Raw genomic sequence first — 106724 nt, 5'->3', positions numbered from 1 at the left:
GGAGGCTTCAAAATATTTTTATGAGCTGTTTGGTTTGAGTTTTTCCTGTTAACTTTGCATCATGAGATTGATGTTATAAGATGTATTGTTCCTCGTGCTTTTTATTTTTTTCTCTTGTTAGCTTTATGTTTCAGTGATTGTTGCTTTGCCCGTTGTTTTCTTGTTGCTGATGTTCTGGGCCGATTTTTTTCTTTTGATTTATTTGCGCTTGACTCAAATAGATCAAATATAATCAGGCGATTTTTTATTTAATCATTTTATTTATATTGAATAAAATTGATTTTTTGTCTAAAAAAAGAAAAATCTTCTGAGTTTCTGCCATCAGTCTTCAAAATATCTTCTAAGAAAGCTTTTAAATTATGCAAGTGAAGATGAAAAATTAGTGTTACCCAGGCACTTTATAGTTAAAACCAACTTTTATTTTGGGGACAAACGAAATGGAAAAATAGCTGAGGTATTAAATAAAGAATGTAATTACTAAAATATCTTACAACAAATGAATAATATTTAATGAAAAATTGTTACAAAAAATAATGATAGGTTTATACTGCTCATTTGTTATAAAACTATTTTTTAAGTAATTATATGTTTTCCTTAAAACTCCATACTGATTTTTCCAAAAAAAAAAAAAAAACTAATTTCTTAACATCTTTGTTTTTGTTGTCATCACGACCAAAAAAGATTTTGTTGCATCTGTTTCAAAGCTAGCGTAAGAAGTAAGTTTAATATGTGTAAAAATCACTAAAAAGTAATGCATTGCTAAGATCAAACTTGGATAACATCTAAAAAACGCCACACAAAAAAAAAAAGATTAGAAACGGTTGTACGAGTTGGTGTTGACTCAACCGATCCACTTTGGAGCCAACCCCTTAAAAAAAAAAAATTTAGTGACAGAAAAAGAGAATCCGTTTCTTAACATTAGCATAGATAAATTAAATATTACCTCTGATTATTAATATAAGAGCTAGTCTAATTTTTAATTTGGTCTTAAATATAAAACTCCAATCTATTTTGTTTCTTATATTTATTTATTTTTTAAACGAGTCATTGTAGTTGCTGTACATATTAAATATTCAATTAAATTGTAGTTTTAGTTAATACATTATTAGTAAAGGTATTTTGGAAAAGATAACACCTAATTATTATAAATAATTAGCTCATTAAACTTCTTTAATCTATTCAAATTAGTCAATTAGTTTTTATATTAAGAATTGGAGGTAGTATTATCTTTGGTTTAATATAAGATTTAGTTGACTAATTTGAAAAAAAATTAAGAAAGTGACTAAATTATCTTAAAGTACTTTTATTTATTTTTTTTAAAATTAATTTGTCCTACTTATAAATTAATATATAAATTAATATATAAATAATTATTTTAAACAGATCATATATAAGATATATTTTAATAATTTAATTAAATTTTTTTAAATCAGTCAACTAAATTTAATAGTATCAAAAATCAGAGTTGTTATTACTATTTCAATGCCACCGGGGGGGGGGGAATCAAGAAAACAGAAGTTAAAAAACATCAAAAAATTTAACACGGGAAATTACAAAAAACCATATGCCTTGTCTAAGATCTGATTAAAAATATATTCCCTCCTAAACACAGGAGTCAGTTACTTATTATGCAGTGATTAAGAAAATTATATTTAAGTTAGTTGTTCAAAAGACAATAATATGGGTAGATTTTCTAAAATATCTTTTTTAATCATTTACTCTAATAAATAATCATCTTAATATGTACAATAAATACGAAAAATTTAGGAAAAAATTATAAATTTTGGAGAGAAGGTAAATTTAGATAATACATTATGATCAAAGCATTTTCCATCTACTGGTTTTTACATTTATGAAGGGAAAAAATATATATATATATATATATATAAATAGATTGAAATTCAAATTTTGAGAATATTAACATTCTACCAACCAATGCCCCAAGCTTGAAGGTCAATGATCATGTGGTAGCTGAATTTTGAACACACGTATGGAATTAATTCACAAAACGCGTGTAATAATACAATCATTAATATTTTAAAAAAATTTCAAGAACTGCAAATCAACGTTAGATGTTTGACTTTGCTGTTGTTCACCTCAAGACTTGAAACTTGAGTCTCTCTCTCTATGTGTGTGTGTGTATATATATAGTCAAATCTTTTTCAAGCCAGGCTTTTTTCTGTTCGTTCACGCGTGGCTGCGCAAGTTCATACTTGAAAAAAAATGTTATTAAGAAAAAAGGAAGTTCATGCCTGAAAAATAAAATATAAAAAATATAAAGTAAAATTTTGAATTTTTTTTTTTCAATTTACATGTCATTGACTGTTGCTTGCTTCTGACTTTTCAAATATAACATCGAAGAAGTTACTCGCGGAACTGCCTAGCGAGTACATGCAACTAAGGTGGAATGTCCTAAGAAATATAATGAATTAATGATATTTTTAAAAGTAAAGCTTATATATAGGACTGAAGGTAATACAATATATTTTGAGTTCAAATATTAAAAGTACTCGTGGCATAAGTAATCAGAAATTATATGCACAATCTATGTTTTGTTTATGACTAAACATGAACAAAAACATGCATATTACTACCTCCGGTCCTAATTATAAAAGCCAGTTGACTAATTTGAGGAGATTAAGAAAGTAAGTTGAGTTAGTTATTTATTCTAAATAGGTGTTGTCTTTCCTAAAATATCCTTGCTAATTAAATATATTGACTAGAACTATAATTATCAGAAGGACTATTTTGAAAAAAAAATTGAGTAAATATGAAAGACAAAGTGAATTGGGATCTTATATTTAGGACCAAAATAAAAATCAAACAGCATTTTATATTAAGGACCAGAGGTAGTAGTTCCTTTGTACAATGCAGCTTCAAGTTAATTTGTGGGCACTCTTAAGGGTCATGGAAGAGAAATGGTTGGTGCAGCAGCAAGAGGCTTAAGTTTTGGGCTGTCTCAAATTTATTAGTAAGAACTAGGGAATGCAATCAAACTCGAGGTGTTTGCCAAACTTTAAAAGTATTTTTAAAAAATATTTTTTTATAAATCAAGATAAACTCCTTCACATATTTATTTTGTATATTATAAAAGCACTTTTAAAATTATAATTTTATATCAGACTTGCTTTAATTTATATGATGTTTGTCTTTTTTGGTTCTCCTGATATTAGTTTTTCGTTTGTCTTTGTTATTGGTTTGTTTTGCTTTTTTATTTCACTTGTGTTAGGCCGATTTTTTTTTGTTGATTCATTTAGACTTTGCTCAAATTAATCAAATGTAATTGGGTTGTTTTTATGTAATTTTTTTTATTCCCGTTTGAATAAATTTGATGTTTTATTTAAAAAAAACGCGAGAAAAAGTCAATAAATGAATTTTCAACATTCAACAGAATTATAATTAGTCTAATTTGAATCATCTGTGAAAAAGATTGTTAAAAAAAAAAAAAAAAGCTGTCCCCCTACGGAAGGTCATAATTCTTATCCCATAGAAGTGTGAACGTTGATTGGTCAAGGTTGATCTCACACTATTTAATTTATAAAAATCTTTACGCGGCAAGTTTTTAAAGTCCAAAGTTTTAGTTAAAATATATAGGGAAAAGTAATTTCCCAGTCTCTATAGTTTGCATGAGTTTTGAAACAGGTCCCTGAATTTTTTTTCTTTTTTATGGGGTCCTTTGAGTTTACTTTGGTAGTTCCTTCCGTCCCTCATCTCAAAAGCTGTTAAATAAGTAGTGACGGTGTTTAAATTTCTGTTAGATCAATTTGAGGTGGCAAATAGCTGGCAATATTTTACAAGTGGACTTTGACTAAAAATCCAGGTGGAAGTAATTAGTGTCTGGGAAAAAAAAAATCCTGCATCGAAGAAGCCACACACACTAGAGCATCGTCTTCTCTTTATTCCATTGAGCTTCAGTGTTGTCAAGGAGCTTCAGCAAATTACAAAATACTTCCCCGGTCTAATTATAAAAGCCAGTTGACTAATTTGAGGAGATTAAGAAAGTAAGTTGAGTTAGTTATTTGTCCTAAATATGTGTTGTCTTTCCTAAAATATCCTTATTAATCGAGTGTATTGACTAGAACTATTATTGTTAGAAGGCTACTTTAGAAAAAAAATGTATAAATATGAGAGACAAAGTAGATTGGGGTCTTATATTTAGGACCAAAATAAAAGTCAAACGAGATCTTATATTAAGGACCGGAGGTAGTATTAGAAATTAAGTCCGAAATCCCCATAGATTCAAAATATATGATGCACCCACAAAAATCATTCTTAGACGGCGATTATATTATGTCATCAACAATAAAAACGAAAACAAAGAACCTGTTCATTGTTCAAGCCTTCAAGGTTCAGCTGCCGTTAACCCCCTCTAGAACACAAATCCTTTTAAAAAGTTTGGCCATATTTCAAGACACAATAGCTAGGATACGATAGGGACAAAACTTCAAGGCTGGGTTGAGAAACTACAAATTTGACAGAATGAGATGCAGATGTTGCTGAACCCAAGGTTCGATGGTTTTAGATTCGCATACAAAGATTCCAGTTTCAGATTTTAGCTTCCTATTTTCATGAACTTTAGTTTCATAGAATCTAGAAAGGAATCAATTTTAGGTTTGATGGGGTGTTATGCTTTCGAGATTCGAGCACTTCATTCTTGCCCTTGTTTCCTCTTTCTTCGTTCTGGTATTCTGCTATTTGATAGTCTTTGTATTTAACACAAGCATATTTTTTTCCCACATCACTCTCAGGAGATGTCACCTCCGATTGATCTAACGGAATATTTAACACTGTTATCACTTATTTAACAGTTTTGAAGATAAAGGACTAACAAACCTTACAGAGTAAACTTAAAGGACCTCATAAAAAAGAAAAAAAAAATCCAAGAACCTAATTCAAAGCTTGTGCAAACTATAAGGACTGGAAACTAATTTTCCCAAATATATATTACTCCCTCCATTTCATATTATTTGTGACAAAAAATAATTTTTACGGAGACTTGAAAAAAATCGTTGAATAATTATTCTCCTTCTTTCCTAAAATGTCTTTAGTCTTCTACTCCTAATTTAATACATTTCTAGAGTACAAAATGAACAATAAACAAAACAGAAAATAAAAAAAATTAATGCATTATTGAAATATAAAATTGATAAATGTTATGAAGTATGAAAAATAATATTAAGAGGTTATCTCTCATTAAGAAGCCACTAATCAGTTTTTTTAGGATTATCATTAAACAACTAAGGGTATTTTTAAAAGTAAAGTTATATTTATGACATACTTGATACTTATAGCTTGTAGCTAATTTTACCTATTTTATTTTGTCTTGATAAAATAGCTTTTTATTCCTTATAAAAAGGAAGGAGAGTAACATGGTAATTAACACATTTTCTACTACTAATTAATTATTCGTTACTGACTCCTAAAATTCATGATAATTTAGTAAAAAGGAATCCAATGAATACTCAATATAAAATCTCTGAGAAGTTCACACGAGTTTATGACTATAGCAAACCCTCCAGGAATAATTTGCAGGAATCTGAACACGAGAATAAAATATATGGTTGTTGGTAGAAAAAAACAAAAGAGAATATAATATATAGTCTCTTTTTTTCCCTGCCAACAAACACGGTATACAATCCCCTACTTTGAATGCAAGCACTCTGTTACTTTTTTCATAGAAGTGCAAATCATACTAAGAACTTTTTTCAAAAATTCATGTTCGAAATATATTACTCCTCCGATCCTAAATATAAGACCCAATTGACTTATTTGAGGAGATTAAGGAAGTAAGTTAAGTTGGTTATTTATAATAAATAAGTGTTGTCATTCCTAAAATATTCTTGCTAATTAAGTATATTGGCTAAAACTATCATTATTAGAAGGATTATCTTGGAAAAAATGCATAAATATAAGAGAGAAAATGGATTGGGGTCTTATAATTAGAACCAAATAAAAAGTCAAATGGGGTCTTATAATAAGGACCGGAGGAGTAGCTTCAATTTAAATTTAATTATACACATGTTAAATTCTAAAATTCTATTTGAACATTAGTTACTCAAATAAGTTATATTTTCATATTTTAATGAGTTAACGCGCATTTAATATCCTAATATATTTTGTGTTTTCTTAAAAAACATTTTTTTTTAATAATCAAACCTATTAAGTTAAAAAAATAACGGAAAAATACTTATTGAATTTCAAAAAGATAAATAGGTCATACTAACTACTCTTGTAATAATTTTAACTACTTTTGTAATAATTTTGATAAGTCAAAATCTATTAAAATTACTTATTTATTACTTTAAAATTTAACAGGTATTTTTTTTGTTATTTTCTAAATATTCTCTAATATGTATCATGTATGATTCTAAGAAAACTTGATAACACAATATATTTTATGACAATTCGCCAGAATGAATTATATTGTTCTTCATTATTTTTCTATACAAATTCAGACTTTCTTTCTGTTTGTTTCCTTTTGTTTTATTATTGAATAAAATAGTACCTAGCATCTTGGTATTATTTTCGTGTATTCAGCATCTTAATTTTATTTTCTGTATGCATCTAGCATTGTAATTTTAATATTATTTGTAATACATTGTCATAAAAAATAGGATGATATATGCACCTTGACCTTTTATTATTTCATGTTACTAAAGTTTAATCCGGTTGTTAGGAACGTACTGTAGCTCTCGCGAATACATGTTGAAGCTTTTAAGACCGTATTTTTTTCATCCTAACTTAACTGTAGAATCTCAAAAAATTACAGTGTCTTTGTTCATTGGATGAGCATCGAATCTAGCTTTAACAAACCTACAAATTTAATTAAGGCCTAAATACTACTCATCTTGTACTTAATTATTGAATTGATTTAGATTTAGATTTATTTTTTTAAAAATTATTCTCATTAATACTCTCTCAACTATATTACGTAGGAGAGGAAAAAAATATTAAAAAATAATTATAGTATTTTAAAAAAATTATACTATATTTTTTTATAATTAATTAATTTATCTAAAATTTTTAATTTAATTAAATTAATTAAATATTAAGAATTAAGAAGGTACTCCCTCTGTTCCTTATTATAAGAGACATTTGATGCTCATGGCATGTTCCAATATATAAGAGACACTTAAAAGTTATATCTATTTTTTTGTATTGATTTCCTATTTTACCCCTATTTATTTTGTCTCTAACTCATACTCTCCCTCCCTCCCACTTCTCTTTCTTTTAATAATTTAATTGTTCTCTCTCATACTCTTTCTCCTTATTAATGGGGGCATTGTTGAAAAAATATTATACTTTTGACATATTAATTGTCCTCAACTAAATTTAACTATTTTTTTGATCAACGTAATTTGGTTATTTGTCTCTTATAATAAGAAACGGAGGGAGTAATAGTTAAAAAATCCCAAGTCCAATGACCAATACCAGTTGGTGCCACACGGACCGACGCTGCCCCGCGGGCACACGCTTCTCTTGACTCCGTCCGACTCAGCAAACCATCTCACCACCCTGATGTCGGCTCGCGCCAATCCTAACCCTACTGTTTTTTTCTTTTACAGCTAAAAAAAAAAAAGAAATTTAAATTTTGAATCCTTCAACGGTCAACATTCAACACGTCCATTCTCTCTCCTTCCGCTTCCCCACCTTACCTACATAATAAACAACACTTTAATTAATCTCCCCTTTCTTGTTTCTTTACCAAGTTTGAACCTTTCTCTTCGTCCTTTCATTATACTATTATTATTGTATGCATATCTATTGATTAATCTTGTTCCTACCTATCACCGCTTTGACCCGCGTGGCATATGGCTGACTCAGTCGTCTTCTCCCTATAAATACCCCCATTTCACTCAGCTTCGTATCACGGTTCAGAACTTCAATTCGCAATCTTAAATATTCAACGCATACACTAACGAACGGACAGCAATATTCACGAAGACTGGTTGATTAGTTTCAGTTCTTGAAGGTAGTACAAGCATGGTTTTGTCAGGGACTCTAAGGAAAGTTTTCAGACGCGCCCGCAAAGAGAGAGGCCTTCCCGGCGGTGAACTCGACTTGGAACCTGTGATTCCGACGCATTTCCGGTGCCCGGTGAGCCTTGAACTGATGAAAGATCCGGTGACGCTGTGCACTGGAATAACCTACGACAGAGACAGCATCGAGAGGTGGATTGAATCTGGGAACAACACTTGCCCCGTGACCAAGCAGGTTCTTTCCAGCACTCACATGATCCCAAATCACTCCATTCGGAAAATGATTCAGCACTGGTGCGTCGAGAACCAGTCTTACGGGATCGAAAGAATTCCCACTCCGAGGATCCCGGTCGCGCCGTACGAGGTTTCGGAGACTTGTTCGAGGATAATTGTCGCCACTCGTAATGGGGATGTCAAAACCTGTCAAGAATTGGTGGGGAAAATTAAGAATTGGGGTAAAGAAAGCGAGAGGAACAAGAGGTGTATAGTAGAAAATGGTGCTTGTGCAGTGTTAGCCTCTGCCTTTGATTCTTTCTCGCGTGGGGCCATCGAGGAAAACGAGGTTGCTCTGGATGAGATCTTGGGAGTGCTCCCATGGATGATGAATCCATCTCAAGAAGATGCCAGATCGAAATTGAGGTCTGAGGCATCTTTGAATTGCTTGGTTTGGTTTCTGAATGGGAACGACCTTTCAGCAAGACAAAATGCAGCCATGGTGCTCAAGGAAATGCCTGTGAGAGCTCTAGCTAAAGCTGAAGGTGTGATTGAAGCTTTGGTCAAGATGATTAGAGAGCCTATAGGACCTAATGCAACCAAAGCAAGCTTGACCAAGATTTTCCAGTTGGTTTCCTCGTCAGATGACAAAGAGAGAATCTCACAGAGATTTGTGGAACTGGGTTTGGTTTCTTTATTGCTGGAGGCCATTGTTGATGCAGACAAAAGTATATGTGAGAAGGCTTTGGGTGTTTTGGATTGTCTTTGTGATTGCAAAGAAGGAAAGGAAGCGGCCATGGCTAATGCTCTAGCCTTGCCTCTTGCAACTAAGAAGATTCTAAGGGTATCAGCGTTGGCCACTGAGTTTTCAGTATCCATTCTCTGGAAGCTCTGTGACAAGGAAGATGAAGAGGTTCTAGTTGAAACTGTTCAACTTGGGGCTTTTCAGAAGCTCCTGCTTTTGTTGCAGGTGGGCTGTGAAGAAAGCATGAAGGAGAAGGTCACTGAATTGTTGAAACTGTTGAATGCTTATAGAAGCAGAGCAGAATGTGTCGATTCATCCCTGGATTTTAAGTACCTTAAGAAGCCCTTCTAATTGATAGATTCATTGAGATTTCATTCATTCCATTCTTTTTGTATAAAAAAATAGGAGCAAAACACAATGTAAAAGCATACAAGTATACAACATACAAATCGATTTATTCAATTGAAATTTGACAATTATTTTTAAATATTGATACTTCTACATTATATGAACCCGGTGTAAAGTTATTTCCTGTTATTCATCGTTCCCCTTCCCTTGTATTCATGCATAATACATCTGAACTAGCACTGTTGCACCTGTTCCTATTTATATCAATGAAATCTATGTAGTATCTATGATAGGAGTAATGTGATATGTGTATATATATATAGAGAGAGAGAGAGAGGTTGAACTAAGCCGTTAGAATTTAACATGCTTACTTTTTTTCCCCCCCCTTTCTTAGTTGTATGCACTAAGACATACGTATCCTAAGAGTAAACCAACGTCTTGCCTGCTCTCACATGCAATTATATACTCAACAAAAGGCTTAGACAAAAGTTCATGCACGCCCAAAGGTTGTAATTCTTTTGGCAGCTAGAATCTTTAGAAGACCAATATATTATGGATCAGCTCCTAGATTCATGGGTAATCTAGACAAGATTGTCCGCTTGGTTTACTTTTCATGTTAATTGGAATGCCAATAATTGATGTTTAGCATGAGTGGCATCATGAAAAGAAAATAAAAGCTAACACGAGGGTAAGGCTTTTTCACGGTGATCTAGCTTTTTCTTTCCTTTTCCAGAGAAACATGTAATAAATTAGGAAGGAGTTGTAAATTTGATTCCATTTTTTGTTGTATTTGAATCTTTAGAGATATTTTGATACAATGACGTGCTCATTTATTCATTAAATGAGAAAGTTGCTCTTTCTTCTCTAAATCAACACGCTGTTGCAACAAGAGCAGATGATGGCATCTCAAAAGTTCAGTCCCTCAAGGAACATTTCTTATCTTTCTTTCCTGAGTGCCAAATAAATGTAAAAGTTCTATTATATGATGCGTCTACTGCAGAAATTGTCTCAGGCCACCCTGATTTTGTTTTGGATTGCATTGACAATATCTTCTGTTGAATTACACATTATTTTACCATATTGGTGTGTGCTAGCATTCTCCCTTTTTAAGAAATATTTTTCATACATCATAGACATACTTCAGTCTGATGGATTTACTGCTTTGCTGCAAGTTTGGAACTTTATAACGTAAAAGCAGTTTTTGCTTTATCATTGATTCGTTTTGGGTACATGAGCATGTATCAATATGGTTTGGCTTCCTGGAAGGATGAAACCCAATAACATTTCACTACCTTTCGCTCATCTTTCCCTTTTCAAGTTGTCATTGGCAATCATTCTGATACAAATACATAAAAATTATGAGCTCTCTCAATTGGTTGATTTGTTTATTGTAATAGGTGGCCCTTCTTGCTGCACATGTACGTAGGAGATTGAAGGTTCTATCTGCTATAGGAGCTGGTGCCGGGGCTGATCCAACAAGAATACAAATTGCGGCGGAACTAAGAGAGTCCACTAGTGATCCATTATCTCAAGTAGTGATCCATTATTTGTAATACGTTAAACCACGTATTGTAATTACTTAGGCATTTTAACATGCTTCTTATCTTTTCCTTTCTCCGTTATATGTACTAACGCTTATGTATCCTTAGGGTAATCCAATGTCTTGCCTTTTCTCACATGTGGACTCTTTTTTTTATTTGGACTCCGCCACAATCTGTCAATGTTCCCGATTAAATCTTATTGTTCCTTGAGGTCCTATAGGGGAAATTGGTATTCCCATGCTTACACAGAAGTTTAGGCACACACAAAGGTTGGCACTCATTTGTCATCAAGAATCTTTGAAAGACCAATATAATATAGATGAGTTTCTAGATCCATAGTCTAAACAAAATTGTCCTCTTGGCACACGTTTCATGTTACATGGAATATCAATATTTGATGTTCAACATGGCTGTTATTATGAAAGAAACTAAAAGCCAACATGACAGCAAAGTTTTTCTTGGTGATGCTATACTTTTGCATATATTGCTATTGTTAGTATATCTGATAATTGGTAAGACACCCCTTGAGGAAAGGTCATGGCATTGAAGGTGGTATTCCTGTTGTATTATCTTTGGAGAAACCCAAAGTAAAGTTGCTAGGAATTCCACATGCACTGATGTCTTAAGTCTTTGAACAAGCAGTTTAAAATTGGAGGAATTGCAATTGAGACTAGTGCTAGAGAAATTGAAATGACATTGCTGGCATGCCATTTGGGGATCTCCAAACAATAACATAAATAAGACCCGTACTTAAGCTATTAGTTATCTTGAAATTTGATAGAAACTCTGCTGCTCTTTATTATTGAATCCAAATAATAGATAGTTGACAGGACAAACAAGGAATATATTTGTGGCAGCAGCAACAGGTCAAAATAAGAAGTACCTTGAGAAGCCCTTCTAATTGACCGATGATAATTGATAGATTCTTTGAGATTTCATTCATTCCATTCTCTTTGTATAAAACAATAGAAACAAAACACAATGTAAAAGCATACAAACATCCAATATATACAAATCGATTCATTCAATTGAAATTTGACAATTCTTTTTGGTATTGATACTTCTACATTATGAGCCTGGTATAAAATGTTTTTCCTTTTATCCATGATTCCACTTTCCCTATATTCATACATAATACATCTGAACCAGCATTGTTGCAGCTGTTCCTGTTTGTGTGCGCGCTTAGAGAGAGAGAGAGAGAGAGGTGAACTAAGCCAATAGAGTTTGTTGATTTCAACTAACCAGCACCACTGAAGATGCAGATTTACAACTCTGAAACAGCATAAATCAGAAATTTAAATGGGTAGACTAGACCATGAAGCTTTATTACTGCAGCGACGGAAATATAAAGAAAAGAGCATTATTGAAAACAAACATGAGAGAAAAACCTGTAAATAGATCTAATCTAGAAAAGAACTTTCATAGATTAGGTAAATTGTGAATAGAAATGTAAATAAGTCAAGGTTTTGACACATTTACATATCTATTCATAATCAACTCCTCATCAAATTATTAGTTGGCTAGTCTACTCAGAAATTGCCTGAGGATGTTTTTCAAAAGTAAAAGGGGCTAGACCAAGCATTACAGAGATTGGCCTCTCCAAATGGAAGTGTCTCATCCCCCGCACAGTTCATCAATTCCATAAAATTTTGCTGTCTCTGCAATGTGCTTATATTCATCTCCATAATTCCCTTTCCATTGTTGTTATCTTCTCCGGCTTGTTCTTGTCCCTGACTTTGGATCTGGACTTCATTCTGAGGCTCCATCTCCAGTGCCTCCATCCTCCTACTGATATCCCTCAGGTTCTGCCCAATCAGCCATGACAGATCATGGAGATCATTCATAGTCATATTCTGCAGAAAAATCCCACTGCTCAAGTAGTGATACATGATCTGGGCCAGCTCCTTCTCCCTATTGTTCCTCCTCATCTTCTTCACCTGCTCACTGATTTTCTGGATCCTTTCCCTTGTGAAGCTCATTTGGTTCATCATCTTCTTGCACTGCTCCATCTCTGGCATCTGTCTGAACCTCACCAGTGTGCTTTGGACTCCCATGGAGGAAGGCCAAACCTCAGGCTCAGTATCATAAGGACTGTAAATTATCATACATGCCTCAACCCCACAAAGGGTGGCAAGTTCGTTTGCCTTCTTCACCATACCATTCTTTCTCTTCCTGTATGTTGTCTTCCTTGCAGATTCATTGACAATGAATGCAAGCTTCACCTTCCTTCTGGTCATGGTGGTGATCAGAGGAGAAAACCAGAGGGAGCAGTGGGGAAATTGAGATGGTTGTGTGGTTCACAGTATGTGCTTTATATAGATGAATTGGGGGGGGGGGGGGGATGGGTGGGCAGGATGTTAGGACAACATTTTGTGATGAATTCTGTGTCCTGTAAATGAAAGGGTTCTCAATAAATTCTGAGGTTACAATATTTTGCCATAAATGCAAGATATAGAAAATCCGAACTTTAATTCTCAAGTTTTAAAAAGTTAGGCTAAAGTATACATTTGGTTTTTTAACTTTGTACAAGGTTTTAATTTGATTCTTTAACTTTAAAAAGTATACTTTTAGTTTTTTAACCTTAAAATTTTTTTTTTAAAATGATAACATTAAGATCTTAAATGTTGATAAAACATTCTCAAATGCTAATATATTAAGTTTAATTTAAAAAAAATTCATGATTCTTACAAAAAAAATCATCATTCAAGCCTAATAATTTTAGAGTTAAAGAGCCAAATGTATGCTTTTTAAAGTTAAGAGACCAAATTGAAATCTTATACAAAGTTAAAGGACTAAATGTATACTTTGACTAAAAAGTTACAATTAATGGGAAGGAATTCATTGGGGTGAGTTGGCTCCTGGTGAGAAAACTATCTGTAATTAGAATATTGAACTAATAGATTATTGTCTGTAAAGTGGAGAGATTTGTATTTGCTTATCTGTGTTGTCATACGGGTATGTGACAATAAATTTAATTAGAGCAACATATTTATTTTACACTTTTTATTTTATATAATTTAAACATATACACACACAAATATGTTAATGTTAGATTCGAGTCTAAGGTCTCACTTAAGTGACGGACGGCGCTACCATTAGGTAACTTGCTATTTACAATATATCTATTTTACATAAATCAACAAAATTAGTTATTATCTATAAAGTTATCACATTTTTTTCAAAAACATTGTTTATTAAATACTCTTTTCTCTCACATCTACTCTCACCAGAGGAGTATTTTTTAAAAAGAACATATTGATTACTGTTTAAATTATGAAAAGCAATTTATAAACAGGAATACTAAAATCTTCTAAAGATATTTTATTTTATTAAGAAAAACAATAACAACAGAGGGAGTATCATATAAGCACTTGTAAAAGTAATTAAAAAGAAAACAATTAATTGGAGATATATATATCACATAAAAATATCTTTCTATCAGAGGTTTTATAAGTTGTATGGTCAAGCTAGCAAGTCTTAATACAAGTGAAAATCTCATTAACCGTTTCTCTTTTAAAATTAACAAGATTCTTAGTCTGATAGATAAGATATCTTTTTAGTGCTTTTTGAAGAGTAGATGCCTAGTGTTTTATGTGATCTTATTTCTAGAAATCTTCGATAATACCCAACAAAATAAAACCTTAATCATATCTTGTCTAGAACAAATTTTGGAAACAATACCTTATTTCCATGTCTTTTAACCACTTTATCACCTGCTTTGATTCCACATTTTTGTAATATATACATAATTTTTCGGTCCTAAATATAAGATCCTTATACATATTAGTATAAGAGTCTTATAAGGGTCTTATATTTAGGATCAGAGGAGTATATATATGTATGTGTCTAGATTATAACTCAACTCCTACCATTTATAGGTAGGTTTAGACAATTTTCTTTTTTCAAATGATACTTGTATTCTAAGTAAAGTAGCTTATCCAAATCTATAAGGATTATTTCATAACGTAGTTGATGATAATTTGATATCAAGTTAGAACACAAACGTATTAAAGAAAAATGAGTTAATAGTTTGAGATGCTTTGAATAAAAATATCTTTGAATAAATTTTATTCGTTTATTTATCATGAAAGATATCTTAACAATGTTAGTAACTTACCTCTTCATAAAAAGACACAAAGCTCACAAGATTCTTATCCAATAAATGATACTACCTCTGGTCCTTATATAAGATCTCGTTTGGTTTTTATTTTAATCCTAAATATAAAATCCCAATCCTCTTTGTCTCTTATGTTTATCTATTTTTTACCAGGTAATTCTTATAATGGTAGTTTTAACCAATAAACTTGATTATTAAGGATATTTTAGGAAAAATAACACATATTTATTACGAATAACTAATTTAACTTATTTCTTTAATCTACTCAAATTAGTCAACTAGTTTTTATATTTAGGACAGGAGATAGTACCTTTTTTTTTTGGCTCAAAATACTATCTATATTTTTGAAAGCTAGACTTTTATCATCTTCATCCAGTCAATGCACGAGTACTGAAACTTTTTATGACGCTGAAGAAGAAAACAGACGAATAAATATAGGAATCATATGCAATTTTACAAAAATTTGTGTAATAAATTTTTTAAAAGAACCATGATTTTTATTTATCCATGTTTTTATATGCATAGTATTACAGACCATCAATTATGCATTTGGTTCTTATTTTATGTTTATTGCTATTAGTCATGTAACTATTGCTGTGAAACTAAGATACAGTTAACCAATGAATATTGTATCACATCATAAGCATTTCTGAATACATAAATTATAATATCATTATTATTTCTGATTTTTTTAGGAAATATTTAACATTTATTGCCAGTAATAAATGAAATAGATATGGTATAAGTGAATACAGAGCTAATTAGTATATTTAATTATGAAATGTGCTTTTTCAGATTTATGTTTGTTTCCCTTTGAATTTCTGATCAACAATAAAAATTTTGGATACTCTATAAAAGGAACAAAAGATGGAGATTCCTTTCACACACACAAAAATTAAAAAAAGAAAAACAATTTCCATTTTTAACTGTGTATAAATGCATTGATGAAATAATGTCTTCCTTGAAAATAATAAATGGTCGTATTTTACATTCAACCCAAATGAGAATATTAAATGCTCGTATTTTGCATTCAACCCAAATAAGAAAAATAACAAGTATTATATTCAATAACAGGAAAAAAAAAATGTTTTCACAAAACTTTTCTCTCAATTACAACTTTTTTGCCCATAAAAATTGGTCTAATAATTTATTACTTTGACAAGTGTTTTCTTGGCCTAAACGCGTACCCTAGTCTTTATGAATTTTCAAAATCTAATTAATCTAAACTTTTATATACCAACAAAAATTTGGAATTTTTGTTTTTTACCATGCACAAATTTGGAAGTTTACGGATGAGAAATTTAAGAAAAATTATATACACACATTATTCCTTACTTAACTAATTTAAATAGATTTAAAAAATTAATTAAATTAGTTATTTATAATAACTATGATGAGTTGATTTTTTTAAAGTATCATTTTTTAATTATGACTACTTTTGGATAAAAATTCCTTGATATGAGTAATCAATAGGGATACTTTATAGAATGAATTACAAATCTGAGGTCAAAATGGATTGATGTGTTATATTCACAACCAAATCTAATTCCAACTACTACCTCGGATCCTTAATATAAAAGTTAGATAACTAATTTGTAATTATTAAGAAAAGTAATTAAATTAATTATTTGTAATAAATGAGTATTTTCACTAAAATACCTTTATTGTGCATTAGAATAAGAACTTTTTAACACACGTAATCACCATGAGGACTAATTTGAAGAATAATAAATAAATATAGGAGACAAAATATATTAGGATTTTATATTTAGGATCAAATTGAATCTCCAGCTAACTTTTATATTTAGGATTGGAAGTAGTAACTCTTATATTAAGGAGAGGAAGTAGTACATATTTTCTCCAATTTGCAAAAGATATCCGAGCAGCAGTGTTTTTCTATGATTTTTGGTGTGCCAAGAGGCAAATTGTAAACAAAATTTGAAAATGAAATTCAAAGCTTAAAATTATCTGCGTAATCTGATCCTTGATTAAGTAAATTCCCTTATTTTTTTATTTCCAGTGAACCTTTTTTTTTTTTTTACCATTAGTGAATAGTTTAAATATTTTAAATTTGATATTGATAAATGACGAGTTATGAGCACCAAGACGAAGCTTACCTTTTTTCCCCAAGGTAAGAAAGATGACCTCAGAAATTATTAAAAAACAAAAGGGGAAGCCAACCTGAGATCTTCTAATAACTCACCAAAAAACCAAATCCAACTACGCAAAACAAGCTTATCTTTCTATGATTAGTCTTGTCTACAGAAATTTGTGCACCCAGAAATCTCTAAATATTTTGAAGATGGTACAATGGTCGTTCTTTTTATCTTTTATGCATATTTGTTTCTGTCTCTGTATAATAGACAATGCACAATAATGTATTTGGTAACATTGTAAGTTTATAAAATATTAAGAATGGTAAAAAATAAAAAAAACAAAAAAAAAACCAACGAATGACGTAAAGCGCAGATTTTGCTTCTGTGTAAATTATTACCCCCCCCCCAACAAAAAAAAAGTAGTGCACAGGATTTCAATTCATAATTGGCCAACGATATTATTTGTTCAGGATTTTATGTCAACGAGGAACCTATACATTTAAACATGACTCAATAAAGGAAAAATTGTACTAGAACCCCACCTAAAAGAATTAAATGTAAAAAAGTTTCTTAAAATTATCAAATTAATCTAAAGTCTCAAGGAACCTTATTGCAAGAGATTCTATTTGTTCAATTATTAAATTGCTCTCTTTTTTTTTAAGTGTGCATTGACAACTGAAAGAGCAATCATTAACAACTTAAGGTATAACAATTAATAACTATCGTAATAGGTATTAATAACCCATGCATAAAATCTTTGTGATGTACTAAGAAAATGTGTTGTTAATATCTGCCCTGATAGTTGTTAATCGTTTCACCTTAAATCGTCAACGACTACCGTTTCAATTGTCAATACATATTTAAAAACAAAAAAGATGATGACAGTTTAGTAATTAAAAAAGTGAAATTTCGTACAATGAAGTTTCTTGGACTTCATATTAATTTGATAATTTGAAGACACTTTTTTGCATTTAATTCTCTTAATTGGAACCTTAATACAATTTTTCTCTCAATAAATTGCATCGTTCGCCAACATAAATGTTCATGATCAATAAAACTTAGATCTCTACCCATGTTATTACAGGTTCGACAGTTTTACCGCTAGTTTAATGGGCTTTGTTTTGTTTATTTAGAGTGGTACAATTTATTTCCAGCTTGCTACTTTCTCAAGCTTAGGCATGCCTTTGTTCCCAAATAAAAAACTCATAAACTGCATTTTGTATTTTACATTGATTAATACTTCGACACAGATAATGCTCTTTTTTTAATGTGAAGATAATACTTTTTAGAGTTAAAATACATCCAACACTTCAAAAAAAATTTTCCAAATACATTGAATATTTTAAAATATTTTATGATACATCTAACACTTGAATTTATCTTTCAAATGGGTTAAATACTTTAAATTATTTTTTGCTACATTTAGCACAATAAATTGTTAAGCGTAAAATTCTATTAAAAATATACTTTAAGATATTCAATATACCTAAAAAAATCTTTCAAAATCTGTCATAATATTTTCTACTAAAAAATATTTTAAGATATTAAATACGTATGAAAAAAAAAATCCTTTTATGATGGCGGATGCTGAGGATGCACCTTTTCATCCTACTTTTTACTTTTTACAGACTCTTGATGCTGCTGGCAAAAACTATTTTTTTTCCCGGCTCTCCCTATTATGATCATTTATGCATTTCTTTTTCCTCTTGACTCGTAGATTATGTTTAAAAAGAAAAAGAAAAAAAAAACGTTGAACAATTAGACCATTCCCCCAAACAAAACCAACAACAACATTAACAGAAAACCCAACCACACAATTCATGTCCGCCAATTCCCTCTCAAGTCTTCGTACACTGAAATGAAGAAAAAAAATAACATGAAGCACCTGCAATTTCTCAAACAAGTCAGACGTGCGCTTATCGCTGGGGAAAATCATTCCCTCCATAAAGAAGAGTTGAGGATTTTACAAAGCTCAATAAGCTACAAATAGGTTAAAGGAATGCATATTAAATTACCTTTTCATCCGTATACAACAAACAAAAACAAAAACAACGGAAAATCACCCTCGCTAAATATTTAGCTCCCAAAACTTCATTAAATTCCAAAGCAAAGTAAAAACAACTTTTGTTCACTCCCTCATGCTCTCCTCCTCATCTTCCTCCTCCTCACTCAGATCAAGTTCCGCCATCAACTCCTCCAATGGGACAGAAGGTAGCTCTTCACCATCTGTCACTGATGCCATCTCAGATGGCTGGTATTCCCTATTTCGATACAATGATATGTTGAACCTTAGATCAGGGTTTTCTTCCAGATCTCGCAAGAACTGTTCATACTCAGAGTTAATCTTTTCTTGGTCACCCCTGTCATCAACTTCCATGTCAAGGGATTTAAGCTTCCATGCACGAGGCTTCCCACGCTTCTTAAGGCGCTTCTCTTCATAGCTTTTCTTTACTAAAATGGCTTCAGGAAGCACAAGTCCTCTGTACTTGTCTAATTCAATGTCATTATGGTTGGCTGCATATAAGTCATAACCAAGAGCATAATCTCCCGGATTTAAGAGATGGCCCAGATGAGTCCTGATGGAAAACATTGTGTCATTCTTTCCAAAATCTGATACACGTGCCACTTGTGCATCTGCCAAAACATATTTCGTCCCACCAACAATAACTTCCGAAGAGACAGCCTCCACATCCAGCACAATATATTCCACTAGCTGCCTGCTGGTAAGTAATGACTTGAATGATGCCCTCCAGTATTGGTCAGCATCCAAGAAACAGTGCCTCAGTGTAAAAGGATCAAGTAAAGCAATGCTGTTGGTGACTTTTGTACAAATCACAAGAGGGCCAAGGTTTCCCAAACTAACAGCAACTTTAGGAGGCAGACAGATTAAATCCTCACGGCAGATGGGAGAAATTTCAACAGAAAATGTATATTTATAGTTGTAGTTATTACTCTTGGGATCATGAGAAACAAGTTGCTTGTCGTGACGACTCCTTACTGGAGCAACTTTTCCTACAAATTCCACAAATTTCACACCATGACTTCGATTGGAGAAAAAGAAGTCAATACCTTGATCCATCTGCTTTATTCTTATAGCACTAGCAGCTGCACCATGCTTCAGAATCAGCTGTTCCAAATAAAAGAAAGTTCTCCTATGTGTAACATGTTGGCGAAGTTGCACAGCAGCAACCCATTGATCAGGGTTAGCCTGGATCCTAGAACAAGATTCACACATATGCTCTTGCTGCACGTACTCAATAGGATAAGACTGTTCAAGAATTGCCCCATTCAGAACCTCTTTCTGAACTTTGACCTTGACTTTTATCCTCTTGGAGTGGGGCTCAGTCCATATAAATTCAGCATGTATCAGCCTTACTTTATTGGAAGCGAAGTTTCTTTTCAGCTTATTCAAACAGAATGTCAGCAGCTCCTTCGATTCTAATTGTGCTTTGATCCAAGTTCTTGGAGGCTGCAGGTAGCTATCACACTCAGGACAGTGTACTAGGATTAGATGCTTCAGTAATCCTTCAGTGATATCAACTTCTGAACGTAAACACTTCACACACATATTGGCAGCATTTGGCTGCATGGGAATTCCACATTTGCAACACAAAACACTACCAATGGTCTGATGAACCATGAACATACCAGCATCTTCTGCCATGCCTGATGGTTGTAACATGGTAGTGCAAGAAGTCGATGATATCAAAAGTTGTCCTGCTCAAAAGAGGGGAGGAAGGAAAATACATGAGTATGCACATGCGAAATAGATGGAGAACAACAGTTTAGAAAATTCATAGTATGAAAAAAAAATTAAAATATGGGGAGAAAAGTAACCAAAAAAAAAGAAGACATACCATGCCAAAAGCATTTTTCATTCTAACAGACAAAAATTGACTAGCATCACTAATGACCGACCAAAAAGCTATTTCTAATATTATATACTCAAAAATCAGATTTCCCCAGTGTTAGCTGGATGAAAGAAAGAGGAAAAAATTGGGTATAAATTATACAATACGTTAACCAGATGCACTCTCCCAACAGCAGTCAGTCAAAGAAACTTTTTCATCTAGAATTGTCAAATAGCGAAATAAGGCAAAAAGCAACACAAAGCTACTCGATTAATTTGCAAGACCACATATGTCGAGCCTCACATGATCATCATAAGATCAAATATGTCAAGTGCTTCAATTGAACATGATTTGATTAGTTAAATACATCTGCAAGTGCTCTAAATTTCGTGTTTAAAGTACGGGTACATTACATTCATCCCCGACTCTTATTGCCTTAATACTTGAAGCTCTAAGCATATTTGATTTTCGATTTATTATAACGTAACAACTCACTGTTTTTCAATAAAATAACTCATAATTTGAACCTTTCATTTACTAATCAATACAAATGAAAATAATATGCACAAGCCCGCTCTTCTACTTCCCCAGTTCCCCCTTATCCCACGATCTTCTTATCTCTGATATTAATGAAAGGTTAAAAAAAAAAAAGCAAATACACATATAAGTTTTTGGAGGATTAGAATCAGATTTCCAAGCTTATATAAGCATATACCCACTGCATGATACTAGATAAATTATAAATACCTAAAAGATTTGGAAAGAAACATAGATACCTTTAAACCCAACCATATGTATAAATGACACAGCAAGCAAACAAACTAAACTAAAAAGGTCTATTATCTTTTTCGTCCTGTCTTATCGTTCATCATGCATGCCCAGATAAACGAGTCTTGGACATAAATTGAAATAATCCAAAAGCATTTTTTGATAGCAAAAATATTATTTGAGAAGGAAAAAAGACACAAAAATGGAGGGCAAGGAATCTTCCCAAACAAGGAAAAATATCTGAAAAACATTAGGTAACAAGAGCTTGGCAGTCGCTGACGCAGTCTAGAATCAGAAACTCGTCTAACCCATAATTTTACAATCCGTAAAGAATCGACATAAGGAAATTCACATCATGGAGCCATAAAACTCAACACGATTGGATAACGGCGGCTTCTACCCTCGATAAGAGTTCAGAAATATGAAGAAATAAATAAGAAGGAAAATACAGAAAATAAAGCTAAGAGAGACGAACTTACGATGCAGGAAAGACGGGGATGCGAGGCGGAAGAGGAGTTAGGAAAGGGTTAGGAGCTGGGCTTAGTTATACCAAGTCGTTATTGTCGGTTTGGCGGGTCGGCCGCCACTTGATCAAAACTTTGGACTGTTATTACATGATCTCTGAGAATAAAAAGGCTATTGGTTTGCTGGGCCGATTAAATTGTTAATTTGCGATTGAAATTCAGTCCTTAAAACGGATTGGGGGCCGAATACGAGCTCAGATAAACCAAGCCCGGTCCAGCCCGTTTCTTCTTCTTCCACTGAAAAGGTCCCCTGGTGCGACTCGCGACTTGCTGGCGTTCAGCCCGATGAGAGGAGGTAGGTAGGGGCGACGCTGCGACGCCAATGATGATATGAGGCAGTGAGCTCTGGCCTCGGGTTGTGGAAGATGAAAGTGAAGGGTTAGGGTTGGGTTCGGAAAGGCGCAAGTTTGGTAAGAGGGAACAAAATGTGTGAAAATTTTAAAAAAAAAAAGGAAAAAAAAAAAGAAAAACAAGATTATAAAATTTTAATAAAAAATATAAAATGAAAGAGATAAATTAATCTTTTTTTTCTCTCGTACCAAACGAATTCCTAAGAGGAAATGTTGCAATTTGCAAGCCTGAAAAATATTGACGGGAATAGTTTTCTGAAGATTCTTTGACAAAATGTTTAGCAAGAGAAATGATGTTGAAGACATTAAAGGGAATGGGATTGAAGCCCTATAAACCTTGATCACCGATAGTGGAAACCCAACTTATACTTGATCATCATATCAAGTCTTGAGTTTAATGGTGAAAGTATGATATTAGAGTGATTGCAAGTACTTGACATATTTATACATCCTAAGGCTGAAAAGTACTTGGTAACCATAAGATTTAAATAATATGGCTCTTAATGGACCTGTAAGCATATATTTGCTGGAACATTAATCATGGTAGTGCTCTTGACAAAGTCTACCTATATGAGAGTGAAGTGGGGCCGCTTCTAGGAATCTAAGGACTTGACTCTAAAAACTTTTCATGAAAAGGATACAGACACGAGGCCATAAACGTGTCATTTTAAGTGGCATACAGTGGTTTGAGATTTCATGCGTGAGTCATGCATACTTGTTCATACGGGATAATTGGTTCAAAACTTAGTCTAACAGATTATTTCGAATGGGTGAACCATGTCTTGCTTAAGTAAAGGTTTAAATCCTTGAGATACTCTTGTTGAAAACATGAGAATTTCAAAGTGATAAGAGTTTGGATATATTTTAAAAATGGTGGGGGATTGTTGGAATATTTTTAAAATGAAAGATGTGTTTTTGAAAAGTCATGTCCTTATATAAATCTTTTAAATTAATAAATTTATATGAGGGGTTATGTCTTCATATAAATTAATAAATTTATTTGAAGGGTTGTATTCTGATATAAATTAATATATTTTTATGAGGGGTTATGTCTTCATATAAATTAATATATTTATATGAAGGGTTATGTAGGAAATTACAATACTAAAAGACTCTACATATTAAATACAATGTATTTATTTAAATTATCTTGGTTCACAAACCAATATATGGTTGAGACTTTTTATTTAATAAGGTATTATAAAAGGTATTTTTTCAAGGCATCATTCCATAGTCTATATAAACCCCTCACCACCAATTCATTTGGATAAAATACAACACATACACCATGATCAAACTCACTGCCTTTGTCTTTGAGTGCACGCAGAGATAGAGTCAAATTATCACTTTGTAAAGGCCATTGTTATCTTTGTTTGAATCTTGAAAGTACAATCCATATTCAAGAATCTTCATTGTATTTTGAAAGAAATTCACCGGGTATTCCAACTTTGCATCCTATAAGATAGGAGTAGGTGGGGTGAATTAAGCTTAAAAGAAAGTACTGTCAATGTTTTGAAGACATCATGCACTACTTTCTTTTTCATCTCTTTTTCTTATATTCTTCAGAAAACCATTCCCACCAACAAAAAATGAGAGGGGGAGACGATGCGTTTTGAAGATTGAAGAGATGGCAAAAATTACAAAATAAATAAATAAATAAAATGGGTTAGCTCACCAACTCTAAGAGTTAGCCCACTGTGAGTTCAGTTTTGACGATCACGGACTTAAAAAATCTGTTTTAAAATAGTCTCAATTTTTATCAATTCAACCTACTAGTTCTTGACGAGTTGACAAGTTAAGCCCACAAGCTTAACCCATATTACGAGCTCTACTTGGATGATTGGTGAGAATGAGAATGATAGTATGTGTGATAGAAAAACCCTATATCTTTAGAAAATGAAATATGATCTTATGTGTTATATAAGTTAATTCCCAATAACATAAATAAATGTTGTTTATGGGACGAGACAATCGTATCCTAATCATGTCTTGATAATAGAGATGGGATTAGGACTATGCAAATGGTTATTCGGTTTGATTTTGGTTTAGAAATCGAAATAACCGATCATGAAATTAGAACATTTTTAAGCACTGAACCGAACTTCTATCACTAATCGAATAGAAACCTAACCAAAATATTTTGGTTCAGTTCGGTTGGTTTATTCGATTAATGCTACTAACTTTTTTTCGTGTTTAAACTGGCATAAAATCCCAAGTTTGAGGGAGATAAAGTGGTAAGCACAGCCACAATAGTAGAGATTGTAGAGAAGAACAGGAGTGTCAATATGAAGATGAAATGGAGAAGAAAAGTGGAGACGAAGCAGCAAGTAGAGACACTACAAAGAATAAGAGCAAAAGCATCAGTATATTGTTTTTGAAGAGAGAGAGAGAGAGGCGCTACTGTGACAGTAATGAATAGTACGAGAGTGTGAGGCAAATGGCACTCTACTTGAGATCAATGAGCAAGAAGATGATGGTATTGTTTTTGAAATTGAGAGGACACCGGGAGGAGGCTGTGACGAGAGAGAATGAGGGATGATGAGCTATCTTACATTAGCTTAGGGTTTGAGATATATTTGGTTGGGTTTAGAAGCATACTTTGGGCCTATTAGTTGATGGCTAACTTAGTTTCATATTATATATAATATTATATACCTTAGCAAAAAAAAATGTATACACACACATATTTTGGTTTTTCGGTTTTAAACTAAATTTTTTTTTATAAACCGAACACCGAAATTTAATAAAAATAAAAACCGAATCGAAACCAAACACTAAAATAACCGAACCAAAAAATTGAGAATATATTCAGTTATTTGATTATCAGTTTCGGTTTGGTTTTGCTCATTCCTAGATGGGATGACCTTTTCGTCCTATCCCATTTGAGACAAAATAGAAGCATCCCATTTATTATTTTAATTTGTTTTGAATTTTTATTTCAACACTGCGTTTATTTAGAGCCTAAACACTTAGTAAAAATTATCCTAAAAATAGAAAAAAAATTGAGTAAAGTTTGACAGTAATAAAAAATTAATAAAGTTAAATGTTTCTTTTTGAAAGACAAAAGATATATAAACTCAAAATATTTTCTAAAAAACATCATATAACCCATTAAAATAACTTATAAATTATAGACAGCATAATCATAAAAAATTATAATATGATTATATTGAAAATAAGTAAAATAAATATAAGATATTAATTTACTTTGTTTCTCAAATTTATAATTTTTTCTCAAACTATTTTTATTGATTGTTGCATGAAGGATAATTACAGTACACATTATTAAAAATGGTATTCTAAGAGACCCGATACACATTTGTTGTAGATAACTATTTTAATTTTTTTTAATATTCATTAATTATTGATTTAATTCTTTATATTACCTCGGATTCTAAGTATAATATCTAATTTATAATATAATTTGTACTACAAACTATAATTACACTACAAACTATATTTAATATTTAGTGGCTACATTGGGAGATGGTGGGCTTGTTTGTGAAGGTGTTTGAAAATACTTGTAAGCACGTTTTACATAAATTGAGATAAAATTTTTATCACATACTGATCTCGTATTCTGTAAATTATAATTAAAAAATTATTTATAAACTATTCTAAATAGACTCGGTGTTACAAAGAAACAAGTATAGCTAGGAATACGGGCCAACCCGCGCACAACCCGCGGGTTATGCGGTGCAGGTTGGAGCAGCCCGCATTTTGGTAGGCTGGAAAAGTCCCAACCCTAACCCGCCATAGCGGGTTGGCGGGCCAGCCCGCCATCTTTTTTTTTTTATTCTTAATTTTTAAATCTTATTTTTATTTAATTTTTTAAACTAATAAATGGTAATCCAAAATTTCAAAAGTAATCACAAGTATAAATTATATTTAACCACATTTAAAATAATCAATATAAATATAAAACAATATATTACAAATATTTTACATGACTAACATTCAACATCAACTTATCAAGTGATAAATTTTATAATTTTTTTATACAAATGTCATGTTTGATACAAAACACTATCTCTTAATAAATTAGAAGTGCATTTATCTAACTTTTTTAAAGTTCATTCACCATATTTTTCTAAAATACTTTTTTTCTGTAATAAATATTATCTTATATTTGATTGTAGTTATTAAATTTTTGCTACAAATATGGTATGCTTATTTTTAAAAAATATTTGTTGTTTACATATGTATTATGTAACATGAAAATTGAGATGTAAATGAGAGAAGAAAAATTTCAAATATAATAATATATTATTTATATGAAAAAAAAAAAATTTTTAAAAAGGTGGCGGGTTAGGCGGGCCAGCCCGCCAACTCGCGGGCTACCCCGCCACAGCCTGTGGGTTATGCGGTGCGGGCTAGAATAACCCACATTTTGGCAGGCTGGCAAAATGTCAACCCTAACCCGCTCTTTTATGGTGAGTTAGCGGGCTTAGCCTGCAGGTCCCAACCCATATTCCCGGCTCTAGAAACAAGAGATTTCAGATTCTGAGTATGTGGAGTCGGGGACCAGGTCATGCACAAAAGACCTTTGGTTTAGTTTTGAGGAAATCGCAGTAGTCGCATTGAGGGATTTTGTTTTTCCGGACTCAGAATTCAGAATGCAAGATTTGGGCCATGGCGTTGCAAGTCGGCCCAGTTCAATGCACACCAAACTTGCTCCAAGCATCAAAACAAGCCATTTCGTTGGGTCTCTTGGACTTGCCAAATTGAAAACTCACTCGTGCGTATTTATTAATTTATGTCTAAAATTTTGATTAATTACTGTGACACCTATCGTCTGACATGAGATGAAATACTACCTCCAGCCCTTAATATAAAATCTAGTTAATTAATTTTAAAAAAATTAAAAAATTTTAAAAATTACTTAATTATAACATGTTATATGATTTCTCTAAAATACTTATATATGTCTAGGGCTGCACATGGGCAGGGCTGGGCAGGGCAAACCCCTTGCCCAATGCCCAGCCCGAAAGATGAGCAGGCTGTGTTTTGCAGCCCGCTACCCAGCCCTACTCAGTAGAAGCCCTAACCATTTTGGGCAGGGCAAGGACGGGCTGGGCAGGACGGGCTTTTTAAGCCCAGTGTAATGACACTATGCCTTATATTATATGTAGAAAAAAAATTCAATTATCGTGTTTTGAGACAAGTGAGAGGAAAAAAATTATCACGAATGAGTCTATCACTTATATATATCTATAAGGCCTATGTAGTCTTGTTCTTCAACTTTCAATTTCTTATGGGAGGTAAAAAAAAAATTTAATAATTAAAACATTTAATAATCAAGCTAAATCAGTGGTTCAATTCCTTAGTTTATTCATATAGTTGGCAGATTCTAATAATCATGTGAAAGCACAAAATTTGAAAGGTGGTTTTATTTTTCTTTTTTTTTGTTTTAAAAAATTGGATGTAAGAGAAAAAGAAGGAAATTTGACTTGGAGTAATTTAGCATATTGAATCTTATATTTTGATATTTAGCTCTTTTATATAATTATAATTTTACGTTCCTTTCATTTTTTTTACTAATTTTACCTAATTTTTTTGGCCAAAACAAAAGAGATAATTGCTTAAAATAATATTATCTTCTATATATAATTATATATTTTTTCGGACAGGGCCAAATGGGCAGGGCAGCATACCCTGCCCATGGCCCTGCCCTGCCCGTGAATCAGCCCAGCCCGAAGATGCCCATTTTTGTTTGGGCAGCTTTTTATTAGACTGGGCTGGGCGCTTTTCTTGCGGGCTCGGGTGGGCTTATTGAGCATGCGGGCCTCATGCACACCCCTATATATGTCGTTAGATTATATATCAATTTATAAGCCGACCAAATTAGTTTTGGAAAAAAAAATATAGATATAATATTTCAAAGTAATTTATTTAATTTTTTTTAATTTTTTCAAATTAATCAACATATACTATACTAAAGACCAGAGGTTGTATTCAAGATTAATATGATTTCCTTCAAATCATAAGAAATTGAGACAACCCTTAGAAACACGAGATTAGATATGATCCATATGTGTTGCTGATAAAAGAGTACTCTATCAATGCTTAGTTGTCTTAAAAGGTAACGCCACCCATTACTCTTAGATAAGATCCCAAATTTAAATTTGATATTGACATATTTTTATGTACATATGTCTAATTCTATTATATAAATAAAAATAAAGTTCCTATTGATACGAAGTATTGAAAATAAGGAATAAAAATTAAAATTGGGATTGAAAAAACATATTAAATGAGTGTCATGAGAGATTTTTTGTTATGTGGGATTAAACAAATTTATGTTTGTAGGATTGGGAAATACCATGAGAGAGGTGGTATTCCTCAATCCTATCTCCATGGGTTTACCTAATCCCATGTAACAAACAATTACTTATGTTAAATACTTTTTTAATGATTTTTTTCAATTACAATTTCATTTCCTATCCTTTATTTTTAATATTTTGTTTTTTTTGGCCATATTTTTAATACTTTGTTTAAAGAGTACTCTACAATGTATAGTTTTATCCTTGGGTATGATGTGCGCGCGGGTTCTCCCCACATCTAATGCAAATTTGTGACCCATCACGCATTACCCAAATATCTTAATCACTCTCACCACCTCTCATATATGAATATATGATGCACACATTGCTTTGTTCTTATTTTTAAAGCAGAAAGAGTATGTGTTTTATTTAGTTTTATTTATAAGTCATAGTATTAAATTTTTCTTAGTAAGTGAGAAATATGTTAAAAGTAACTTATAAATAGAATCACTCCTATCATGTTTCACTGGAATAAATAAAACTTTAAGTCCTGTTAATTCTATCTTAAAATTTAATAATTTTTTAATTTTATTCATATTTAATATATAATGCATTCCCAAAGCATGAAATCTACGCAATATTAAAATTATATATTTATATAAAAATTTTAATAATGTGAGTTATAAATAATAATAATAATAATAATAAAGAAAATTTCTTTCTCTATTTTATGATCAGGATTCCAGGAACAAAGGACCAAAGGAGGGCTTGTGCTCTTGCCAGAATGGTAGATTCTTAAACGACTATTTCACGTACTGTCAAACTGTTGACATTCTCCAAACTGACATTAGTCCGCTGATTCATAGCTTCCCTCTTTGATTCTTTGAATTGATTACAATAACTCTTCTGAAATAATATGAAGCCCTAACTTAAAAATAGATTGCTTTAATCACACTTAGAACAAGCCTTCTTCCATTGAGGCGTCTTCTCAGTCCAACGCCATCCCTTCCAATTTACTCTTCCTTTTCATCCTCTTATTCTCAGATCTGCTCATCTTGTTCCTTTCCTCCACCTTCTATTCATCCTCATGCACTCCCAGTTTTTCCGCTTCCACTGCCACCGTTACTGTGTCTGCACCCCATCCTTCCGACGACCTCCTGCCGGAATTCTTATATTTCACTTCTGGTCAACGACTCCCGCTCGGCTTTAATCGTAATTTCGACTCCAACACCCACCATTCACCCTCCAGTCGGCAATGCCTGCACCCTCTTCCTGGCCGAGCTCCGCCGCATCATGTCTTTCCAAGTCAATGGCTCCTGCCCAGACGACGAGCTCCTCGCACAGAAACTCCGCCTCAAGGGCTGTGAGCCATATCCCCTCCGCCGCCGGGTAACTCCGTCGAACCCCTTCCTCCGCCATCCAGCCTATGGTCTACCCCGTCCGATTCCTCAGTGTGGTCTGGACTGCCTAAACCTGCAAAGGCTACGAATGCCTGATCAACTGGAAAACACAAAAGGGCTTCGACGACTGCAACTGCCGGGAGAGGCACCAGTGGACCTCCACGAAATCCACCAGCCTCGATTTAACCATCGACGACGTTCTCAGAACCCATAAGCCGGGGTCGATTTGGATCGGCCGGGCTGGACATGGGAGGCGGAGTGGCGTCATTCGCGGTGAGAATGAGAGAAAGAAACGTGACAATGGTGGTGACATCGAAGAACCTGAACGGACCTTTCAATAACTTCATAGCTTCTCGAGGGGTGGTTCCACTGTACATGAGCATATCGCATAGGCTTCCATTCTTCCATAACACGCTGGACATTGTTGACGTTCTGAGCACCTGTATCCCAGAGACGCTGCTTCACTTCTTCTTGTTCGATATATACAGAATTCTGAGGCCAAGCGGGTTGCTATGGTTGGATCATTTCTTCTGCGTTGGAGAGCAGATGAAGGAGGTGTATGAGCCGATGATAATGAGCGTTGGGTTCAAGAAGGTGAAGTGGCTGGTGACGGGAAAGAAGCTCGATCGGGAACCGGAGATGAAGTAGATATATCTCTTGGCTTTGTTGGGGAAGCCATTGAACAATTGTTGGTGATTTTACTGCTGCCAGATAGGAGTCACATCTCATTGTTTTCTTCATTCTTTGAGTCTAAAAGATATATTGTCTAGTCCTCCGGTCCACGTATGAGATCTAGTTTACACCACAAACAAACTAATGTCTAGATCTTAGAAGCAGAGGGTAGTAATTTTTCATGCACATTACTGTAGATTGTTTTATTTTATTTTATTTTTATTATGATATGATTAGGGGCGACATCGACGCAATATCTGTTTGAATAAAATATTTTACTGTGTTATGACTCTTTAATTTTGTGTGTGTTTGTTAATCATTGATTTCTTTTTAATTTAGAAAGTACGTTATTGATGATTCATAAATAGTAAATTCCAGACATCATTGGTCGGGTCAAATCTGTTTCCATATAGCATTGCCACTTTTTTCCTTACCCGATCACTTGTGATCTGTCTGTATAAAGCCTATAAAGATTTCGCTGAAACAATCTGAACCTCCGTGTTCCCAATCAACCCTCTTTTACGATCCGACGTTGTCTTCGTCGTGATCGTTGTCTCTCTTGCACCCCATACTGCTTCCTTCCTCGTCACCTGATCAGTCGATTTCCTGAATCTTCCTCCGCTGCTTCTCCGTCCTAATTTTCTTCTGCGTCGTTTATGTCGAACATTTCTCTCCATTCGCAAGTTTTTGGAACCCATCGCACCGCACTTTGGCGTTCAAATCTTCCTCTTATTTCTTCAAATGCAATGCGTATGATTAAACCATCGCAGATCGAGCTCCGGAAAAAAGAGTCAGGACTCAGGAGTTGAATCGGTTCGTTGTGATGTAGCATTCGGACTCCCCCCCCCCCCCAAAAAAATCCTCGGAAAAGGAGGAGAGTAATCAGGAGTTGAACGAGTTTCATGATTTTCTGAAATGCCTGCGAAGACGACGGTGAAGATGGAGAAAGCAAAGGAGCATATTAAGTGGAATGAAGCTACATCTTCCTCCGACTCTCCTTTTTCTTCTTCTTCATCTTCGTCTTCCTCCTCGTCACCGTCGTCTTCACCGGACGACAGAGAGTATAAGGTGAGGGACGCTAATGACCGGTTGAGATCGTCGGGCAGTTGGTTCCAATGGTTAAAGCACGAAAATTTTAGTCACAGAAGCTTCCTCAGTGGCATCAGTGGTTGCTGCAAAGACCTTGTCATTCATCCTAACAGCAGGTTCGGGAATCCCTCCTCCTTCGACCAAACTTAGTTACTTTATTTGGGACTGAAAAACGTAATCAGTTAATTATAGCTTTTCAGAAAATTATTTCAGGATAAATTTTAATATTGCAAATTATAATGTAATGCCCAATTAACTAATTTGAATATATTAAGAATGTTAATTGAATTAGTTAATACTATATTTTTTTTCAAAAAGACTCTCATCATCTTCCTTAATTTCATCATTCTCTCTCCTACTTTATTATTGTTGAGAGAATATCAATAGAGTTAATTTAAAAAAATTGATAAATACGTAAAATAAATATTATATATATGACTAGTATCAACTCTCAAATTAAGTCATACATTAAGAATTGGAGGACTATATCCCTAAAATATAGCTGATACTTAATAGAATGATAGTTGAAAATATTTATTACATTTAGTTTTTTATATACATTATATTAAGTTCTCCAATTATATATAGTCATGTTAATATATTTTTGAAATATTAGCATTTGATAGTATTTAATTATAAATCACATGGAAAAAAATAAAATACATGCTCATATATGATGTGAGAACATGACATAATAGATATAAGAAATTTGACCTAATTATTTTGCCAATGATAATATACACACCCCTACTGTGATGATTTATTATATATATTCTTTTTGAATGGAAATGAATTAATCTTTTGAACGAAGGAACCTTCATTATCAAAAATATCATCAACATTAATATTTTTTTTGAATGAGACTTGTGTACTATATAATTTAAACTAGCAAAGTTACAACCTATGAAGCACTAGAAATAAGGCAAGTAAAAGACCCCTCATCAGCAACTGGCTATTGATTAGGAGGTGAAGGTTAATCAAGAATGCAAAAATTGCCCTCCAAACTATGAGCTAATTTAGCTTAGTAGTTCGTCATCCGTATGTACTTGCTCTTGGGGAAGATCAGCTTGTTATCCCTAGAGTAATTTCTATCCATTGAGCGATGACTCTTCCACTCGGCACTGTCAAATCACTAAGGCCGGCTTTCGTCCTTGCTCGACGAGTGGGTCTTACAGTCAAACTCCCTTCTGCCTTTGCACTCGAGGGCTAATCTCCGTCTGGCCGACGGATATGACAAAACTTAACATACCAGTCTCTATAAATTAAAGTTCTAGCTTCATCAATATAATGATGTGCCTAAAAAGATGTTCATAATCACGCCCTCTAGCAATCAAGATAATAGCTTCCATATAATTAGAAAAGACCACAAGTTTCTTATACTCCTTAGCCCAACATATACGGAGGCACATTAATATTAAATATGGCATGTGTGTTTTATTGTAATCAAAATAGTTTTTATTTATCGTAATATAATAAATATTATTTTATATATATTAATAATATATTCTATTATTTCCCAAAATTTTTGAAAGAGTCAAGTTTACAGCTGTCAACACATAAGATAAATAATATTAAAATAAAATGAATAATCTTTTTAATAGTGTAGTATGTGTGTTTTTTAATTACAGAAAAGAAGATCGTGGAAGATAGAATAATCGAACTCTCTAAGCATATGAATCCCATTTGACTCGTGCAGTACTATACATGCATGCTGAGTACTTTTTTTTTTTTGGGGTCAAAGGCACGTTGAGTTGATAGGGGAAGTTTGAAATATTTAAGGTTAAGTAATTCGTTTTCATTTGGCCGATACGCACAAAGCAATTGAGCACTTTGAATAATTATATATTACCTCCGATCCTAATTATAAGACCCAGTTGACTTATTTGAGGAGATTAAGGAAGTAAGTTAAGTTAGTTATTTGTAATAAATAAGTGTTGTCATTCCTAAAATATCCTTGTTAATTAAGTGTATTGGCTAGAACTATCATTATTAGAAGGACTATCTTGGAAAAAAATGCATAAATATGAGAGACAAAATGGATTGAGGTCTTATAATTAGGACCAAACAAAAAGTCAAACGGGGTCTTATATTAAGGACCGGAGGTAGTATATGATATAGACATTAATTATGATGGCTTTAAGCTGATGTTTACGATAAATAAGCTAATTAATATTGTTAAGTGCTCACCGGTCGAGTGGTTTAGGGGAACAGAATAATTTGGTGCATTAACATTGAGCTATTGAATGATTTTCATCAACATGCATCTCTGTTTTAATATCTGCATTTGATCGTTTGGCCATTTAAGTGCTTGTTTGGCGCTGTTTAGAACCTATTGTTTGGAACATAATGGAGGTAAGTATGTAAAGACAGACTTGTCTTGGTTTATGTGAACATGCTCATAAGTATTTAACATAGGGTTTGTTTGGAATAACTTATAAACAGTTTTTCAATCGTGATTTACAGCATATGAAATAAGTATGTGAGAAAAGTTTTGTCTTGACTTATATGAAACGTGCTTGTGAATAAGTTCAATCGTGATGCCAAACAAGGCCATAAACAACTCCAAACAAGCCCTTAATATAAGCACTTTCACATAGGTGAAGGCAAAACTCTGACAACATATTTACCTCATATTCCGTAAATCATAATTGAATAGCTACTTTTCAAAGCTCCAATCGCTATTTCAAACAAGTCCTAAATTGATCACTTGCTAGGCAGTTCTTCGTCAGCTTCTTGAGAGGGAAGCATAGTATGCAATATACAAGATTTGGCCAAATTTGATGCATCTCAGAAAAGTATATTTGTAAATTTTGATTTCATAATTAAATTGATCACATAGCAGGTGGTATGGGGTATGGACAAAATTCATATTGTTATGGGCAGTGTATTCATCCTTCTTCACCTCTGTGGAGTTTGGATTCTTTCGTGGATTGCCGGAGGATCTCATCATTGTGGACATTATTACACAAATAGTCTTCCTTGTAGACATTGTTTTGCAGTTCTTTGTCGCTTATAGGGACACTCACACCTATCGTATGGTTTACAAGCTAGCCCCCATTGCTATACGGTCAGTTTCTATGTCCTTTCTATATGACGCTTTGTAATTCATTATTATGGATGATTAAATCCTTCTAAGAATGAAAAAATTAAGTTATTAATTATTCATATAAAAATTATACCAATTCATATGCTTCTTAGGGTTCCAGTTAATTTAACTTTCTTGTTAATACTTTGGCCAATCAGTCAAGTATTATATTTAAATTAAATTTATATTTAATCCCTCCATCCAAATTTTACAAGGAACAAATACTTACTTTCCTAGTACCAAGGCAAATAAGTTTATTTAGTTCAAAATTTTAAGTAGGCAAATTTTATTCCAATAATATCCTTAGGGAAATTTATGTATGGAAAATATAAGACAATATTTAATAAAGGTGTAAATGGAAAAAAGTAATAAATGCTTTAAATAAAAGAAAACTCTTTCTTATAATATGGAATAAAATTGCACATCTATTTATTGGAAACGGAGGGAGTATTATCATAAAAATACAAAATCTAAATATTTATATAATTGATTTATTAACTTTGTGTACACATGCAAGTCCGTTTACAAATAATTGCTATGCGAATTATTTGATTAATTAAAATTTAAATGATAAATACAAAAACAAAACTAATATAATCATTGTTTGTTTATATAGACTTCTTGGCTAACTAGAAGACGAGCCTAAATTATGACAATCAATAATACAACCTTACTTTATAAAAGTAAAAATTCTTAAAAAAAGCAAAAGCACAAAAAGTTAAAGTAACAACTGGGTAAAAACAAAAGCACACCTCACATTTATATTTAAAGCAAACCTATTATAACATAAAGACTGACATAAAGTAGATGCCATAGCAGACATAATGATGAAGGAATATTTGCTGAGTCAGTAGTATTTTCATATAGGCTCATGATCTATGCTGAGATCAGTGTAATCATTGTTCAATTCACCTGAGAATGGCACATTGTTAATGACCTAATATAGAAATTTTCTCTTACAAAAAATAAAAATTATATAAGTTCATCATTTCATGTATTTCACTGAATTCCCTAAGATGCTATAAATGATGTAATGAAGAATCTTGTTCCCCAACCTCGCATGGCAAAATAATCCTTGCATTTTAAACTAACAAAATTCCAATGCCGAAGTAAAGCGGGAAGGCATGGATATAAGGGAGTAGAATGGAGTTTAGCATTGAAAACTCTGCTGCTATGTGTTACCATCCTTATTCGTTGAGCATGCATTTGTTAAAGTTGACTCGATTTCCTTTTCTTGTCCATGCAGGTATATAAAATCTAGCTTCGTCATAGATATTCTAGGATGTTTGCCTTGGGACTTGCTTTACAAGGTCCTGTTTCGGCTGCATTAAACCTAAATTTCTTGAGTAATAATACAGCAACTGTTTGATGTCTGCCAATTTAATCCAATGGAATGTATGATGGCATATTATATGAGTAAAATGACAGACTTCGAGAGGAACACTTTACTAAGGTGACAAATAGGTCTGATTCCCCCTCTCCCCACGGCCCATAAAAAAAAAAAAAGAAGAAGAAAAAGGTTTCAATCAAGCTTGCTTTATCTAATGTTGTCGCATTTCTCGAAAGGATAATGGAAATTTCCTTTTGTTCTCTGTAAGTTGACTGCAGCGGTACACGAAGCAGTAACATTGTCTCCTGTAATTTGTCTTCTTGTACCGAACCTTTTTTTGGAAGCCAATTAGATTCACAAAATGTCAGTATGTCGGGTCCTCGCACCCAAGTGTGTAAATAGTTATGTCTGCAGCACTTTTGCGTGAGAGCTATCGAAAGTTATTTATATTTCACAATTTTCTAATGTTTATGTGTTACTGTGCAACTTACTATGCAACTCCTTTTGCATGACATTTGATACATTTCTGTTGACTGTTGTTTGAGATATCAGCTTGACCAAATTGCCTAAAGTATTTTAATAGATGAAAACATATTGCACTAGATGTCTTCATGTCTTTCCTTGTGATATCTTATTTTATAGATTCTGCTTACTATTAAAGAACTTCTATGTAATGGCACTTGGTTTCTTCCTCTAGTCACTAGAATAAAGCTTTAATGGACAGGCTTCTGGTAGAAGAGAGGAAGTAATGTACTTTTTGTGGATAAGATTATACCGGGTGCACAAAGTCAACGATTTTTTCCAGCAGTTGGAAAAGGATATTCGGATAAATTACATGTTTACTAGGATTCTGAAACTTCTAGCAGTTGAGATGTACTGCACTCACATAGCTGCCTGTATCTTCTACTATTTGGCCACCACGCTACCTCCTTCCCAAGAGGGCTACACGTGGATTGGAAGTCTAAAGCTGGGTGACTATAGTTATTCACATTTCAGAGATATTGATTTCGGGAAACGTTACATAACTTCCTTATATTTCTCTATTGTTACGATGGCTACTGTTGGTAAGTTACACTATTTAATCAGAAAGCAAGATGTTTTTCATTCTGTCTATCATCATTAATTACAGAATCATTGGTCATGATCATTTCAGCGTCAATGCTTTGTTATACTAATTTGGTCATAGTCAGTTCGCTTTAATGCTTTGCTAAACTAGGCACCAACACCTCTGCTTTTTCCATACACAGTCTCAAGCCACTGTGACTGGTAATAAATCATATTGCATATTAAGGATTTGGTGAATCTGGCAATCTTTATTTGAATATGCTGATGGTTCATGTCAATTTAGAAGTGAAATGGATTCATTCAATTTGGTAGAGATGCCCTTGTTTATTGGTTTATGATTTTAATTTTAAACTCTATTTCCTTTTGATGGACTGCTCTATAATTCTGGAGCTTTGTGAGATGGTGTCCTAGGTGTTCTGAGAACCAAAAGAAAAATTTGCTTGATCTTATAAGACCATTAAGCACACTATCCAAAGATTGCCAACTTATGCTTTTGTCCCATACGAGGACTGAAGGTAATCCGACATAGCTGGCAATTGGTGATGTTTTTCAAGTTTAGTTATCGTTTGGCCTGTGAATATTAGCAGAACCTGGTAAACTATTGACGAGATGGTGATATTCTCTTTGCCTCATATGCCACTCCAGGAATCTTTTTGTCTTTAATCCCGTTTTCGAATTCTGTACTATTTTTCCTGTCTTTAATGGTCTTCTCAATGGAAATTGTTTGTAATTTAAAAAATGATGAAAGACCTTTATTTCTTCCACAGGATACGGAGATATACATGCGGTCAATATGAGGGAAATGATATTTGTAATGATATTTGTGCCATTTGACATGGTTATTGGTGCTTATTTGATTGGTAACATCACAGCATTAATAGTAAAAGGATCAAAGACCGAAAAGTTTAGGGACAAAATGAAGGATCTCATGAAGTATATGAACAGAAACAGACTAGGAACGGACATCCGTGAACAAATAAAAGGCTATGTGTCGTTACAGTATGAGAGTAGATATGCTGAATCAGCTGTCGTTCAAGAACTACCCATTTCTATTCGAGCAAAGGTAATAGGAGGAGGCAAGGCCTTCAACCGAATTTATGTATTGAGGGTGGAAATTAAAATAACCATTGGAAAATTTCTTTCTTATAGTAATAACATTATTGATTTGTTGCCTTCTTCAAAAACTTTTCAACAACTGTTCTTTTCCTTTGACTTTGGTTGGTGCTATCAACTTTCATGCAAATGCCCAGTTTAGATTCTATGAGATTATGACATCTGGTGTTGTGTGTTTGGCATACCAGGTACTTATGATAGGTTTTGTGATCAGTCTGAGGTATCGTTTGTTTTTGGATCCTCTCCACTGGTGCATTCAAAAAGAGAGTGATACGAAAAAAATGTGATCATGTATGTGGCCACGTTTCATAATTACACTAATCCAACCCCCCTTCCTCCCTGAGAATACACCCATGTTCATTTTATGAATGTAGAAGGAACGGAGTCGGTAACTTTTTTCACTTACTGTGAATTGAAGACCAAAGATGCATCCCCATCATGGTGTTGGACAGATATCTTTTCCGGTGGCTTATGTCAATGTGTGTTATTTTGAAGGCTTTGTATATTGATCTTTTTTGCTTTATCATATACGAGTCAGATTTCTCTGCTAGTCTGAGCTATTTTATGGCAACTTATAGAGACATGACTTCTTGCTCCCGAAAATTTGGCTCAACAGAATGACCTGATTCCTTTTTGCAGATATCCCAGACGTTATATTTGCCCTAAATTGAAAAAGTTTCTCTGTTTAAGGGCTGCTCTTCAGAATTTATCGATCAGTTTGTAAGTATTATTTTCTTTTTGGATAGAAGCCAAGCACGTGAGTATAAAATATTTATCTTCTGGCAAAAACGAGAATATAAAATATTATCAATATATTGGCATTCTTTCCCTTCTAATATGATCATCCATGACCATGAACAGCATAAATTAGGTGTCTTTCTCTCATATGATTTACTTCTGAAACTGACGGCAACAATACTTCATAGCTCCACCGTTTTTCCCTGTTCCATAAATAGTAACAGGAAACATAACTTTCTCGGCTTGGTTCCCAACAAGGAGGAAAGGGGGAATATCATGCTACATCCCCTAACAAGCATGAGTTTGAAGTACTAATCCCATCCTCAGGGGACAATGAATAATAATAGCCTGTGGGCCAAATGCTTATTTTCTTTGTAAAACTGCGTACCCATTTATTCAAATTTGAACTCTTATAATCCAGGTTGAACTTACTGCGTGGTAAAAACAATTGCTAGTGGGTCTATAGTGCAGAATGAATGTGACTAGTCCTGCATCCATGGGATGTTGAAGGTCCATAACTCTGATCCTTTTGATCTTTCAGGTTATTCGGCTCCATGAAGAATTCTTTCTCCCAGGAGAAGTGATAATGCAATATGGAAGTGTTGTAGACCAACTATACTTTGTCTGTCATGGTGTGCTGGTATAACTATGTATTTCCAAAGTCAGTAGTTTAAATCTGTTTTTTTTTTTTTTTTTTTTGCAACTTTCTTTGGTCTTCCTTATTTTTAATGTTTGTATTTATAGCTTCTAAATCATTTAATCTGGAGACACAGAAATTTAGACATGTGAAAGCTCGACTCTCATGATTTACTTGTTTATGTGGCATCAGCTAATAAATCATTTTGTAAACATCTTGCAAATGTGCATTACGTCCTTAGTTGGTCTTTCAAACCATATTGCTTTCAATTTTTTTTAAAAAAAAACTTCTCTGGAGATGAATTTCAACAAGACATATTTTGCTGAATACCATAAGTTGTCTATGTGCAGGAGGAAGTAGGTACATGTAAAGATGGATCTGAAGAGACAGTTTCCCTTCTACAATCTTACAGTGTATTTGGAGAAATATCTGTTCTTTGTAACATTCCTCAGCCATATACTGTTCGGGTTTGTGAGCTATTTAGGCTTCTGCGGCTTGATAAACAATCATTCACAAATATTCTTGACGTTTACTTATATGATGGAAGGAAAGTATTGAACAACCTTCCAGAGGTACAGGCTGTTTTATATTCTAGAAGTGATGCATTTATTTGAAGCTCATAGAATTACTAATTTCTGTTCTTTAGACAAGTAAATATCACACAAGTGTTTTTGGTTGTAAATATTACTCCTCCGGTCCTTAGGGAGTGTTTGGCAATCCCAAAAAGTGCTTCTCAGAAGAACTTTTTCACAAAACGAGACAAACTCCTCTATATATTTACTTCGTAAACCGTAAAAACACTTCTGAAATCATGGTTTGGTTTCCATCCAAACACCATCTTAATATAAGATCCATTTAATTAATTTGATTAGATTAAGGAAGTTAGATAAATTAGTTAATTATAAAAAATGTGACCCGTTTTCCCTAAAGTATCATAATAATCTTTTTTAATACTCCATCTTTCTCTTCTACTTGATTATGGTTGAGGGAGTATTTCTAGAGGTAATTTAAAGAAAATTGATAAATATGAAAAATGGGTCTTATATTTAGGATCAAAATTAACTTAATAATTGAGTCCTATATTAAGGACAGGAGGAGTACCAAATTTGTAGGGGAAAGAATCTTTTCGTGATAAGCAATTGGGGTCAGACATTACTCTTCATATCGGCAAGCAAGAAGCTGAACTAGCTCTAAAGGTCAATAGTGCAGCTTTTTCAAGGGGATCTGTATCAGCTAAAAGGTTTGGTTCGATCTGGAGCTGATCCAAACAAGACTGATTATGATGGAAGGTCGCCCTTGGTGAGGAACTCACTACTCACTAATATTTCTTGTAATTGATAAGTTTGTTTCTCAACTTGCTATGGTGTTTGACGGTATTATGGGAGTAGACACGTCAGCGGTGTTTATAAATTTTTCTGGGGAATCCACTCCTTTTTCTAAACAAGTGACCTAACGACTTGGCCAACTTGATGGTTGGGGCAACGAATACATAGACATATACATTCATAAATGTGTATATATATTAAATTGAGTTGGCCAGTCATGTTAGCTAGTTCTTTGCTATCAAGTTTTTAAACACAAACATAACAGAAAGAAAATTATAGAAAGGCAAGTCACTCAATGTTATTATACTACTTCTGGTCCTTAATATAAGGCATCGTTTGACTTTTATTTTGGTTCTAAATATAAAACCCTAATCTACTTTGTCTCTCATATTTATGCAATTTTTTTCAATATAATCCTTCTAATAATCATAGTTTAAGCCAACACACTTGATTAGTAAGGATATTTTAGGAAAGACAATACATATTTATTACAAATAACTAACTTAACTTATTTTTTTAATCTCCTCAAATTAGTCAACTAGCTCTTATAATTAAGACCGAAGGTAGTATAAAAGATTTTCATTTGTCATCTTTATTTGAGGATTTGATGGCAGACACTTCAAATTTGCTTCCAACTTTGGTCTTCATATCAATTGTACTGGAGAAAATTGTGATGGCTGTGATTTTGTCCTTGGCAATTTGGCAGCCTTGTGAAATTCATTGCTGCCCATTTATTTGAATAAAAATCCTTTTGAGGAATTTGTATGAGAATAAGTTCTGCAATTTACTGCTTCTTGCCGTATATGAAACACAAGTCTGTTCACAGTAAAATTGGTTGCTCCTCCGATTCAGTTATAGTAGTTTGCTCATTGCGCCTGATTGCTTGTAATTGACTCTTCTGAGCAAAAGCATCCCAACATTCTGTTGTAAAAAAATATCTTTCTTCTATGATCTATATTTTATTTTATTTTATTTCATTTTTTGTGCCATAACATCTTGCAGCATCTAGAGGATATGAAGATATCACACATTTCCTTATTCAGGAAGGCGTAGATGTCAATATTAGAGGTAATTGTCTGAATTGTCAAATAATCTTGGGAGAAAAGTTTGGAACAAGTTTCCTATATGTTGCTATTGTATTCTCTTATAAAAATATTATATGCATAAATAAATAAAAAAGGAATCCCACAAAAAGAAACTTGAAGTTATTAAATCCCAAATCAAGTTTAGTAACAACACTCTAGTAGGTTTTGACAATACTGGAATTACAAATAACAAAATATTTTTGCAGAAATTCTTTATTTGGGATGCAGCAATTTCAAACTTTTTTTTGTAAGATTTTCTCTAAGTAAAAAGTGTCCTGTTTAAGTTGGAAACATCATAGCAAACACTTACAAAATGGCACTATTGGTTCGTCCTTCTTGTTATCGCTGTAGTTCTGACATACTGAAGATATTTGATGTGGAAAAAACTTACAGATAACTTTAGGAATACACCTTTGCTTGAGGCCGTAAAGAATGGACATGATCGAGTTGCTTCCTTACTTGTTAACGAAGGGGCCTCGATGAAGATAGACAATGCGAGTAGTTTTCTTTGTACAGTTGTTGCAAGGAGTGATTCAGATTATCTTAAAAGGCTATTATCTTACGGAATGGATCCTAACTCAAAAGATTATGATTACGGATCCCCTCTTCATGTTGCTGCTGCCGAAGGTCTATACTTCATGGCAAAGTTGCTATTGGGTGCTGGGGCTAGTGTTTTCACCAAAGATAGGTGCAGTTGAATAACTCATTTTGCATTTTTATGCTAACTTGACTAGCATATGCAAGGTGAGACCTGCGAGCCATACTTTTTCTACTTGAGAAAATTCTTTTTTTTGGGGGGGGGGGGGAACAGTGCTTGGTGTTTATTTAGAAGGCTGGACATAGAGGTTTTCAGGAACGTAACTTCTTCATGAAAATGGAACCAAAAGTTAAAACTAGGTTATTTTTTGTTGCTCTGCAGATGGGGAAATACCCCACTTGATGAGGCCACTATGAGTGGGAATAAAAATATGGTGAAGCTGCTGGAAGATGCAAAGTCTGCTCAATTGTTGGAATTCCCAAATCGTTCTTCAGATTCTGCTAGTACTCACTTAATATCACTATTCTGTTTATATTGTACAAATTACATTTCATAAAAAATGTTTACGGACTTGTTTTACAACAGTTTAAATGTTGGGGTACTTGGTTTCTTGACATGATACTAAACCATAGTAAAATAGTTGACACATTGTCCCCTGTGGCATTAAAGATTTGTGTCTGGCTCAGTTTCACCCCTCGCATGTGTGGATCGTTAGGGACAAGAAAATGAGTTGATCCTCTCAAGGAAAAGTAAGTCACAACAAACATGTTGAAGCAATAGTATTGATGGAGAAAATTTAGGAAAATGAATGGGAGAAGATTAGATGGAGGAAAGGAAGACTTCCTTCTTAAAAGAAATCTGTTGGCTTGATAGACTCAACCCCTATTTATAGGAGTCAGAGAAGGATCTACATTTAGTACAACATTTTTGACTGCCATCTACCAACATTTATTCTTTCTAGTTAACATCTACTGTATTTAAGACCATTCTAGAAAATAGATTCAAGATATTGACCTAAAAGGTTAAACATGGTTCATGGGCTCCAAAACTAACAGATCATGAACTTCAAGACTGAGCCAGAACAAAAATTTATTCTAGCCAGACATATATATTATGAGAAAGCATTTGAAATGTCACACAAATCCAAGTTTTCAGCTGCACTTATGAGGGCCACAAATTAAGTGCTATTCTGTGTTAACCCGAATCATAAAATGCAAATATAAATCGTCTAAACTGGGGATAACCATTGCAGTTTAAACTCTTTGCTAGTAAATACACAGATCACATAGTTGTGAAGGATGTTTCAATGCCAATCTGCACTAGAAAAAAACTTGTTTTGCTTTCGTTTTCCTGATGTCTATAGCTAACAGATGAGGAAAACAGATTCCGACTTGATATGGACCATCTTCTTTTTTAAGAAATAAAATAAAATCTGAAGTTTTCTTTACCCTTTTACAGATAAAATGCACCCAATAAAGTGCACAACTTACCCTTGGAAGACAAAGTCCAAATGAGGGTTTTGCAGATTACTTATCTCCAGTGATAAAGATCTTCTTCAACATAAATATTCTATTTCATTGTAAATATTTCTCAGGCTACCATACGGCACAGGTAAAAATTAAGGAACACTTGATACATGCTCGGACCTAGTCAGAAGAAAACTCGTCCTCAGTGTTTGCCAACAACAAAGAAAAAAGGTTTTACTGTATGTTAATGATTTCATAGTTATACAACTCCATTCTTCATTGACCATATGAATAAGGATAGAAGGGCAAAGTGATTTCTAGTATGCTTGGTTTCATGTTGAAAATCATCAAAACCATTGGTTTTAGTGATTTCCAATATAAAACGAAACACTCACTTAGATCACAGAAGTTAAAGCTACATGACCGAGGTTATTGTAGTAGTCAATGTTGACGATATGAAAGCCAGTTTCTTGAATCTTACATATTCTTCAACCACACAATTAAGGTTGACTTATGTGTTGAATTTGTCGGAAGTGTTGTTGGGCCTGGACATTTGCAGATGCAGCAGCTTCTTCTTCCCCAGAATCTGCAGTGAATTGTGAGTCAGAAGTAGGGGAGAGAAGTTGACCTACGGACTTCATTAGGAAGCTCAAGAGAGGGAAGCATGAACAAAGAAGAAGTCCTCCTAATCTGATATTCATGGCTGATTGATTGATTAATTGAAGGATTTTGATTTTTTGGAAATTGGGTTCAAACCCTTTTTTGCTTTTATTGATACATGTGAGAAGGATGGTTTATTTATAGCCTATGTAGAGCCTTAGGAACTAAGGAAGCGTCTCAGTAACTGGGAACTGAAAACTAGTCAAGCCTACAGCAATTGACTTAGGACATATCCACCACCTACTCCACAAGTAAGTGTGCAGTGTTCAAAGAACTTGAAGAACAAGTCAAAAAGGAAAAAGGTGAATAGGATCATGCTAATTTTGGATTATTAGATATTTAATATTTTATGCAAGTTATGTTGATGACTGCATCAGAAATAATGACAATTATAATGAATTAATTATAAGCAGCAAGAAATTCCCTCCATCGCGACGTGGCCAAATCATAACCATGTTAAACTTAGAAAAATTCCACAGACCATTCAACTTTGAAGTTTATATTACTCGTAAGAAAACGAGTGTTTTCGCCACCAAGAATACGGCGAAAGCGCTAAAAAGCTTTTATTTTAGAATTCAACGAAATGGCATGTGCTATCTCTTTCATCAGGAAAAGTCAAGATCCAGTTAAATTTGGACCCGTTGTTCTATCCAATATCACTCATGACCGATTTAAGAGCTGGACTGGACCAAACGATCCAACCGGGTTTAGCAGCGGCTCAGTTTGGATCAAAAAACCATTTATATGGTTGAGCCATATTAAACCGGAGTTGAGCCGTCATTAAGCTGGAACCCGGAGTTGGATCGGAAATCGAAATTGTTTTCAGAAAACTGGACGGTTTTTTAACTTGACTGAAAAAACACTAAAAAATTAAAAAATAGAAGAAAAATTAAAAAATGACCCCCTCAGATATCCTAATATATTTTTAGACTATTTATAACCATATAGTATTATTTCATTGAAAATTTCATATATTATGGTGTTAAAACCGTGAACCGCTAACTTTTTTGTTTCGATATCTGGTCTAACTTCTAAAACAATGTTTTGATTTAAATGAATTAATAATTTTTAATATTATTAAATATTTTAAACATATATAAATTTAAAAATATAAGGTTTTACTGCATTTTCAATGATTTCACTATAATTTTAATTAGATTATTTAAACGTATTTCAAAATTATTTAATAATTTGATATTTTATATATATTAATTATATGTATATAATATTATTTTTAATTAATTATTATGTTACCGATCTAACCGAACCATTTAACAGATTTTTTTTTTGGCCAGATTTAACAGATTCAATCACACCTGTCAATCAAAATCAAAATATATTTTGGTATGATGTTCTGTATACCAAATTATTCATGACCACACGTGACTCGCAGGTCGTTCGCGAATGCCTTGAGCCCCCCGCCCCCCTTTTTTTTTAATGTATTGCTATGGACGAGGGCTGCTTCTCCATAACGGGGATAAAATGTTTTGTATCACTTAGCCAGGAGCAAGCTGTTGAAAACCGAACTTATCATTATTACATTATTGAATTGCGGGAAACAGCAATACAAGGGTCGTTCAATCATGATTCAATCAACAATCAACCCAATTATAACTAAAATAATACTACGTCCGATACTTAATACTACCTTCAATCCTAATTATAAGAATTAGTTAGCTAATTTGAAGAGACTAAAGAAATAAGTTAAATTAGTCAATTGAAATAAATAGGTATTATCTTTCTTAAAATATCATTTCTAATCAAGTGTATTGGTTAGAATTACCATTATTAGAAGAATTATTTTGGAATAAAATACATAAATATGAGAAATAAAATGGATTGGGATCTTATATTTAGGATCAAAATAAAATTCAAACAAGCTCTTATAGTATCTCCGGTCCTTAATATAATCTAACTGAACCATAAGAACGATCTAACCTTATTTAACTTTTATTTTGATCCTAAATATAAAATTTCAATTCATTTTTCTCTTATATTTTTTTTGAAGTAATTCTTGGAATAATAATAGTTCTAACTAATACACTTGATTGACAAAGATATTTTAGGAAAGAAAACACTTATTTATTACAAATAACTAATTTAACTAATTTTCTTAATCTGCTCAAATTAGTCAAATAGTTCTTATATTAAGAATAGGATATAGTAATTCCTCTTGCCTTTTACTAATTTGAGTAGATTAAGAAAGTTTGTTAAGTTAATTATTTATAATAAATAGGTGTTGTCTTTTTTAGAATACCATTGCTAATAATGTGTATTAGTTATAACTACCATTTGAGAAATTTTTAATATGTACAACTATTACAATGGTTACTTTCAAAAAAAATAGATAAATATGAGAGACAAAGTGAATTGGAGTTTTATATTTAGAATCAAATTAAAAATCAAATTAGTTCTTATATTAAGAACTGTAAGTAGTACTACCTCTAATCCTACATATAAGATCCAGTTGTAGTGTAATTACACTACAAACTCCATCTTATATTTAGCATGGAAGCTAGTATAATGTAATTAAAATATACAAAATAGTCAATTATTACGAGAGAATAAATACTTTGTTGCTTATACATACTGTTTAATTTTGACTGTCGTCTGACTAGCATAACGGCCCCAAACCACTGTCCAAAGTTGAGTTCAAAGCTTGCGCTTATTAATGCATGCGAGGAGGAATGGTTCATTAATAGCCAATGTAGGCGGAGACAGACTCGAGAAATACCAACCTTCTTGCACTAGTAAAGTGCACAGAGAACAGGGTGACTTTTGTTATCAGCACTCTAACTTTCAAGGAAAACTCATTCCTATAATGCATGTTTGTCTTTGATGAAAGTTTGTTTGGAAGGTCCCAACTGACGTTCCAAACTATATTTGATAGAAGTGAGATTTTTAAGAGTTAATATAATTTTCTGTCTCTCAAAATTTTTTTCACTTTGATTCTAATTCTTCAACTTTCAAGCTACTCCTCTAGTTCTATTTATAAGGTACTTTCAGTATATTTCACACAGACCAAGAAAAACTTTAAACTTCATTAACTCTCATTTAAAATTTAATGACTTTTCAACTTTATCTTTATTTAATATACATTATACCTCATGTAAACAAAGTCAACACAATAATAAATGAGGGGTAAAATTGTACATCTATATAAAAAATTTCTTTCAGTGCCCTATAAATAGTACCAAAGAATACTTTCTCTCTGCTTTATAAATAGGACCAAAGGAATATGAGTTTTGGTTTTTCAATTTTTTTAATTTAAAATATTAGTTCTTAAAACCCAATAAAAATCTGGATCATTTTATCCATTGAGAGGGTAAAACTTATAGTTTAAATTTTGCGGGATTAAAATTAAAATAAAAATAAACTTAAAAGATGATAATTACATTAACCCAACTTTTAATAAAAGGAGTTTTTCTCTGTTGTTTTGAAACTTCATCGATATCAAACATGTCCTTAGTTCTCAATTTCGCTCGGTCAAAAATGCGACTACTTTTATCGTTTCTTTCCCCTTTGCTTTTCCAAGGGGACATAATTCGAGGCTTCATATAACAACAGTGTTAGTGGAAAAAAATGGCTCTCGTTCCTTGGGAAGAGTGTGACACTCATTCCTCCGTCTACTGAGGAAAATGATTTAATGATGCAGAGCTCAAAAAAGATTAAACATGGAATAGAGAAGGGTGATTGCTCAAATCTGAATCAATGGCCAAAACTTGGGGAGACTCTTGTCCAATCCAAGAAGTTCGGGTTAACTTTTGCAGAAACTCTGAAAGGTGTCAATCATCAGGATGATCATTCGGATGACGAAAAGGAAGAAGAGGATGCTGTATCCGATGATAGTATGTCTGAAGATTTGCATTCGGATTCCGAAGCTAGTAAGAAAGAGCCCTTGGTGCGAATAAGGGAAGATCCACAAAGGAATTTTCCTACATTCCATTTCTCAGGTAGGATGAAGAAGAGACTGTATCGGGCTTGGAAGAAGGCGATGATTGTGAAGCTCTTAGACCACAGCATCGGCTACAAAGCTTTGGAAGCTAGACTCCAGACACTATGGGCGAAGCGTGGAATAACAAACTTGATCAACATTGGCTACGGCTACTTTGTAGTCAAACTATCAAATCGAGAGGATTATTTCAATGCACTGATAGGAGGTCCATGGATGATATATGATCACTATTTGACGGTGAGGCCATGGGAACCCAAGTTTAATCCGGCGAGAGCTAAAATAGATAAAGTGGAAGTTTGGGTACGGTTACTGAGGGTATCTCTAAAATATTATGATGAGGAGGCTCTCACTTGTATTGGAAATAGGATTGGAGAGACGATAAAAGTTGATTTTAACACATCCTCTCAATTTAGAGGGCACTATGCTCGGATTTGTGTGATGATTGATTTGGGTAAACAACTGATGTCGGGGTTTTCTTTAGACGGTGAGGACTACTACTTGGAATATGAAGGACTCTATTCACTATGTTGCACTGCGGGGTTTATGGGCACCGTAGCGAGACTTGCAGTGCAAGAAAGCAGAACACAGAGCATCAGAGAGGGAGCCAGAATGACGGTGATTTGGGTGCACAAAAAACAGGGATGGACATTGATGACAAAAGGGGCAATGATCAAGAGATATGGAGAGTGGTGCAGAAGCCCCGACGACAGCGAAGGGGAAAGGAGAAAGCAAGGGAAAGTCTCCGGCAACAGAACTCCGGGATGAGGTTTGAGGTTCTGGTTGACGTGGATAATAATAATTTTGAATTAACGAAAGAAATAGAAGATAATGCTTTACCTGCAACGTCGGATATGGGGAATGCACCTTTTGCAAATGTAGCCACTACCAGCGTACGGTACGCGCGGGGGAAAAAGGCTGCACAGAGCAGAAAGCAAGCCAAAATAACGGTTTGCCCACTGAGGTGGTCCCAACGGGAATTCTTGACAGAGCGTTACAGCGAGCAGAACAACGGGTTGAGCAGGGGAAGAGAGAAAAGAGATCTCATGAGATGTTTGTGAATCACAAGAGAACTAACGAGATACTCATGTTGACGCTGGATGACACGAAAAATGAGAACCATGTCAAACGTAAACTAGACGCTGATGGGGACGATAATATCGAGCATGGTAATAGTGAGGAGGAGCAGATGGATTACATTAGTAATTTTGATCCCCTTCCTCATGATCCGGGAGATAGAGTAGAGAGGGAGGAAGGAAATAGGCCTGAGCATAGTGGGCCGAGGATACCTAGCCTATTGAGTGACGAGGCGGAGAGAGCCCAACGTGAAACCTCTGTGGTGCCTGAAACGCAGTTCTAAGCTGGAGTGGGCCGTGCTTAACTGGACGTCTTTTTTAAAACCCAATTTATGTTTATGGATCAAGTATTATATTGGAATGTTAGAGGGGCATGCGGTCAAGGCCTCAACAGAAACTTAAGGACTATTTTTGGCAAGTTAACGCCTTCGGTCCTGATACTTTCTGAAACAAAATGTGAGAGGGATTCAAAGTTGCGTTGCATTTATTCCTTGGGTTTCGATAGTCTCTTTGCTGTTCCGAGCACCGGTCGTTTAGGAGGATTGGTTGTGGCCTGGAAGAGTGAGTTAGTCTGAATCTTAATTCTTAGCAGCAACAAACAAATGCTGCACTTAAGATGTGAGTTCTCAGGGAAACCAGCGTGTCTGATAACTGCTATCTATGCAATACCACACTTGAACCTCCGTCAGACACTTTGGGAAGAATTGAAATTGTTGGCCCAGAGTATCGCGAAACCATGGAGTGTGATTGGAGACTTTAATGATATTGCTGAAGCTTCAGAACGTGTGGGCGGAGGCTGTGTTAACAAAGGATTATGGTTTGACAGATCTGGGTTACAAAGGTCCTAAATTCACTTGGAAAGGGCCAAAGCTGAATGGATGCTCTCGAATGTATCAGAGACTAGACCGAGCTCTGGGTAATGCTCTGTTTATGTCTACTTTCCATAACTATTTAGTAAAGGTACGCCCTCGTACAAATTTTTCTAATCACAATCCTTTGATTTTGTGTTTGGATGCTGAGAATCTTCAATTTAGAGGTACCAAACCTTTCCGTTTTGAAGCTATGTGGATTGAACATGAGAACTTCCAAAGCTTTATGGCAAAATCCTGGATACGGGACGAGGACATTAATAAAAGTCTGTCTAATTTTAAAGATTCCATACTTGTTTGGAATAGGGAGGTCTTTGGTTTTATAGAAAAAAAGAAGAAGAATATTCTTGCTAGATTGGCAGGGATTCAGAAGGCTGAAGCTTACCCATACTCTTCTTTCCTTGTTGATTTGGAAACTGAATTGCAATCTGAATTGGAGGAGGTGCTTAGTTTAGAGGAGATTAAATGGTTCCAGAAATCCAGATCTGAGTGGATAACAAGAGGGGATCGAAATACTCGGTATTACCATCTTAAAACTCATAGGAGATGGAAATGGAATAGAATTCTCTCCTTAAAGGACGAACAAGGTGCTTGGCTGGATGATGAAGTGCAACTGAAAGAACTAGTAGTTAATTATTTTAAAAGGCTGCTCTCATCTGATGAGATGAGTTGCAATGTTCTGAAAACTACAGCTAACTTTCCTAGAGTTGATGGAACCTTGCTGGCTTCTATGAGCTCTCTACCTACTGAGGAGGAAATTAAATCTGCTTTATTTGCTATGAGTTACAAAGCCCCAGGGTTGGATGGCTTCTCACCTATCTTCTTTCAACACAATTGGAAGGTGGTGGGTCCATCTGTTTGCAGATTTGTCAAAGGTATGTTTGAAGGATCCTTGACAGTGGATAATTCTAATAAAACTCTAATTTCTCTTATACCAAAAAGAGAAAATCCACAACTAGTTGAACATTTTCGTCCCATCTCCCTTTGTACTGTTCATTACAAATGTTTAACCAAAGTCATTACACAGAGACTCAAAGCTGTAATGAATGATTTAGTTTCCCCTTTCCAATCCAGTTTCATCAAGGGAAGGCATATACAAGATAATATTGTGATTGGCCAGGAGATCATGCATATGATGAGTAAGGCTAAAGGGAAAAGAGGGCTTGTAGCGATGAAAATTGATCTTGAAAAAGCATATGACAGGCTCAATTGGAGTTTTATTCGCACTGTGCTCTATGATGCTAGCTTTGAAGATAAGTTTGTGGGTCTTGTAATGGCTTGTGTAACTTCAGTAACTTATAATGTTTTGTGGAATGGCTCAACAACTGAGTTTTTCACTCCTAAGAGAGGTCTTAGACAAGGAGATCCTATTTCTCCCCTTCTCTTTGTGTTATGCATGGATAGGCTATCCCATCTCATTTGTGATGCTGTTACTAATGGTCGTTGGAAGGCTATTTCAATCGCAAAGAATGGTCTTTCTATATCTCATTTAATGTTTGTTGATGATCTGCTGCTCTTTGGAGTTGCCTCTGAGAAACAAATTACTTGTATGATGGAAGTTCTGGATCAATTCTCTCAGGCTTCGAGAGAGAAGATGAATAGAAGCAAATCCTCTTTATATTTCTCTCCTAAGGTTGATACGAAAATTAGGAGGAAAATCAAAGAGATAACACAAATGAAAGTTTCTGCAAAAATAGGGAAGTATCTTGGCTTTCCTTTATCAAAGAATAGAAGGAGTACTGAAAAATTTCAGTATATAGTTGATTGGGTCAGAGCCAAATTAGCTAACTGGAAAATGGAGAGTCTGTCTACTGCAGGCCGTATTACTTTGGCTAAGTTTGTATTAAGTTCAATCCCAATGTATCCAATGCAAGTATCTCAAATTCCAATGAAGATCTGTGAGGAAGTGAAACGATTACAAAGAGACTTTATATGGGGACATAATCAGGATAAACACGCATATCATCCTATAGGGTGGCAAAATGTCACTTTGCCTAAATCCTATGGTGGCCTCGAGTTCAAGAAATTAGCTTCAGTTAATTCAGCTTGTGGTGCAAAGCTAGCCTGGAGATTGATGATAGGAGAGAAGGGTCTTTGGGCTGATGTGTTGAATCAGAAATATATGGTGCATAATGAAGAAAACCTTTTTAAAGCTGGTCCAGGAGACTCAAATCTTTGGAAGTTTATCTGTAAGCAGAAAGAGGTGATTGACAAAGGCTCTAAATGGCAACTGAGGAATGGAAAGTCAATTAATTTTTTCAATGATTATTGGCTGTTTCATGACAAAAAAAATCAAAGATTTTTGTCGAAGACCTCTATCTGTTGGAGAGGAGAACAGTATGGTGAGAGATTGGGTAGAGTTTGGCACTTGGAATTTTAATAAGCTGGAAAATATAGTTTAGCCTGAGGTTCTAACTAGACTTATTGGAGTGATGCCTCCTTTTGACGCTGCTGGAGAGGATTGCATAGTGTGGAAAGCCTCAAATTCTGGTATGTTTACTCTCAAGAGTGCATATTATATGATTGAAGAGAATCCAAAATCTCTGTATAACCCAGTTTATAAATTTATCTAGAAATGGAGAGGTGCTGAAAGAATTCGCTTCTTCATCTGGAAGATTTTTCATGGAAGACTTCCCATGAACTTATGGAGAAGTAAATGGTCTCAATGTTCCCCCATGTGTTCTTATTGCCTTAATGAAGTAGAAAGTATTTTACATGTTCTTAGAGACTGTGATTATGCAAAGGCTATATGGAATAATTTTGTGGATGATAAACATGTGAACAGATTTTATTCAGTCTCCTTAAGAGATTGGATTTCTATCAACCTCAAAGATAAGATGGGTGTTAATGGAAATGAAGACTGGGATCTAATATGGGGATTTACAGTTTGGAAGCTGTGGAATTGGAGGAATGCAGCAACTTTCGTCAAGGATGCTGAAAGGCCTATTAATCCAATTGTAGTAATTAATTATAGTTGGAAGAATTCTACTGCTGCTAAGTCAATTGTGAAAGGCGGTGGTAGGATGCAAAATCTGGATAATACTAATTTATGGACAAAACCTCCTGAAGGCTGGGTTAAGGTTAATGTTGATGGTGCGGTGTCAAGAAACTCACAAAAGGCTGGATGTGGAGGAAGTGTTAGAGACCATCAGGGAAATTGGATAGTGGGTTTCTCTTTTCAACTTGGGTTATGCAATGCTGTGGAAGCCGAGACTTGGGCCATCTATAAGGGTTTGAAATTGGCTTGGGATTTTGGATTTAAACATATCATTTTGGAGTCAGATGCTAGAAATCTGATTGACTCACTGAATCAGGAAACCTCCAACCGGCATAACAGTTTACTGATGATACAGATCACCGAGTTACTGAAGTTTGACTGGGAGGTAAGGCTTTGCCATATTGCTAGAATGCTAATGGAATTGCAGACAAACTAGCAAAACAAGGAATCTCGATTTCCTCCTATTTTGATACTTGTCCGAGCAACTTGAGAAGTCTCATGGAGAATGACTGTCTGGAATCTACTTCCAGCATAGGCTAGCTCTATGTTTTAAGCCTTCTTTGTACCAAAAAAAAAAAAATTCGCCCGGTCATCATCATGAAAATTGTGATGCGTATCTTAAAAAAAAAAAAAAATTTTAACGGCAGAGGTATACAGATGACCATTCTTCCATGGAATGTTTGAATGAAATGCCCCACATGCGCTTTTACCCTAAATTTGGGCCGTAAAAGCCCAAAAGGCCTGAAAAGTTGAAATGTTTTGCTATTAATGTTATGTTAATAAATCAAAAATAAAACTTTTTAGTTTTACACTTGCTTCTTCTTTTAACTAATTTACACGTTTAAAAAGATCAGTTAAAAGTATTAAATCTAATTAGTCATGAGATTCAAGTAATAAACAACATTACTCCCATTAATTACATTAACCTGATATATCATATTAATTTCTACCTTTTTTTCGCTGTTCTTACTGAATATGAGTGTGTGTACATGGAAAAAAAAACATATTTAATACTCATTAAAAATATCACATAATCTTATGAAAATTTAAAAATAAAAAAGACGGGGACGAGCATAACATATTGATGATTTTGTCGAAGTATAGAACGATTTGATCTTCAAATGATTTTTTATTTAAATAATGACTCAAAGAAGCATAGTCAATATCAATATCACTGGTTTTTAATATAATCTCTAGTTTCTCAAATTTATCTTTATTTTAGTTTTAGTTCCTCAAGTTTCAAACCATAAGTTTTAGTACTTCCAGGACAAAATGGTTCAAATTTTTATTAAATTATAGATACCAATATTTTAAATAAAAAAACTTGAGAAACCAAAATTTATGATTTGAAATTTAAAAGATTAAAATCAAAATGAAAGCAAATTTTAAAGATAAAAATTATATTAACTCTTTTTTATTTAGGATGCAATAAAATAATATTTAGGACAAATATTAACTTTTTCTAATATTCTAGTAACAAACCAGTTTTTATATTAGGATTTTATATTTAGGATAAAATTAAATGTTAAACTAGTTTTTATATTAAGAATAAGAGATAGTATTTTGTAAGTTTTATTAATATAAATAGTTGATTATGTATAACAAATAACTAAAAATAATTGGTTAATTATAAAAATGTACATTTGGGAAAATCCTAAAAAAATAATTGTTGAATTTTAAAATTTTAAATCATTATTAATTACTATAGTTGTGAAAAAATGACTACAATTAAAAAAATAAATGATAATATATTTTTTTAGTAATTTTTAGTTTAAAATTTTGGAATTAACAGTCATTTTTGAGGTAATTTACAAGATTTTTTTTAAAAAAAACATTATGTTGCAGGCCCAAGACGAAGGGCAAGGGCCTCCAATTTGCGAATGCCAACCCATGTCCTTGCTTCTTGCCATTGAAAAGGAGGAGGTGGAGGAGAGAGCACAGAGAAGAAAAGAAAAACGAAACCTTCAGTTGTTTTGAGGCAACACTAGCAATTTTTGAACTGAGATGGAATTCTCCATTTGAAGGGCGAATCGCGAAGATGAATAATCCTATTCGTTCATTTGTTTTGCAGTTTTCCTGGTTAAAGGTTTAATCCTTCAATTTTTCTTCGCCTCTTGATTCCTTTACGACGTACTTACTTCGAAGAATAGAAAATGGATGCTCAAGCCCAGAAAAAGGCATTATTTCGTGCTAAATTAAATGCTCAGAAGAAGGAAAAGCGCATAGAGTCCCCTCTTGTGAGGTTGGTGTGCTCCGCTCAGCCAAATGGATCCTCTGCTCATTCATTCATGAATCTCGTTTTAACTGGCTGTTGATAAGTTGCAGCTAGGATTGCTTGCCTCGTACTTGTATTGTCCTGGATTCACTGTCTAACTAGTTTGCATACTCTTCGTCAACAATTAGGCCTCATCATCGACCAAGAAAAATAAAATCGCAAAGTCTTTTAACATCCTCATTCTGCAGTGTCCATTTGTTAATTTAGTTATTTTTCTGTTAATTTATATGCTGCTAGCTATTTATTTTCAGTGGTACATAGTCACTACTGTGCATCAATATGCTTGTCTCTGATTATCGCACAACCCAGAAAGCAAGAGCACCAATGATGATCTGATGGAACATTTTAGCCTTTCAAGCAGAACTTTCTGAAAGTGTCTGTCTTTTTGTGGATATTTTAACAGGTATAACGAATTTGATCAGCCAGTCTGCCGGGTTTGTGATGTCGTGCTGAAGCATGAATCTAATTGGGATGCACACCAAATTTCTCGTAAGCATCGTGAGGTGATGACATGTTACAATCTCATTGATGTTGTGCAGATGTCGTGACACGTCAAAACATTGATGGCACTAGCGTTTTATAATTGTGTGCACAAAATTTTTTTTACAAGGTCTTATAGTGGTCTATTTTCCTTTCCCTTTGTTTCACATCTAACTTATTTCTCCTCAAGTAGGTAGTGGAATAAGTCTGATGGCTAATTCCTTCTTCATGTATTTTCATGGTGACAGGCAATAAGTAATCTTAAAGCTAACGCAGCTGGATTGGCGCAGCAAGGTCATGCAAAGCCTGTTGCTGATGCCAAGTTGCCTAAGCCTAAACCTGAGCATGCGTCAGAATCACAATCTAAAATGCCCAATCATTCACAAGAATCGCTGAAACCTCAGCCATCATCTGTGCTTCCGCCGGATTTTTTTGATAACAATGATGCTAGAAAGCCAAGATCAGGTAAGGATTCAGTTTAGACAAATAAAGTTGTACGCAAATACACACACTCTTTTGCTTGGAATACTGGGGATTGCCAGATAAATCATTTTGAACAGAAGATCATACTTAGCAGTATCCTCCTCCATTTATGGTGACTTCTTTTCACGCGTTGTTAACCTTGCATGAATCTCTACTTGTCTCTTTAGAATGAGTGGGACCATTTGGAGTTATCTGTTTACTTTTAAACTCAATCTCCCTCCCTTTTGGTTACATTTTAAGCTTAACATAAACCTACCATGATATTTGACTTGTTACCGAAGGACCGCTCTCACAATGTGTTACCATCAAAATGTTTATGTTTATTTTTAATATATATGCGTGCACATTTATGTATATGTATGCTAGTGTAGAACTTTTATATAGATCTTGCTACGTGTGAATATTTAATTCCCCACCTTCCCTTGAAAAAAAAAAAAAAAAAAAAAAAACGGGAACCCTAGGTCTGTCCTTCATTGAAAGGCTCAATGCCGTTGTATATAATATTTATCTCTCCATCTTTACTGATACCGAAAGTCTAATACTATGACCACAGTATGCTACTGATACTTTTTACATTGGATGCGCTCCTAGTAACTCTTTCCTAAATCCTTAGTATCTCTTGCTACAAATAATAATTTTTAAACCTTCAACAATTTTGGATCCTTAGTCCCTTCTAACAAAAAATTGTAATGCTTAAAATATGATCTTTGATGAGCCTGTACTTATATCCCATTTGTACTTCAGAATCCCTTTGACCTTTTTCTGCTGCTTAATGTATTTTGATGACCCTTTATTTGACACTTCTGTTCACTTGACTGTTTGTTCAATAAGTAGTAATTCAAGGTAAACCATATTGAAGAATTGAATGCGTTGTTTGCTTGCAGAAAAGGACTCTGTCCAGTTGGTGGACCCTGATTCCAATAAAAGGACAGGGATTTCTATTCAGAGCCAAGCACTAAACTCAGAGAAGGTAAAAGGTGGCTTGCATATCAATAATGCAGCACAGCCAAAGGGAAGTCAGGAAGCAATCGAGACTAGGCAGACATCAAGCACGCCAGGTGATACAGAAGCCAAACAAATAAAAGGGATTCTTCCTGAAGGGTTTTTTGATAACAAGGAGGCTGATTTGCGTGCTCGAGGCATAAAACCTGTTAAGCCTGATGTCAAGTAGGTTCCTGCTTCATGTTGTATTTGCATTTGCTCTACTATAATGGTTGCCTTTAAGTTGAAACATGATGATAATTGTTATACTTCAATTTATTGTTTACCTTGTTATATATATATATATATATATAAGTTCCTGAATTAGAGCTTCCTATAGTGCAACTGTCTGCACAAAAGAAAGAGTGAAAAAATCAGTTTTCTAGTTGGGAAGTTGATGGATGAACATTTGAAATGAAAGGAGAAGACAAGGAAGTTTAAGTTTAATGGAAGTCCTAATTTCCTTTAGGCGAAATTGCAAATGGCCTGACTCAACTTTGATCACAGGGCAATGAATTCCTATTTTAATGTTGTGAATTAACCTACTTAAACTTGTGACGGATTGCCCCTTTCAACAGCAGTTGTGTGATTGCTAAGGATGATAGATGTGATGCCAATATCATTATGTCCATTTAGATCTTTAGTTATATTATCTGGTTAAGAATTTTTCTTGAAGGATCTAAAGGGTGCTGATGCCTTGTGGAAAGAATCATAAACATCAAGCTGTTGGCTGTTCCACGAATGTAGCTCTGTTGAGCAGAATGCCTGTAGCTATGCTGCTATTCTGTAACAAATAATACGTGGGCACGATCAGGTAGTAATGGAGGGGTCTGAACGAAATACATTATAAATAGGTCCCTAATGGCTCTAGGAAGTGAAAACCGTATCTTTAATTTTGGTACGTATTGTTGTAAAGAATGGTGACTACTAACTTGGTAGGAAGGCTGGTAGAGCTGTTTGAAGAAACTTTAAATGAGAACTAAGAATGGTTTAAACATGCTTTTCAAGCACCCTAATCTGTAAGTCACAGAATCGTGGCTAGTGTGTTTTCTAGTCGTGATTTCATTCCATGCCATGTTCCTGAAGTGGAAGGTATGGATTTTGGACCATTTGTTGCTTGCGCTGTGCATGCTTCTGGGATGATTGGAACACTCACCGTCAAGCTACACCCGTTCAGAGTTTCCACCCTTTTTCATGGTTCTTTTGATTGACAAATTGGGGGAAATTTAATAAGATGATGGACATGGTCCATGTTATCGTATGTTAGTTTGATTGTCAGTACTCAGTACTGGATTGACAAGTTCCTGAGTAAACTCTAGTCCGGAATATACTGTTACTTATCTCTTAAATTATTAATTGTCTTATGCACTATTTTCCTGCGTTATTCAAGAGATCGGAACATAGAATAATGTTGGATTTTGGTAAATCCTCTATCAGGGACGAGTACAAAGAATTTGAAAAGTTGATTCAAGACGACTTGCTGGAGGTGGATAACCGGTTTGAAGAAGAAGAGGTGATGACTGTCATATCCTTATTGCTCTATTTCTAATTAGTATTCATTCATTATGTGCACTACAAGCATGCAAAATGATTTGTTTGTCATTACGAATGCAGATTGATGCTGCTGAAATGATTGAAGAAGCTGAATCTGTAGAGCAGAGGTATGCTTAACTTTCTGATACATCACAAACCCTTTCATCTTGCTTCATGTTTTTCTGAACTCCATCCTTTACCAATTCTCTATCCTACCCTCTTCCCTTTTTATAGGAACAACAGAGAGAGAGTGGAGAAGTTGAGGAAGAGAAGATTGGAGTTGAAGGCTGCTAAAGATGCAAAGCATAGTAAAACTTCTGAGGTGGTAATGGATTCTAAACATGACGAGCCATCAAGTGATGAGGACAGCGATGATAATTTTGCTGTGGACTGGAGAGCACAACACCTGTGAATAATTTCGTTTTTTCCCCCTTAATACTTGAGAATATGTATGAGATGATCTGGTTCCTAAAGCTGAAGTATTGTGTACATTAATATTTGTAGGACACTCGGAATTTGTAAAACTTTTCATTTAACTCCTGCCTAATAGCAGCCAATCTTGTATCAGTAGAGGACTGCATTACATTACTTTTGTTTGTCTTGTGCCAACGGAGAACCGCATTGCATTATTATCTATGTTTATTTCTGGGGAGGGGTGGGCTTTTTAATGCTATAGATAAAAATATTCCTTTAATTGAATTTTATTTCATAAAAAGTTAAATAAGTTTGGAATTATATAATAAATACTAGGGAGATAGAATTAGGTTTTGCTTAAGAAGTTTTTCATCTGGCTGTGAGAGAATTGTGGGGTTCAAACTTTTTGAGAAGTTGAGGCTTTTATTAAACCAATCTTAGAGGGATTTTATTATTTTTCAAATAATTTAACTTTTCCTTCCTACCCACTCAATTAAGTGACCTCATGTATGCAGACAAGCATACATGATGTGAAAATTCAGCAATCGCTGAATGGTGTTATTTTTTCTTTTCAAACATTGCAGTACACAAGACGCATGTTAATTATAATTTTTTTTTTTTAATTTTTTACAGGGTTCACCCTATCTTTATTCTTTACAAATTAATTAGTATTGGGTCACAAGATTCTTTGTGATCAATGCCCAAATAATATAGACCATCCTCTGAAGAAAATACCAAAGAGGGAAAATATTTCCATGTCAATAAATTGTTCTTTTTTCCTGCCCTATTCAATCCTCACCTCTAAACCATACAATGTGCATGTGTTTTACATCAAGTTTGAAATAAGTCATACAATATATTAATATTACTTCATAACAAACTTTTAATTCAAGAAATTTGTTTTCAGTCATGTCAATAAATTGCATCCTGTCTTTAATATAAAAGCTATTTGACTAATTTATATAGATTAAGAAAGTTTGTTGGGTTAATTATTTATTATAAATATGTGTTATCTTTCTTAAAATATTCTTACTAATCATATGTATTAGCTGAAACTACTATTTGATGAAAACTTTAACGTATGTAACTATTTTGAGAAAAATGAATAAATATAGAGACAATAGATTAGGGTCTTATATTTAGAACCAAATTAAAAGTCAAACTAGCTTTTATATTAAGAATTGGAAGTAGTATTTTAGCACTTCCATTGAACTTTTTTTTTTCAATTGTTGTTTTGCCAAAAAAAAAATCATTTTCCCACTAACTCAACTAATAACTCCTCAATGAGAAATAACAATTTTAATATAACAAATTGATAATTGTTATTAAAAAAACAATTATCTAAATTTACTTTATATATATACGAGTAATTTGCGTTATATAATTAAGCGGATTTGCTGTCTCAATGATTATAAGTTTTTTTTTTTTTTGGCAATCAAGATATCTAAAGCTCAAGTTTTACCACTTCAGCGCCATTATCTGACCACCATGAGGGGGAGGATTTTTCAAATTAAGAGCATTTATCAAAATGTGCATTAAACTTATTATAAATTAAGAGACATGAAGCTTCAGTTAGGGACTCCTTGTATTTTGAATTATAATGTGGGATGCAAGAGTGATATTTTCCTTTTTTGTAATACTACCTTAATATAAAAACTAGTTGACTAATTTAAGTAGGTTAAAAAAATTAATTATTTATAATAAATATATGTATATATTAGCTAGAACTAACATTTGAGGAAATATTTAATATGTGTAATTATTACAATACAAAAACTACCTTTAACATATAAGAATGGGAGGTAGTACTCCTCTGATCCTTAATATAAGATATAATTAACTAATTTGAGTTGATTAAAGATGTTATTAAATTAGTTAATACTACTCCATTTTAATTATAAGGTCTTGTTTGTAAATTATAAACAAGGTATTATAATTAAGACCGGAAGTAATATGATGTATTTTTTTAAAACATTCTAAGTATATTTTTTATTTTTTTTCTGCTGAGAAAATATAAATAGTATTAATTTAAAAAAATTAATAAATATATAAAATATGTTTTTATATATAGGAACAGCATAAACCCCTAATTATCATTACTCATCAGAATCTAATTTAATTTACTCTTTTAAACTCGCTACGACGTCCACTGCTGAAATTTTTTCCAAAAATATAATTCCTCGCCTACAAATTTCCCATAGCGTTGGCTGATTCCGGCCGAACTCACTCGAGCCAACTGACGGCGGCGTCCCGATTCCACGAAGATAGAGAACGCACCCAAACCAGACAACGGCTAACGGACGGCGGCGTGCGGTGTAATCCTGAGGATTCGGAAACCTCGAATACGCTGTTTTGGCATGAACTTATTTTTCGAGCACAGATAAAAGGATACAAAAGAGGATGGACAGAGCCAAGTATGTGGCACTGGTGGGAGCTGGGGCTCTATTGGGCTCTATGTCTACCATCTTCGTTCTAAAGCTTCTTCAAAGGTGAGTCTGCCTCTACCACCTTGTCTGCCAAGAAATGCACGTGTAAAAATCATCTTTTTGGATGCTGAAGTTTGTTTCGAACCTGTAGCATGAGCAAGTGAACTGTTTCGTGCCTTTTCTCTTCGGGTCTAAATGTATATGTGACGAAGATAGTGTGGGTTCCGGGAGAAAAAGCTGGGTTGTAGATGCAAACTCGAAACCTTGTGTCCATCAATCGAGCTTAACCAATAATATAATGTCTATGTCTTTGGAGGCATGATGTTGCCTGCCAAGAAGAAAACTAAGGGTGGGAATAGAGGAGTTTTCAAATACCATGCAACGTTTAATGGTTGCCTCTTGCATGGGATGTGGAATTCATCATATTTCAACGATACTGTCTGTATTTTTGCAGACGAGGTGTACAGCAATGGAGTAAGAATAGTACTGAATTAAACGGTAAGTGATCTGCTGGCTTCAACTTGTTTGGTTTCAGTTAATCTTGTTCTTATCTGATGCCTTTAATCTTTGCCTGATAAGAAATTTCTTGGCTTTTATGGATATAAAGCACAGAATGGGGGAAATATAAGAAAAAGAAAACAAGCAGATGCAGTAACATTCAGATGATCATTGGTATGAGCAAGTTAGAGAACTCTGTTGTTGCCACATACATATTACAAATTCTTCCTGAAAAATGGGTTTTGCAGGGGCTGACTAGCCAAACTGGAGGTTGGATCTGAATATGGTTACATGGAACATAGTAAATTATTTAGATTTAGATGCAGTTCCTTCCATTTATGATGTGGCGATTGTACTTTTGCAAGGTCATGCACATTTTTGCATGCTAATATGCTTAATTAGTACTTTCAATGTGTTCCAATTATAAACTAGATTGTAATATGAAATTTGTTCTCTTACATGTACAAAATTCTACTGCATGCCAGAGAATCAATATAGGTTGTTGTTGGTCTGTGTTTTGCTAGAACTCTGGGTCTGTGTCTTGTACAGGTATGGAGGGATGTATTGCTACTCATAAAAGGATTGATAAGGTGGCTGACGAAGATCTTCTGAATGATGAGATTGTTTCTGAACACCTGACTAGGTACTTCAAGTTGTCCCTCTTAATCTCAAAATTCATTTAAGAAATTATTTCTCTAGCTCCCTGTGTTTTATACCGTGGAACTCCTTGGCAACATGTGTGTACGATCTTATTCATAGCAGACAATTAGCTAATAACCTAAAAATTTGGGTAGGCCAATGTATATTTGGCCTTTTGGTACTTGGCTAATGTAGTTGTTATTCTATATGTTTAGACATTTTAATTTAGTCTAGATGTCACTTCAGAGGTTCCTCTCATGCATATGTCTCACTAGCTTTGATAGGCAATTAAAGGTTGTTGCTTTATTTGATTTAACGAGTCTTGAGACCTATAAAGCAGACAAATTTAAGTTACCATTGTTGCACAGGCTTGTGGCATGTTTTGTACGCCTGCTTAATGTGAATAAGCTGATTAGATAGCAGTTATTATTTTTTAGGAATAGTGTTCCGCTGAGTGAGAGTGAAGCTTTCTTTGTCTCTGTCTTTTGTGATTGCAAAGACAACATCTCCTTTATTCTCTAAATCACCACTTAGTGTTATAAATTTATTTATATTACATCTTCACATTCTAGGGGTGTGAATCATGTTTATGGGAGATGTCCTTTTCTTGAGTCTTTACTTATCAAGCAGTTTTTTCCCCCTCGGAACATTCATGGTATTAATAGGAACATTCAGTTCTTTGGGTTTGAATCGCAAAGGAAAGTGACTGCATCTTACGTTGTGGTCATTGGCCTTGGAGGTGTTGGTAGTCATGCTGCATCTATGCTTTTGAGGTCAGGGGTTGGCAAGCTACTTCTAGTGGACTTTGACCAGGTTTTTTTCTGCGATATCTTTCCTTCTTTATGTTTTGTTTTCTTCGTTTCTTTCTTTTTGTAGGGTTTCAATTTGTTATCCGTGTATGTTTTGTGCTTTTTGTTTCCTTTTGATTGTTAAAAGTGTAGAACCTGAAACTTCTAATGTTTTAGCCTCTGTCTGATGTCTAGTTTGTAATTAACGTATGCTTTCCAATATTTTTATTTTTCTTATTTTATGAAGTGCCATAAGTCGTGGTTTTTGTTCCAAGTTACATTACATTATAATGTTTCATGATGTCAGTTGTCAAACAGTTCCCAGTATGTTAAGTTTAATTTATAGCAATTTTCCTTCAGTCGCTAGAGGCCCTTGGTAATAAGGAGCATATCATGGTAAATATAAGTTCTAAAAATCGATAACTAAAGAATAAAGATGTAAATGATGTTGATTATTGGTTTAAGAAAATGGACTTAAATCAAATATCAACTGATGCTTTTGCTTTTTAACTTCCTGCTCACTATTTTTAAACGCTTCATCAAACCTTTACAAGCCTTTGTTTTATTTACCCTAGTATCTGCCATTGTATGACTTAAAAAGCCCATAGATCTTTTTTTTTTTTTTTTGGTTGAAACATGTAATCAATTAGGAAGGAGTTGTATATGTGATGTCATATTTAGTTGCATTAGAATCTTTATGGATATCTTGATACAATGATGTACTCATTTATTTATTAAATGAGAAGGTTTCTCTTTCTTCACTAAATCGGCACGCTGTTGCAACAAGAGCAGATGTTGGCATCCCAAAAGCTCAGTGCCTCATGGAGCATTTCTCTTCTATTTTTCCTGAGTGCCAAGTAGATGCGAAAGTTCTATTATATGATGCATCTACTGAAGAAGAAATTCTCTCAGGCCACCCAGATTTTGTTCTGGACTGCATCGACAACATTGATACAAAGGTATCTTCTATTGAATTACTCAATGTTTTACTTAGTTGATGTGTGATAGTATTCTCCCTTTTTAAGAAAAACTTTTCATACATCATGGACATACCCCAGTTTGATGGAATTACTGCTTTGTTGCGAATATGGATAGTATTCCCAGTAATCGTTAAAAGAGTTTTTGCTTTTATATCAGTAGATCATTTTTTTATTCACTTTAATGCTAGCTCTCAGATGTGAGAATTGCTGAGAAATAAGATGCATTTGAGCATGCATCAAGCAAGATTGTAGATGTGTACATAGGTTGCTTCCTGGAAGGATGAGACCTAATAACACAGTGCTACCTTCTGCTCGTCTTTCTCTTTTCAAGTTGTCATTAGCAATCATTCCTATGCAAATATCTAATAATTATGAGTTCATTTTCAGTTGCTTGATTTGTGGGTTGTAATAGGTGGCCCTTCTTGCTGCATGTGTACGTAGGGGATTGAAGGTTCTATCTGCTACAGGAGCTGGTGCGAGGGCTGATCCAACAAGAATCCGAATTGCTGATCTAAGAGAGTCCACTAATGATCCATTATCTCGAGCTGTAATACTTTGACATTTTCTTTTTTAATATTATATTTAACTGGACCTTAAACCACATAATGTAAATTGCTTTGGCAGCTTACTGTGCTACTTTTTTCTCCTTTCTCTGTTGTATTTTAGTACACCTATGTTAGTATAAACCGATATCTTGCCTTCTCTCACATTCAATTATATGCTCAATAAGATGCTTAGACATAAGTGCATTCACACACAAAGGTTAGCATTCATTTGGCTGCAAGAATCTTTAGAAGACCAATAGATTATAGATCAGTTTCTAGATTCATGGGTAATCTAGACAAGACTGTCCTCTTGGCATATTCTTCATGCTAATTTGAATATCAATGCTTGATGCTCAACATGAGTGTTGTTATGAAAAGAAAATGAAAGCCAACATGGGAGCAAAGCTTTTTTAGGGTGATGTTCCCCTTATGCTTATATTGCTTTTGTTACTCTTTCTGACTATAGTTACATAATCATTCCCTTATTAGGTAAGACACCGCTTGAGGAAAGATCACGGCATTGAAGGCGGTATTCCTGTTGTATTCTCTTTAGAGAAACCCAAAGTAAAGTTGCTCCCATTTAAAGGTCCAAGTGGAGAAGAGGAAAACCCTTCAGACTATCAGGTGAGAGTAGTGGTTTTGTTAATTTTTGACCTGCTGATAATACCACTGGTATATTTGCTATTGTTTGGTAATGTGATTGCACCTTGACAATTATTATTATTTCTGTAGTGTTGCTCAATAACAGAGATCACCTTGAGTCTGTTATCAAAACATTCAATGACTTAGATTGCTGACATCTTATTCTCTTGCCAGATTGTTCCAGGCTTTAGGGTCCGAATCATACCCGTGCTGGGCTCCATCCCTGCAATATTTGGACAAGTCATGGCCTCCTATGTTGTGACACAACTAGCAGGGTTGGAAGTTCAAATGGAACCTGTAGTCAGTTTTGACACGGATCATTACCATACTCTTCATCAGCGCCTAATTGAGCATGAGGAGTCATTGTATGGCTCAGCTGTGCATGTGCAGGTATGGAATTTACCTTATTAACATCTGGTCAAATTATAGAAGTTTATTGTTGGGTAACTTATCCATGCTAGGAATGGGTGGACAGCGGGGCATCTGAATAATTTATATATTCATATTTCCTTCTCTGTACGTATAAACCATTGTGTTTCTTGAAACGTGTATTTTTGTGTTATTACTTGTACAATCTGTCTTCTTTTTTTTTTTTTTTTAACACAATCATTTCAAGTGGGGCTTTCAGCTTTTGTGAGAATAAGGGATTTAGGCCCCTCTTGGTAGGTTGAAAGGCTTGATTCAAAGTATTTACCGGGTTAAAAACTAAAATGGGATGGCAAAAAAGTGACATAATTGGGACGCCAATGCTGCCATGATTTTCTGAAGAGTGTGTTAAAGATGTTAAAATTGAGATATAATTGGCTGAGTTCCACAAGCGCTGATATCTTTGGCTTTTGAACAAGCAGTTCAAAATTGAAGGAGTTGCAATTGAGCTAATGCTAGAGAAATTGAAATGCCATTGCTGGCATGCCCCTTTGGGGGGGGGTGTTCCAAACAATAAAATAAATGATACTTAAGCGACCAGCAATTTGCAGTTTACAGGATACTTTTGTTTATGTGGTTGGTAGAAACGCCTGCATCACCAAGGGCATACCATTACCCCTACATAAGTATGGGATAGGATTTCTGATATGGCTTCCCATCAGTGCTTTGCAAAAGGGTAAATGAGGAAATATGTTTTGACATGCAGAGGTTGACAAGCTTTCTGGCTTTTATGAGCTATTCTAGCCTTTTGCTCCTTTGGTTTTGTTATGAGCTTTTCCTGTTATTCTTTTCGAGGGCAGTTTATCCATCAAGTAATATTTTACTGTCCTCCTTAGCGGAATTTCTTCCATTTAAAGTAAAGTTGTGAATGTACTATTATGAATGGACATTTAAATGATTCTTAAAACAGCTGGCATGCCTCAATACGTGGTCTTTGTGCATTCTGCAAGGCTGCAGTTAAATACTACTATGACGATTTCATCTAATTTTTTGTGGAAATGCCTGTGTTTAGTTCTACAGATATATATTTGATTGTTTAATTGTTTAATTATCCACTGGAAAGAGTTACACATGTTTTCTATCCTCTGTTGTCTTTATTCCCACTTCAAAGGTGGATGTGGAAGAGGTGATGTATATTGCCAAAGAATTATGGCATGGAAGAAGTGCTAGGGAGCAGTTTGCAAAACATGTTGGCCGAGCGATGTGGCGATCAGTTAATGAATTGATGCTTGTGAGGTAAAAAAAAAAATGACTCTGTTGTACTTTAGCTGTGTCATTTTGATATCTTTATTCAATTACTTGCGTTCTTTCTCTTGAACGCAAGACCAATTCCTTTTAATTTGCATACACCCACTCTAATTCTGCACCCCCTGAGGTGCTCTGGTGGCGTATCTGTAGGATTCTGAAGTCTTGAACTGACAGTGTAATTTTCTATCGAACTACACATGCTGAAAATATTAATGCCCATGTCACGCAAACACTTGAAACACTCCCCCCCCCCCCCAAAAAAAAAAAAAAAAGGGACAAAAGAAAGAAAGAAAGTGAGGTCTAAAAGCTTTAGTGCTGTATGGATGGATGACAACTGAATGTTACACCACATTTTAATCACTTTCTCTCTTTTTTACTATAAAATTTTCATGTGTAGTTGGTGACTCGAACTCATTTAAATGTTTTCTGCTTCGGCTGTTCAGGTGGGATTGCACAAAACCAGCCACTGTTTCAAATCTAATTCTTTTAAAATTCAAGGAGGTAATTAACTGCCATCCTGCAAGTGACAGCTTTATTTTGTTTTGAATGCCTATTCATTCTATGCATGTCTATCTACATACACGCCATATTTAAATAGAAAGAGCTCTGGAAGGCACTGCCAATACAAGCACGGAATTTGACTTTTCTGGACTCAGCATCATTTGTTACTAAGGTGCTACTTGCAAAGTGGACCTCTGGATTTCATACGTTCCTAGAATATTTTATGGTGAGGTCATGGGAATTTATTTAGAAGATTAGTTGGCCGTTGATATATGAAAAATTCAAAATCATGTCCGATTAGCTATAACCAATGATCAGATTCTGGGTATTGTTGAAAAATACAACTAATCATATGCAACTTCATTTGGGAAATTATAGCTGTGAAACACCTGATTGCTAAATTGGGAAATAGTGGCTGAAAAAATTAGATGTCTGGGTTTTTTGTGGACAAGAGTGCACTCTTTCGGCGCTGTCTCGTTGCCGTGGCTCTTTCTTCGCCCTTGCACCAGAGTTGTCAAAATCATTGCGAAGATAACCTTTTTTAGATGATGCCTTGATCTCTGTTTCGCATTGCTTTAAACTATTTAGATGGATAATTTAGTTCTTTATCTGTTCAGGCGGATGAGCATGAGTCACGGACAATAGATGATATAAAGAAAGAAGAACCAGAATTCTACAATAGAGTAACTGCTGTGTTGAAACGAGCTGAACTTGACTTTGGGTTGTGATAGTTGAATCAGCATTCCCCCAAAGAGGCGATTCTATGCTTAAATCAGATTCTTTGCACTCACATATCCAGAGAAAGAGGGCATTCGTCACTTCTTTCCAGGAAAATTCTTACCTTCCTTCCATCTATTTTTGTGAATGTGGAAAATCCAAACCGCTGTATGCTAGCCTCTCTAGTTCAGAGCTTAATGTCTGTCATGCTTGCTGCTTATCTTTTTGCTGGAATTTTAACAAAGGGAGTCAGTTTCATCTTGCTGTATGAGATATGGCAGGTGACGAACCATGCCAGAATATAGATTGTTGAATGTTCTTCAAAGTAATTTATTTTTGGAAGAAATTTTGGAGCACCTGGGTTTTCTTCTAATCGTTCAGCGTTTTAGTGATTCACATAAGCGGCATTAAAGATTAGGAGATGCAACCCAACCGCATCCAATCAACGTTGCCATAAATTGTACGGCGCATATGTTCTCCATGGGAGATGGGAAACAGGCTTTAATTAGAATGGTTCGCAAATTGAAGAGCGAGGGGAAAATGTTTTTCTTTTAACCAGCAGAAAAAGCAAGTTTGGTCAAATTCTAGGGATCAATTACCTCATTGACTTTGGATGGTCCAAATATTTTTTTAGCAATGATGGGCTTGAAATCCTCGAGTTCGAGTTACTGCGGAGGGAGGAAGGAGAAAGGCTAGTTAGTTGTTGCATGAGATATTCACCACTAATATTGCCAGTGAAGTGCGTTACCGTCAATAGGAGGAAGAGGAGAAACCGAGTAGGTATTTTGGGGGAAAAAAAAAAGCGGACCCCATGCTACGTTGATAACAGAAGTGAGCTACTATTGAACAGTAGAGGTGACATTACATGCTACGTTGATAACAGAAGTTAGCTACCATTGAACAGTAGAGGTGACATTACATCGTTTTTTTTTTTTTAAATAAAAAAAGACAACACTGCATTTAAGACACCTAATACTCCTACAAAAATAGATTAAAAAGCCCTTTTAATCCCATCTATATTAGGCAGCTTATTCAAATAACGAATTTTTGTCATGATTTCACTTCGTACACATGCTTATCTGCTAGAAAATAACACACCACCGGGGAATTGAATTCTTACTCCATCCATCCGAATACTAGAAATACGTCGTGCTCCTTTTGGGGAAAAAAATAAAATAAAGAACTGACGGTTCATCTCCGAAGTAGCTGGCCACTATGTTCTGGCGGTGTCGAAATCCATGCACCATTATCAGCACTCAGTTCATTAGATCATAGTCATCCAATTTGTCATTGTACTGTAGAACCTTTCTCTTTATCTTTGAAGAATCCACCCAGGTGATGAAGTCTTCCATATTTCTGGTCACCAAGAATGCTGGGTCAGTGACTGTCTCTGGACCAACTCTTATATGCCCTTGTTCAATGTAAGTGACAGCTTCTTTCAACTGCTCAGCAAATTTTAATCGCACCAAAACAGTTGCAAGCCTTCGCCTACAAAAGTTTTTTTTAAAAAAATTATAAGAAAGTAAATTAGAGCAGCTTAATAATCTCAAAATGTATTTGGTGGGGTTCTATCAGTAAGAAGGGTGATGAATATTCCCTGTAATATTCGTAATTTAAGAGGGAAAAATATGTAAAAGACGGAAACAAAATGAATGTTTTTCTTTAGGCATCATTACTAGGAGCAATATCATTAATTTAAATATTACATTGGAATCTTAGTCTCATTTTATAATGTTATTCTAGGTTACATGTTAATCGTAATTAGCCTTCATTTATAAAGAAGATGCACAAGGTTTCATTTCCCTACCCCACTTTGTCACTCCCTAATCCCAGTCTTGAGACCTTGTGTTTCCTTTGTAATAAGAGATAAAGGTGTCTATTTGGACAGCAACACTCAATAAAGTCAATACAAAAGGCATATTCATTTGCAGACATTCCACAGTTGTTCCTCCTAAAATATTGGTAACACGTGCATGAACAATGCAGAAGCTGAAGTTCACACTACACTGCCATTACCACTCCCGAAATAAGTTTGTTTGTTCGGAGTCAGCTAGAGATAGGTGTGTCAGAGGGATACTCATTAGATAGTTCCAGGTTTCTGGATTAAAGGAGGGTAGAACATCGTGGCAATGCACAATTTTCCCAACATATGGGGATATTTGATCAAAGCGGAGAGCACACATTTTAAATGGTGTTTACCTCAAGGGCTAGGATAATGAATTTAGCTTTTATATGATATTTGGCCAAGGGCCTTTATAATGGGGGTGTGTCTGCAGTCTGCTAGATATGAAGAAAGATTAGGTAGCTTTGCTGCATATTTATCTTTTAATCTCTATCTTACTACCTCCAACCTTACACTACAAACTAGATGTTATATTTAGGACCTGAAATAGTATAATTTTAGGCGTTCAGTCATTTCCTTTTGGAGGATATTAGGATACCCTATGCTCTGCATTTGCATAATCTTTCCTTGCTATTATTTCTTTTATCAGATTTGTGAAACATAACTGACTTGGATTAGTGTGGAGTTAAAAAAAGAAGAAGAAGAAGAAGAAGAAGAAAAGCACTGAAAGAAAAAACGTCTATCTCATAATTCCACATTTATTGATATATAAAACCTGCCTTTTAGGTCTTCTTGCATTCCTGGACACACTAAGCCTCAGATTACACCTTTTAACAGATGCTACCATATCATAATACCTTTTTCTTTCTAAACATGACTAAAATTGTTCTAAACATTAAAATCAACTCCCTTTCATTCTCTTGCTACATAATCGTCCGGAATTTTTGGAGAACAATCACAAAATAACAATTAATTTTTCATTTAAAATAACGAAGGAATAAGATGGTTTTCTTACCTACAAAAGGATGACACTGTTAACCGCTCACAAAGTGTAATACTTTGCCTCGTTGGAATCACACCAATATTGTACCTATCATTCTCACGAGAGAGAGAGAGAGAATAAGTATTGGTTCTCTGCATTGCAAAATGTTGGTGGTAGGAAACGTGTTCCAATGAGACAATTAATAAACCAGAGCAGTAGGAGTGATACATCAAAAACTGTTCTGAACTCAAACAGTTAAAGAATGAAAATAATGAATATCTACGCCCACACTCAATCCTAAAATGTCAAAAAGAACAAACAAATTCAACTACAAGATTAAAAATATCCAGTAAACCAGCAAAAGTACAAGGGACAAAGAAATTTTTTTTCTAACTAACTAGATTACTCCAGGATATGGATCGAACAATAATCCAAATAAATCGGGTACTTCTCCATTCCAACAATTATATATGGTTATGTCTTTGGTTAAACTTGATATGGGGCTGCGCGTAGCAGAGCCCAAAACATATCACACTATTCATAAGCTATGAATAGTGCAATTATTTATTAGATTTTATATATTGATCTCTCAAGCATATGACAACACACATCCCCTGGTTAATGCGCTCACTTTCATTTATCGCCATTATCCACCTCCAACACCCCACTATGACCTCTGCCACCTCCACAATCACAAGTCAACAGTACCTCTACAAAAACTGCCATAGACATCAGCTTTACAGCTACCGCTTCCAACATTTTAGGAATCCCTAAAACTCAAAACAAGACTATCTATTACCAGCAACCCATGCCTTCCTTCTGCCTACCTAGGCTTAGTGAAGAAGTGAGTTGTGAGAGACAAATTAGAGTTTTTCAGTCACAAATTGCGCAACAACTGGCATGCAATTTGCAGCCATGTTCACGATAAATTTTGGTAATCCAAATTCCAAATGCATGCGGCAGAAGCCAAAAAGTTGAAATGAAACTAATGAATGACATATTGATGAATAAGGAATCCTAAACCAACATTAACAAACACACAAACACATACTGATTCAATCCTACCAAATAAGAAACAATATCACATGCAGCTTAAGTCAGTTTACCAGTCAAAATTTGGAAATTTCATAGCTAATAAAACTTACAGCTTCTCTAACAGCTTGTCAGTCATCTCAACACGAAACGGATCTTTTGGGTCCATTTGCTTCAGCATGTTTACTAACTTTTGGACCATCCGGCACAGACTTGAATATCTATTGGTAGTTTCACCATCCCAATGGCCAAAATAATGAATTGCATTAGTTAATTTCAAAGACAGTGAATTATCCAAATTCAGAACAACGAGAAATATAATGTAATAAAGAATAGTACTTCTTGTAATCATCACGTCCAGTAATACGATAGCGTTGCATAACATGATTTTCTCTGTGACCTCCTTCTCTCTTCCACTCTAAGAAATTTACCTTCTTCAATAGCTTCTTCTCATGAAACTTCAGCTTCCTCATTGCTTTCTGCTGTCATCATATTCAATGTTCATAAGACCATTACGCGTGCGTGTGTAATAAATGCACATTCTATCAATTGCCTACTTAAATCTGAAGCCTACGAAGATATAGTCATCCTCATATACATTTAATTTACAGAGAGAGTGAAAGCAACACCACGCACCTAAAAAGCAGCTTTCAGGAGGAGTGACGAACTGAAGACGGAGCCGAGGCAAAGCCGAGGAAAGAACAGAAGCTGAGGGACGAAGACCAAATCAAGCGGCGGAGCGCCGATGCGAAGCTCTCGACTGAATGGAGACCGGAATAGTGATGGAGAGGGCCGCAAGGGGACGCCAGGAGACGAGAGAAGGAAGGGTTTAAGCCGCTTTTGTTTGAGGGGATGTTTGGGTTTTATAAAGCAAAAAATTTCGTACAGGCTTATAGAAGAGATTTTATTCATCAAAAGTCTTATGAAATATCACTAACAGGTCTCAAAAGATCATAGAGTATTATATTTTAATTATAAAATAATATTACTATGGCTATTCACAGGATGGATCGAGATCGGGAACGGGACAGGCTTGTCCCAATTTCATCCTGATAAATAGCATCAGCCAACTTTGTTGTCCCATGTTTCGTCTTGTTCCAGTGTTGTCCCAGTCTCGATCAGGTCCTGATTTAATTTTTTTTTTTATTTTTTTTTGAGTTGTTGAGCACAATAAAATCTGATTTTTTTCTAATTGTAATTTTTGGATTTAGCCCTTGTAAAAACATCTTTTTGTTTTCTTTTTTATTTCTTTGGGCACGTTTAAATAAAAGCCTAAAATATTACATATAATAGTTATTAAAAATTCTAATAAAAGCTTTAAACACAATAAAAACTTGTTAAAACTTCTAATAATCAATAGTCTCAAATCATCAACAAATATAAAAGCTTTAAATAAATGGGTTCATAGTTCCATACAATAGTTTGAAATCTTAAAAAAAATGATATTATATAAATATAATTAAAAATTTAAAAAAAATAAAAGGGATCAGGACGGGACGACCCTGTCCCGTGTCTTGTCCCGGTTTCTTTTTTTGTCCCCTCCTCGTTTGTCCCGTTCCGAAAAATTCCAAGATGAGCGGGTGTTGAACACCCGGAACTACTTCTCAAATTTTCAATTCACATTTTCTCTGTCATTGCGATTGACAACCTCAACAGCGACTATTAACAACCCAATGAGAAAGTATTGACAACCTAAGCAATATATATTATCAACTTATTTTATAAGATCACATAACCTTCATATAAGAGTAAATTATAACTAAATAATATAATGCAACAACTTTAACAGTGAAATGAAAAGCTTTTCAAAACTATTAAGAACTTTAACTAAAGCCAGTAGGATTATAGCAAAATCTTAATGCAGAAATCCATTGACAGTTGTTAACAGACACTACTTAAGTTGTCAACAGTTTCCCTTGGGTTATTAATACTCGCTGTTGAGGTTGTCAATGGATTTTCATATTAAAATTTTGCTATAATCCTATTGGGTTTAGTTAAAATTTTTAATGGTTCCAAGAAGCTTTTTATTTCAGTATTAAAGTTGTTGCATTATACTATTTGGTTGTAATTTACTCTTATGTGGAGATTACGTGATTCTATAAAATAAGTTATCAACGGATACTGCTTAGATTATTAACACCTTCTTATTATGTTGTTAATAGTTGTTGCTAAGATTGTCAATCACAATGGCAGAGAAAATGTAAATTGGGAATCTGAAGGGTAGTGATGTCATTTTACAATTAAAATATAATACTCTAAGGTCTCTTGGGACCTGCTAATAATTTGGATATTTTGTGGGACCATAGATGAATAAAATATCTTCCTTGGGACCTGTGCATAATTTTTCCTTTTATAAAAGATGCTTTTTAACATCACTTTTTAACTCCTTCATATATTTACTTCATATATTATAAAAATATTTTTAAAATTTGGGATGTTTGGCAATTAAAAAAGAAGAAGTACTTTTTCACCTCAAATCATGGTTTTGGCTAGACAACATTAATAGGCAAATTTTTTAGGGAGTGTTTAGATATCCTCAAAAGTACTTTTTAAAAATATTTTTTTGCAAATTGAAATAAATTTCTCTACATATTTATTTCGTATTCCTTAAAATCATTTCTAAAAACCATAGTTTGGTTTTCATTTTGGCCTCCAAAATCATGGTGTCGTGAAAAGGTAAAAAAAAAAGTTACCTTTTGAAAATGTGGTCTTTTTTTTTCACATTGTAATACTACCTTTAATCCTTAATATAAAAGTTTGGGGTGTTTGGATAAAATAAAATCACAGTTAAAAAATAGCTTTTAGGAAAAAGGTTATTTTTAGAATCAATTTTGGAAGAATAGATTTTTTTGAAAAAGTGATTTTAATAAAGTGAGAATATTTATATAATTGTTATCAGAAACACTTTTTATATACGCAAATTATTAAAAAGACATAAGTTAATATGATAATTATATAATTTATAGACTTTATAATATATTTTTATTTGGAGTAATAAATTTGTTAATAATATTTTTTTTGCTAACATAATAAATAATATATAAAAATGTAATTAATAAATAATTAATCTGTTTATATGTATTATAAAATATAAGATTAAATATGTTTTTAGAAAAATATTTTTTTCCAACAAAAAAATATTATTTTACCTTAAGATTTTAAACATGAAATCTCATCATATTTTTTTCACAACTAGTTATTTTTAACAACATACTAACTCCATTTTTTAATATAAGACCTATTTTGATTTTTAATTTGGTTATAAGTATAAAATCCAAATCCATTTTATTTTTCATATTTATCCATTTTCTCCAAGTTAGTTTTTGTAACAGTTATATATGTTAAATATTTTATCAAATAGCAAATACACATGATTAGAAAGGATATTTTAAGAAATACAACATTTATGTATTACAACTAGCTAACTTAACTAATTTTATTAATTTACTCAAATTAATCACGTAGCTCTTATATTAAGAATTAGAGGTAGTATTACAATGTAAAAAAAAAAAAAAAGACCACTTTGTCGTTGGAAAAAAATACTGTTTGGTTAAATTTTTCAATTTTCATATGGGATTCTCCACTTTTAAGTTTTATTTAATTTTATTATAAGCTTAGTTGAATTTTTTTAATTTTATATATTTATTATAAAATTTAGAAAAAATTACCATGAGGTCCTAAAAAAAGTTATAAAATAAGTGTCATTACAAAGTGTTTAGGTTGTCATTAGAATTTCCTAGTAATTATTTGTTTTAAAGGCCTTATTATAATTCTTCTTAAAATTTATAACATTCCAATTTAATTAGCACTAGTTCACGCCGGTCCCCCCTTAAATTAGTGTCCTGTCCCGCTCAATGTGTGATTTCCTTTTTTTTTTTTTTTTTTAAATGATGCACTCATGGTCATGAATCTTGAAACCACGTTGTTACTTTATATAAGGACTATGTTAAAAAATGAAAACAAATTTTTACAATTTTGTTGGCTACATCAGGAAGTTTTTGCAATTTCATACTATTAACGTTAGCTTAGACTATTTAGATGGAAACTAAACAATAATTTTAGAAATAATTTTATAATATATGAAATAAATATACAGAGAAGATTATCTCATAAAAAAATGTCTATAAAAAACTTTTCTGAATTTAAAAAACTTTTCTGAAAATATTCAAACACCTCCTTAAAATAAGTGTTTTTATATTTCAGAAGATAAAATTTCTTTTGTATCTTTTTATTTCGTACAAAATCAACTTTTCACTAATAATCTAAACAAGCACCAAGGACAACATCCAAGCCACACAAATTTTTACAAGTTTTAACATGAAGAATACTGTGTTTTGGTTTTGTGTTTGTTTCCTGATTAATATATTATTGTTCGTATTTATAATTATTAAATTTTAGTTTTAATTCTCATAGTTTAATAACCATTTGATTTTTCTGGGAAAAAAACTTGGTTTGAGTTTAACTTTAACTTTAAGAATCAAAATCAAAACCATTTAAAAATATATGAATTATCAGTTAATTTCTAATCAAATTTTTTATTAAATTATGAGAATGATTTTTTTTATTGCCAGAATGTTTTGCTTTTGGTTGACCAAATGGATCTCATGGTTTGGACTTCCGACCATAACTCAACTTCGAAAGTCGAAGCTGAACCCAAGCCACTGGGTTAGCTTTGGTCTAATTGCCCTCAGCGCGGCGAATGTCCCTGGGTTTACTGGCGAAGAAGAAAAACCGCGCGCAGGAGGGCCTCCTGTGCCCCAGTCTTCCTTAATCACTCTTCCATGGTCTAGGACTACGGCTTCCGAGGATTTCCCGTATCAAAAGATTCTTGCCATGGCCTCAACGTTTCTGTCTCTGTGCTTGCTCCTTTGCTTTGGCGTCCGCCTGTCCTTTTCTGGTATCAATTTCTGGCTTATTCAATCTACAGTGGCCATTCTGCTTGAATGATTTGGTCTCTAATCCTGCTTGCTTTTTTATTTATTTTTGGGATAAATCTCCTATTATACTTTTAACCCTGAGTAAAAATTGGCGTAACGATATTTGAGCAGAAACCTGGTCTAGGTGCTGGAAGATGCAGAAGTTATTCTAAATTAGCACTTCTATGGGCTTATTCCCTATGTCTTTCTATCAATGTAACTACACGTTCTTATACCTCGTCTCCAGTTTCTTTTTAATAGACGGGATTTTGGTTTCTGAGACATAGAGCGATATTTTTTTCGCGCTTCGGACCATTAGGCTCACTAATGCAGTCGCAAAACTCCTCGCTCATATCCTTATTTTAAAGTTATTGTAGCTCATATTATTTGATTGTAGAAGGATAAAGCCACTGTGGACTTTGAGCATAATGATAACAGTTGAAGCTTTATAACAAACTGTTTAAACTGTGTCTAACGATAGCATTCTAGAGTTCGTTCTTTTACTAATGAATGTGATCCTAAGTGCGATTAAACTTCTATGCTTTTGTTCGTACAATTCCTTTAAATTTTGATATAGATGTGGCTAATTTTCTTGACTTATGTACTAATAGTACTTGTCTCTGTTCACGCATTAGTATGGTGTCCAATAGTGAAAGGCCTTTTAGCATCTCTTGCAAGTTGTTGATCTGATTCTTGATTTGAACATCCTTGTCTGCTAACACCTCCAATTTGTTCCCCTGCTGAGCTTCATGCTTTTCCATTGCACTCTTCCATCATTGTTCTATGTCTATTATTGACGCTAGCATCTGGTTGCTTCCACCATAGATCCGTGAATTGCCCCCTTTAGTACCGTTGTTAGGATTTGAAAATGGTGATGGGTAGAGAAGAAGAGGTATGGAGATTAGAGAGAAAAAAATAGTTCAACTATTCCATTTGTGACTCAGTATTTTCTTTTTCGGCCAACCATTTGTGACTCAGTATACTGGAGCGTCTAGTATCAAATCTCCTCATAACTAACTTCAATTGATCATGTGGAATGCTTGTTTCCTTTGCCTAATTACAAAATGACTGCCTTCTCACTTTTAATGCTTAGCCCAGCATGAGTAATTTTTATTATGAAACAGCTAGTTATCTGCTTTCTCTTCTATTTCTTTAAAGTTCTGTAATATAATTTGCTGATATGTCCTGTTCCATTTCTGGTACAATTCAGGGCAATCTAACTCCATGGAATCAGTTCCTGATCTTCAGAAGTCTATGTACAAGGTAGTTGATGGATATCCTTGTGTGCGGTTACTAAGTCTTTCTGGACCTATTGGTTGTTCCAGTGAGTCTCCGCTGAAACTTCTCTTATTTCGTACATTATCTGCAATGCTTAATACAATTAGATGTCATTGTGATAACAATCTGGTGCATTCTTCTTCCCTTACTGTATTGCTTAGATCCTGGACGAGACAAGGTTGTTGCCCCGATAGTGACATTCAAAAATGCTAATCAGCTATCAAAGTCATCTGCTATATTGGTGTCATTGGATGAGTTTGAAAGTCTCTTAACAAGGCATGTATATCATATTTTGATATAGATCCACTGTGGAACTTTTCCTTTTCATGCCTTGTATTTCCTATTCTTCGATCTAAATTGTGCTATCTGATGACATCCTTGATTGGTGTGTCATGGGAGTATATCTTCATGAGCTGCAAACTAGCTTTTCCTTTTCAATTTGTCATTTTCTTTCTCTTTTATTTTGGACATTGTTTGTGTTTGTTATAATCTTATGCACCCCGCACCATGTATAAGATAGTTCTTGTTGGTCCTTTTAAATATAGTATATTTGAAGAGCCTAGAGACTAATTATATTATTTATACTTGAAAAACTTAGACTACTGAATATTCCTCTCAACTCCGACCTCTTTAACAAAAAATAGAAGTGAATTCTTGAAATTTAAGATCAATGACTTTCTTGGAAAGAATATTCTGGATAAGCTAATTATTGGGGTTCAATAACTGCTTATTGCCCTGTAAAATCAATAGTTGTTGATATCTTTGACTCAAGGCTATCTTATGTGGATTGATCAATGATATTTTAAATTTTCTGTTAGGAATTTCAAAATAAAGTCGTGGAAGATATTTTCTGCCATCCAAAGAAATTCCTTGCATGGTTGTGTTTGAGTAGTTTTTGTTATCCCCCTTTTTTTAAAAAGAAAAAAGCGTATATTCATCTACCATTTATGAAATTATGCCCATTTGTTGAGCATGAATTTCTCTTTCAGAATATCTGGTGATTCAAGCTTTGCAAGTAAGGTTGCGGGTGTGCTTGTTGAGTCAGGAGCTGGAGTGCAGAATAAGTTGAAAGGTAATTAACTTTCTTTTTACTCATTCAATATGATGAAGCAATGGTAAGTTGCTTATAATAGTTTTTATTTTGTCACTTGTAGGATTCTCTCCAGAACTAAAGTTTCCACAAGTTGAATTTGCTCCTTACCATAACACTGGACATCAATGGAATCCAACTGTACGATAAGACTTTTTATCCAGACTTGCATATTTGTATCACAATGCACAACTTGACATTAGCTTGTACTCTGGTTGTGAAAGAGGTCTTGATCTTCAAGTTCTTCTTTATGATTTTTTCTAGCACATTCTGGTAAATCAGGTGGCTCTGTTGTAAAATAAGCAAAATAAATTTTTTATCTTAAATAAAACACTTGTGGATGACACAAATTTATTCCGGATTACTTTTTCAATGTTTATGCTTGGAATACAGACTATCTAAGCTGGATATCTGCTGATGCTAATGTGGTCCTGAAACAGCACAATGATTCAATGAGTCATTTATAATTGTCCATTCATTTTATTTTCCCCGCTCAACTTCTTCAGGGTTCTGGTATCATGTGGAAATCCTACAATTTTCCTGTTTTCCTACTCTCAGATGGTAGCACCGAGACTCTTCATGAGGTAAGGCTGAGTCACTTATTATTTTATAGTGTGGTACTGCTGATGGTCTAATAACTTCAGTTTGTTCCAATTTGATACAGTGTTCAGTCTTATTTTGGAAATGATTTTGTTTCCCTTAAGATATTTACTGTTTGGAACCATGTTGAGGGGAGGGGGTTCCTACACATGGTATTGAAGGCTATTTATTTAAGCAGTCAAGGATCCGCATTTTAACATTCTATAGTCAAGTTACATTTTATATATGGCGGTGGAGTAGTGATACTTTTGTAGTTCGTGATCTATCCATCTTCCAAACCCTAAGAAATGTCAAGTGTGGGTTCGTGCTGTAGTTCCATTGCATTCTTGGGCCTTCACTAATGTTTAAAATGTTTAGATTGCATGGACTAGGTCCATATCCCTCGAAAGTGTGGGTTCAAGTTTCATTGTTAATGTGAGAAGCTTGTTGGTAAATGATCTATAAATGCTTTTCTAAGCATTTATTTAAGCGACAGGGTTTGCCATGGTCCTTGTTGGTCCTTAGAAACCAAGTTAGCCAAACTTCCTCGCAAATATAAATGTTCAGATGGTAAAAGATATTTAAGCTAGTCCTTCTGCCATGGTCCTTGTGGGTCCTTAGAAACCAAGTGAGCCAAACTTTGTCACAAATATAAATGTTTAGATGGTAAAAGATATTTAAGCTAGTTCTTCTAATATTTTCTCTGTTGTAGTTTACTTAGCAGCTCATGATTGTAGGCGTTACAAACTCTAAAAGATCGGCAAGTTCTTGTCCACTTGAGATCTTGAATGCCAAAAGAGTCGTGGCTTCAGTTAAACTATTATTAGGGGTATAATGTTTGAAAAGTGTTCAATTGCATTAGTGTGATACTGTGATTGTGTTTGATGATGAAATCAAATACTTGCTGTGGTCATCTTTGACCTTTGTTTTCCTTTAAATTGTTGATTTTGGGATTTCTTAAGTGTTGGGTTAATTTTTCTAGGCTGCTGAACAATGTGTATACATTTTGGGTCATATCATCTGCATTGATATTTCACCTAATTATTTAATTAATGCTGATATTCCTGGGCTATTATAAGAATTTTTTATTTAACAAGTTTGGTTCTCTTTTACCTGTTCATACAGGTTGCAACTAAGAATGAGAACAACAGGAAAGGTTATACAGCTAATGTGGCTGAGTTTGATCTGGTGATGCAGGTATATCCAGATTCTTTAGAGGTGTTTTCCTCTAGCACATATAGGAAAACTACAAATGATTGAATTTTGTTATTCTGGTAATTTTGTTTAGGTAACGAAATCTGGAAATCATGGTTCAGAGTCTTGTTTGAAAGAAGCGACTTGCCTTCCTTTAGGTGGATACAGGTGAAGTTTTTAGAATCTACTCTATCCTATGCTTTCTTGTTAACTTGCGAATGTGGTTGTGATATATATTTTTGGATTAGGGCCATCATTTTGGTAACTTACGCCTAAGGCTGCTTGTCCATTTGTAAAGCTTTTTTCAAATGAAATAATTTGTCAATGAAAGCCTGGCAATGGAGGGTAAAGAATAATCCTAAATGAAGTAACATGCAAGGAAAAACAAACTCAGAAGAAAACACACATGTGCTCTGGTCGCTAGACATAGACATGGTTCCTGATGGATCGGCTAAACATTAAAGAAAATATAAACTAGGCTAAGAATATCCCATATTCAGGATTATTAGCTAGAAACAAGCTTGGTACTTGCTCAAAGCATGACATCTGGAGTTCTAATTTGCAATATAATGACTTGTGCTGGAATATTGCTTACACATGGAATATTTAAAGGCAAAGAGACTTGACAGTGTTGCTAATTGATTGTCTCATCCTTTTCTTTCTTTCTTTCTTTCTTGTTTTCTCCTCAGATGTGTGGATGTTCTGCAATAAGATCTTAGTTGCAACAATAAAGAACTTGGAGTTTATGTACTCGAAACACTGAGTTATTTGAGTCTGAAGAAATAGTATCCACAATTGAATAAAAAGATATTGTCATCAAAGCAGATGAGATTAAGCATAATGTCTTTCATATGGTAGAATGTCTAGAAGCTTTATATAGAATATTTCAATGACCTGACCCCTTCCATGCTAGTTCACCCCTTCCTTAATTTTAACTTTTTGTATGTTTCATATGAAAGGCAGTGTCTGGTCATCACTTCCACCAATCAACATTTCATCCTTTGACCATTCTAAACCCATAATACTGACAATGGCATCAATGGATTCTGCTTCATTTTTTCGGGACAAGAGCCTTGGGGCAGAGTCTCCTATTTCTGTAAGTGCAAGTATTTGTGAATTAGTTGCTGAACTTAGTTTATTTATGTATGGTCCAAAAATGCAACTATAAATGGAGTTTTATAGTTTATAATCTTTAATAATTCCTAAATCAATAATGTGATGTACCAACTTTTTGCAGGGCTTGATTGCATTGCTGGCAGCGGTTGATGCTCTCTCGCATGTGAATGGTCTTGGTGACCTTACTAAACAGGTGAATTATGCTGCTTATTCTGTTACTTAATTTTTCTGTTGTCATTGAGCTTGATGAACTTCAGATTTTCCCTATATGTTATGGGTTTTCCTTGTAAGGAATTTTTAGGGTAAAATCTTTCTTGTCAGTTATGTTTCTGTTTGTTTTATGATCGTTGATTTCCTTAGAAAAACTAACTTCTATATGTGTGTTTGTTTTCTTCTGAAAGAAAATTTCTTGCGGCAGTGTTTTTCTAAATGTCTAAGTTTTACATCAATTATTCATAAAAAGATAAAAGAATGTTATTTGAAAGTATATATTTTCTGCAACCCGCTCACATATGTCATTGCAAATGTAACCACACTGATGCTTTAGATCATGCTTATTGTCGATTTTTAATTTAAAATATATTTAGGAAATTTTTTATTAGAGGGCTAAAGGGCATTTGTGCCCTTAAACTATTCTCTCAGGGGCATTGTATCCTAAACTATCAGGTGGTGCAGTGTCGCCCCTCCATTAAACATCTGTTCTTTTGATAGTTAGTTCACAGAGGAGTTATGGAAATAGCCCTTCAAAAATTGCAAATAAGTATCCCATAAGATAATTAATACCAATTAAGTCCTAAAAATTACAAATAAATGCGAAGGGACTAATGATATATCTTATCCTTGTAAAGATGAAAATGCCCTTTTAACCAGCCACTTTGACCGACTACTGGGTGATTATCAAATACCATTGCCGGCAACATTGCTAAGTAATTAAAAATATTATATTTGCTTTAATAATATCTAATTGAAATCTTAATGCTTTAATATTTAATAATTTAAATATTATTAATTACTAATCTTTACACACAATTTACTAGTCATTATTTAAGATTTTCAAATCCTCTAGAAATTTACAACTTAACTGATGTATCTGTAATTTATCAGTGAATGCGCATTAGCTGTAAATTTTTGAATGAAGACTTGTAGATTTGGGAGGAAGACTGATAAATCATCACACTTATTTAATTTATCGCTCAACTACTGTAAAAAACACATTTACTTACACATTAGAAAATCTTGAATACACCAGTTGAGTTGTAAATTTCTGAAGGAGAAATTCATAATTTATTGCACTTTTTTAATTTACAACTTGGCTGGTGTGAAAAATACATTCACCTATAAAATTTGGATACATTAGTTGAGCTGTACATTCACCAGGTAAAAATACATTCCCTCTCACATATTACGCCCTTTTTTGGACTTTGCACTCAATTTGCTCCCTTTTTTGGGTTAAATTAGGAGGGTTTGAATACTTGACTTCTATCCACACCCTATCATATCCTTGTCATTTTAGCTAGCTCCAAGTGGCTTTATTTGAGAGGATTTCTTTCGGGATTTGATCAAAGACATTCTTCTCATCGTGTGTCTGATCATTTCTTTACTGCAGCATCATTCTTTCCTTAAAATGTTAAATCTTGGTAGAAAGAGCGTTCTGTTATAGGTTGGTGATGGTTATAAATTTATGAAGCTGATGTTTGTGAAGGGGGGACTAAGAATTTGGGATATGAAGGCTTTTTGGGGACATTAGGATCAGAAAGAGTATATTCTTCAGGAGGAAGCTTAGATAAGATTTCAGAAATGTTGTTTTGAGGAAGAATGGAAGATTAGCATATCCAGAGATTTGTCAACAAGGAGGAAACTGACTAGCATTAGAAGGGGGAGGATCAGTGGACTAGGGATGGGGAGTTGAATTCAAAATTCTTCAACAGTTAGAACTTCTTTTTCTTGTATTTCAGGAAAAAAATTTGTGAAAACATTTTACTAAGATGTCTATTTTCCTAGGAAACAAACAGATAGGTCCATATATTATTATCACTGTTCTGTCTAGATTTGTGGGAGATTTGATTGATCATCCTTTTGAGCTTTTATGATTTGAGTGTAACAAACTTCAGCAATTGGTAGCTTTTTATTGCTGTCATACCTTATGCTGAGCATGCAAATAAAATACTTTGGACCATATAAATGCTTGTATTTAGGTCTGTGGAAAATGGAAGTGCATTTTATAATGGCTATTTATGCTTCGTCTGGCTGCTGTTTTAAAATACTTGATTATACTGGCATCTTTATGAAGGCCATATCCAAATACCTGAAACCTTATCCTTACTCCTTTGTCCTTGTTTTTGTTGTAATTTTTTCTGGGATTATTCTTCATGGAATTGAATTGGTGGTTGGAATATTTTTCTGCCCCTTTGTGATGGCAAGTGGTAATATCTGATATACTTGTTAATCTGAGTCATCCAACAATGATCTTGGGTTGCATTTTCAAGCATATATATATATATATTGTCAATAGAAAAGGACCATTTATTTTACCTTCATACCATTAATACTTTTCAAAGCTTTGTTGCTAATACTTTCTTAACCCCAAATGCAGCTTGTTTTTGCAGTTTTTACTGGCGAGGCATGGGGTTACCTTGGAAGTCGAAGATTTTTGCTTGAGCTTGACACGCATTCAGATGCTGTCCATGGGCTTAATAACTCACAAATTGAGACGGTATTTTTCTGCTCTTGTTTATGACTATCAGGTTTGTCTTGAAGAGTGATTGTGTCCCACCTATAAGTTAATAAATAGAATCCTTATAAATGCCCGTTTGGCATTAAACTTTGCTTTTTTGAATTCCATCATGGTCTGGGTTCTACTCCCATAACATCTCCTAATTGTAAAATAAAAAAGTAAGATGTTCTTTTCTCATTATTTTTGTGACTTCATCATTGTTTTCATGTATATGTGATTAATTAATTAGCTGACTCTTGGTTTTTTGGGCGACATTAACAGGTTATTGAAATTGGTTCTGTTGGAAAGGGTTTCAGTGAAGGTGGTCATAGATTTTTTGCTCATACATCAGGGGTGAGGTCTTCATTGGTCTATTTGTGTACATCCATGCCTCTTCTAAATGATGCTGAAATTACAATGCATCTGACTTTCTTCATAGTTCATACTTTTGCTATTTTTGACTTCAATTCTCTATAGCCAGTTAGGGATGGCAATTATTTTGCAAATTTTGCTGCTGCTTCATGGAAAACATGAATTGTGATGCAATGTGAGCAAGTAAAACCTGGAATCTTGATGTGAATTGCAGTGATAGTTCAGGATTGAGTTCTTGTGTGGTTCATCTGTTCAAAACATGTAATTTTATTTACCTTCTGTTCCTTCCACCTGCTGCCCCTCTAGCCAAACAATATAATTAACCATATGACTTCATCTGATATATAATGCATGTGAAGAATAAGATGGTATCTGATTTTTCTCTTTAAATTGCTTCATATAGAGGATATTGCCAAATTTACTGATTACTAATAGCATATCAATGCAGGTATCTTCTGCTACAAATGAGACATTGGCTGCCTTGAGGCATGCACAAGAGTCATTGCCGTCTGAGAACATTAAGATCGCTTCTCCAAGTGACTCCAATCCTGGGATACCTCCATCATCCTTCATGACATTTTTGAAAAAGGTGTTTGATACTTTTTTTCCCGCTATTAGTTTGCCTATAAGAACGTTATTATCCAAAGACACCATTATATGAATGACAATTTTTGGAGGAGGTGTTTTATGTTAAGATTTGTAAAAACAGAAGAGAAGGATGAAGTGATACTGATGATTCTAAGTTTGTGGACACTGCTTTCCCCCAACAGTCACCTTGTTTCTATTTGCACCATATTTAGTCCTAGATTGTGCAAAATTGGCTTTACCTCCATATCTCCCTTTCTAGTAGCTTTTTGTGACAGTACCTTTTGTGTTCATGCCTATTGCAATTGACCCTAGTGTTTAGTTTTCTCGTGGCTTTGATTTTAAGGAACTTTTTAGGCTCAATTGCCGCTTTCTTAAGGTGGTAATTCCAATAACTTAACCTCCTAATCTATGAACATGATAGTCTTATCCCCCCTAATAGTAAAAGATTTCCAACAAAAAAAAAAAAATCTAAAGGGGTATAAGCGGACAAGATTGGCCTTCCACCAGCAAACTTCACTCAGCATGAAGATGCTCCTGTTTAAAGATGGTTGGTTGACATTGTCTGAGTGTTATTAGATCTATTCTATATTACACGGTGGACTGCTAACTGGGCACAGTGCAACTGCATCAAAATGTCAGGCGGCAGTAATCTTATGTCAAAGGATCATATGGACAATGTTACTTGTATACCAACTGTATTATTAAAAGTATCATCATATCATGGTGATTCACATTATTGAATTTAATATCGCTTACAGTCTGAGAAATGGAAGGTAATGAAAAAGGTGATTTAAACTGATAATTTTAAAATGGAATTCATTTCCTGTGAAGAGACCTAATAGGGCCTTAGTGATTGTTGAATTCCAAAGCTAAGATGATCTCTTGGACCTTTAATGTCCCATTGGGTGGCAGTGAATTGGAGGGAAATGGGACCCATTATTCTGTCCTTGGTATGTGGGAGGTGGGTCCATCAAATTTGATGGAACTGACTTTGTTGCCCAGACCCATGGAACCCGGTTCCACTTTCCTGAGAATCGCTAGTTTGACCATTTTACCCCCTTGAATCTACACTAAGGATGATGAAGACGACCACAGCAAGGACTAAGATAAGGATGATGGATGATAATGGTGACTTGGGTGAGGACTATGGAGGACGGCGACAACTCTTGCACAGATGATGGCTGACAGCTCTGACTCCTGTTTCATCAATTCCCCTTCGGCAGTGACAGCTTGGTCCTCTGAAGAGAATGGTTCTTCAATTCTCCACGGCTAAATCAGATTTAACTCAGAGGAAGGTTAATAAATTGATTTCAACGGATTCAAACAAAATCAGTGGTTTCACAACTTCACTTTGTCTTCACAACAAAATCAGTATTTGTATTAATTGCCAGAATGCCTTTATTATGTACGAAGTGCTGGCTTCAGTTCCCTAAATGAGTGCATATGAGAAGTGCCCTTTGCCCGCTTATTTGTAGCTTAAATTATAGTGACTTGCATTAATTTATGAAACCAATTTTATTTAGTTTTACTTTACTCTTACGCCATTTGAACTGGTAAATATTGCTAAATACTTGTGTCAAGTGGTTGCTTTTTCTAAAGTCAATTGCCTTTTGTGTGTTGCCTTTTCGTTTTAGTAGAATCCTGCAATCTCGGGGATTGTCGTGGAAGATTTTGATGCTGTCTTTGCCAACAAGTTCTACCATAGTCACCTTGATGATATATGTGAGCTGGACTATAATATTGGTTGTTTTTTTTTTTTAATTTTCTTTCTCATGATTTTCACCACATATCCATGACTCAAGTCTTTTCATTTGATTGATTTATGCAGCGAACGTAAATTCATCAGCTATTGTTGCAGCTGCTTCTCTTGTTGCCCGAACTCTGTACATTCTTGCTAGTGAAAAGGAAGATGCGAGAGATTCAGCTTTAACTGCTATAAATGTAAATGCGTCACTTGTCGAAGAACTTATTGGTTGCTTATTAACCTGTGATCCTGGCCTTTCTTGTGAATTAGTGAAGAGCTATATCTCACCTTCATCAGCCTGTCCTAGCCATTATGTTGGTGTTGTCGTGGATGAACCTTCATCTACCCCCTATCCAGGATACATTAACGATGTTCCCAGGTTTATCTGGAATTTTTTATCTGACAAAACCTCTATTTCAAATGAAAATGGTAGCACCGGTTGTCAAGAAGATTGCAAGAGTAGGGATGAAGTTTGTATTAAAGCAGAGACTGACGGGAAGGGTGTTTGTGTTGCCTCTACAACCAGGTATTTTGCTTCTTTATACTTATTGATGCAACTTATGATCCTCAATGACAGGAGATTGGTGATGGTGCTGTGGTCAGCCTATTTGTTAATGTGTATTTTTAATTCCCTTATTGGTTATATCTATCCTGCATATGAAGTTAGAAAATCTTTTTGTTCTCTTTTTAATCTCTGCGTTATCATGAACTGCCATCTACCAATGGGCATTGATCGGATTAAAAAAGTATTGGTAATCCTTGCAGATATGTCCCAGCATATTCAACGCGATTAAAATATGAATCAGGAGTATGGAATGTTTTGCCCCCGAATTCATCTGACGAGATGGGAGTTGTGGACCCAGTCTGGACAGAAAGCAATTGGAACACAATTGGGATTCAAGTGTACACTATCCAAGATGCGGGTTATGACCGCCTTGTTTTGTTTGGGGGTATCACCATTACAATCTTAGCATACGTTGCAATAGTAATCACTAGAGCTTTTATCACCAAAGCCATGAAGAGGGATTGATTTTTTTTTTTGGGGGGGGGGGGATTGGGAGACCTGCCCAGAAAATTTGAGGACTAGGGCTGAATCAAGTAGGGGTTATTTGACTGTCAAATTTTCTAGATTTGAATTTTTCAAGGATGTGAATTATTTGAGCTGCATCCTTGTGCATGTGAATTCTATGTAAGAATGCCGTCATTACCACAACTTGCAGAGCAGGGCATAGCTCCCTAGAACTGGAGGAATAACAAAAACTTGAGGAGGGTCTTAAGATACGTCAGTCTTTTCCTTTGCCCCTGTTGCGATGTAACTGCCTATTATGGTACGTGTATAAATTTTAGCCTAGTTTCTTATTGTCTCAATTTGAATCACGAATGCCAGATTCATTTGTGAACACGTTGAAATTAAGAGCAGAACAACGCTTGAAGGGAGTAGAGGAACGGACAGATAATGTGGAAAAGGGGCGTATTTCTATTCCAAAGATGGCGGGGCATTTAAATGCAACTTGAGGAATGATCAAAATGTATGTGTAATGTTACTACTCTTGTGCGACCATGGTAAGAGAAATTGCGATATATTTAGAAACTTTTAACTGGCTGATCTGATTTCAGTGGTGAGTTCGTGAAGGTTTAACAATGAGGCCTTGAGTCTAAATGCTACTTCCTCGTCTTTTTTAATAAATAACTTTAGGCTAAATCACATAAATTAAAAAGTTAGGCTAAATTGGTTAAAAACAATAAATATGTGAAAATTTAAAAAAAATTTCTTTAAAAATATCTTTATTTATGAGGGAGTATAAAAAAATAAGAAAATTGTTATAATAAAGAGAATTATGAAAAAAATATTATATGTGATGGAGTGAGATTAAATTAATAATTTTCAGAATATTTATTATTTAGAAAATAATGTTTTGGGAAATGAAAAATAAATAGATTAATTATTAAAAATATTTTTTTGATCGGGATAAAATAAAAAATTTGCTACAACAATTTAACAGAACTTGCTAGTGTTTATATTTAGGTATAAGGAAAGAATGGTGATTGTTGTTTATAAAAATAAGGAGGGGGAATACACGTCAAGAAAAATTCTTTAATAGTAGCATTTATTTTGAAACTGTCGCTTCCATCATTGGTGAATGTAGAAATTCTCTCCTTTTTCTTAATAAATTCCTCTGCCTCCTTATAAATAAATTTGGAAGGGAAAAAAATGGGAACTGCTTCTAATTAATGCAAAGTTGCTCTCAGACTTCCAGGTCAACCTTAATCAACTCATTATGGTCAGCTTCCAACATGCATGGACTTCTTGCTTAGAAGTTAGAACTCCCAGAAGGAAAATGCGCTTTGTTAAAAAGGACCTTTTGTATACTCAAACTTGAAAAACCATCAAATGAATCAAATATTGGTGGCTAGACAACTATGCAGAATCGTGGACAAATGAGTCATATTTTTAAGAAGCATCGCCCTGTTACATCCCTGTGTTTTCGGTTGTGCGATCAAGAGTCATTGCATCATATTTTTTGGCCATGCCTATATACAAGAACTATCTGTTTTGGATCTTCTTCTTGTCATTCTTGGCAAATTGCAACAACGGTTGAAGGATTGGACAAGCTCAGCAAGGGCCTGTTTGGAACAGCTTATGGGTCGTTTGGAACAGCTTATAAATAGCTTATAAATAAACTTTCAATAATAATTTACGGAATACGAGCAAGTATGTGAGATGAGTTTTGTCTCGACTTACGTGAAATGTGCTTATAGGGAATTTCTTAAACCCTCCCAAACAGGTACTATAAGTAGCTTTTCAATAATGATTTGCGAAATACAAAACAAGTATATAAGAAGAGTTTTGTCTCGATTTACGTGAAACGTGTTTATAGGGAAACTCTTCCACTTTGCCAAACAGGACCCAAAAAGAGTGAATTTGATCCCCAAGATCATAGTGGCACTGGGAAAGCATCCCATACTTAGGTAAAGTACAGAATTTGGAGTTAATTCCAAGGTGATTAATGCTTTATCTCAGTTAATGGCCTAGGTAAATCAAGGGTACCCAAAAGTGCAAAGTATAACTGACAGGTAACAAAGTTGTGTGTGACCGAACAAGGGCCCTGCTTTGGGTTTGTGGGTGAACTCAACTGCATGTCTAAAATTGTTGTGCCAAAAAAAAAAACAAGAAGCAAAAACATGCTACACCTCAGCTATGGGAAAAGGAACCTTGCTCTGCATAAGGGATTACTAATAATCAGTGAATTTCAAGGATTACTCCTATAAGGTATAATATTCACCTAGCTACTAAGATAGTCAAGTTCTTGAAAGATATACACAAGATCCTGTCTTCTGCGCCTTTGATAACCAAACTGGCTCGAATGTGGTCTCAGGGAAAATTAAAAAAAAAAAAAGCAGAAATTGTGATCGGTGTTTATTCTTATGCAGTTGTAGCTGTACATAACAGAATTGTTTATCACAAGCAGAAAATTCTCAGTAGTTTTAGTTCTTTTTTTTAAAAAAAAAAAAGAAATTGAAATCCGGAAATTTGAGATGCTCTTTGTTCTCTTAAATGTAAAAATTAGCTGTAAGATTTTAACGTATTCTGTCTCTAAAATTTATATTTTTTTTTTCAAACTATTTTTACTATAAGGGGTTTTATCCATAATATCAGTTTTAGTGTATATGATTGGGTGAGTATTTTGAAAAAATTAACATATTTATTATAAATAACTAACTTAATTTATATTTTTAATTTTAATGAATAAGTCATTGATATATTTAGAATTATAGGATAAATTATGATAATTACAATCAAAATTACAAGCATTATTCAACAAGTCGTCGGATCCTCGTATTAACTGTGCGTGTAAGCTTTATATTTTTTGATTTTCATGCTGACGTGTAAACTTTATATTCACCAAGTGTAAGTCGGTTAATGAGCCTTCTTCCAAAATGTTCGAAGGGGCAAAAAATCTGTAGGCTGCTGAAACCATACGCAAAATTTTGTTTATTTGAGGCCTCACTGCAACTCGTGTTATGTTCAACCAAAAACATCAACAACTTCGAAGCAGAGCCAGGTACAGGCCGGAATATCCATCGATGGGGTAGCAAGGGACTGTTAATTTCGGTATCTCTGCAATCTCTGTTTTTCTTCAATCTCAGAAAGCCAACATCTTAAAGATTTTGGGGGGAAAACGGTGATAGTGTGATCAGAAATCTTGAAGCGTCAAATTTGACATTCGAGGAGGTAAAGATTTGAAAGAGGGAGATTGAGGCGCGCAGAAAATGAGGTTGGGGACGTTAGCTTCCAAGGTTGTGCGACCCGCCTCAAAGATCCTGGGTTCCCAGAATCCTGGGAACCTGCTCCTTCGAACCATAGTTACGAAGCCGGAGCTTCGGAAGCCAGAAGCTGCGGCTGCTCAAGCCCAACCTGAACAGGCTCCGGCCGATCTTCCGCCCCGAACTCCGGTCGCCGGAGCTAGAATCCACTTCCCCAGTCCAGATGACGCCATTGAGGTCTTTGTTGATGGGTACCCGGTCAAAATCCCCAAGGGTATGACTGTTCTGCAGGCATGTGAGGCTGCGGGTGTTGATATTCCACGGTTTTGCTATCACAGTCGGCTATCGATCGCCGGGAACTGCCGTATGTGTCTTGTCGAAGTAGAGAAGTCTCCAAAGCCTGTTGCTTCTTGCGCCATGCCTGCTCTTCCTGGTTAGTTTTCCCCCCATATTTTTCTGAATTTTGGCCTTGTTCCCAATCTTTATTAGCTTTAACTTTGTCTTGTTTCGGTTGATTTTATTACTTTATTTGTTTTTGGGTTGATTTTGTTACCCCTGACGAGTCAGATAAGTTGATGAAATGTTTGACTTTTTGGTATGATCAGGGTGATTGTGAGAGTTAATATCGATTTCCAAGTCATTAGTATTTCATCCTGTTAATCATTCGGTTGAGTATAGTACTTGCTCTGTAGCCTTAATTCGTATACTTTATCTTAGGGGAGTGCGGCCTTGTAGTTTATCTGTACATTGCAAGCGCTATTGACAGCAGGGAAGCAGGGATCCTTTTTTCTAAGCATTTAGGTTTGAATTTAACCCATCAGACGTTGAGCTAACATTTCTGTATGTAGAAATCATTATTCTGTTTGTTGTGCTTCGTTTATTTAATAGACGGACGCCGCTAGGCGCATGCGCGCGTCATCTTTTTTCCCCCCAAATCATATGCTGATCTGCCCTCAATTGGTTTTATTTCTTTCTTCATTACACGGTTGTTATGGTTTACTTTTCCCTTTTTAATTTAGAGATATTAGAAGGGGGGGGGGGGAAGCTCTGATGATTTCATGATAGCTTATAATTTTTAAATTCAAATTTGATTTGGCTTTAATTGGTTTCTAATCGGTTCTTAATTTTACTATTAGGTATGAAGATTAAGACTGATACACCTCTGGCAAAGAAGGCTCGCGAAGGGGTGATGGAATTTCTTTTAATGAATCATCCATTGGACTGTCCAATTTGTGATCAGGGTGGAGAATGTGATCTACAAGATCAATCAATGGCATTTGGCTCTGATCGTGGTCGGTTCACTGAAATGAAGAGATCTGTGGTGGATAAAAACCTTGGTCCTCTGGTGAAGACTGTGATGACTCGGTGTATTCAATGTACAAGGTCAGTGCTGGGTTTAGTTCCTATATTTTTATGCATTTATGATATGATTATACCAAATTACAAAACTCTATTGACTTTCTATATAATGGAAGCAGGGATGCCTTATAATTATACTGGTTCGTCTGGATTATTTTACGGTGTTTTTGGTTCAATGGAAGGGAGGGGAGGGATTGTAATGATTCTTTATACAGTTTAGAAGGGAAGGGGACGGATCTAATAATAAGCTTATGCCTTTATCAAATTTGAGTTTTTTTCCTTCCTTTTTTTTCTGCTTTTTGAAAAAGACAGTTATTTTACAACTTATTACTCCCTTGGGTTCAAAATATAAAATAAACTTTATCTATTTACATTTATCAAGAAATTAGGTAAAATCAGTTTAAAACAATAAATATGTAAGGCATGTATTTTTTTCCCCCAAATATGCCTTTATTAACAAGAGAATAAGTTAAAGATGCAATAAATGAATCAAAGAGGAAATATAATTTATATTAGCGGTAAAATTGGAACGACGCATTAAATGTTTAGATAAAGGTGAATGTTATCTTATTAAAGAGACCAATCTCTTCGAACAAAGTTTATCTTATATTTTGAAACGGGGGGAGTAATTTCTTGTATTGAAAATGTCAAAACTTTAAACTTGGAAGTGTTAAAACTTCCATTTTACATGTTAAGAGTATCTGGTATTTGGGCTGTGAAATCCCACAACGAACAGGGGGTCAGGGGTCAGCATAATTACATACCTTAATTTTTTGAGGGTGACATCATAGTGAAGTTCTTATTTTTGGAAATGCCAAAAGCAATTACATCAAATAAATTCAGAGCTTCTCCTCCTATCATTAACTTCCACCTCCATGCAACAAGGGTTGGGGGGGTGATCTAAGGTGCAAAAAGGATCATAACTAGAGTGAGCTAAGTTAGCATGTCTATTTAATTATTTATGATTTTTTGCTAACACTAGGTTTCAAGGCTTTATGCGAGATTCAAACTGATGTATTTGTTATTGCTAAAGAGATTTGTTGTTATGAGATTTCTGATGGTTCCAGAACCATGAACATCATTTTAAAACATCTTTTTGATGTTTTTATCATGCTTTTTCATATCTAGAAATCTGTCATTTATTTTATTTGTTTTCATCCTCCTCTCGTTTCGTTAAGAAGTTTGATTAGATATTAGATATTATGTGTTTTGTTGTGAAATTTAGGGGATATATCTAACTATTTTTAACTTTTAGCCTTCGGTCAAGTTATTGGAAACAATTTTGGGATGTGTGATTCTTTTTCAGTCCTTTTGGCTTTATATATTATAGTTTTCTTTAGAACAGAGTGATGGATAATTATCTTGTTTGATTGTCTCTTTTTGCTAGCTTTAAGCTATACCTTGTCCAATGTGTTGGAATGCTCTGTCCCTATTATCCTCCAGCAATGAGAAGCACAGTCAGTCTTGTCTTTATTTAGTCATGTAAATTTATTTTATTTGTGAGCTTTACAAAACTCTGATAGAACATCTCTTTTATCCAATAGGTGTGTTAGGTTTGCAACGGAGGTTGCAGGAGTTCAGGATCTTGGCATGCTAGGCCGTGGCAGTGGAGAGGAGATTGGAACATATGTTGAAAAACTTATGTCTAGTGAACTTTCTGGAAATGTGATAGATATCTGTCCTGTGGGAGCTCTTACTTCAAAGCCTTTTGCATTTAAAGCTCGTAATTGGGAGCTGAAAGGAACAGAGAGCATTGATGTTACTGATGCTGTTGGATCCAACATTCGAATCGATAGCAGAGGGCCAGAAGTTATGCGCATTTTACCTCGGTTAAATGAGGTGCAGATTCTTAAAATTTCTGTCTAGCTGTCCATATTTCTTTGGTTTTAGCCCCTTTCTTACCTCTGTCAGGTTTTTCGTCTTTTTCATTTGAACTGTATTTTCTTTTGGAGAAGTGTATGATTAGTTCATATCTTATTTTTTGCTGGTGTAAGTGAAGTTCTTTGAACTTTCGTATTTTACTTTATGCTGTTAATTGCGAAATAAAATACAGAACATCCCCCACCCTGAAGAACAGTGTACCAGGAATCACATGGAGTATGGGTGAAAACTTGTGAATTTTATCTTTATCTGCCGTCCCTAAGTCTGTTTGCTCATTGCAGGACATAAATGAAGAATGGATTTCAGATAAGACCCGCTTTTGTTACGATGGTTTGAAGAGGCAGAGATTAAATGACCCAATGGTTCGTAGTCCTGATGGGCGTTTTAAGGCTGTAAGCTGGCGTGATGCCCTTGCCGTGGTTGCAGAGATCATCCACCAAGTTAAAGCAGAAGAAGTTGTTGGGGTTGCTGGCAAACTTTCTGATGCTGAGTCTATGATGGCGCTAAAAGATTTCTTGAACAAAATGGGATCAAATAGTGTGTGGTGTGAAGGAATAGGTGTAAATACCAATGCTGATTTACGGTCAGGGTATCTTATGAATTCAAGCATCGCTGGTCTTGAGAAAGCAGATGTTTTCCTATTGGTTGGAACCCAGGTATTCGTTTTTTTTCCTTCTTTTTTTTCCCCCTTCTTTTTTTTTTTTGGGGGCTGATTGTTGAGTTACATATTCCGAATTTGTTGAGAATTATTGTTTATTGTCAATTGGTGGGAAAAATCTGATATGTCTAGATAGACTCTGCAGCAAAGATTTGCTTAAACCATTTTCCTGCCTCAAATGAAGAGAATTCAAACTCGTTAATTTGCTGCCAAATTTGCAGCCACGGGTAGAAGCTGCTATGGTTAATGCCAGAATACACAAGACAGTGAGAGCTTCCCAGGCTAAGGTTGGGTACATTGGGCCTGCTACTGATTTCAACTATGATCATCAGCATCTTGGTAGCGACCCCCAAATACTAGTCGAAATTGCTGAGGGTCGACATCCATTTTTCGCCACTATTTCAAATTCTAAAAACCCTGCCATCATTGTGGGTGCTGGGGTTTTCGAGAGGAATGACAAGGATGCAATATTTGCCGCCGTCAATACTATTGCAGAAAAGGCGAAGGTTGTCAGACCTGATTGGAACGGCCTTAATGTACTGCTTCTCCACGCTGCCCAGGCTGCTGCACTGGACCTTGGGCTTGTGCCACAGTCTGACAACAGCATCGAGTCTGCGAAATTCGTGTATTTGATGGGTGCTGATGATATAAACTTAGACAAGATCCCAAATGATGCTTTTGTTGTGTATCAAGGTCACCATGGGGACAGAAGTGTTTATCGCGCTAATGTCATCCTGCCGGCTGCAGCCTTCAGTGAGAAGGAAGGGACATATGAGAATACTGAAGGATGCGCTCAACAGACATTGCCTGCAGTTCCAACAGTTGGTGATGCCAGAGATGATTGGAAGATAATTAGGGCTCTGTCTGAGGTTGCAGGAGTGAGATTGCCCTATGACACTATCGGAGCCGTTCACTCTCGAATTAGAACTGTGGCGCCAAACCTTGTGCACATGGATGAGAGAGAGCCTGCTGTTTTCCCAGCTTCTCTGAAACCTGAAGCCACCGGGAAAATGAATTTGAAGGCTCCTTTTGGAACTGCAGTTGAGAATTTCTACATGACTGATTCCATTACCAGGGCATCAAAGATAATGGCGCAATGCAGTGCTATGCTATTGAAGAAGGAAGTAAAGAATTGACTTTTTTTACCTCCATTTTTTGGGTTCAAATAAGAGATGCAGATTCTGCAGATTCGCGTATTTCTTTTCCGTGACGTACAAGCCACAGTGCTTGGCCAGATTGGAATTGCATAATAAAAATTAAACAGTATGCATCATGCAATGTAAGAGCATCACATTTTGTAGAGTGTAAAATTTTGGATAGAAGTAATTTGTAGGGTTGGATTTAAGCTTCACCTTCAGCTCCTATTCTTTGAAAGTGGAGAAACAGTAGTTTTCAACATTTAACGCTGCATATAAATAAATAACTTTGCGAATATTAAAAAAAAATCGGTTAATTTGTGCACTTGTAATAAATGAGTGTTATTAATATAAGAGTTAAATAATTAATTTGTGAATGTTAAAAAAATTAGTTAACCTAGTTATATATAATAAGTAAGTTGTGTTTCTTATAATATTTTCATTAATCATGTATTTTTACCATAAGGACTATTCTGGGAGAAGTAAATAAATATAGAAAAAACAGGTTGAGGTCTTTTACTTGGTTCAAATTGAATCTCTAATTAGATTTTATAATAAAGATGAGAGGTAATATCATTCATGATATATAATTAACAAATTTATTATATATATGTATATTGCTGGCAATATGTGTATACATATATAAGTATGTATGGATGACTGGTTGATTTTTGTCGAAGATAAGATGAAGTTGTCCCTAAATAAACCGCCGCTTGTTTGTTTAACCATTAGCCGAAAGACATGAAAGAGAAAAGGTGCCGAATTTATTGTGCACAGCTTGTAAAGGGATTTAGTTGAATCACATAGATTACTTTGGGCTCTTTTTTGGATTCAAAATAAAAAAGGAAAAACATTTAAACAGGCCAGGTTCAGTGATGATTAAAGGACATAACAAATATTAAAAAGTATTAAAAATATTCTATTTTTTTATAGTTGCAATCAAAGATCTTTTAATTGGGAGAATGAAATCAAGCGGACACCTATATGGATGTAAATTACAGCATGAGGATGAAGAGAATAGTAAAAAGTCATTAAACCCTTTATTGTGAATTGGTGTTTTTCCCAATGTCAATTCTTATATTTGAATTAACAAAAGAAACATAATTTTTCTCCAACCTAACATTTGTTCTTACAATGCATATCCTGTGTATTTATATAGATCCTCAGAAATCAGTTGTTATTTGGCAAGAGGACTTGCATATCACGAGTGGACATAAAACTAGCTTACTATTATTTTTATTTGATACAAATAAATGTGTATACACACAAACATATCAATGTTAAATTTGAGTTTGAGAAATCATCTAAATATATTACTATCTCTGGTTCTAATTATAAAACTTCATTCGTAAACTCCAAATAATATTTTATAATTAGAACCGAAAAATAGTAAGTAGTGTTGCCATTGAGCACCTAGCCAGTTTACACTTTTTATTTTATTTTGTTTTAAAGCAGTATGCATTTAACGAGTGCAGTTCGGCCTTCATTGGGCTTTACTCAACAAGTGTCATATTTATCCCCATTCCTTCCTTTTTTTTCTTTTTTTTTTCGGTATAATTTTTTGAGAGAATGACAGAAAAAGAACTGAAATTATAAATTTCAAATCAGATTTGATAACACAACTTTATTTAATATTGACAAGTTTGAATTTACAAATGATAACAAATTTTTGTTAACATTTTTTATTTGATATTTACAAAATTTCAGCCTTTTTTTTTTTTAAATTCCCTTGTTTTTTCTCCCCTTTTGTTTGCTGCTTTGAGACGTAAAGAAGCAAAACCTTATTAGGGAATTTGCTTTTATTTCTTTTTAATTCAGTTGATAGGGACCTATGTATTTGGGGATTAATTTATTATTTGGGGGCCAAGAAACTGTTATCGCCAAGCATCTATGCATTATCAAATAAAACGAAATGACATCCTATAATTTAATATCAAATAATATTATTAAGTATAAATGTGACAGTGCTGTAACACATACTAAAATATAATATTGAATTATATATAATTTGACATTCTTTTTATGAATGAAATAGTATATATAGATACAATGTGGCATACTTTAGGATCAAAAAGTTTTTCAAGGCACTCATAAACTTACCTTTAGTTTTCACCTTAAACATGTCTTTTACATTCAAACACCCCCCAAAATATACAAAAAGAAAAATTATGTGACTTAAATTTAGGCTATAATTTCTTACTATCAGAACCAGCCTCTATTTGCTCATTCTCTCTCTACTTGCATTTTTTCCCTTTTTCAGTCCTAAATATATGTGCGCTTCTAATTACTATCTCAAAAAAAAAAAAGAAATTATACCATTAGAATAGTCTTGAAATAAAATAACTTTTAGATTTACTCCTATTTCTGAGAGGCTATGTATATAAGTTTTTTTTTTTTTGGGGGGGAGGGGAGCTGATTGATGCTCCAGCATATAGTGACTAATATATAAGACCATCAATTCGTCTCAAAGGTGACTAATATATAGAGTTCTCTTGGGTGGATGGAATGTAACAAAGGTGTATTGTTGGTTTTACAGTTTGAGAGTGAAGAAATATCTGTCACTTTTTGTGGGAGACAACTAGAAAGGAATGGGAGCACATGAAAGCCATATGCGAAACAAAAGATCTAAAACACAGAGAAGAGAAAATGAACAAAAACGAACAAGAAAAGGAGGCACAACCTCCTTCCCTTTATATGTGTCTTAATGTATGCCTTTCACAAACACATCACATGCCACAAAACCCTAATTTACAGTACCCACCTCTTAGCCTTATATGTGGATATATACTATCACATGCCACAAAGCGTGTGCCTCCTGTTCTCTGGACCACTCTCTCAATCATTGGCCTTCTTCCACCCACCCACCCACCAAACCCTAACCCTACCCTCCCAGCACCTGAAGATCTTTATGCCAATCTCAGTCCACTCTTCTCTTAGATTTCCCATCTCTCCCTCCTGTATTATATCTCATCATTAATTATGTAGTTTTGTTCTGGAAATATGCCCTTCTTGTTTCAAGTCTTGTCCACAGTTCGACACGGTAAGTTCTCCATATATGTATGCTAAACTTGTTGTGTCACATGCAACTCTCGAGCCTTAAAAAAAAAAAAAAAGGACAGATCCAATTACTTTAGGAGATTCCATCATCTCTTGATTAACTGTTAGGTGTCTAATATTTATTAGTCTAATATAGGACTGAAAGAGAGTTGGGTTCACATACGATTAAACTCTATCTTTTTAACCTTTTTTTTTTTAAACCGTAATAACTCAATTGTTTCGTCCTAAAGTAAAAGTTCAGAAGGTACAATAAAAGAAAACATATTGATATTACTATTCAATCAGATTCATTTTTTTTTATCAAATTTTAGTGAAAGGACGAGAATTGTATTTTTTTTTCCTATCTGGACCTCATTTTTCACTCAACGTTCTCAAATATATCCTTAAAAATAATGATCACATATATAGCAGGAGGGAGATATAAGTTAATCATGGATCAGTTGAAATGGGTGGTTGTTGAGGGGATAAGAAGTTTCCAAGAAAACTTAATAAAAAGAAAAAGAAGCATTGTTTGGAATAGAGCCGCGTGGCCCTAATGAATTGCACAACACAATGATTGAACTATCTGTATCATTGTCTCTCATATTGAGTGCTTCAAACCATATTAGTCCACTTGTTCCTCCTTTAACTCTCCAACTTGTATTAAACGTTTTCAATATGCCTTCCAATCAATTTTCTTATCCATTCTTCAATCCACATCTTCCACTATATTGCTTCCGCCATCTTTGAATTCCATTGTACGTCCAAGATTCTAAAAGATTATAGCCAAGTTTTTTCAACCAGAAATGTAGAAATGTAGTTATTTATTGTTTATATGCACCTAATTTACCTGATCTGCACAATTAGTTAAAGTCTCAGACTTACAAAATTTGAGATTTAACTATTACTTTCATATATACATATATATATATAAGGATTTATTAAAACTCACGTAATGCTTTTGATTTAATCCTAAATATAGGAGTTAGTTATTAAAAAGTTAGTTTTTTTATCCCAAATATATATAGATTTTAATATAATTTATATCAAAATTATAAATGGATACATACATGAATCTCATGTTGACTAGAGATATTTTAGAGAAATCATGTCATATTTATTAGAATTAAGTAATTTATTTAGCTTAATTGAACCAAATTAATTAAGTAGCTCTTACATTAAGGATTAGAGGAGGCAATTAATTAGATTTTAATGTACGTGGTTGCAAAAACTTTGAGATTGAGTTCCACTATATTTTTACTAATTAGTTAAACATGATTTGTCGGAAATTGTTTGGTTTTTCATTTTCAAAGATTGATATGAAAGCACTGGCGCCCTGCACTTGGACATGCATGCATGGGAAGACTTTGAGCATAAAAGACCAAATTGACTTGATGTCTTCATCAATTCTTATCTTACTTTAATTAATTTATCATTATTGCTTACGTATTACATCATTTTTCCAAGCCCATAATTTGGCTGAGTGTGTGTGTGTGTGTATGCGTGTGTGTGTGTGTGTGTGTATATATATATATATTATATGCGTGTGTATAAGGCTCCAACAAACCTATGGTCCTTATTGGAACTGCTGCCGTGTCGGTCAAGCACAGGGTCAACCATTTTGTTTATCCTCTTCCCTTAATTATTGTGGGGTCTATATATATATATATATATATTGCTATACCTAATTCCAAAATAAATAAATCTCTTTCAAAGAGATAAGGACTCGTCAACAACACAGGCCCTTCATCAACTTAACCTAATGATGATTCTAGCCATAATCATTTGCTGTTCCCATATTAAACTCTGAATATATATATATATATATATATAGTAGGCCCTAAGTTCATTCAAATTTGAATTAAAGTGGAAAAAAGATGATATATCGCACCTTGATAACGTCCTGCTATATGTACAGAATAGAAGATTATTCATACTCCTCCGGTCCTAATATAAGGGTCTTATATTTCGGATCGGAGAAGATACAATTTGGCATATAGTAATAATATAAACTAAAATTTACTTGTGAAGTAGGAGATTAAATATATCAACAATATATAAGAGAAACGGACTGAAAGTGAAGTTTTTGGTGTCACACAGGAAGTTAGTTGACTCGTAGTGAAATAGTTTTTCTTTTTTTTTTTTTGGAAAAAAAATAACAGCCTCCAAAAGTCGAAACCATAGTGATGGCTTGTACAAAGATTTTAAGTTGATACATCCAATATATATATATATATATTGGCCATTGAATAATTCAAGCGACAAGAATTTTCTTTTTCTTTCCTTAGAAGACATCAATGGTGACTTTCAGAGTCCTCGTTGAAACTTCTAAAATAATATACTTCGATATACAGGAGCCACGTTACACTAATCAAACCCTAGTTTTCTTTTCTTTCTTTCTTTTTTTTTAATTTTGCAATGTATATATATAGCACTGAACAACCCATGTTATCACAATCAATAACTATTTCAGGCCATTGCTTCATCACATGAACCATTTTTTTTAATGATTTCGCCATTATATATGGCAAAACCTTACTCCATGCCTCGATATCATTTTTGCACACAGAAACTTAACACACACACACACACACACATCCCCGACCATACCCACACACACAAGGCGATAACACAAATAATGTTGGACAGGAAACATGCAAGAGAATGAGGAGAATAACATTAATGTGTCCCTGTTGGGTAATAGTATCACAGAAAAGAAAAAAGAAAACGAAATGCGGCGATCTGGGTGGAATTTTTTTTTTGGGCAGAAAATACAACGTATGTAAGTTTTGGTTCAATGGATAAGAACAAAACGACATAATAAATCTATGTTCGCATCATCATTATTCACTCTCGCCCACTCCTTTATATATATATATATATATATATATATATATATATTAAAGTAGGGGCCACGCAGCCTTTAATTTAGTGGTAGTGTAGACGTGTAGTGCCCTCTACTTGTTAATTTGTTCAATAAACGACACTTTAATTCGTTCCCTTGCCACAATATAAGTGACACTATTCCTTTTATTTTTTATGTACTACTTCTAATTCTAATTATAAAACCTCGTTTATAGTCTACAAACAAAGTCTTATAATTAGGACCGAAGATAGTGCATAAAAAAAAAGAACGGTACTACAAATAAGGTTTTATAATTAGGATCGGAGGTAATATTATTTTTATTTTTCAAGTCATAATGGCAGGTACGACGACGTGGTTTAACTCGATCGCTTTCGATTGGTTTAATAATGAAATGTTTCTCTAATATTATTAACCTGTAAAGCATACTTGATTTTATATTCAACCATGTTTAGTTGTGTGACCCGTGACTAAGTCTTTAACTTCAGTAGTAGTAATAATGTATTTAAGAATCCTTGTTCGTTCTTTTTTCTATAACATTTGATGGAATATTCCATCATCTAATGTTTCTTTAGTTTAGAGGGAGAGAACATGCCAACATCTAACTGAATCTAGTTTAGTTTATTTTGGAAAAGTTTTAAAGACAGTTCTTATGGCAAACAGTAAATATTAGTTTTATCTGAAACTAAATCTTCAATATTCACTCAAAAGTACTCTCTCTTGACAGAAAAAATTGATTAACGAAAGAATATATTATATAACACGTAGCAATAATAATTAGTAAAAGATCGATAGGGACAAATACTTTTTTTTTTCACTTTTGCAGGAAATCGTGGATCAAATGCTTAATTAAATATGCACTGAATTTAAATTAATGGCACTGAGCAGCCAATCAATTTAATTTATTCAAACAGTGCTGATAAATTAGGTCATCTAATAAATGATATTTTATTTTTGTCGCAATTTGATTTTGTTATTCTTTATCTTGTTGCTTGCCCCCTATTACAGATGAGAAAGATGTTGACTGCCTACTAGACTCACAAATATTCTTTTAATAAAACATCTTTTGTATTTTAAAACTAAAGGTTACCGTAAAGATAATCCCAATTTTAAAAATGATGACAGAAAATAAATGAATGATATGTATGTCCTTGACAAAAGACATTTAATGAACAACGGTTAGGACTTAGAATTTCATCATAAATTAAACAAAGGTTGGTTCAATTATAAAGATATAACTCATACATAGTTAATATTTCATTATAATGTTATTTCAAATATTATTGTCCGCGAATTGTAGATATATCTCTCCATGTGCTCTGTTCAAATTGTGAGGCCTGCTATTAATATGATGAGCTTATGCGGAACGGCTTAAAAGTTCTTTTCAAATCAAAAGTTATGAGTCCAATTCCGTTCGTAATTTTAGGCTATTAATAACTATTCCTTCAAATCAAAACAAAAAATAAATATGTTGATGTCCTGGAACCCAGTTATAATTAGAACTTTTTATGAGTAAAAGAAAATGAGAAAGACCATATTGCCAGAAGTTGCGCCACTGGCTTCAACTTTTGTTGGAGCAGAAAACACTCATATGTCAGTTTCTACTACATATGATCATGGAAGCCATAAATCTCAGCATCCATAATGAGTTCTCCGAGAACTACCTACCATATATCTGCATCATCTTCATCTATCAAAAGGATAAAAGATCTTATTATGCTATACGAGATTGGATCAATTTCGATCCCTTTCCAATTGTGTGCATCATATCATATTGGCTTCTCCACTGGACTGATTATAATTAGTTGGGATAGCAGAGTTCTTAATGATTCCCCCTAGGGTGCAAAAAGTTTTTGATTAATAATTTGAACTAGTCTTGGAAGGTGTTTGGATAGAAATCAAACTATAGTTTTAAAGATATTTTTACGGTATATGAAGTAAATATGTAGATGAGTCTATGTTAAATGTACCCAAACACACCCCCCCAAAGTGTTTGTTTCAGCTCCTCAGAAGTATTTTTATGAGACAAAACTCTTATCATGTGCTTATATTGTGCACCATAAAATTATTTTAAAAAATTTAATCCGAACACCTTTTTTTGGCACAGTTTATACCATAGTCATGTAATTTAAAAAGATTATCATATATATTTTTTTAAGAATATAGTTATAAGTGTGTGTGTGTGTGTGTGTGTGTGTGTGTGTGTGGAGAGATAGAGAGAGAGAATTGCATGTAACATTTACAATTAAATTGATACATGTATTATAAAATCATATATAATTGGAAAAAATGAATATTTAAAAATACAAAAATGAATTGAGAAGACTTAATTACACAAATTGAAAAGCAGTTTTGAGTGATGCCGAATTTTGGAACTGATTGTCAAATAATTGTTGAGGTTCTATAATTTTTGACTAACTTTTATCCAACTAATGCTAAGAGCAAAAAATGAATCAGAACTCTATATATATATACTCCTCCGGTCCTTAATATAGAACCCAATATAAGACCCATTTCTCATATTTATCAATTTTCTCTAAACTACCCCTATGGATACTCCCTCAATTATAATCAAATAGAAGAGGAGGATGGGGTATTAAGAAAAATGA

At 34.1% G+C, this 106724-nt stretch overlaps 8 protein-coding genes and 2 pseudogenes across 13 annotated transcripts; 7 read left to right on the top strand and 3 right to left on the bottom strand.

Moving 5' to 3' along the window:
• The first annotated feature begins 7879 nt into the window (after positions 1 to 7879).
• Positions 7880 to 9424, top strand: LOC114755816 (U-box domain-containing protein 21-like). Its single transcript, XM_028944693.1, has one exon. The coding sequence runs from the start codon at positions 7984 to 7986 to the stop codon at positions 9286 to 9288; it is 1305 nt and encodes a 434-aa protein (XP_028800526.1). The 5' UTR covers positions 7880 to 7983; the 3' UTR covers positions 9289 to 9424.
• Positions 9425 to 12379: 2955 nt separating this feature from the next.
• LOC114755835 (agamous-like MADS-box protein AGL80) lies at positions 12380 to 13063 on the bottom strand. The gene has a single exon (XM_028944708.1). The coding sequence runs from the start codon at positions 13061 to 13063 to the stop codon at positions 12380 to 12382; it is 684 nt and encodes a 227-aa protein (XP_028800541.1).
• Positions 13064 to 18955: 5892 nt separating this feature from the next.
• On the bottom strand, positions 18956 to 22230 carry LOC114755815 (60S ribosomal export protein NMD3). Of its 3 annotated transcripts, none has more exons than XM_028944692.1 (2): positions 22138 to 22230; positions 18956 to 20756 (listed from the first exon to the last, which is right to left on the bottom strand). In XM_028944692.1, the coding sequence occupies exon 2, from the start codon at positions 20719 to 20721 to the stop codon at positions 19168 to 19170; it is 1554 nt and encodes a 517-aa protein (XP_028800525.1). In that variant the 5' UTR covers positions 20722 to 20756; positions 22138 to 22230; the 3' UTR covers positions 18956 to 19167. The 3 variants fall into 3 exon arrangements, with proteins under 3 accessions (XP_028800525.1, XP_028800524.1, XP_028800522.1); XM_028944691.1 differs by lacking the exon at positions 22138 to 22230 and adding an exon at positions 21967 to 21985; XM_028944689.1 differs by lacking the exon at positions 22138 to 22230 and adding an exon at positions 21667 to 21959.
• Positions 22139 to 30992, top strand: LOC114755833 (uncharacterized; annotated as a pseudogene).
• Positions 30993 to 31782: 790 nt separating this feature from the next.
• LOC114755832 (potassium channel SKOR-like) lies at positions 31783 to 45057 on the top strand (annotated as a pseudogene).
• Positions 45058 to 55823: 10766 nt separating this feature from the next.
• On the top strand, positions 55824 to 60277 carry LOC114755796 (zinc finger protein 830). Its single transcript, XM_028944669.1, has 8 exons — positions 55824 to 55979; positions 56044 to 56135; positions 56572 to 56671; positions 56897 to 57113; positions 58016 to 58298; positions 59550 to 59625; positions 59727 to 59773; positions 59880 to 60277. Exons 1-8 carry the CDS (start codon positions 55932 to 55934, stop codon positions 60055 to 60057), a joined length of 1041 nt encoding a protein of 346 aa, XP_028800502.1. The 5' UTR covers positions 55824 to 55931; the 3' UTR covers positions 60058 to 60277.
• Positions 60278 to 62267: 1990 nt separating this feature from the next.
• On the top strand, positions 62268 to 69825 carry LOC114755803 (tRNA threonylcarbamoyladenosine dehydratase). Its single transcript, XM_028944678.1, has 11 exons — positions 62268 to 62548; positions 62940 to 62983; positions 63533 to 63626; positions 64288 to 64435; positions 65157 to 65369; positions 65803 to 65937; positions 66425 to 66559; positions 66752 to 66967; positions 68115 to 68239; positions 68695 to 68752; positions 69370 to 69825. The coding sequence occupies exons 1-11, from the start codon at positions 62460 to 62462 to the stop codon at positions 69478 to 69480; spliced, it is 1368 nt and encodes a 455-aa protein (XP_028800511.1). The 5' UTR covers positions 62268 to 62459; the 3' UTR covers positions 69481 to 69825.
• A 631-nt stretch (positions 69826 to 70456) lies between these two features.
• Positions 70457 to 74146, bottom strand: LOC114755800 (U3 small nucleolar ribonucleoprotein protein IMP3-like). Of its 3 annotated transcripts, none has more exons than XM_028944675.1 (5): positions 73963 to 74146; positions 73666 to 73808; positions 73440 to 73547; positions 72328 to 72402; positions 70457 to 70957 (listed from the first exon to the last, which is right to left on the bottom strand). In XM_028944675.1, exons 2-5 carry the CDS (start codon positions 73797 to 73799, stop codon positions 70726 to 70728), a joined length of 549 nt encoding a protein of 182 aa, XP_028800508.1. In that variant the 5' UTR covers positions 73800 to 73808; positions 73963 to 74146; the 3' UTR covers positions 70457 to 70725. The 3 variants fall into 3 exon arrangements, with proteins under 3 accessions (XP_028800508.1, XP_028800507.1, XP_028800509.1); XM_028944674.1 differs by having other exon boundaries at positions 73666 to 73805; XM_028944676.1 differs by lacking the exon at positions 73963 to 74146 and adding an exon at positions 73925 to 73942 and having other exon boundaries at positions 73666 to 73805.
• A 3833-nt stretch (positions 74147 to 77979) lies between these two features.
• Positions 77980 to 90497, top strand: LOC114755799 (nicastrin). Its single transcript, XM_028944673.1, has 16 exons — positions 77980 to 78223; positions 79453 to 79566; positions 79682 to 79796; positions 80510 to 80592; positions 80675 to 80751; positions 81117 to 81194; positions 82315 to 82386; positions 82478 to 82551; positions 83347 to 83479; positions 83621 to 83692; positions 86093 to 86212; positions 86495 to 86566; positions 87033 to 87173; positions 88810 to 88894; positions 89001 to 89442; positions 89682 to 90497. The coding sequence occupies exons 1-16, from the start codon at positions 78160 to 78162 to the stop codon at positions 89944 to 89946; spliced, it is 2007 nt and encodes a 668-aa protein (XP_028800506.1). The 5' UTR covers positions 77980 to 78159; the 3' UTR covers positions 89947 to 90497.
• Positions 86852 to 98454, top strand: LOC114755798 (NADH dehydrogenase [ubiquinone] iron-sulfur protein 1, mitochondrial). Of its 2 annotated transcripts, XM_028944672.1 has the most exons (8): positions 86852 to 86864; positions 88417 to 88422; positions 92217 to 92220; positions 93157 to 93615; positions 94319 to 94565; positions 96086 to 96380; positions 96704 to 97078; positions 97302 to 98454. In XM_028944672.1, the coding sequence occupies exons 4-8, from the start codon at positions 93189 to 93191 to the stop codon at positions 98214 to 98216; spliced, it is 2259 nt and encodes a 752-aa protein (XP_028800505.1). In that variant the 5' UTR covers positions 86852 to 86864; positions 88417 to 88422; positions 92217 to 92220; positions 93157 to 93188; the 3' UTR covers positions 98217 to 98454. The 2 variants fall into 2 exon arrangements, with proteins under 2 accessions (XP_028800505.1, XP_028800504.1); XM_028944671.1 differs by lacking the exons at positions 86852 to 86864; positions 88417 to 88422; positions 92217 to 92220 and having other exon boundaries at positions 92878 to 93615.
• Positions 98455 to 106724: the final 8270 nt, after the last annotated feature.

Source organism: Neltuma alba, unplaced genomic scaffold (genome assembly GCF_004799145.2).
Source record: "Neltuma alba isolate B1F8T4 unplaced genomic scaffold, ASM479914v2 tig00010342_pilon, whole genome shotgun sequence".
Taxonomy (NCBI): domain Eukaryota; kingdom Viridiplantae; phylum Streptophyta; class Magnoliopsida; order Fabales; family Fabaceae; genus Neltuma; species Neltuma alba.
Note: the sequence above shows the minus strand (reverse complement) of the source record. Positions and strands in the feature narration are given on the sequence as shown.

What these genes read in the sequence shown, in the direction of transcription:
- LOC114755816 (XM_028944693.1), top strand. Translation starts at nt 7,984, where the DNA reads ATGGTTTTGTCAGGGACTCTAAGGAAAGTTTTCAGACGCGCCCGCAAA.
- LOC114755835 (XM_028944708.1), bottom strand. Translation starts at nt 13,063, where the DNA reads ATGACCAGAAGGAAGGTGAAGCTTGCATTCATTGTCAATGAATCTGCA.
- LOC114755796 (XM_028944669.1), top strand. Translation starts at nt 55,932, where the DNA reads ATGAATAATCCTATTCGTTCATTTGTTTTGCAGTTTTCCTGGTTAAAG. An exon ending in CCTGTTAAGCCTGATGTCAA is followed by an intron (nt 58,299 to 59,549) that starts GTAGGTTCCTGC and finishes ATCCTCTATCAG; the next exon opens with GGACGAGTACAAAGAATTTG. An exon ending in ACCGGTTTGAAGAAGAAGAG is followed by an intron (nt 59,626 to 59,726) that starts GTGATGACTGTC and finishes TTACGAATGCAG; the next exon opens with ATTGATGCTGCTGAAATGAT.
- LOC114755803 (XM_028944678.1), top strand. Translation starts at nt 62,460, where the DNA reads ATGGACAGAGCCAAGTATGTGGCACTGGTGGGAGCTGGGGCTCTATTG. An exon ending in AATGAATTGATGCTTGTGAG is followed by an intron (nt 68,240 to 68,694) that starts GTAAAAAAAAAA and finishes TCGGCTGTTCAG; the next exon opens with GTGGGATTGCACAAAACCAG. An exon ending in TTCTTTTAAAATTCAAGGAG is followed by an intron (nt 68,753 to 69,369) that starts GTAATTAACTGC and finishes TTATCTGTTCAG; the next exon opens with GCGGATGAGCATGAGTCACG.
- LOC114755800 (XM_028944675.1), bottom strand. Translation starts at nt 73,799, where the DNA reads ATGAGGAAGCTGAAGTTTCATGAGAAGAAGCTATTGAAGAAGGTAAAT. An exon ending in GGACGTGATGATTACAAGAA is followed by an intron (nt 73,548 to 73,665) that starts GTACTATTCTTT and finishes AACTACCAATAG; the next exon opens with ATATTCAAGTCTGTGCCGGA. An exon ending in GACAAGCTGTTAGAGAAGCT is followed by an intron (nt 72,403 to 73,439) that starts GTAAGTTTTATT and finishes TGAGAATGATAG; the next exon opens with GTACAATATTGGTGTGATTC.
- LOC114755799 (XM_028944673.1), top strand. Translation starts at nt 78,160, where the DNA reads ATGGCCTCAACGTTTCTGTCTCTGTGCTTGCTCCTTTGCTTTGGCGTC. An exon ending in TGGACCTATTGGTTGTTCCA is followed by an intron (nt 79,567 to 79,681) that starts GTGAGTCTCCGC and finishes TGTATTGCTTAG; the next exon opens with ATCCTGGACGAGACAAGGTT. An exon ending in GCACCGAGACTCTTCATGAG is followed by an intron (nt 81,195 to 82,314) that starts GTAAGGCTGAGT and finishes CTGTTCATACAG; the next exon opens with GTTGCAACTAAGAATGAGAA.
- LOC114755798 (XM_028944672.1), top strand. Translation starts at nt 93,189, where the DNA reads ATGAGGTTGGGGACGTTAGCTTCCAAGGTTGTGCGACCCGCCTCAAAG. An exon ending in CGCCATGCCTGCTCTTCCTG is followed by an intron (nt 93,616 to 94,318) that starts GTTAGTTTTCCC and finishes TTTTACTATTAG; the next exon opens with GTATGAAGATTAAGACTGAT. An exon ending in CGGTGTATTCAATGTACAAG is followed by an intron (nt 94,566 to 96,085) that starts GTCAGTGCTGGG and finishes TTTATCCAATAG; the next exon opens with GTGTGTTAGGTTTGCAACGG.